General features: G+C 38.7%; 1 protein-coding gene across 2 annotated transcripts; it reads left to right on the top strand.

The window, feature by feature from the left end:
• Positions 1-1107: 1107 nt before the first annotated feature.
• Positions 1108-92711, top strand: CTDP1 (CTD phosphatase subunit 1). 2 transcript variants are annotated; one of them, XM_009556931.2, is made up of 13 exons: positions 1109-1551; positions 18072-18155; positions 21193-21286; positions 22614-22742; positions 24015-24165; positions 31027-31117; positions 32179-32345; positions 33928-35013; positions 40040-40181; positions 41951-42181; positions 47815-47980; positions 68614-68807; positions 91701-92711. In XM_009556931.2, the coding sequence occupies exons 1-13, from the start codon at positions 1262-1264 to the stop codon at positions 91840-91842; spliced, it is 2967 nt and encodes a 988-aa protein (XP_009555226.2). In that variant the 5' UTR covers positions 1109-1261; the 3' UTR covers positions 91843-92711. The 2 variants fall into 2 exon arrangements, with proteins under 2 accessions (XP_053916794.1, XP_009555226.2); XM_054060819.1 differs by lacking the exon at positions 68614-68807 and having other exon boundaries at positions 1108-1551.
• The last annotated feature ends 9860 nt before the right edge of the window (positions 92712-102571 follow it).

The raw sequence follows: 102571 nt of genomic DNA on the forward strand, positions 1-102571 counted from the left end.
TTCTCAGGCACTGCCCAGGGAGGTAGTGGAGTCCCCATCCCTGGAAGTGTTTAAAAGACAGGTAAATGAGGTGTTCAGGGATATGGTTTAGTAGTGGACAGGTAAGGTTGGACTCAATGATCTCATAGGTCCTTTCCAACCAAATGATTCTATGATTCTAGACTGCGCTGTGAGGCTTTCCTGTCCGCCTTAGCTTCCGCCGGCCAAAATACTGACCGCACCCTTTGTAAGTGACTTTTGGAAGCGCCGCCCCCCGCAACGCCCCCGACCTCCCCGCATCTCCCCTTTACCCCTTCACCGCCCCCCGCGCATCGCCCCGCCCCCACCGCGTCGCCCCATTCCTCCCTTCCCGCACGGCCCCGCCCTCCCCGCGTGGCCCCACCGCCCCGCATGGCCCCTCCCGGTCCGGCCTCGCTCCTCCCTCCCACCCCATCTCGCCCCGCCCATCTCCTCCCTCCCTGCATGGCTCCCCCTGCCCCTCCTTCCCTCCACGCCCCTTCCCTCCTTCCCCGCGTCGCCCCGCCCCTCCCTTGCCGCATGACCCCCCCCCTCTCCTCCCATGGCCCGGCTCGCCGCCTCGCTCCTCCCGTCCCTCACGGCCTGGCCCCACCCCTCCCCCGCCCCGCCCCTTCCCCGATAGTCCCGCCCTTTCTGCCTCGCCCCGCCCCTCTCTCCGCCCTTGGCCCCGCCTCCCTCCGCCTCTTGCTTTCCTCTCTCCCAGCATCGCCCCGCCCCTCCCTCCCCTTCTCGCTCCTCCCGCCCCTCTCTCACCTCCTGGCCCCGCCTCTCCTTTCATCTTGGCCCCGCCTTCCCTCCTCGCTCCGCCCCTCTCTGGCCTCCTTGCCCCGCCCCGCCTGTCCTTTAGCCTCTCCTCTTCCTCCCTCCCCGCCTCGCCCCTCCTTCCACGTCCCTTCCCTCCCTGCCCTCATCGCCCCGCCCCTCTCTCCCTTCTTGGCCCCGCCACTCCCTACCGCTTGGCCCCGCCCACAACGCATCGCCCATCCCCTTCTGGCCCCGCTCCTCCCTCCCCGCGTGGCTCCGCCCCTTTAACCTCGGCCTCCGCGGGGCGAGGCGGTTGCGCCTGTGCCTTTAAGCGCGGCCGGACGCGCTCGGCGCGGCGCGTGCGCACAATAGCAGCGACCTCGCCGCCTGCGGGCGCCGCCGCCACCCTCCCGGCGCGAGGTCGCGGTCCGGCCCGGCGGCGCGCGCTCTCTCGCTGGCTTGCGCGCGTCGCCATAGCGACGGGCAGCCGCGCTCGGCCATGGCAGAGTCGGCGGAGCGTCCCGGCGCGGAGGGCGTCGTCACGGAGATCCGGGCGCCGGGCCCGCGGCCGCTGCGGCTGCTGGAGTGGAAGGTGTCGGTGGGGGCGGCGGTGCAGATCGGGTCGGTGCTGGCGCTGTGCGCGCCGCTGCCGCCCGCCCCACGCCCCGCCGCGCCGCCGCCCGCCGCCGCCCGACTGCCGCGTTCCGGGTCCGAACGCAGGCTGAAGGCGGAGCGGCCCGGCGTGGTGCGCGAGCTCTGCGCCAGGCCCGGGCAGGTCATCGCACCGGGGTGAGTGCGGGGCGGGAACGGGGGACGGCTCCGTGTAGCCCCGCGCGACCAGCAGATCCAGGGAGGCGGTTCTGCCCCTGTATTTCTCTCTTGTGAGACCTCATCTGGAGTGTCGTGTCCGGTTCTGGATTCCCCAACATAAAAAGGTTATGGAAATATTGGAACGGGTCTAGACGAGGGCTACAAAGATGATCAGAGGGCTGGAGCACCTCTGATGTGAGGACAGGCTGAGAGAGTTGGGGTTGTTCAGCCTGGAGAAGAGAAGGTTCCAGCGAGACCTTAGGGCAGCATCCTGTATCTGAAGGGGGCCTACAAGAAAGCTGGTGAGGGACTGTTTACAAAGGCTTGTAGCGATAGGACTAGGGGCAATGGCTGTAAACTGGAGAGGGACTGATTTAGACTAGATGTTAGGAAGAAATTCTTCAGAATAGGGTGGTGAGGCACTGGCACTCGTTGCCCAGGGAAGTTGTGGCTGCTCATCCCTGTAGATGTTCAAGGCCAGGTTGGATGAGGCTTTGAGCAGCCTGGTCTGGTGGGAGGTGTTCCCGCCCATGGCGGGGGGGCTTGCAACTGCGTGATCTTTAAGGTCCCTTCCAATCCAAACTATTCTATGATTCTGTGGTCCAGTGTGTGACTCCATGTATCCCACTATTGCACTGTAATGTGCATGGTTGAATCAGTAGCTTCTCGTGTTGCTGTGACCAGTAGATTTGTGCTGCACTGTTCTTTATACGTATGGTGTAACAAGGTGTTTTGTAGTTATCAGTAGAATTGAGATGTGTTATTCTTCATAAATAACGCCTAAGAAGGTGTTTTGTAGTTGTATTATCAGTAGAATTATCTAGTGCTGTTCTGGATACGAAGAGTGAGAAAAAGGATAGTTGGCATTATAGAATCATAGAATGGTTTGGCTTTGAAGGGACCTTAAGGATCATCCAGTTCCACCCCCTCTGTCATGGACAGGGACACCTCCCACAAAGGTGTCATTATCAGCAGAACTGGGCTTTGCTGCCTTAATTGTAGCTTCTGGCATACACAGGATGAGGAGAAAAAAAAAAAAAGAACATCAGTACCCTGAGCGACCAATCAGCACGAGCATGGATGCTGTGTGAAAAAGAAAGGAGATGTGCAGGAGTGCTGCATCTTAGCTTAAAGATAAGTGATATCCTGGCGCTTCCTTCTATTCTCTCCTAGGACCTTGGCCACGCTCTAGGTGCAGTGGTGCAGTAAGCAGCTGGGGCCAGAGATTCCCTGTCTTTGGGGTAGTGCAAGTTGTTGTTTAATGGTGTAAAAGCTGTGATGGTTGGAGACCTCTCCTACAAGTTCATGCACTGTAGGACCCCCAGCTGTAGGAACCCCGGTTGTCTGGGATAGAGTCTCCATATCTTCCAGCGACTGTGGATCTGGATGATGGTGATAGGGCACTTGGTGATATATCTTTCTTAATTACTATACTTACTCTCTTGTAGTAATGATTAGATACATTGCCTTGAAAGCTGTTATCGTTAACTTGTTAATCACCAGTAATCATTTGTCACCTTTCTTGTTGCCATAAGTTAAGTAAAACTTGATTTCACAGAGTTTGGGCTTTTATGGCTGATCGTGCTTAGCACTCTCTGGTAAAACACCGACCCGGGAGGTGGGTTTCGAGATACTCCCGTGGGGGCCGGGCTCTGCTGCCCTGTGGGGTGGCTGGCAGGACGGCGCTCCCCGTCCCTCCCTGCCCTCTCCTCTGCCCCCAGCGATCCCCAGCGCTGTTAAGGGAACCCCGTCCAATCCTCGAGCTCTGCTTCCCCTTCGCGGCCGTCGGCGGGGAAGGCAGAATCGTGCGTTGCTCTGCTCTGTCTCACAGCCGTGTTCCTGCCGGCAGGGAAAGAGCTTTCCTCGGGCTCCGTGCCGTTATGGTAAAGTGTGGGCATGGGGAGGTATCATCATGATGCTTCTGAGCAGTCCTTTGCTGTGAGCTCTGGTCGGAGAGCTGAGCATCCCCCCGGTCTGTCTCGGGGTTCTCTGCCTTTGCTGGTGAAACTTCTTGGAAATACTTTTTTTCGATTTTTGAGTTTGTTGGTGCAAAACTTGTGTAGCAGAAGGGTTGTTTCCTGCTTGATGGGAGGAATTTTAATGGGAATCAGCACTGCAGCGGGACACTTGTATATTACTAGTACCTTACATACGGTTTTGGCAGCCTAAATGCTTTTAATCCTGTAGGTGTTTTAATGTATAAGGCTTCACAGATCTAAACAAGGTGGTATAATTTGAACTTTTCGAAGAGTAAGGGATTAAATGAGAGGCATTTCCTGTAGTAACAGTGGTTTGTCTTGGTAAGGCTCCATATTGGTCTGTTTCTTAAAAGGCTAACAGATAGGGCCTCCCAGATTTCTAACTTAATTTGGGCTAATAGCTTGCTACTCTGTACTTAAAGCAGATTTTTGTTTTTCAGCAGGAAACCACTGAAACACTGTATTTCCTGTTTTATTGACAGCAAGTTATTTTCATTTACTGCTGTTTTCCTGGGCTTTGTGTGGGTTCAGACAGGCCTGAACTTTCATGATTGAAAATCACTGGCATTATGCAAAATATCTGTGTATGAGAGCCTTGTTAAAGGCTCAGGAAAAAAAACTGTCCGATTCTTTTTTTTATCAGTCAGTAATGCAAGATGCTACAGGAGAGATATAAGCTGTGTTTTTCTTGCTACAGAATTATTCTTTCTGAGATAAAACTGTGGCTTTCCTTTTGTGCCACATCAGCATTATGCTATTGCATCTGGTGCAGCATGGACAATCTTTTAATATCTAATTTACAACAAAGGTACCATAACTGCTAGATCAGACTAAAAACATCGTAAAAATACAGACAAAAATTTTGAAACACCACATATGTGATTAATTTTGATAGTGCTGGGTTGAAGGGGAGATAAAGTGATCTTGTCTTTTTGTTGTGTTACTAGCTAAGCACTTAGTGGGGGGAAGACAAAAAAAAGATTTTAGATGCCTGTTAGGGTCTGTTGTAGCAGTATGTTAGGTTTAGCTTGCTCAATATAAACTATAGGTCTTGAATGCACTGATTTTTATACAATGCTTGTATTGGATTTTGTTAGTCTTGGTTGACTTGAATATAATTAGTAAGTGCTTGCTTTAAGACAATTAAAAAATACTGTTCTTTATTACTGTTGTTCTTGGCTTCTAAAATGTTTGTGTCTTACACTGCTGAAAGTTAATTCTTAGTATTGCTCATTGATGTTATGCTTCTGGAGTTCTGACTTTCAGCATGCATTCTCTGTTGTGTGCTGTAATGGTATTTGCTGGATCAATGTGAAAGATAAGTCAAAGAGGAGAGGCTAAAAGAAGCATGACCTAAGGGCAGTAGTGTGCTGATCAGGGGTTGGAGACATAACTGTTTCTTTGGTCACTTAGAAGAATTTTCAGTGAGCATTTAATCTCTTGTCTTCCCATTCTATGGAACTGAAATAATAACATTTCACTACCTATCAGCAATATTTAAATATCTGTTACAGTTGGAGTAATAAAATGCAGTTATGATTAAGGTAGCTGACATAGCTGAAATTTATTTAGGATCTCCACAAGATGCTCTTTAATCCAAACTATCCAGGGTGGTAGGTGCTGTTTGCTGCCTTCAGAGAGGTGAGTTTGGTCAGTTTAGCCCTGAATTATCTAGGAACCAAAGATACGTGCAAGTATTTGTCAGGCACTTAAACACTGTAGAAATGCTGTTTCTATTCCAAATATTTTTCCTTTTCATTAGAACGTGAGAATGTAAGTTAATTTAACCTTTTTATTTGGGGATTAATAGTGTGACTGGTGCAGGGCTTTTTTTAAGTCAATTTGGTTATCATTTCTGAAAATAATGTCTTTTAGCACAAGTCTACCTCTTAGGAAGATAAATCTCTAACTTTTGGTTATTTTTCTTATATCTAACATGGGACGAAATCTTTTGGTATATGAAAGTAATTTTCCACGTATATAATATTTAATTTTCTTGTAGTTTTGATTACCTGTTTTTAGCATTGGCAGTGGTGTAAACTATCCACATGGCAGAGGATGGGATGGGGGGTGACAGCCTAAGGCAGGCTGGAGATGGCTTTTGCTTATACAGGCAGAAGTAGACTTGCTTCAAGTGTCAAACCAGGAGTCAAGAAAGTAAGGTGTTTGACCTGTTGTGACTGTAAATAGCAAGAATGACAGCAAGCAGTTAATGAAAGGTCTTTGTTAATGAAGCATAATTTCTATGGGTGGCAGGAGCAACATATAAAATGTCAAAAACTGCAGTGCTGCTTTGTGTATTGTTAATACTACTTACGCATCAAGGTTAATCATTATGAAGCTGCTACGGGTATGTCAAGATTTTGAGTTGAGTCAGTATTTTGTTTTATGTCACTATTTACATAAGCATGTCTAATATGAACTTATTGACCCCTTTCAGGCCCTACCATTGGGGTAGACTACTGAAAGTCTATTCTTTGGTTCATGTTAATAGTCTTCCAAAATATTTATTACCTTTACATTTGGGGGGAATTGTCTTGCTACATAGCTTTAATAGCTAAAGCTTGTATTCTTCTACAGAACATTAAGTATATACATGTTGTAATAAAAATCTTGTTTAAACCTATCTAGGTTCTAGTGAAGCAAAACTTGTATTTTCTCTTTTTTGAGAAGATAGCATGAAAGAGATGGGAATTTGTTCTCTAAAACTGTAGATTTTTTTTGTGTTACTAGGCATTGTTTGGTATTGAAAACTTAAATCATATATATATTAAAAATGTATCTTCCATTGGTTATCTAATGTGACAAAGCCTCGGGGCTTAGTTTACCACTCAAGATGAGAAGGACCTTTAACCCTGGATCCCAATAACTTTCATCTCAGACTCTTCAATGTGAATAAAATGCTGATGAGTTACACTTTTATTTTCAAGTGATACTACTTGCAGTAAACGACAAGTATAAAACCTTGTCATTTCAGTAAAACACAAACTATGGGTATGACTGAGCCCAGAGTTGGGGTGAATGAAGTTAATTCCAGATGGCAGTCAATTGCAAGTGATGTTCACCAGGACTCAGTGTTTGGGCCAGTCTTCTTTAAGATCTTTATCAATGGTCTGGATGAGGGAGTTGAGAGCACCCTCAGTAAGTTTGCAGATGACACCAAATTGAGTGGGAGTATTGATCTGCTTGAGGGTAAGAAGGTTCCACAGAGGGATCTGAACAGGCTGGATCAATGGGCTGAGGCCTGCTGTATGAGGTTCAGCAAGGCCAAGTGTGCTTGGGACCCAACAATTCCATGCAGCGCTACAAGCTTAGGGAAGAGTGGCTGTAAAGCTGCCTGGTGGAAAAGGACGTGGGAGTGCTCGTCAACAGTCAGCTAAATATGAGCCAGCAGTGTGCCCAGGTGGTCAAGAAGGCCAACAGCATCCTGGCTTTTATCAGAAATAGCGTGGCCAGCAAGATTATGGAAGTGATTGTTCTCCTCTAGTTGGCATTGATGAAGCCACACCTTGAATACTGTGTTCAGTTTTGGGCCCCTGACTGAAAGGAAGACATTGAGGCTCTGGAGCGTGTCCAGAGCAAGGCCACAAAGCTGGTGAAGGGGCTGGAGCACAAGCTTTGAGAGATGGCTAAGGGAACCAGGTTTGTTTAGCCTAGAGGAGGCTCAGAGGAGGCCTTATTGCTCCCTACAGCAACCTGAAAGGAGGTTTTAGTGAGATGGGTGCTGGTCTCTTTTACCAAGTGAGAAGTGATAGGGTGAGAAGAAATGGCCACAAGTTGCACTGGGGGAGGTTTAGATTGGATATTAGGAAAAATTTATTTACTGAGAGTGGGCAAGCATTGGAACAAGCTGCCCAGGGACGTGGAGTCTCTATCCCGGGAGGCATTCAAAAAAACATGTAGGTGTGGCACTTTGGGACATGCTTTAGTAGGCATGGTGGTGTTGGGCTGATGATCTCCAAGGTCTTTTCCAACCTTAATGATTCTATGAAATGCTCTGTCAAATATTTAATGAGCTTATTAGAATCTACAACAAATATCACTGCCAAACACTGAGGATTGTTGAATAACACTTAGCAATCCCAACCTACTACATCCCTCACTCGTGGTTTCATTCCATTTTTTTGTATAGTTCCCCCAAATTGCCCATATACAGTAATGGTAAGGAAGCCTGCTTTTTAATGCATGTTTTCTATTTGATTGAATTTAATGTGGAAGAAGATCAATGTTCAGAAGGTGTTCCATCCTTCTTTTTTTTCCCTCTTCTTAGTTCTCTGGTTCCTAACAAGTTGGGAGCTCACACTGCAGCTAAAAGTGTTGAATGGTAGAGTATGAAGTCTATTTTATTTTTTTTTTTACATGACCATCTGTTTTCACAGAACTTGTAGGAACTTCCTTAGCTAAGACAGTCAAGCTGCTCAGTCAAGTTTTGTATGGAACAGGCATCAGGATCAGAAATTACCAGTAGTGTGGTTCTAACAGCCTTGTGTAGGCAGTTCTCAGTGCACCTTCCTCATGCCATGATATTGTGACTCCTTTGGGCTAATACGAGAGTTGCCAGGAAGGGATGCTTACACTTCTGTGTGCCTCCAGCTTGCACCGAGTTGGACATTGGAAATCATGTAGTTAAAGCTGGCTTGGTCTCTTTTGTTCCTTTCCATCCTTCCCACCCAGCCTCCTGTGAAGTGGTCCATGCTGATCAATTCCCTCATTTAGTTCAGTTGCTAAAACAGGAGTGTAGTGTAGGGGAAGTGATTTATTGTTTCAGCAGTAGCCTGTAGTTAGGGCAGATCAAAGTGTGTATGTAAATGCCAGTAGAGTCACTGGGGGGATAAATGACATGTTGACACCAGGAAACAACTTTGTTGAGGTCATATGTATGTCCCATATCGCATTTTGTGAGATAATTTAAGGCATTACTTTTATCTTTACAAAGCCTCTCCCTAACTGGGTGATTTTCTGCTCTCGGAGTTCTTACTAGTAGTTGTTCATCTTACTTCAGTTCACGGACTTTGCTACTGTATGTGAGCGTATGCAGAATCCCGTGGGCTTGCAGACAGAATGAGATAGCCCATGGGATTATTTTATGGATCCCATTGTCAATCTACAAGCTGGTTGTAGCACTCTTTTAAAAAAGTGTGTACGTTCGTGGATGTCTGTGCTGGAAATACATTTTGCTTTTACCTCAATTGTATTGGGTTATTTAATTGCTGTCTCTTTACTGCATTTTTTAGCTTTACTTCATTACTCAAGTTATTTAGAAAACCGTAGTCTTTTTCAAAGACAAATGTGCATGTTATTTCTTCTCTGAAACTGCTGCATGGTTTTCCTTAGTTGTAAAACAAATAGTCTTCTAAAAAGAAAATGTTTGGACAAAAGTTCTGACTGGAATGAGACCTCTAATGTTGTGCTGCACAAACCTAGCCCTTTGAACTAGAAGGGATTGGAAAAGTTTGAGGAAGAGAGAGACAAGAGTTTTGCTTTCAATTGTTTCAAAAGTCTCTATCTTGACCCAAGAGGTTTTTTCCTCTGAGAAGTCTTAGTAGTACAACTTTCGTGCCTGCCTGGACCTTTCTGATTTGGTGACTGCATGTTTGTTGTTAAGGCTGTCACTAGTAGGGATCCCAGCCATTTGGATATTCAAAGTCATTCTAATGCAGTGGAAGACTCACCCTAGGTGATTTGATAACCTAATATTTGAACTCCCTGAATAAAAGCGAATATGGCGTGATGATACTGCAGGTACTTAAACGTCACCAAAAGTATATAAAAATATTTCCAGTTGGGACTTTCTAGCCTGAAGGGTTGCTAAAGAACTACCAGCCTTTCATTTGGGAATCTCTTTTTGGTAATGATAATAGGTAGTTCCTTGCAAGTTGTCACTTAAAACACATATTCATAAGAACATTTTACATAAAATTGAAAATGTTTGTTAAAGGTTAATGTAAGGTCTTCTAGCACGCGTGGAGAGTTGAATTTGTTGCAGTTGCCCTTTAAAGTCTATAGGGGAGCATAATAAGACTTGCTGGGAAGGAGGTGGTATTGCATTGCAGGTTACAGTTAAAGGTCTTGATTATTCATTGTGTCTGGGTTTTGTTTTGCTGATCCTAGACCTGCAGAATTAGAAAACTCAGTCTTGAACTGTCGTGAGGAATAGATACTGTCACTAATAGGAGAGGCTTACTAGTCTTTGTTAGATGGAGAGATACCCTCTCTTTTTGATGTGGACAAGAAAGTGCTGACCTGTGTAATGTATACTGTCAAACTTAGGTGAGAGTTTCTCACCGTGTTTTGTAGAGTGTTGCTCAACAACTGTGTTTTCCATCAGAATCTATATCCCTATATTCCTGGGTGATCCAACAGCATGCAGTATCACGTGGCTGTTGCCAAATGTGAAGGTGTTGCTCCTTATTCTGACTGCTGCTGCATAACTTATGATGGTAGTGTTTGTAATTGCTTCTAAGGGTGTTAAGAGTTATTAAGAATTTTTCCTGTGTTTGTGTGTTCATTTGGCTTAACAGCAAGTCTCAGGGGAAAACAGCAGAAGTAATTAGCATCAAGATACAAGTTTGCCACAGTATCAAAAAAGGTAAAAGAGGAGGAAGCTATTGGGCTTTAGGATTCTGCATCCTATGGTAAGGCTCCTCCCATTTTATTTGTTGTCTGAAAGTAACAAAGGGACGGAGGTTGCCCAAGTGGCTTGCTCTAAAGGAGAAGATGGTGAAACATTGGGAGATGTAATGTTAATAGATCTGTTAATAGATGCAGTTTTCTAAGGCAGAGGGGGAGAGATCATAGGATGCTCCCAGATTTCTTATGCACAGCAAGAAGAAAAAAACACAGCTTTGCTGCAAGCTCTGTGTCTCAAGGTGTCTTTCTTAGTCATCTTTCTCTGCTTTGGTGTCCAGCCTGTTTTTGTGTTCATCTGAAGCTGTTTCTTTAGATGTAAGCCTGCAGGTGCAGAAGGCAAACCAAATCTGTTGAGGTAGTTGTAGGTGATCTCAGCTGGGGATAGGAAGAATGCAGTGCTAAATTGGTCTGAGATAAGAAATTGTGTATCTTTACCTGAGGTAAAGAGAGGTTGGATTTGAGAAGGTATACACCTGAAAAGAACAGAAGGAGTCAGAGCCGGTATTAGTCCAGGACTGTTGTCACCTACTTTGCAGCTTTTTTTGTTAAATGCCAGTTGTGTTAGCAGTGATAATCATATATAGGATGTATAGATTTGGACGTCTTAGATTTTTTTTTTTTAATCTTGCTGTCAGATGGATGTTACTGAACCAATGAACTTGTCTTGATGTTCATGTACTAAAAAGCTGCACTTAGCAGTTTAGAAAATGGATCCTGAGATAGTGTAAGCTTTGGAAAAATGTTTCCTTTGAAAGCTGCAAGTAGATTTTCTTAGGAGCTATACAATTATACAATGCCTCATTCTTCCCTTGCCAGCTTTTTTTTGTGGTTTCCTTTTTTCTTAAAATGCATATAATTTATTGCTTTTGCTCTATGATTCTTCTATGAGCAGGTGGTAATGGATTCATGAAATGGATTCATGAAATGCTAAGAGGCGAAATAAAAAATTGAACAGCTTTAGTGTAACAAGGAGAATCTTAGGTATTCATATAAACAATACAGGTACAGTTAAGTGCTCTTAAATTTAGACATGCTCTTAAAGCTACTATGTTTTTACTATCTCAGAACATATTTTATACCTGTATAATTCTTTTCTAGGATGTGTTATGTACTAGAAAGAAGCTGGCTGTTATAGGTATTATGCTTCCATCTGTGACTGGCATTAATTAGACTGTTGCTGTGATGTTTGTGTGGAATTTGCAAATAGCTCTTAGAGATGCTGTCAGCAATTTGAAGTCCCATGGGGCTGTTCTAATAGTTGGTGTAAAGTTCTGATGAGTGAAGTCAAGGTGTCAAAGAACGTGCATTCACTTTGAGTTTGCTGTTACTCGTTCAAGTGATGGTCATATCTTCAGTTAATAAGAGGTAACCTGTGTGTGAAAATCAGAAATCAAAATGACTTTCAGGTCGTTCTGGCTCTGTGCTGTGAGATGCCGTTCCTCAACTCTGAACGAGAGTTGTGCTGCAAGTATTTGGGAAGTGCCGCATGATTGCTGATGCTGCAGTTGGAGGGAGATGGCAATAGAAACACAAATGACAGTTTTTTCTTCTTCTATTATTAAGTACCACTTAGTACTAAAGAAACAAGTTAGAAAGACCCGAGTTCTTAATTCTGTATGAACTTCATTGCTGGTGGGGGGAGGGAGGGCAGGATAAGGAGTGTAAAAGTATGGACAACTATATTCTTATCTTTACCTTTTCTTAAAAAAAGGTAGTTTTGAGTTCTTCCAAATAAGATTTTAGTTTAAAATGTTCTAAATAAAATAAAACCCAAATTCTATATAATCTTTGAAACATGTTCTAGATTTTATGTAAAGAGCACTGCAAACTATTTTGCTTTTTTTGTACCTTTTTAGTGTACATTGTTAACTTCTAATAGTAGCTTCTTGAGAGGGATAAGAAGCTGCCCATGGATGTGTGCATGGAAGGTTGGAGACTGTTACTTCCTTCCTTGTAATGCCAGACTCTTCCAGAAATAAGTGGAAAAGCTTTGTAAAGGCTTGCAAATTGCAGAAATAGTGTTACTTCATGCTAAAGACATCTTTTGGATTCCAAATAAAAAGTGGGAACTCTGGGCATAAGCTTCTCTTGCGTCCATTCTGTGTCTAAACCTGAACAGGTATTGTGCCTGAAAAGGAGAGGAAAAATGACTTTTCAGGTTTTCTGTTCTAAAATGTTTTGAAGTTCACACACATTTTAATTCATATTTGTGAACAGTTTGTGCTTAACAGAAGGAAAAAGAAAAATCTTCAGGCCTGTGATTTCTGTGTTAGCTTTGGAGAGTTGAGGTGATGCCTTGCAAGTGAACCATACTTTCTGTAAGCAACTGCTAGCAGCACTTGTTACTGTGTAGTTGTTATAAATGTGTTTTTACCCAGATGTCTGCATCGTGCTGGGACAGGGTGGGGGGGGTGGAGGGGCTTGCTTATTTATCCTCAGGTGCAACTCAAATGCCTTCTGCGGAGGACTCATGAGACAGGTTTCCTGCAACATTTGGAAGAGGCTGTAGGCATTGAGTTGCGGGTAGCAGCAAGGGCTGTGTGTACTTGTACTCAGTATTTTTAATCAATTATTCAAATACTCCCTCCACTTCTTCACAGATATTGATAAGGGTTAAATAAATAAATCAAATGAACTGCTTACTCTAACATGGTGATATCAAGGTGATTAAGGCTTTGAAAAATCCTTGCTACTAAACTGGAGTTGTATGGAACAAAGACTGTGGTTTGGTGTAAATTGGGTTTGAGAGCTTTTTGTAGTGTTTCTAAATGCTGCAGACACATACCACAAAATGTTCTGATTTAAGCTAAGAAAAATGACAGTTTCACAAATTTCACTAAATTGTAGAAGCAGGCTTTAAATTGAATCAGACTTCAACTGTCTGATGTTCCAGTTTTGACAGTTAAAAAATTATGTACTTGTATTTGTTCTAGATCAGTTGTATTATTTCAGTAGTAGTTGGTATTAGTAATTATTGATTGAACATGTGTGCATTTGCTATTTTTGCCCCTTGACAATTTGCCCATAACACCCACTTGAGCAAGCTGTAGAACTGGGAGGGGGACTTTTGTTCACCTGTATACCAGAATCTCATTTTGCTGCATTAGTATGTTTTTACATCTTCTATATGCTAATTGCAAGGTCATATGGCATCAGATTGAGCAGTGGCTTTAAGTGATCAAAGTGACGATTTGAGGTTTATGACTCCTGTAGTATTTGATATTTACCTTCATCCCAAAATGACCTGAGGAAACCCAAAAATCTCTTGGCCTTTTTTAGGTGCCCGTGTGATACAAGTAAGTGCAGGATAGTGGCTTTATCTCAAAACTTTCTTCTTTTCTAATTCACACATTTGGAAAACTGCACTGTATTTGCTATGCCAGTGCATGATTCCTTGAAACACACTTGAAGATAATAAATAAAACTTATCTCTCTGTGGCATGGAGATGTTCCAGCTAGTCTTGTACTGATGGGTAAGATAAATGCTAAGAAAGTGGCCTGTGGTTACTGTGGGAAGGAAATGTGGGTTGTGAATTGGCCTCTGTGCTTCCCCCAGGAGGGAGCCCTGTTTGTAGAAACATTTGCACCACTGATCTTTTCCCAGCAGTCCTGCTTGCTGGACTCCTATGTCAGCGAATTTGACTCTTTAAACTCAGTAACAAAGCTATATAGGGCTGGTTAATTTGTCTGTCTTCCAAGGTACTGAAATAGGCCTTTCTGGAAGTGCCAAAAGAGGGGATAGTTTTTCAGAGGAAAGATGAGGGTAGAGGGAAAAGTAAGCTATTGCCTTTCTTCTGCAGCAAGCCATTATTGGAGCAGTTGGAAGTGAAGCCGAGTGGGGCCAATAGAAGGCTGTGGCTAATGTACGCTGAGGTTAGACTAGTAGTCAATAACAGCCTCTCTGTTACCATGTTATGCTGAGTAACCTTAAGGTACAGCTCACTGTAGCTTTCTTCCATAAAGCTGTCTTATGGTCGTTCTACTTGTGTGCTGTGGCTGGGCAACGGCTGGTGGCAGGGGAGTGTTCTCCATGATAACCTAGCTCAAGAAGTTCTTGCTCCTGTCCTTCTGTAACTCCTGCACTCGATGCTGTCATTCTTGGTTACTGGAAATGCTTGGTCGTGCTGAAAACCCCCCAAATCTTTTTGAAAAAACAAACCTTTAGGGTACTGCTTTTTTGGTTTTTTGTATCGGGTTTACTTCAGTGATCCAGTTAACTGGTTGCTACAACTGAGGACTGGCAAATTGTAGCATAGATGAGAGAACTTTGTGCGGGCTTTCCCAGAGTAATTAACCTACTGAGAACCACATCCACGATGGCACTTGATACAGCATTCTTACATTTGGAGTCAGAGTTAATGACCAGGCCTTAGAATTAGCAAAAGCATTTGCTACCTCTGAAAATAAAACCAAAATGCTTGTATTGTATTTCATGAAAGCTTTCCTATATTTTTTTTTCTTTCCTGTGCTGTTGATTGAGAGCAGATATTGTTAAACATCTTGTTTGAGAAACAGTCAAAATATCCAAGTGCGGAAGTGTTGTGGTCATCTGCATCCTGAGCCTGTTATATAACATCTGTTCGTATCCATGATCATTGCAAGAGAAGTAAAATTTTGCTATAATGGCACACCTAGTGCTCTGTTCTATGTACAATCACATCTGGAAAGACTGTGAATAAGATACTAGAGTGGGCTTCCTTATTTACTTGTTCATGTTTCATTTAATAAAATACAATGGGATTTAAAAGAAACTATATGGGCAGCTTGCTGTCCTCTTGCAGTCCTTTGCCTATCAGGGTGGGTATTAGAATGATCCAGTCCCTTTCACAGCTCTCCCAAACCAGATGTGTGCCTTTCACAAGCTAATGGCTCTTCCCCAGTGCAGGGCTGTTTTCCACAGTTGTGACAGTTTTTACAGACTGGAAAAAAGATTTTGCGTCTTTTGTGGCAGCTTTCATAGGGCTGGTATTGTTGAAGTAGCTCATGAGCTCTGCTTATCATGGAGCATGTCCTGCAGAGTCTGGGGAGAACAAGGAAGATGCTGTTAATACTTCCAGCAGTAGAGTTTTTCTTCTCTCCAGAAATGGAATAGGGAGGTTCCTCTCATGACCGAGAGAGGAGATCAAGCAGAAACCCTAACTCCTGTTTTTAAATGGCAGCATGTGCTAAAATAAACATGTTAAGTTTGATTCAGCTCACTCATTTGAAAATTATCGTGGATCTTGGCTAATATTATTTGAAAATCCCTTGCTTCAACAGTGAAAGGAGTGTTTCCAGTGCAAAATTCACAAAAGTAATTTTACTTCCATGCTTGTTCCACAGTGTTCCTTTTTAGTAATTGAAGTGTATGTGCTAAAATTTAAGTAATATATTTAGGTATGTTTAAACCTCAGAGTTTAGGTCTTCTTTCTGTGGTATTTAGTTTTTCCCCTGAGAAAAGTCTGTTTAAGATCCTAACAGTTGTACTTGAAACTTGACCAGCTTGGTTCTATGGTGCTCAGAAGTTTGTCAGTGCTCTGGAGTTCTTCTTCTCTTCTTTGGTTTAAGCATCATTGCAGAGAATGGTATGACAGGGTACTTGGTATCATGTACTTTTCATATCAAGCAAGCATGATAAAATTTGATGTTCTGATCATATTTAAATGTACACAGGCAGAACTGATACTTAGTAGTGCTGTTTCGTATGTGATATGGTGTAGAGGTGCTGCCTAGGAAAAATATCGATAAATAATTTAGAAGTCTAATTTTCTTGTAAAATATTTGCTCTGTTAAAATCAAAAGAATCAGATGGTGTACCTACACCTGAAGAGAAAATCTTGCATGTCCTCATTTGAATCATACCTCAGCCCAGCTCCTCCAGTCACATTCCTGGAGTGTGGTGCTACCTTGGATATGAAGTAGAGAATACCCGAAGATTTTTTTGCTGGCAAGCTGGTATCAAAAGACATTTTTTTCCTAAACTGTTGAAAACCAATTGAATTGGCAAAACCTTGGTAGCTGTAAACTCTTATGCACATTTCTGTAGTTTGTCTTGCTGTTCTTTTGGCCTTTAGGCATCTGTAATTTCAGCTGAACACAGGTTGAAGGTGAGAAATTCTGGCAACAGTCCCTAGTGTGAGTTGGTAGCCTAAAAAGAAGGACCTCGGCTGTGAATCGAGGTAAAAGACAGCAAGACGGACTTATTGTCGAAGGGAGGAGGGAGAAGAGTGAAATCAAGTAATGCTAATGTAGGAGGGTGAGAGAACTAAATGATCAAGCAATGAATTGCCAGTAGTGAAGGCTCACAAAAATAGCTTGTGTTGTACAGTTCTTGTACAAAACCAAGAGTTACTATGTATAATTTTTCTGTGAAATAGTGTTTAAAAAAGGAAGTCTAAAATGTTTACACAGGAAGAAGGGATGTAATTTCCAAGCATATGATGACTACCAGTGAGAAAGGAATGGATCTGCACTTTTGTAAGTGGGAATACTGGTCGTATGATGGCTTTTCTTTAAATAAGCCTGAGCTGAATCTTGGTTTTGCTTTCCAAGAGGAAAACATCCTCAGCATAGGCATCGACTGCAGTTTTGTTAGTAGAGTTATCAGTCTTCTGGTCATTGAGAAGTGAGTGACTGTTGGGTTTGTATGGCAAGTTTTTGGTATTGGCATGGGGATGGCTTCTGTGCGAAGCTGCTAGAAGCTGGGACTGCTGGCTCTGGGGTGAGACCTGCCTTTAGCTAAGGCTCAGCTCCTCACCCATGATGTTAACACCTCTATAGTAACATAGCTAAGAAGAGGGGAAGAAACAGTGAAGGGGCAGCAGTGGAGAGAGAGGGGAGGTGGACACACACATGCTGGAAGTAAGTGGTTGCAGGCATCAGCTGGAAAGTGGAATTCCCAAATGCTAATAGTCAAATATATGAATGAGAGATTTTAGCACATAAAACAGGTTTTTTTCCTGGTGCTGTTTGCTTATTGAAAATCAGATTTGAAGCCAAAGAATGAACACTACAACTAGTTTAAGAAAGAACATAGATTTTTTTGTTAGCTACTTGACTTTTTCTGAAGTATTAGAGAGATGCTGCAGCTCATGGTCACCAAGTTGGGGATATTTTGTAGTAGCTGAAATAAAATATACTTATTAGAGTTTTAAAAAAAACCCAACAACCTCAGTCTGAATAGAGATATTGAGGTGCTGAAGTGCATCCCAAGAGCAACAAAGCTAGTGAAGGATCTGGAGCATGTCTTATGAGGAGTGGCTGAGGGAGATGGGGCTGTTTCACCAAAGGAAAGGAAGAGAGGAGACCTTACTGTTCTCCCCAACTGCCTGAAAGGAGGTGATTGTGAAGTGGGTGGTGACCTCTTCTCCCTGAAAACAAGATGGTAAGATGAGAGGAAATGGCCTTAAGTTGCTTCAGGGGGTCAGACTGGATATTAGAAACCTTTCTTCCCTGAAAGGATTATGAAGCACTGGAACAGACTGCCCATGTAAGTGGTAGTGTCAATGTGGTATGTGGGGACATGATTTAGTGGTGGACTCAGCAGTATTAGGTTTACAGCTGGACTCTATGATCTTAAAGGTCTTTTCCAGCCTAGGTGATCTAAAGTTTCCACATTTGATTTTCATTTCTTTGTAGCTCTGTAGCATATTAAATCGAGGTTATATCTAATTGAATGTAAACTGTTTCTGAACAAACAATGTTAGAAACTGACAATGTATGTTTCGATGACTTTTGGAGGTGTGAAATTGAATAATTTGAATAGTGTCTTTTTTTCCCCACATTGGGGCACAAGCCTATGTGTTGGGGAACTGGCACTCAAATAATAACCAGAAATTAATCTTTGAACTCTCACAGTCTTAAATATCTGAAATCAACCTGCAATAAATGGAATTACTATATCTGTTTCAGGGGTATCTTGGTGAGACTGGAAGGATGCAGCCATCCTGTAGTTATGAAAGGCTTGTGTGCAGAATGTGGCCAGGACTTGACTCAGTAAGTATTTTCAGCTCTTTTTTTTCCACCTTCTCCTTGCTTGTGATTAGGAGTCCAAGCTCCTTTTTCTCTCTTTTATTTCTTTGCTTCTCAGTTCTGAGTCTTTGTAGTTGTGAATTGTACCTAAAAGGGTAACTGAAGCTGTAGATACCAGTAGAGAGGGAGAACAGTATTTGTGTGGCCTACGTCTACTCAGAGTGCCCCTATAAGGCAAGTTGAGAGGGCAGTTTCTGTAAAAGCTAAAGTTCAGTGTAAAACACTCTTTCACATTTGCTTTTAATAAAAAAAAATTCTATTGAGATTGGCTCATGAAATTATTGCTTAAAGTTTAGTGGACTGAATAAATTCTTGATGACACTATTAATAGTATAATCATTTAATAAAGTAAATTTCTTTACTCAAAAATTGGTGCTTATTGGCAGGAATCTGTTCCTTGTGGATAAAACCAACACATGAAGAAGTAGGCAAGAGCTGTTGCAGAATGTCTGAATTTACTTTTGCTGTTTGAGCTAGGCACGTGTTTTGTCACCTTGAAATCTTCATACATGTGCCTTCATTCTCCTAATGTCACTGTAGTCACAGACACGTGGTTATAACAGTTTCCTTTTAGCCATTACTGGGATTCATAACTAGGAGTACAGGTGAATCAGATGCCACGTGGGTACTTGAGTTACAGTTTACATTACAAATCTATGACTTAATAACTATGCACACTGTCTTTCTGTGGTGATAAATGTAGAGTAACTTACTACCTTAGGTAGAAAATGTAGAGAACGTGCATATCGGCATAAATTCTAATCACACTGTATTCTACTTTTCATGTACCTATAACTGAGGCTGAGAGTTGTAAAGTGTATCAACAGTGACTGAATAAACGTGAGAGTTTTATCTGTGCACATACAAATAGCTGTGAGGTAATACCACTTTGATTCATGTGACCTTGCTTCATTTATACTGTGAATGGGAGCTAACCTGGCTCCACTGCTTTCAATTTAAGGCTTCAGAACTGTTTTCAATTATTTCGTTAAATATTCTGCCATGGAACTAAAGCAATTTAAAACTAGGGGAAAAGAAAGCAAATACAAAGGATGATTGTATAACTCTTTTGTTCTGCCTCATTGCTAATATAGTTGGTAAGCATAAGAAACACTCTCTTTATCAAATTATTAATTTAACAGCTCTTCTCCAAAATGTATTCTGTAGTAGCAGGGAGATTAGACATTAATGTTGCATGCTTATTTCACTTGGGAGGAAATACTTTGTCATCTTTCTTTAATTCACATTTTGTGAGCATTTTCCCATAAGCCAGCACAAGTGGACTAAATATTGAAAATGTCATGCAATATGTAGCCCAGTTAATAGTTGGATATACCTGTTAATGAAAAATTGATGGTTAATATTTTGTAAACAAGTATTGTTTGGCAAAACGTACCTAACACAAAGTTAGAATAGTAGTGAATGTGGCTTTGCCTGCCCTGAATGCATACTTTATTTACAGTCACGTCTAAATGTTGCTATGCTGCCATTTCATTAAAAATCTAGATAAACTCAGGATATGTAGTAAGTTCAGTTTTCTCAATTAATATTCCTCTGTTTCAGATAGTGTCTTCATTTTGTACAAAATGGCTTATACATCTGGCAAAATGTTAGGTCTGCTGAGCCTACGTCAGAAGGCAATTCACAAGCATCTATGCTTTTCTTGCTTGAAGAAAAGCAAGTTTAGCTAGTTCACTGCCTGCTTGTTGGGTGTTAATCAGTGGTCCATCCTTTGTTTAACAATTTTTATACTCATTAAATAAATGGTCTAAAAGCAAATTCATCTTTTTTAAAGGCTCATTTAAAATACCATTCAGTGTTATCTATAAGAGGTGTTCTGAACTCTGAAGCAAAGGATGTAAGACGCTAGAATGTGCAATGTAAACTTCGTCTGGGTATCAGTGCTTCCACATGCTATTGTATAGTGAAAGCATATCTGTCTGTGATTGTGTCTGCCTCAACACAGCTCAGTAACATTTTTTTTCCTCAGGAGTTTGCTCATCACGAAGTGAAAACTGGGTGAAGTTTAACCCTGGCTGTATAGCTAATACCAAATTTTGTCCTTGGTAGGACAGGAACTTGGGAGAATTAAAAGATGTGTATGTTTCGCATAGGAAAAATTTGTATGGTAGTATTTTTAATGTTGGTGAACCGTAAATAATGTCTTTGAAATTAAGATACCGGAGTTCCCAACAAATTGATCTGTGTAAGCTAGGAGCTAGTGGTACTGATGCTGTGTGAGGTTACTCTGTCAGTTTTCAAGCAATTTTATACTTGTGTATGTAAACACACACACTGCTATATATGCATGTATGAGAGTACTATATATTACATTAATCTTTATCTGTATATACCTACATCTGTGTCATATGGATATGTATACGAGCAAGCCTATATGTGTGTATACACATAAAGTAAATACAGGTGCACACAAGTAATACCTCCTCCTGTTTGTGCCGAAAGGAAAAGCACGTATAGAGATTTTTTGGATGTTTTGCTTGAAGCAGCTACACGTAAGAGTCACTCTAGTATGTGTACAGAGTAACTTTGCGTATCCTTTGCTTAAAGATAAATTTGCTTAAATTTTATTTCATAGTCTGGTGTGGAGAAAAGTAGATAACGGCATGCTGAGTGATTGCAAAAGAAGGCAATGAATAATTTTTAATTTGAATGGTTTGGTAGTTATACTTGATTTGCATTAGAAAACACTTATAAATTCATACATAGATGTCTGTACATTTTTTTAATGAAATAATTATATGAAAGTATAACTAATTACAGTGACTTTTTGCAAGGTTTTTACGGTGAGCTGCTTTGATCTTTGTATCCATTTTCTTCAGTAATTTGCACGAACAAGAATTTGAAGAAGTGTATTAGTCAGAATAACTGTGTTTAATCATAGGTTTTTGGTGGTGACTGATACTACAGATTTTAGTATGTTCAACTTTTCATTAAATTATTACTCTCCTTTTTTGATTCTTTCTTTCCTTTGTCTGATTAGGATACGAAGCAAGAATGGAAAGCAGAATGTGCCATTATCCACAGCAACTGTGTCTATGGTTCACAGTGTCCCAGAACTGAAAGTTAGTTCTGAGGTAAGTACCATCATGCTTTCTTTATTCATGCCTTTCACTGTAGCTCCACATTGAGAAAATTATAGGAATTTCTTCAGTGTTGTATATACTTGGCTTTCCTTTAAAGAGGAATTTGTTGGTGAATATCAGTAGCCATGGGTTTTTTCTATGTTTACCCTAATGCAGGTTGATTGTTAAGTTCTATAGTGCTTTTTTAGAGCTGTGGACTGAAAAGATGATTCTTCTGCAACAGCAGTCTGAAAATTTATTACTGTGATATTTTTGTCTCTAAGAATGAGCAGTTTGTGGAAAGTTCAGTTTCCACTAGCTGAAATGTGTTCAAAGCCAGCAATGTCTTTGAACTCAAGCTTCACTTTTCATCTTGAAATCGATCCAATAGATACAGTAAAGCTAATTTGTTTGAACTTACCTGTATGTTAAATTAATTTCATAATTTTTCAAATAATCCATTCCTCCGAGTTATCAAATATGCTTGTTCATCTCTCAGCTTATTTAGAAAAAAAGGCATACTTATTTTGAAGATAAAGATTCTGTTTATCTTTCTCACCCACTTGATCTTTTTATACCTTTTAATGTTGCTGCTCACCTTTTTTTGTAACTCTTGGAAGAACCCCAATGAGAAGAAATGTGAAAATATAAGCAACCAGAAGTGTCCTCAACTTAAAGGAGCATTTCACAGGGAAAATTATGCTTGGCTCCTGCTTCTTCATAATGTTCTAAGTAACTTTGCTTTAAAGTTTAGCTATCTGATGGGTAACGCTGCAGCTTCAAAATTCAGATTTGCTGGAGTAAAGTGAATATATATGTGTGTGTGTGTGTGTGAAGTATAAGGTCTTTGATATCTGCGCCCACACAGAACTACATGATCTATCTATTTATATCTGAAGGCAAGTATTAAACTTGGGTTGACAGTTGAACTAATTTGTCGCTTCAGTTTTGTACTCAGCCCAGTGTTGTCAGCCAAATGATATGTAGCAGCCAAAGTTTTCAGACCTACCAACGGACTTGTCCTTTGTGTACTGAAAGATGCTGCTATTTCCTCTCAAAACTCTTGGCCTCATACAGTGACTACTTATTAATTAAATTTGAAACTTGTTGTGATGAGTTTGTCAATATTAAGAGTCAGATCTGACTCAGAAAGATCTGTGAGTAGATTTGGGTTTTTTTCTGTAGAAAAGTCACTGCAGATAAAGCTGACATCGCTGCGGTTATGTTGAAATATTACAGTTAGCTTGTAGCAGAACTTCTGAAGTCTACAGTACATAAAAGACAGCATGCCTAATTTCTTTCTTCTAAGCTAAGCTTAGTTGTGAATATTTTGTTACAGCAAGCTGAGCAGCTAGGAAGAGAAGATCAACAGCGACTACATCGAAATCGAAAACTGGTGCTCATGGTAGATTTGGACCAGACGCTGATCCATACTACAGAACAGCACTGCCAACAAATGTCTAATAAGGTTAGTATTTGGTGTTATCTTTCAAGCTAAAGTAATAACAGGAATATTTCTAACAATATTTAAATGATGATTCTATAAGAAAACATTCTGTGGTTAGGTGAAATTGTGGTTGGATAATAACAGAAAATGAGAAACAAGTCTTCTGAAATATATTCCTTTTTTCTCTACGTTTAAATTGACAGTTTTCTTTCTTCCATTGATGCTTTCCTGCACTTTCCCATTCTAGTCACTTTAAGCAAGAAGTTTCCGATAGCTATTTTTAATCCTGCTTTTCTTGCTTTACAAATCACAGGCTGAGTACTCAGTAATAAGGTTGTTTTTTCCCCCTCCAAGTCTGAGGCACGTATAGTGAATTACTGTTTAAAGTCCTGTGTGCTACCATTTCTGTCATTCCACTAATGTCTAATCCTTGTTTCTTTCAGTTTCATTTTTTGAGGGGGAGTTTGGGTGTTGCTCTTCCGTTTCTTCATGAAACGCTTCTTGAACTGATAGGGACTAGTGCTTGTAGTATTGCCAATTTGGGAACTTTAAAGCAAGAAGTACATTGGAATGTGCCGTGTCTAATACAGGAGGGTTCAAATTAAAGGTCTGGTATTGTGCAGACTGCAGTTGCTTAGTTCCTCTTTCCTCTTGCCATTCTCTTGTCCAGTAGGTTTAGTGTATGTTCACACCTGCTAGCAAAAATGTACTTTGCAATTAAGAGGAAAGGGAATATTCTGCCTAAAGAGTAAAAGACCTTATGTGTTTGAAAGGCTGTCTTCATCTATATAAATGCATCTTGGGGAAAAAACTTTTTAAAAGCAATTGAGATTTTTAACTGGGATCTTTATCTGTGAACTTCCTTCCTGGTTTGGAGGCATATTTCTACAGGCATTTCTTTTCACCCAACTAAGTCTTTCTCTGAGATCAGTATGTACTGGAACTAGTCTGAGTGAAGTTCACTGACTAGTACCAATTGGAGTGAGATCCTGATCTTCCTGGGAAATCTAAAAACTTGTTTTTATCACATTGGTTTGTCATAAGTAAAGATTTGAGTGAAAGTTAACTTAATAACAAACTTTTCAGCAGTGCGGCTTCTTTCCTAACTTAATGTTAGACTGCCTGGCACAGAGCAAAAATGTACTTTGGATTTTATTCGCCCACATAATCTTTATAGCTGAAAATTGATTTAGCAGGCCAAATAAATGTAGTGGAACTGTTAGAAGAGAGGACTTCTGGAATGCTGGTGGTTTTGTTTGGTATTTTGATAATGAAACATGCTTTTTCTTCTAGGGAATATTTCATTTCCAGTTAGGTCGAGGTGAGCCAATGTTGCATACACGTTTGCGTCCTCATTGTAAGGAATTCCTGGAAAAAATTGCCAAGCTGTATGAATTACATGTTTTTACTTTTGGCAGCAGACTGTATGCACATACAATTGCAGGTGAGTTGTATGTTACGTTTAACAATATTTATGTAATCAGCCTTCGTACTCATAACTAGCTTTTTTTTCTGTGCTTGTTCTTAAGTATTTTGAATTTGTTTTGTGCAAAACCACTTTTTATAAATAGTCCTGTTAGCAGAATTGTTGGCTTGTTTACAAGGTAGTGCCTGTATGACCTGTAATTTTAGAAATAATCCTTTTTTTCCCCATCAGATGTGCTTTTTTTTTTTTCTTTTCTGTTGGTTAGGGAACCAGATTGTGGTATTGGCAACTAGTGCTTTCCTATTGAGTTAAGTAAGAAATGATGCTGATGGGCTTAAAAATGATCTGCAGCATCGCTTGTAGAAATCTAAAGCAATAGCTCTATAAAAATGAAGAACAGAAATTGTCTTCTGTGGGAAACACCTCCCACTTGCTGTTTCCTTTCACTAGAGAAAGTTTGGCTGCTAGAAGTCGATTTACATTGAGATGTATGATGCGCTTATTTGAGGAAAAGCACAGATCTAGCAGTGTTTTTACATACTCTTCTCAAGAGTTTAGAAATATTTTGCCCTTGTACCTGAAAACTTGCATTTAAATTATACCAATAGTAGTCTATGTATGGGTCATTGGCTGAAATGTTTTCTCTAACAAGTGCATAAGAAACCTACCCTGTTATGCAAGCGTATGGGTCAAATTCATGTTAGAAGTGTGACTGTGTTTAAACTGTGACATTGGCTTTCACTGCATCTTGAAAATTATATTCTTTAAAGGAACATTCAATTCAGGCTTTCCTTTAAGTCTGTAGGACCAAGACAATATAATATTTTATGTTTATGACTCTGCATGCCAAACCATCCTTGCTGCTCTTCCATGTCTCCTGGCTTTTTTTATGTTGTCTCTCAGATCTACTTTTTTGTGTCATGTTGCCATGAGTGTCTTGAGCAACACAATCCCAATGATCCTGCTTCTTGTTAAGAAAGGAAAATTCCAAAAGAGTTAGAACAGTTTAGAAAATAATTTTGTAATTAGACAATTATTTATGCATATTAAATAAGCTGCAGAAGGTCATAGAATCATAGAATCACTAGGCTGGAAGGGACCCACTGGGTCATTGAGTCCAACAATTCCTAACACTCCCTAAACCATGCCTCTCAGCACCTCGTCCACCCGTCCCTTAAACATCTCCAAGGAAGGTGACTCAGCCAACTCCCTGGGCAGCCTGTTCCAGTGCCCAGTGACCCTTTCCGTGAAAAATTTTTTCCTAATGTCCAGCCGGAACCTCCCCTGGCGGAGCTTCAGGCCATTCCCCCTTGTCCTGTCCCCTGTCACTTGGGAGAAAAGGCCAGCTCCCTCCTCTCCACAACCTCCTTTCAGGTAGTTGTAGAGAGCAATAAAGTCTCCCCTCAGCCTCCTCTTCTCCAGGCTAAACAACCCCAGCTCTCTCAGCCACTCCTTGTAACACTTGTTCTCCAGCCCCCTTGCCAGCTTCGTTGCTCTTCTCTGGACACGCTTCAGAGCCTCAACATCCCTCTAGTGGTGAGGGGCCCAGAACTGAACACAGTACTCAAGTTGCGGTCTCACTAGTGTCGAGTACAGAGGGAGAATAACCTCCCTGGACCTGCTGGTGACCCCATTTCTGATACAAGCCAAGATGCCATTGGCCTTCTTGGCCACCTGGGCACACTGTTGGCTCATGTTCAGTCAGCTGTCAACCAACACCCCCAGGTCCTTCTCCTTTAGGCAGTGTTCCAGCCACTGTTCCCCTAGTCTGTAGCACTGCATAGGGTTCTTGTGCCCAAAGTGTAGGACCTGGCGTTTGGCCTTGTTAAACCTCATGCCATTGGTCTCAGCCCAGTGGTCCAGCCTGTTCAGATCCCTTTGCAGAGCCTCCCTACCTTCCAGCAGATCCACACTTCCACCTAGCTTAGTGTCATCTGCAAACTTGCTAAGGGTGCACTCAATGCCTTCATCCAGGTCATTGATAAAGACATTGAACAGGGCTGGACCCAGTACTGAGCCCTGAGGAACTCCACTTGTGACTGGCCTCCAGCTGGAGTTAACTCCATTGACCACCACTCTCTGGGCCCAGCCATCCAACCATTTTTCAACCCAGGAGAGTGTGCGCCTGTCCAGGCCAGAGGCTGACAGTTTTTGAAGCACAAAGCTCTCAGTCTTCTTGTTGATTATGCGTTGTGTACTGCTAATGCATTAAGACTTTTGTACCCTGCTGGCCTCCTTAGAGTGTGATTATTTCTTATGTAGTAAAAGGGAAATGGTTTTCTTACATAGTACGTCTAAACACTTGGTAGTAATTAAATGGGTGGGCAATCTTTCTCACTTGGATCTATGTGCCAAAACCTGCATGTGTCCTAAGGTCAGAAGAAGCATACCAAATAAGGTCAGAAGACCTTATGCTTCAGAGCCAAGTGTGTGATTTGCTCATTTTAATTGCTGAGCTAAAATTTTGATTACCCTGCAGTCCTCATGCTGGCACAAAATGATACGTATTGTGTGACAAGCCTCCTTGTGTGCATGATACTTGATCTACTACATCCGTTCCATAGAGAGAATAGCCACCAAATGAGCTTCCTGACATCCCCAGTGTTCTTAAGTTTTGCCTGAAGCTGCCTGACCTCATCAAAAGCATCCAAACTACAAATGGATTGCTTGTACAGTGATGATAGTTTCAGCTGAATTATGTTGATATGAACAAACAGTTGATATTAACCTTTGGTCCACATTCCTGTGTAAGCAAGGTGGAGTAACAGAAATATATAGCTGATACATAGAGAGAACACTTGATGGCAGTATTGGTTAAATGATTTCTCACAGAGAGCTGTCTGTTTAATATTTTACAGTTTTCTCCTCGACCTTACGTAAACGGAGGACTTGTAATAAAATCCCAAGAATTGTTTTCATAAGAAAAAGGTTGTTTTCTTAGGTTCTCAATGTACATCCTATATTTCTTTGTGTAATCTGAACTCTTGAGCTGCTCCTTCCGTGTCATGAAAGGCTTTTTCCTCATTTTACAAAGGGATGACATCTTACCAGTCCTTTTCTCTCATCCCAGTTGGCTCCTTTCTGCTGTTAAGTGGGCTTAGTTGATATTTGTAAGCACCGTTTATGCATGCCGAAGTCATTTATCCTAAACTTTCTTAGTTTGACATATTTACAAAGTGGTATCTTGTAGTATGTTTATGAAGATGAGGTTTGGGATTTTATAATCTAGAGCATTGTATACTCTTCTACATAATTATTTTCACTAGTTGTTCCTTAATTTTTTTTTCTACTCTGGATAAGGAAATTTTTGTTGCATTTAGTACCAAAGTCAGCTTAAATGCTGGTTGTAAAAATCAATGCCACTGAATTTTGAATTTGGAAGCCACTAGTCAATAATAATGCAATGTGAAATCACTCTTGATTTATAGTGAAATGTAGAAAGTAGGACTAAGCTGAGGAGGGTATTAATCTCTCTGCTTTGTTACAGCAAATATATTGCAGTATGTATTTCAATAAATAATTGACAGAATATGTGTGTATATATAATAACCAGTGTCAGAAGGTCTCCAATGCTATTAAAAGATTGGTTCAACAACTCTTCCCAGGTTCTAAAGTAGGACCTGAAGTAGAACTAGAGGTGACCTGAGAAATTCAATTTTAGGTTTCTTTTTAAACAGGACTTATTACAATTCCTGTTGGATCCTAGTGTTATATTGCTTCTACTAGGCATTGCTTTTTAATTCATTCTGTCTCTAAGGTTTTGAGACAGAATCACAGAATAGTTTGGGTTGGAAGGGACCTTAAAGATCATCTAGTTCCAACCCCCAGTATGGGTTAGTTACTTTTGAACATTGTATCTTGTGATGGTTTTTACTTCAATTTTATAAGTCTTATTTACAAGTTTGCTTTTCAAAGAAACTGTATAAGATCAGGTGATACAGCATGATAAGACTGTATGTGCAAAGACCTAGCCTGAGATACTGGAAAAAAAAAAAACCTCCAAGGGCAACAGTCCCTGCTCGGTAAGTCTACTGAAGAGTCCCTTGTAATATGACAGTCAAAGGATACTGATGCTGTCTTCAGTTTGTTCAAGAAACTACTTAAAGGCATATTTAGCACATTGTCTAGTTTATAAGAGTAAATGGAAGCTCAGTTTTGATTTGAAACAGCAAAGGTTTGTCTTCAATAATTTTGACTTTACGAAAGACTCTTAATTTTTTTGAATATGCTTATAAAATGAGAAATTAATCAGCAGTTGTCCTTCTGCTGGAATTTATATAAACCGGTACTTCTCCAATTAAAAAAAACAAAATCTGTTCAAAAACATTACTCGTCAACAACACTAAGGCATCTAATGGTAATCGTAATCACTTTTCAGGTTGTGGTGGGAAATGGACAGGAGTAAATAAATGAAACAAAATTAGGAGTGCATCTCAGGAACGCTTTTGCTGTTCCTGTGTACTTTGAATTTATCCATAGACCTTTAATTGCTCTTAAGTCGTAGAAATTTGCAGCAGAGTACTCCTGCAGAAAAGTTACATCATATGAATAGATACTTTTTGATGGTCTGTATTGACTTTTCTTAAAGAAAATGCCACTTTGGAAGTTTCATACATCTGAAACCTGCAGCTTCGTTGCTGAAGGTGTGTGCTATCATAAAATTTTAAATCTTTCAGTATGTGGGTCGTGACAAGACTTCCCTTTTGAGGGCGGTACAGCCTTCCTCTTTCTTTTTGGTACTGAAAGTATTTTTTAGTAAAGTTTAAATTTGGTCTTTACTTATTTTTATCTTGGAGGGTGTGCCTACGTTTACCTTTAATGTGGAGTTTTTATTTTTTCAGATGCTCCTTGGCATCTTGTTTGCTCTTGCATGGAGTAGAATTGCTAAATAGGTTAGTGAATAGTCAATGTAGCCTTTTCAAAGAGTTAAGAATGATATCAACATACTATTGGAGAAAACAAATAATATATGACAAATGAAATGGTTGATAATGCTTCCCTAAAATATGAAAACATCAGGATTATGTCTCTTATATTGATTCAGTTGGCTAGGCAACATCCAAAAGACACCGAACAGTTTAAGACATGGAAAGAAGGCTTTAAAAGACCAGTACTGTTTTCCATATTATAATTCTAGTTGCTTAGCTTTTGACAGCCACAGCTCTCTTAAGATGGGTGTTTATCTTTGCAGGTGCACCTCTGGTGGGCTGTATCCTCAGTGTATTTTTAGTCAGTTATCAAGGGGAAGAAAGTATTAATGTCTTTACCAGAGCATTATTGAAAAGCTCCAGAACACTACCTCATCTCTAATCTCTGGCAGCCTGGGTTTCTATATTTGGGCTTTCTTAGTCCAACTTCCCTTTTCTTACAGTGTAAGCTAGACAACACTAACTGAATGCCTTGTGGTTTTGCCATTTAATCAGTGTGCTCCTGTCCAATTTAGTGTAGAATCCCTGTGTATTCAGATAATTAGTAAAAGAGAATTTGTTTGGGGAGAACAGTGGCTTGTATGGTAGCTTATGTAGTTTGTAAAACATCTGTGTGTACGGCAATAAATTTTTGTAGCTAATTCTCTCAATTCATTATGCCTAGGTACTGCAAGGGTCTCACTACAGGGGATGATTCTACGGGTTTGCAGCAATTCTTAAGCATAGTCGGGTGAGTTAAGGTTGACTTCTATCCTTAACTCGGAATTTTATTGCTTTTATGGGTTTTAAGTTATTTCAATTACACATTAATATTAAATACATACAGAATCAACTTTTCAGAAGTGATAACTGAATTTTTTTTTATTTATACCCTCTGTTTTTGAAGACCCAACTTAACCTGCTCCTGAGTTCTAAAAGGAGTTGAACATGTATTCTGTGAAAATCTCAAAGCTCCTTGGAAGAATGAGTCCTTATATTCCAAGATCACTTCAACGTCTGGTTCTGCCTGTAAGGTGGCCAACATTTAAAATAAAGTCAAACTTAAAAAACCTTGTTCCCAGATAACTATTGACTGCCTTGTATTATTCAAAAGAATAATCAGAAGTTGATGCTAACTTCAACACAAATTCGATAAAATGAAAAATCCAGATTAGCATGCAAAATGCCAGTTTGATTATAAGCAATTTTGTGGATTTGATCTGCTCATGAAGATGAACTTCACTGTTGGAGTCTAGGTTCAGAAGCATGTGCATATGTCTGTACACCCAAGTCACGATTTTCCTAAATAATGACATTTTATCTTGCTTTAAGATTACCTAGCACAGCTTCTCCTGTTCTGTTTTTAGTCTCTTTTTTATTAGAGAGTGCAGTCAGAAAAGTTAATGCAACTGGGCCTAAATATATCTAGGAATTCCAGGATATATTCACTATTTGTAAACACATTAAAGTATTTGTTAGAGCTACAACTTAAAACCTACAAATGCAAGAGCTCAGGCTGAAACTGTCCCTCGGCTTGACCATTGTGCTTAAGTATTGCAATGCATTGCCAGTTCTTGTGAGACTTCTCTGCAGTGCCTAGGTATAATGAGCTAAAGAGAACGTTTAGCTTTAAAGAACCACCTGTAGAGCGATAAGTGTATGTTGCAAAAATTGTGTGTATCTATCATCTGCTGTATCTTTTTCAGCCTAATTTATTTGGCTGTGACAAGTCTATTTTAATTTCAATTTTATTGCTATACTGAAAGAATTTTTTATTTTTTCAAAATTAATCCCACTGCATTAGTTACAAATACTTGGTCCACTGTGCTTACCCTCTCCTCCATATAATAAATATCTCTTGCTTTAAAATTGTCTGTTAAACTGCTATTGCATGTTTTAAAATAGCTAAATTATATGGAAGATAAGCAAAGAACAAACATCTTAACATTAACTTTGTAATTTCTTTCAAAAGGATTTTTGGACCCTGAAAAGAAGCTTTTTTCTCATCGGATATTGTCAAGGGATGAATGTATCGATCCATTTTCTAAAACTGGGAATCTTAGGTATGTATGTGGGTCTTACACATTAAACAAAACAGGACAAGAAAGAGATGGAATATGCTGAATACAATTACTCCCTCTGTACTTAACATTTTTGTAGTCCTTCCTTATCAGCCTCTTAAATATCAACACCATCTCAGTAAAACAAGATGTTTAGTGCAGCATTTCATCTACTTAAGGTGTTCTGTAGTACCATAAGAATGTGAATCAGTGATATTGTGTTTTCACTTATACTTTTTATTCTTGTAATAACTTCACCGTATTTCCACTTCTTGGCTTGTGATCTTGTATAATGACTTGTATGTTGTGTTTTATTAATTAAACCATGATTGTCAGTTTGAGATTAATTCATTTTTTAATATCCAGTATTCTGGCTTCCAAATGTGCTATACGTCCAGCAACTCCTGTTCTGCAGTGCTTCTTGAAGTTATAGTAGGTCATCTGGACCCTTAACTTCATATTCTAGTCCAAAGTCAAGAGCTTTTTCTAAAACGTTTATATGTTTAATCCAGCTCTATGAAATGCTAAAAATGACTGCCCCCTCCTCATAGCAAATGAGAAGCTTTTTTTCTTCTCTTGCTCCGTTTTCATATGCATGTATATGTCTTAAGTAATCTCTCTCCTCTGCCTAGGTGATATAAGTATTAGTACTTTTTGCTTCCTTTGTCTTAGATTGAGTGAATCTACTCTTCAAAAACTGTTGGTGTCTTTTTCCTACTTATATATGGATGTTATGTTGTCAGTGTGATAGTTGGCTTTGGGCTGTTCATCAACATCAACTTTGAAAACTAGACCAATTGTTGTAAAGTTTTGTTCTTGCAAAGGCTTGTTTGTTTCTGCTTCTAGCCTTTGGGATAGACTAGAAATAGCTGCTTTCTTTTCTGTTAACTTTAATTTGAATGTTGTGTTTTGAGTTATGTAATTTTAATACTGGTTATTTTTTTTTAAGTTCATATATAAGCATGTCCTGCAGACATGCCTGTAATCAGAACATCAACAGAAACTGCTTTCATTGATAGGATTAACTTGTAAAACTGGATTAATTTTATCATTTTCTCTCTTAGAGATCTCTTCCCATGTGGGGATTCCATGGTTTGCATCATTGATGATAGAGAGGATGTTTGGAAGTTTGCACCCAATTTGATAACTGTGAAGAAATATGTATACTTTCAGGGCATAGGAGATATCAATGCACCTCCTGGTTCAAGAGAAGTTCAAATGAAGAAGAAAGGTAATTACGTAGTTTTTAATTTAACTTTAATTTTAATTAACTACAACTTTTTCCATGTTTCACTTTTTTTTTTCACTTCTGTGATTGATACGAGTCATTGTGGTAGTCTTATTAGTATTTCTGTTGCACTCAGATGAACAATCCTAGACTATTGTAGTGGATGGAGCTCTCCTGCAGGACAAGTGCAAGTAGCTTAGTAAAACTGGACTGTTCGGTAATAGCTTTCCTTTTGGTGGCTGACCACAGCAAAAGTGGGGTACTGGTAATAGCGTTTTGGCTGCTATGGCTGGAGAGTTTATTTGGCAATACACCAAATTTTTCAAAAACACATAGAGGACAATTTCTCCTTCTTTCTCAATTAGGTCCCATTCCCTGCCCTTTTTTGGAGTGGTAGTTGATAAACTCTGGTCTCAACATACTGCTGTAAACAAATGTTTTGATCTCTGTTTTCCTCCCTGCCTAAGTCATGCTAATAAAGTTAGTGTGGGATTTTCAGCACCTACTGAATGTGATGTTCCAGCATTTGACACGAGAAGCTTATGTTTAGCAGGCTTAGCAGCATAGTACAAATAGTGGATTTGGAAGGGATACATCACCGTGTTAGCATTAATTTGAAGGCAAAATGTAATTGAATGACATGGTTAATTGAGTGACAATGGCTAAGAATTGCAGGTTTTTCCAGTTTAGCCAAGGGGGGGTGCCCTAATTTTATATGTGACATCACCCTTGTTGAACTAGAGATGTTCAGGATGAACCAGAGCTGGAAAGAATGATAAGGTACTGAAACTCAGTCAGACCACTGTGACATGGGACATCTATGCTTGACTGCCGGGCAGGGCCAAGTACACAGGAGACTAAGTACGGTGACTTCGTCCAGTCTTCCTGATGAATGACTGTGTGCAAATTTCTGGATATTTGGAGTTTAATTGTCTCTCCAGTCTTCTGAAGACACACACCCTATAACTTCTTTCTGCCTCTGTCTGTTAGCCTTTACTTGCATTTAAGCAGTCTCAAATGAACCTTGGGCAGCAATTTTGTATTGCTAAAACATGTATATTTTTTCAACTATTAAAACGCAGATATTTTGGTTATGAAAAATGGGAAGTGCATGAAAGCAATGGAAATTTATAAAGGAAGGTCTTGTAGTTGCAGAACTAGATTGGAGCTTTCTGAAGTGAATTCAGCCCTATGTTTTAGGTTTTTTTTCTCAGCATGAGTTTGTGCCCTGAGATGTAATGGTAAAACTCATGCTACAAGACAAATCTTTAAATGTTTGCATAGCTAACAAAAAATTACTTACTTATGGCCTGTGTGATTAAAAAAAAAAAAAAAAAAAAAAACCAGCTTACACAGCTCCTTTACAAAAGTGAAGATTGTTAGATTTGCAAGTTCTTTATAGTAATCATCAACACTTCACGTGTCTTAACTTTGAAAAGCCTAGATGTCATTTTTAAACATAATGAAGTATAACTGCATGTGTAAAATGTGTTGTTAAGGAAAAAGAAAATTAAATATTGACTGATCTTAAAAAAAAGCTGAGAAAATATGCATATAGTTTATTTCTTTCCTTCCTGTGTCTTAGTAAACCATTCTACAAAACCAGAGGCACCGGATTCAGCAGTGACATCAGCAAAAGATGCTGAAGAAATAAAGAATGTTACATGTGTAGAAGAGCAAACCAATGGTCTCAGGAAAATTACAAAGGACACTTGCACTGCAAATGGAAGTACTTCTGTAAGCAGTGAAACACCTGACTGGAATATTAACTCTCAAAGTAAAGTTAATTCCCAGGACTCCTTAAATGATAGCACTGAACAAAAAAAGGACAGTGAGGTGGTTAATGATTTGACGAATACAAAAGAGTCTCATGTGTTTTCAGAACAAGTTGATAGAACAGTGATAGAGAAGCAGCAAACCCAAGACAAGGCAACAAATGAATTGGACTTTGAACTGTCTAGTGACAGTGAAAGTGACGGTGGATTGGATACCAGGAAGTCATCCGCTTCTGTATCTGATAGTGAGAACGAGGAAAAGAGAAGTGGGAAGAAATCCAAACAACCTCTGCAAGATGAAAATTTGCAGAAAGAGAGTTGCACTGATGTGGGTGGCAAAATGGATGGTCTGGTGAACCATTCTAGGGACATGCAATCTCTACCTAGTGAAAATATTCCTGACAAAACTGATCTTGAAGGACAAGAAGAAAGTGAACGGGAAAGTCTTTGTGATTTAGGAAATGGATGTGCAGACAAGAAAGAAGCTGAAACAGAGTCTCAGAATAGTGAACAATCTGGAATTACAATGGGTGAGTCCTTAGACCAGAGTATGGAGGAAGAAGAGGAGGAAGATGATACGGATGATGACGACCATTTAATATACCTCGAAGAGATCCTTGTGCGGGTTCATACTGATTATTACACGAAGTATGATAAATACCTAAACAAAGAGACTGAGGAAATTCCAGACATCAGAAAAATAGTACCAGAACTGAAAAGTAAAGTGTTGGCTGATGTAACCATAATATTTAGCGGCCTCTACCCAACAAACTTCCCCATTGAGAAAACACGGGAACACTATCACGCAACAGCACTTGGAGCTAGAATTGTGAAGAATCTAGTAGTGAGTGCTGATGATCCTGACAAAGCAACACATCTCATTGCAGCAAGGACAGGTAGGTAAATGATACTTGAGTTTTCCATCAGCTTTTTTCCCTTTTACAATTCATTCATGCCTTGAGCTGTTTTTCATATATCCTGAAGGCTTTTGGAATGTATAATTTGAGAGAGGTTGTGTGTTAATATAGGTCACAGAATCACAGAATGACCTGAGTTGGAAGGGACTTATAAGGGCCATCGAGTCCAACTCCTTTCCCTGCACAGGACAACCCCAATATTCACACTGTGTCTGAGGGCATTCTCCAAATCCTTCTGAAATATTGTTAGGTTTGATGCCATGGCTACTTTCCTGGGGAGCCTGTTCCACTGCTCCACCACCCTCTGAGCGAAAGAAGAGATCAGTTGCCTGCTCCTCCTCCTTCTGTTGTGAGGAAGCAGTAAACTGCTGTGAGGTGCCCTGTCAGTCTCCTCTTCTCCAGGCTGAACAGACCAAGTGTCTTCAGCTGTATGATTTCCGCTTTCAACCCTTCACCACTTTGTGGCCTCCTCTGGACTCTCTCCAGTAGCTTGATATCCTTTTTATACTGCAGCACCCAAACCTGCAGACAATACTCAAAGTGGAGCCACACCAGTGCAGAGTAGAGAAGGGCGATCTCTTCTCTTGACCAGCTAGCAATGGTGTACCTGAGGACACAGTTGGCCCTCTTGGCTGCCAGGGAACCCGCAACCAGAACCGCCATATCACTTTTTTCAGGGCTGCTCTCCAGCCTCTCACACTCCAGTGTGTATGTATATCCAGGGTTGCCGTGTGCCAGGTGCAAAACCCAGCACTTGCCCTTGTTAAACTTTGTGGTTGGTGCGTGCCCAGCTCTCCAATTTGTTTAGATCCCTTTGCAGGGCTTCTTTGCCCTCAAGAATGTCATCAGCTCCCCCTAGTTGTGTCATCAGCGAACGAGTCCTGCATCCAGGATATCTATGAAAACATTGAAGAGTATTGATCCTAAGATGGATCCCTGCATAGATACATAAGCACGTCCTTGTTTTCTACATTTATTAGTGAATTATTAATTTCCTGCACATTCTTAGTGAATTATCCACTAATGTAGATTTTTATTTAAAAAAAATAATTTTAGGTTTTGATTATACTACTATGCTTTTACAGTATTTGAATCGAGTTTAATAACGCATTTAAAATAAATTTTCAGTTTCTTTTGAAAAGAATTCAGAGTGGTTCACATTTTTTAGACTTCTTGTCAAGACCTAGACTCTCCTTCAAAATAGTCATGTAATGTTGGTGTTGCACTTGGCACTATATTCAAATATTGCCTGCTAATTAAAACAAGAAATCACAAGAACAGTATTCTTGAATTGCTGGGGTGAAAAACCTTTATTGTCAGTATGTAGAAGCTGACCCCTACGTTTAGTAAGAAACAAATTGCACTAACTAATTTTAAAGGAGGTAACTTGGAAGTCTTTTCTGGCAAATGAACAAGACTGTTGTCATCTTTCATCATCACTTAGTGATTATTTCTGTATCAATGGTAGAGAAATATAGGTATGTAGAGTGGAAAAAAAACCCCTTTATTCTTCAATAACCTTTTAATGTAATGTTCTTGTGGTTTTGGTTTTCTGATGGGTTTTTGTTTTTTCATCTGAAGACTGTTTTCTTACCTCTGGTTACATGCGAGTAGTTACGTTGCTTAATCTGCGGCAGTGGTGAGGGTAAGTACTATTAGCTTTTGAGTTTTGGAGAGAGGAAGAATTTGTCAGGGTAAACAAAAAGGGAAGAAGTTGGTGGGAAACAAAGTATGCCCCAGGCCTTGGAGGGGTGGGTTTCCCACCTGCAAAGTGACCACATCATAGCTGTTCATTACATACACCAAGCTATGAATACTGTTTCAGATTGTATTTACAGCATTCTTGCTAGCCTATTGTAGTGAACAATTTAAATTTATTTTATTCTTCATATACACTTGTCTCTTTCTCTGCAGATAGGCAGCTTGGTTTTCTGCAGACATAGATATGTGAATTATGAAAATAAATAAAGACTTGTTCCTGTAGAAAATCAGGGTATTTTTTTTCATTATATGAGGAGGAAAATACTCTCTACCTGAATTACTATAAAACACTACATTGTTTATCATCTAACCCACTCTCATACATCTAAGTGAGGAAAGGCTATCCTCTGGTCCTTTCCATTTACCTATGGGTTGCATAAATCTACCTTCAGTTTTAGAAACATCTACTGTTGACTTTAAGCAACCGTAAACTGCACAGGATGGTCACTTTTGTAGCTGTGTACGTTACTTGGCTAAGTAGTTGCCACACTTTCATAAGCCTTGTTATGTTCCCTCATGAGCAAATGAAAGATGCTGTAGTTTATTTATGTATTGAGACTTACTGTTGGAGTAGATAAAGCTGTTCAGGTGACTTAATTCTAGTGGGGTAAGAGCAGAAATATGTTAATTTAAGCTCTGAATTTTTATTTTCTTTTTCAAAATATGTCAAATTGTATTTTGCTATACTTTGAAAGCTATATGGGAATTTAGCTATATTTCCTTGCTTCTGGTGATCTAGCCTGTATCAAGTTTTGCTAAATACATTAAATATCAGGACACTTAAAATACCAGTTGTACTATGAACTATGGCTCATTTCATTCTTCCTTATCTACCTACTTAAACAATGCTTATTTCTGAGTCTGGCTCTGAGGTACTGAGAAGAGAAAGCTGCCAGCTGGTAGTCTTGTTAGCCTGTCGTATGACTTGATGCAAGGTCTTCATCAGGCATAACTATAATGTGTCCACAAATATTTTTCTGGACAGTGCTTTTATTTTTATTTCATGGCAAAAATTAAAATATGGCATTTGTAAATAACTTGTGGTTTGGAAAGGGCTTTAAATATTCATCTTTGTGTTTGTGTTTATCTTGGATTCTTTAACACTTTTTCATTACTAGTGTGCAGAAGAGCTTTACATTTACTATATGGCTCTTCAATTCTGAACTGTGGAACCGCTTGCATTTGTTGCTGAAAATAGAAGAAATGTAATTGTGCACAGAACATTGTTTTTATTCATCTAAATCCAAGAACAAACATATTTCTATCTTATGATAGAGGAAAAGGTAGCCCTGCTCCTGTATTTTTATTGGGTTTATGGGAAGAAAAGTAGGGAAACGGAAGCTTTCAGCACTTTGGTAAAAGACAGTCATCTCCTGTGCCTTCATGTTTATTTAGCCTTTTAGAGCCTGCGAACTGAACTAACTAGTTAGATCAGTTATCAAGTGCATTTTCATTTATGTGTCTACTCCAGTAGATTCTGGTTCCGGTTGTACACAGACCCTTAGGTATTTGCTAGTAACTATTTCCTCTCATCTTCAAATGATTTGGAGAAGCATGGGTACTTGAAGACTTTCTTCTTATTTGAAACCAGTAAAGTCATGTTGTCAAATAACTGTCATGCAGATAAAATGCTGGAGAACTATGGTTCAAACCATCAAATTAATTTACTGTTCTTGTTTCCTTGTCAGAATTGTTCCAAAATTTTGGTTTTTTCCAATGATTCCGTTCCTGAAGGCATGTGTGTGAAGAGTCATGGGCTCATGAATTCTATCTTTACAGAAACTTGTAAAAAAATCTAAGAGTCCATAGAATACTTTTTTCGTTGTTAGTTAATAAGGTAAACTAGACTGGAGTATCGGTTTTTCATATAAGCATCTGCAAGAAGAAATCCTAGGGCCTTCGTGCAGAATCAATGGGCTTCAACAGGAGTGGCTAGTGTTCGAATGATGTCTTCTTTACCTGCAGTTCTGAGAGCTCTGCTCTGAACCTAGAGGAGAGGGCCAAGTTGTTATTTAAACTACCTTTTAGTTCTTCATCATTTACTTTTCGTTTGCGTTTCTAAAGGAAAAAACTGTAGTGCAATATTGAATGTCTTTACACTACGACAGAATATGGATAAATGTTTGGGTTTAAGCATTTTGTGTAAATAAGATGAAATGCTCTATATTAAGCAGATATGACAAAAGGGAAGTGTGATGGCTTTCATCTATGAGGCAGACTGTCACATAGATGAGAGTTCCTTTATCATGTTCCATCTACACCGGTATTTGTGCAGTGTGAAAATACCATGTGTAAGTGTCAAGCACAGATATATAGTGTTAGAATACTTGGGCGTTTTCTGTATTGCATATGTATTTAATGATGGTAGATTAGGTAATGTTGTTTTGTCTCCGAGTTCAGCTCCTCCATAGATCTCTTTGATAAATGCTGAAACAAGTACTATGAATACTAAAACTAGTTTTTCCAATTGGATAGAACTACATTTTTAAGAATTTTGACAGTTAACTGTTTCTGGGAACAGACCACACTTCAAGGCTAATTTCAACCTTTATTTTATTCACTTCTTTTTGTTTACTGTTTCTAATGCTTCTTTCCAAAGAGTCATGACAACTTTCTGGCTTCTCCGGAGGGTAGAATTTGAGATTGCCTGTTATTTGCACACTGCGTTGTTGGTGGTTTCATGAGGATTTCATGTTAACCTGCCATGCTTAACTTACCTTCCTTTATTGCCTTTGACATAAAATAATCCATTTGTCTGCTTTGCCTCTGCTTCTGACAAATGGAAGTTGAGTGGATGGATGGCTGTTAATAGGTATACTGTGTATACAGGACACCACATGTAAGAAAGTTAGTATGGTAAGTTAGTGTTAGGCTTCAAGGGCATTGTAGAGTCACTACCGCTTAGACTCTGACAAGTGGAAATGAAGGAGATGAAATACAGAAGTGCATTTGTATTGTTTAGTGCACGTGGAGGTGTAGAGATTTTCCATATGGACTAATTTTAGTGCACTACTTACATGGTGCCAGTGCTTCAGGAAGCTACAAATGCCTTCATGCAGCTTAAGAGTGAGCTTATTGCATCTTGTCTGGAGTCTCACTTCTATCAGTTGTGATTGTTAGATTGGGAGGGGAGTGCACTTTTTCTTTAAGTTTGATCACAAAATGGGTTGCCTAAACCTGTGTGTACTTAAAACCGTCTTCTGTATTTCTGAGAAAACTAATGTTATGTTTGACTTCATAATAGGCACAGAAAAAGTACGACAAGCTCAGGACTGCAAGGATCTCCATGTTGTAAACCCCGATTGGCTGTGGAGCTGCCTGGAGCGCTGGGATAAGGTTGAGGAACAGCTCTTTCCCTTGAAGGATGACTACATCAAAACACATAGGTAAGTGGGAATTTGGGGGACAAAAGGGGCCATGAAAATAGATTATTCACACAGATATGCTAATGTTTTAATGCGGCAGAATTCAGGAGAAAGCTCTGGTACTAGTAGGTTTGTTTAGCAGTTGTCAGGAAAGTGCTGTGGCTAAAATAATTAATGACCAGATACTGTAGAACTAGCTTCTGGTATTTGGCTTGTTACCTCTTGATGGACTCACATAAATAGCATCTCACGAGCCTAATGGAGGACCTTCGCTTCTACATTTAGTCAGTAAAAGGCATAGCATGTTGGGGTTTCTGTATTAAACCGATACCGATATGATTGAGTAGGCTAGAGATTTGCTTTCTGCTTGGAAGGTGCCTGCTCTTTGAGAGCATAGTATGTACATGTAAGTCCTCATATACTCAAAAAACCAAAATAAAAGTAGAAGTGTCTGGAAGTGAGGGTACTTATCAAGTAGGAAACTAGGTAGAGACCCAGGATCCCTAAAACTTAGGAAAGACATGTGGCCTACTTATGGCTTGACTAGAATATCTTTGTTTTAAAAAGTGCTATCATTGTTTTTAATCAAACTTTGAAATATTTTTATGTGATGTTTAACTTTTCTCAGCAGCCTGACACTGCCAGGTTGTTAGTAGAAATTTGGACAGTGACCTGTAAGCATCATTTTTCATGTCTAGATGAATGAGCAAGTCTTTGTACTTAACTTACCCTTTCCTTGTACTGAAACATGATAGTTTTTCCTGCTTGTGTTTCAAATACAATATACCTTAACTTTGTACTTTCACTCACACCCCCTCCCCAAGTTTCAGTCAGTAAGACATTTATCTTAATGCAAATACTTTTATCAACCGAGCACATGGAACTTCTTTGGAATATATTTTCTCCTTATTGAACCTGTTTGAAATAGTGATTACGGGTCCAAAGCACTTGTGAACTAGGTGAGGTGTGAACTCTGAGAAAATATTTGCATAGAAAATGAGCTTAAGACTTAAGTAAACTTGGAATCAATTGACCTTAAGTATTGATGCAACAAGACTACTTCAGAAAAGTCTGTGAAAGCATATGATAAAAACTACAGTTTTGTGACACTTCTAGTACTTGTTACGATATAATTTAATTGTTTTTTCTGTTATCTCAGTTTTGTGGCAGATAACGTGGATTCATTTGAATTCTTTTTATAAACTTATTCAATTTACTTCCTTTTTTGTTTTTGTAGCACTTCATCGTAATTGCATAGTAATGCCATAATGGTCATTGCTGTAGACTGATCTCTGAATGTTTCTGCTAACACTGCTAGAATTGTTGTAAAATGCAGCAAGGGTGATCATAGGTGGCTTGCTATTTTAACAAATGAGTTTGGATGACTTGCAAATTAATACCATGTGTTTATTTTCTTCTCAAAGCCAATTTGGGGAGCGAATACTGAGATCGATACAATAGCATGCTTTTCTCTGTTGCATATATGCAAATTCATTCTTTAGTTGTGCAGTTATTACTGCCCAGAAGGAGTTTCAATAACTTTATACGCTAAGGTCATTTTTAAGGCACTTTTTATATGACATTTTGTGTCTTTGCATTCTGCTGTTTCAAATTCAGTGGAACTTTAATGGGGGTGGAGAGAAGAAATGTTCCTTCAGAAATCTTTCAAACGTTTCTCCCTTCTCCCTCCCTTCTCCTTTAGAAAAAAAGCGTGGTTTTTTGGTTTTTTTTTAATTCTGGTTAGCTTATTTAAATTTCTAAAGGATTTTTTTCTAAACTTCATCCAACAGAGAGAACAGCCCTGCCACATTTCCTGATACACACAGTACGTTTCAGACAGCTCTGTTCCACCCAACACCTATCCATCCAAAGTCTCCACCTGGTCCTGAAGTTCGACTCTATGACCCTAACACTGGAAAACTAATCAGGAGACGTACTCACAACTCCAGCCAGTCAATGTACATCCAGTCTTCATCTCCTCCGATCATCTTACCAGGCCACGGTGAACACTCATCCTTCAGGTACCTAAAGCATAGCTAAGAGTCACTTCAACTGTATTTTCAGATACTGTGGGAAATTTAACTATTGTTAACTTTGTGTTTGATCAGGCTGTCATCTTTGCTTTAGTTATTTTGTTTACTTTATAAAAAGCAGAGGAAATCAGTGAAAGTGAGTAGTCAGCTGAAGTGAAATCAGGATGCCAGCATTCCAGATGCATTTTGTGCCTCACCTAACGTGCAACTAGAAATCTGAAAACAAATAAATGTAGCATGTAATTTTTGCACTCTAAAGAATATTAATCATCTCTGAAGCGAGGCAGCCTTATGTTTTTTAAGTTATGTTTTTTTCTAGTTCCTACAGATGGGACATTAGCTTTTTTTTTTGTTTTGAGGAATATCAGAAGTGATAGAAAAGGGGTGTAGCTTATTATTAAATAAGGCTATATGACTGAGTGCTAGTTAATAATCCTTAGATCACTAAATTAAAACACTAATGCAAGAGGAGGAGGTGGCAGCCTGCTTTTTGAAGTACAAAGGCTAGCGTCTGGACGCTGTCAAAATTTGTGCATTTGGTTGAGCCACAACACCACTTGTCTCTTAAGGATGCATAAAATATCTAAAATTCATCCATAAGTATCTTCATAAAAGATCTAACTTTCTGGAATGCTAACAAGTTTAGCAAGGCTTGTTGACTCAAGTGGTAAAGTTGTACCCAATTGAAGGCCTTTGGTCTTTGTAAAATGTGATCAAAATTCCTTTGTGCAATGTGATCAAAATATAGCAGTTTGTTATAAAAGAATTCAGTTTTCCAAACAACTACAAAAATGCACACAGTTTTCTACCTTTCTTTATTCTCCCCTGATGCTTTTGCAGTGTTATCACTTGTAAAGGCTTGTACGATAGTGTAGCTTGCTGCATTTCCACTTCACCTTTCTGTTGCTAGATTATTTCTATGTATGGGGTTTTTTTAGTTGTCATAGACTTTTTGTTATTTCAGCCTCCTTGTTTCTGTCAATGCAGATTTTCTGAGTCTCTCGTTTGTAAAGACATCTTGTTTTCAGTTCCTTTTTAGTCTTAAAATCTTTGAAGTCTTTTGAAGTATTTAAAGTACTTTAAGATATTTTACTTTACTGTGACATGTTAAACGAACAGGAAAAGCTTTGAGTAGTTGAGACACAGCATGTATCCAAGGAAGAGCTGAAAAACTTTTGATTTTGTCAGTTATTGTGGAAAGGAATTTGTCTAGAAATAAAGCTGGAGGGTTGTATGGTTGTGAATTTTTATAATTGCCATGACACTTCTAAGATGCTTCAGTGTGTGGTATATGTTGATATTAACGCATCATTCGGTACTTCAAGAAGAATAGGTTTTGAAGTTTGTTTTACCTTTGTTAACAGTTTGGTGAAGATTTATATTCACATCTAGGACTGTTTCATTAGTACAGAGATGCTTCTTCACTTGAACATCTTATGGAAAAGAAGAAAAATATACTTAAGCAGTCCTCTTAACTGACTTTCTTAGAGCCCTAGACAGTTTGGGGGGCTGGAACAAGACTGTATCTCCTTTCTACTCTTGTTTTATCTCACTTAAGCATTTATTTATTTATTTATTTATTTTACTGTCAACGCCCAGGGTTGAGATGGTTTACTCTAAGCAAGTAAATGCAGTTACTCAGTGCTACAGCTTCACCCCATAACTAAGCAGCTGTAAGAAAAGAGATAGCAGAAAATATACTTTAGGAAATACTATTTTCATCATCATTCCCTGTTGATTTCATTCTAGTAGTAAAATTAGTGACCTGTAGACACTGGTATCTTAAATGGGGGACATCTATATTGTTCAGAGCAGTTCTGCTCTCTTTAGTAAAGCTGGTGAGGAGTCTCTTGGTAAAGTACAGGAGGAAAGCAGTGCTATGATCAAATGCCACTTTGAGTACTTTTAATGGATAAGAAGTGCGGTGCGGGCAGAAGATGAAAGCTGTGAAGAAGTAACAAAGCCGAATAGGAACAGCATTGCATTTTGACTGAGTAAGGGCTGAGGCAGAAGTTACTTGTATCGTTGCTATGATATATGACTTTAGGGGAAAATGACATTAGTGCAGCAATTTCTTAGTACAGGGCACTGTTTTTTGTGTCCGATAGACTTCATGTGTTCATTTGTTCACCTCATACAGAAAGATGAGAATATTTGTAACCAAGACATTTAGTTTAAGGAGAGTTGCGTAAGCCTTTAACACTCAGAACTGCTCCTGTCGTGGGTGGATGTAGTCAAAGTCTCCAATAATCTTCCTTTGATAGTTTCTAGAAACTGCATCTGGTTCTGAATTTGAGACAGAGGGCAACAAAATCACACTGCAGCAAGAGGGAACCTTTGGAGATAGTAGCCGTGTGTGGCATAGAGATGGTACTTGGTCTCTTCCTTATTGTGCTTGAAAGATAACTTCCTACAAGGCTGGTTTATTGAAAAGGGCTTCAGGTTATCAGAGTACAATTCTGTAAGAACTGTTTCAGTTCTCACTAGTTTGGGTTCAACATTTTTGGTTTCTTTCTGGGTTTCAGCTTGAAACATAATTTAAAATAGGATATGATTAGTTTAAATATCTACTCACAATTTGCGGTGAAACTGTTGCCAGTAAATTAAAGATGGTTCCGTTGAACAAATCAACTTTTTATGTGGCAAGACAGAACTTGCAACTGTGCTTGGCTCTGCTACTTGAACCTCTGCTTTTTGTCATGGCTGTTGCAGCCTGAGCAGAAGGGTAACAGAGTTCCTGACTGTACTAGAAGGGAATGGAAGGGAATGCACTGCTGCTCAGAGGGTAATGATGTCTGGCAGGAGCTCTTCTGTCTGAGAACAGGAAGGATTCCTCTTTAAAAGTAACCTATGTGTCATAGCTTTGACACTCCATATGAAAATGCAAACTGTTGAGATACATATAGAAACAGTACTCTACAAACTTTACTGTAAACTCGAAAGTTTTAAAAGGTTGAGATGTGTAATGTAGTGTTGTCAAAAAAAATGCAAATGGCACCTTGGACTAGAATAAATAAAAATAATGTTACAAGTTAAATTTTACTGAATGTTAATAATATACTAACAGATGAGGCAAGGCTTAAAATATGGATATAATCTACATTTGAAAAGTTAAAAGTGGCACTCTGGTTTTAAATAATGTGATACACCCAATGTTTGCTTTGAAATGATTTGTCAAGCAGATGTTGGTGGCTGAAGCAGTTCTTTAAGATTTGCATAAACTAATTTCACTTGAAATTTTTATCTTAAGTGCTCATTGTTACAGTTTTTCCTGTCTAATGTTATCAGTCCTGTTACGACACCAAAAAATGAGTACCAAACTGAAACCAAGAATGGAATTTTAATATTTTAACATTTTCCTTATGATAGGTATATTTTAGCTTTTGCCCTGGTGCTGTATTGATGAAAGTATTAAGATGCTTATTACTTTGACAAATGTTGAACGCACCCTGCATGCTGTTAGTCTTTACACTTTTAACTGCTGATTAAAATTTAAAGTCTGAAAAATGTCTTTGATAAAATAAAAATGTTTCTTACAAACTTTAAAGTCGTCTTTGTTTTATATTTCTTTTTGGAATGGTTTGGCGATAAGTCCCAGTGTTTCTTACTTAGCATAAGTTGGAAAACACCGGAAAAACTGACAGAAGCCTTTAGAAGCTATTACAGTTAAGTAACAGTTAATATTTGCGTATGATAATGTGGTGAAGGATGATCTTACATTTTGTTTTGCAAAAGGAGGAGTTCTCACTGTCATTGGTATGATAATGTGTTCTTAAAAAATATATAATGGATGGTTTTTTTCTAGTCTAAAAATCTGCTTGGCTGCCTGTTACATATAACTTTTGTGTAATCCTTGGCATGGTCAAGCTTGTGTTTTTAATACAGTTGTGCAAGGTGTTTACACCTTTTGGTTTGTCATTCTGTTTTACTAAGAATGTAAATAACATCGAAATTAATTTCGGAGAGGAGTTTAATAGCAGAAGAAAGCTGTGTGGCCTTGTGAAATAGAAAACATTTAGCTGCAAGGAGAAGAGGGAGCCACTACCCAACAACAACAAACAAACAAAAACATGAGAAACTGTTAAACTGTGATGAAAAACTCTTAACAGAAAAAGTTTGGTTTGTTCAGTTCCAACATCCCAACTGTTGTTTTGGCTTCATAGGAAAGTCTGCTGTACAGAAATGACAAGACTGCAAAGGGGCATGTTTCTGGTATGTTCCTGAGTTCTGCTGAGCTGATGGGGTCTTCTGCAGCAGATAGTGCAGTTCTGGGTGACAGAGCAATGGCTTGGCTGTCTTCCTCCACTGACCCCACCGATTCCACACAAGATTCCACAAGCTAACAAATAATCTGTCATGTGTGAGCTTTATGATCTGATGTCTTTGCGTAAGACTTGGCATGGTGCTGAGCTGTAGCAAATAAAGGCAAGGACTCCGTTTGAGGGTGGCAAGCGAAATCGCTTTAATGTGAAAAGGCAAAGGCTTATGTAGTCCCTCTGTACCCAGCTAACATCTACCCAAGTGGATTTCCACCAAGCAATGACTAATGCTGCAGCTGTGGTCATTATCGTCATGTTTTGGTTTTCTACTTGGAGTTGCACATTCTTTTAATGATTCCAGGGTCTTCTAGCAAGCTTCAGGCCCTCAGCTGCTGGCTCTGTGGTTGCTGGTGATACCACGAGTATGCTAAGGCATCGGCCACTTGCATTAGCATATGCACAGTAATGGAATCTTTTACGCCCACACTGAGCTGCTGTAATGTTCCCGGAGATTAGTGCAAGTACCCAATGTCTGTTAGTTAAACCATATTTTATAGCAGTTTTAGCTGCTACAAGTCTTTAGCATTTAAATGATATTCACAGAAAAAATAGTTACTCAAGGAAGGTAGAAGTCTCCTGGTCTTGTTCTAGACATAATCTATCTTTTTATTCCTATTATAAAGCAATTTTTATGGGGTTACAAAAAGGAATGTCAGCATTCAAAAAGATGGATAAAATAACTGTAATAGCATGCTGGTTAAATACAATAACTAACATGGTAGTAAAGTACAAGCTCAGAGAAAATGCTAACATTTTTTAATACAGTAGCCAAAAAGAAATATGGTCTGGTTTGCATCTCATCTAGGCATAGCATCTGGTAAACGTCTGAAAATTAAGGCTGCATAAATGATCTTTTGCTTTGCCTCACGTCTGTAAGGTTGAGAAACAGAAAGGTGTACTTTGAGACTGAAGAATACAAGAACATAGAACAGGAAAACCAAACTTGAATGTAAAAATTGTTTCCTAAATGATAAATGTGTCAAGTAACAGACTAACTCCTCTTGAGCACGAGAAAAGTATTTTAAGGGCAACATGTCTACAGCTAGTGATGTTCTTGGCTTCAAGAAAGGTTTGATGGTTACTTACAAGAACAGTGGGAAGGCAAGAGAGTGAGTACCTTGTCAAAGGTAAAAAACTAACCCGTTGGACTGAAAAGAAAAGCAATCACTGTGTGACTTGATATATTTTCTGTTGATGAACACAGAACCTATTAAGCAAAGCCATGTTATTTATAGGATTTTATTTCTAGACAAGCTGTAAATCAAGTAAATCTTTCTTATGTGGACCCCTGAAATTTTTCAGAGTTGTTCAACCGCATCAGCAGCAGATGTTTGGAGAAGATGACCTACCAGCAAGTGAAAATGAGGAGCAGCCTGGTCCATCTAAGCGGAAACGCCAGCCGAGTTTGTCTGAGACAATGCCCCTGTACACCCTATGTAAAGAGGATTTAGAAAGTATGGATAAAGAGGTGAGCTTAACTAATTCTGACAAGTTTTTTAACATAACGGTTGTTATTTATGTGGAACAGTTTAATTTCTGTTTAAATTATGCATGTATGTGAACTGACATTGTGTGCCACTATGGTAACTTCAAATAAAGGCCACAGCAGACTAGACTAAGAAGTACAGTTCTGTTCAAAATGTAGTTATGTGCTGCAAAACTTAAATTAAGCAATGGGAGTACTCTTGTGTGTAAGCAGGAATTTAAAGTAGAACTTCATTTAAGTATAGTTTTGTCACATGAAACGTTATCACAGTTGCTGTGTATTTAGCTTTGCCAGGTGTCACTTTAAACTTTAAAAAAAAAAAAGTCTTTAAATCTGGACAAAATCATTGGTGGAATGGGCGAAAAGACAACAGCAGACGTAAAAGGCACAAGCTGTAGAGCAGATATCTGAATCCAACTGCCGCTCCTGTGTTGTCAGTAATACTTAAAGAAAATTGTTATTACATGTTGGGTTTATGTTTTCTTGTACTTCCTTTCTAATACTCTGGCTTTTGGGAAACATTAATGAATTGCTGTTGCAGTGTGTGCACTAAGCCAAAAGAAAGTGTGCCTGTTTTCCAGAGTTATTGCATAAAGTATTTATTGTTCTGTTTTTAAAGATAAAATTTAGGGACCTTGTTAAAAATCTGAATCTTCTGGCAGTGTTTTTGTGATCCATTGCTCTCTATGCTGTTACAATTAGACCAAATAAGTAGTTTTTCTACCTGTCCTACAAATATAAACGTCTTGAATTGTGATGATTTATTTTAAAATTATGGTTTTACCTAAGCTGTATTTTGTTTGGAAACTAGACAACATCAACTTCAGAATAAAAAGTCCAAATTCCAATGGATCTTTCTTCATAGTTGACCTAGGTTCCAGGAGTGTGATTGAGGGTACAGTTGCTGTCAAAAGGTTTCCTTTCCATGAGTCTGTTTTCCTACTGCTGTCTTTATTAAATTTATATTTCTTTGATCCTTGGGCAGCTGAAGCAGTAGAAATTTTTCAGTTTTCTTTTGTGAGGCATAGGGGGTGGGGTGTGTAATGTATGTTTTGAGTTTGTCTGGGAAAGGCGGGGGGAGTTTGATATTTTAGCTCCCCAACGTGGTTTGATTAAGGATCAAACACCATCACTGACATGGAGAAGGTGGCGCAGAGGATATGTACTGGGAAGGTTCAGCTGGACGTGGTAGGGCTAGCAGCTCATCGTCTCCTGAGAGCTGATTATAGAGACAACCAAGCAAGATTAACCTTTGCACTAGCCTTGGGACTGTTAGCATTACCTTGGTAAAGATAATGTATTCATGTACAAGAAATGTAATGTAATATTATAAAACAGGATTTTATGGGGTTATGTGAGAGTGCACTTATGAAACCAGGAGGACACATGGTAACATAGTCCATAAAATATAAACATTTAGTGGACCATACACAGGACATTCTGCTGTCAGGAACATCAAATTAAGGGGAAGTCAGCTTGGTAAGCATTGCCGGTTAGTGGTCCGTTCACTCTGGTGACACTGTGACTAGTTTACCTTCTCCACACAAGCATTTGCCTGCATCTCATTCTTTCTGAAAACATGTTAAAAAACCTTTCTGCATTTGTCACTAAGAGGTGTGAAATTACTGCTTTCCGGAACAAAAATGCTTTTGCTTGGTTTGTATCTGTCCTAGTGGCTATGCCAGTCACGATATCTGCAGTTGATTGTCAGGTACCTTGGTGGGGAGGGAGTCTGTTTCAGTCACAATGGTAATGCCTTATTCCACAACTACAAGGGACAGTACTGAGGCTGTGGTTAGGAGTACGTGATCTGAGAGTGAAAACAAGTTGGGTTGGCTTATACTACAGCAAAGCCATATTGCAAGTCTCACTTCTGTGGTCCTGCCCCTGAGCCGCTGTTGGTATTCATGGGCCCATACAGAAAGCCAGTTCAGAGTGCTGGTCTGGTCAGAAAGGATCAATTGCCAGGTTAATCTTTGTCATTATGAGCTTACTGAAATAACTCAGAAGTGCCTCTGCATGTGTGCTGTTGCCAGGAGAAGACAGAAGATGTGGAGAGCAGGAAATGAGCAGTGAAGTTAAAACTGTAGCCCTCCAGCTCTGAAACTGCATCCTCAGTATTGCTGCTGAATTCCCCAGCAAATTCAGATAAGAATTTTTACTAGATCAAAAGGAGTCTCTTAGCCATAGACACTGGGATTTTTCAATGAAAGGAAATAGGAAATGCAAGCATTTATATAGACTGTTTCTGTGGAAATAACAAGCAATAAATAACTTCTTTGCACTTAATGTTGAAAGGAAGTCTTGCTTTTTCTTTGCAAAAATCTCTGAAAAGGCCATATAGTCCCAAGCAATACAGAATTTGCATGTAGTTTATATGTAGGAGTTTTGTCAGGAGAATCAAAGTGGAAACCAATAAAGAGAATTTCATTATGCATTATTCCCAGATTAAATCCTTTTTCATCTTTAACATTTTTAAGAATCTATTTGTTGCTTTTCCTAGTAAAAAAAGCAGTGTATGTTCCAATATTCCATGGGGAATAACTGCCATGGATAGGCATCTCTACTAAAATTTGATCTTGCATGGATTTTTATCTTCACTTATTGTTTTGCCTGTAGTTGTGCTATGGATACCAAGTCAAAGGAAATTAATAGCATCCTAGCTACTGGGCTGCAGTTTAAGGCTTTTTGTATCTTTTTCAGTGCTAAAGATCTGGGAAACCAGATCCAATGGTAGATTCTTTTCCTTCTGACGTGAGAGGCTATTTGAACTTTAGGAAAGTGCAAGAATGAGAGTATGCAGTCTAATAGGATTGCCGTTCAAAGGCCGATTGCCAAATCAACTGTAAGGAATAGAGCCCTACTTGAGAAATATACAGCCTTCTAATGATGCTGGCTCACAACTGAGGAAAAGTTTTCTGCCTTTCTTTTCTGTGCTAGCTAGAGAAGGATACTTTGCAGCTGGTTGTTGCTGTTTCTGTGCTGTGGGGGTGATAGATGCAAGGAGAATTTAATGCTGCCAGTTAAAATAGCCTGGATAGATTTTTATTTCTAAATAACTGGTTATATTATGTATAACCTGCAAAAGATTATTCTGTAAAAATGCTGTTTATGTCAGTTTGTACCTGATACGCTATATGATCTTTATGGTATGATACTGGTTTCACCAAAAGGCAAGTATTGAAAACCATCTTTAAAAAGCAGGCTTCCAAACAAATTTAGTCAACAATAACTAATTAGAAATATCTCTTGTCCATAATACCTGTCCTAGGATAACTTTTGTTTTCTCAAAACCAATAGTCTCACTTACATGGAAAGGGTATGCTTTTCCTATCCTTGGCTGTGTTGGAGAGTTAAGTATTGCAGAAGCCTGTGCTGTAGGGAGAGCTGGGCTGTCTACAGGTCTTCCCACTCCACATTACAGCAGGAATTCACTTGTCCATGCGCTTACCATAGGCAGAGGTAGAAGACTGTTCACTGTGGGCTTTTGGTGTGGTTGTGTGGAGTCATCGTCCTTCCCCTGAACTAAGTGGAAGTTGCTGACTTGCTGTAGGCACTACAATGCTGTGCAGATCTGCTGTGGTTTACTGACAAAAACCAGAAAGTGGAATCTGGGCTTCAAATTACTGTACTCGTTTCCAGAAATAGGATTTATTTATATTAGCTAAAGCAAGTTGCACAAAGGACCATAATGGCATGCAAATCATGTCAAGACGTGCGCATGTCTTTCCATTTATAATTTATCTCAGTATAGGGTGATGTGCAGTTCTCCTTCCCGGAGGTTACTCATGGATCATTATGTGAGGGTTTTTCTTCAGAATTCATTGAGAACCACTTCTATGAACCTGGCATATAGATTCCTTTCTGTACTGATACAATTTCTTATGCATTTAAAGACAGCCAGCAAAAATGACCCATGAATTTAGAAATTGTTTTTATTTCATTAGCTATTGTTATTTTTATTAAGGATGTTTTTCTTCTTAATTTGTGTTCCTAACTGATGTTTGGAGAGAACCTTACGCAACTGGGCTAGTATCGTGCACAGTTACCTTGTCCAGTTGATCTAATCTTAGCAGTGTTGTGTCCTATGTGCTATAAATAAGCTATGTTTATTTTTACATACTAATTCCTTCCTGATGGACCTTGACTGCTTTTCTGTAAAATTTACTCTTCCTTCATGGATATCTATTGCAGACCCAGAAGGTGATTTTTTTATTTTTTTTAAGCTTTGTGCTAACTTCCTTTGAGAATGTTTAATTAAATCAGCTTTATATAGTCTTAAAGACTTTCCATTCTGTAATTAGGTTGACGTTCTTGTGTATGATAAATCTCTGGTCTGTGAGATAACTAAGCAAGCTCAAGACTTTTCATTCCTGTCTTCCTTGCGGCTACAATTTTTTCTCTTGTCTGTTCCTGTAAGAACTGCATCTGGCAGTGCAGTTCTTTTATTTTTCAGGTGCTTTCTTATTCATCAGTCTCTATAAATTGTAGAAATGCATAGAAGGATTTTAGGATGCTCCCTTATAAAATGCCAGTGATGAAGGATAATAATAGTTCCCATGTGGATTACATTGAGCTCAAGATCCTGTTCTCTCTCTTGCTCATATATAGGCTGCTGCCACATACATGGTAGACTGGAAGTAACAGTAGAAGACAGATAGACATAGGTACTTGTATCTGGTACTGTCAACCAGTCTTGAGCAGATACCCAGTAAAGCTTCACTGGTGGGAAGCTCAAAAAGGAATTCCCAGTAAGGCAGTAAGATTTTAATAAGATTTAAGTTCAGTAAGGCAGAACAGTTTCTAATTACGTTTTGCAATACCTTCTCATCCAAGATGGCCTGGGCTTACTAACATCCTGGAACAGCTGTGCACACATAGTTTTACGATCCTTATGCTTTTGTGTTTATTACCATGTTTTTTGTAAGGGTGTTTGAGGGCAGCATTTGTATTGACAAGTGTCATCTCTACCACTTGAGCTAAAATATTTTGCTGATTTAAATTCCTCTCAGTTTGGGGCTTGAAAGAGGGAAGAAGGAGGAATTAATCTGATACCAGTTAGACCTCCAGCTTTCCCACCTCTCACTTCAGTTAGCGGAGCTGTGATGATTCCTACCATCTGTCTGGATGTGTACATAGCAGCTGCAAAGTGACGACATCACAAAGATATCTTCTGTGCATCAGTGGATTTAAGTATACGGATTTTTCTTGAGTGGATATTGCCTAATGAACTATTTTTGCATTTAAATGGTTCCATTGATTTGGTACATATTCTGCACATACTCTTCCTTTTAACTAAGTTGGAATTTATATGCCTCATGTAAAGATTGAAATTGCAACACAAGACCTCTTACAAAAGGCCATTTTGTCACTCTACATTTTGCTTTGTCTAAGCAGATTTATCCCTTTATTTCTGTTTTATGTATTAAGTCAGTGGCTATACCATGCAGTGAATTAAGAGGCAACGGTTAGCCTCTTGATTGGTTTAAAAATACCAATTTAATGTGCAGGATGCGGTCTTTAGTGCAAAATAATAGCTGTCTGAGGCTCGCTTGGACACTGGCATTGTAAGCTAACAGTTCTTTGAATTTCCAGACTACATTTCTCATACAAAATTTCTTGTGTGACACTTTAACATGTGGTATGTCGTAAATTGTACAGATGCTACATTTAGTTAGCAGTCTCTGCTTATGAATTGTAGCCTTTTTTGAAGCCTCTGTGTATATTTGCTCTTATAAGTGATTGTCATCTGGGTGCTTAGGATGCTATAAAGTCTGCTTTACAGGTTTCTGCTTCCCCTTGAATGGAACTTGAAAAAGAAAAACAAAGTCCCAGTGCTGTTTCCTCACCTACAGCCCTCCCACCATATCCCTTCACATGATGGCTCCCACAGCCGCTCTGGCCAGCTTCTTCTGCGCAGAAGAGTGGATAGCATGGAAGTTGGAGAAACTCCAATTCTCCAGCTTCATCAGCTTTTCATTTTCAGTGTGGAGTGCTTATTACCAAATGGCTCAACCCAGCAAGACTAAATGTATTGCTTGCCTGCTTTCACTCTGAGATTGCTTTTCTGGAGAGGAATGGTAAAGCTGTGCTAAGAATCAGGGTGAGGGTTCATCTTCATCAGCCACTTGCTATGGTGTGTTGGCTGGCTGGTGCACCAAGAAATACTACTTTGGTTTGCAGTGAACATAGCTTAAAACTGTTTTAAGACAAGTATAGTGTTTTTAGTGCTATTTCCTGTTTAAGATTTTAGTGTTTACCTGTCTCTAATATGGTTAAATACCACAGAAGTAATTGAGCATTAAAATCTTATAATATTAAAGCAATTATTTTGCCAATATTTCATCTAATTAGTAGAGAAGACTGAGTAAAATTGAGCAGTACTTTTTTCTAATAGTTTGGCAATGAGAATCAGCACTGTAGAATTAAGAGACCAATACAGTAGGATGGAGAAAGACAAGCACTTAAAGTTGGATATCAGTAATTTGTTTCTACCTTTCTTAGTTTTGCTTTGAATAATTCATTTTCCACTGAAAAATGGGAACGGTTCGAAAAAGTACCAATATATTTCTCTTTATTTTTTAATCGCAGAAGATACAAGCATATTTTTTTAGAATATATCAGTATTGGTCATGTTTAAGTTGTAGATAAATCATCCTGACCAGAAACATTGACACTGTATTATTCATCTAATTGAAAGAAAGCTAAAAGATATGCACTGTAGATAAGGCTAGTGAAACCAGAATGGATTATCAACATATGAAGCATGCATATTCCTTTTTTTTAGTCTGATATTTATCTGCAGACCATTAGTTTATGCACTAATTGCATAGAGCTGGTTATCTATTAATTTTCATTTATTAAGAGGGCATTGTGGTCTACGCTTGCCCTAGCAATTTAAGTGTTTGTAGAGGGGTTTTTTATGCAGTATCAGATTTTACAAGAAGACAACTGACTGTCAAAATAGGAAAAGGATTTTTTTTCTAATTTGATATTATCTCAAGTAGGCAATCAGTTTTGCATGTCTTCTGTCTTTCTACTCAGGTTGCTTAGAATAAAAAACATTATTTAAGCACAATCTCTGGTGTACTTGAACATCTTATTTTCATTTTAGAGTTATTTTTTATATGCCATGAGGGAACATGGGAAATATATTCGAACTTTTTGGCATTCAGATGGCACAGTGTATAAATATCTGTATTTTGTAGATAAAAATGGAAACTGCCTATAATATATGAGGATTGGTTTGGCACTCATGGCAAGTAAAAGGTGAAATTATTTAGAATCCTGTGCAAAATTTACATGATCAGTCAAATTCTTGGCCGATTGGGCTATAGTTAGGAGAAAATTAAAGAAAACATATAATTGAGACTGATTCACTTTTATTGTGCCCAGATATTTTAACAGGTAATGTAATCATAATATAAGTACAAATGTTATGATACAACAGATATTAATGGGCTGCACCAAATGGACATCAATTAAAGAAACAGTAGTGCTTACTTCAGAGCTGGCCTCTTTTTGAGGAATCTGATAAAATTTATTGTAGTAAGATTGACTACCTGAGTTTTGTCTGAATTTCCTTGTTTATTCTGTTGACAATCAGTCAAAAATTGATTTGTCAGCAAAGATGCTTCTTACATATTCCTCATGCTTTTCTCATGCAATCAACAGTTCATTCAGATCTCTGTCATTCTTCCATAGGTGTTCTCAGAATTGTTTCATTGTAAGTAGTATTGGGTTTTTAGAAGATTTTCTCATATTCTGTTGATAAAAGTAGCTTCTTTTTACATGTTTCTGTCATTCTGCTAAGCACAGAGTAAAAAATATTATGCAGGTAAGATTACATCTAAGCTCTGTGTGTTTGTTTCTGCAGATATGAACAGATTCTGTGGCTTTTAAAGTATGCCTGATTCTACAGCAAGTGTATTATTCTGATGTTATTTCATATTAAATGGAAAGTAGATTTATAAAGCTTCCAGCTCTAGGATGTATATACAAGAGATTAAAAGAGAAGATTTGTTATTCTATAGGGAAGAAGGCTTTTCCGTGTGTTGTTTTGTTTCTGCCAATGCTGATGTTGTGTACATTATGTATCGCCAGCCTTCGTGCCAAGAAGCTGTAAGGCTTTTTCAGCTGTTTGTTTGCTCCTTGAAATGGGGAAGACTTATTTGAATAGAGTTCAATAACCTCATTTTAAAATATGTGTCTACCTCCACATTTGAAATCAAATACAGCTAGGCTGTCAACACTAATTGGCCACAGTTAAGAATGAGTTGTCTGAACCATGTTAAACAATTTGCAAACTGATCCCTAACATAACTCTGAGCAGCTGCATATAGAACCATATTGAGATTCATCACAAGTCTAACATGTTTTTGTATTTAAATTCAAGCTGTAATTCTCTGTGAGTGATATTTTAAGTGTCTAAGTGCTCCTCTAAGTCTGAACTGTTTCTTCATAACTATTTTATTTTGTTTTCTTAAGATGCCCCAATACTTTTATTTCAATGTAAGAATGAGTATAGCTATGCAATATAGCATAGTGCATGTTATGTGCCATGGGCAGTCTTTACAAATGCATAATGCTAGTGTGCTGTAATTGTTCACAAATATAATTTGTGTTTGGAATTCTGTGGTTATAAAAATGCAAGTCCTTTTTGGTGACATAAAGCCCAAGTTACTTTTAAATGCAGCATTAAATGATAGTCTGTACCGTTACCTTTTAATCAGCTGTTCTTGATCTTGATCACCAGATGACTTATTTTGAAATTGAAGTAGTGCATAATTGCAACTACTCACTTCTAAGGTAAGATAGCTCTGAGCTAAAATATCTTTGTTTTGCTAGTCTTTACTTTTTGTCAGGTGCCAGCTTCAGAGAGCCACACTGAATAGAGCCACTAAGCTCTGCCTCTGTGATAGTCCTGCAGGTGCTAGGGTTCTAGGTCCTGTGTCAGCATCACCAAGAATATTTCCATTTCATGAACAACTTTAACAGGTTATGAAATGCCGCAGACTCCGTACCCCCTACTGATGTAAAAGATACCCTGTTACAATGCAGTCACAAAATGAATAATTACCTGAATGGCCATGCTGCCATAACTTTTTGGTTTGGTAGTGATATTAATTATAGATTTTGTGAAAATGTCATTGTTACAAAACCCATAACAATATAGAGTATATGAAGTTGCACTTTGTTAGGGGTCACAGTCAGCTGTAGACAATATTCTCTGTTGCTCCTTATAGCAAATATGATAATACCACTTTCTCCAAGATGAACACAGGCAGCTGACCATCTCAGATATTTCAGTGCTCCAACATCAAACTTGCTTCATCACAGAGGTATTGAGGACTGCATATAGATGGCATACCACAACACAGAGATCATATCAGAACCTGCACAGTACTCATCACCTTAATACTGAGCTTCTTGTGGAAACTGACCACTCTTCAGCTGCTGGACTTTTTTTTTCTTTTTTTGTTCTTCCCTTAACTTATTCCGTGCCTAATTCTGGCTATTGAATGGGCTAGCAATGCAGGACACTTGCACATGCACAGTGGTCATATATCTTTGCTGCTTCACTTAATAGCTGCATGCTTGATTGTATGGACTCTTTGAAACCATTTCAAGACTGACCTGTCTTCACTGTCATCTTTAAGTTTCTAGTAAAGTCTGTTCAGAAGTAGTTTTCCTTAATGCTTATTTGAGGTGGCTTTGTTGGCTTGAGCACATTGATAAATGTCTCTTGGCATTTGTGATAGTGAGACCAAGATCATCAGGCTTGCTGAAAAGGGAAGTTCATTGACAGCCAAGCAGTGCTTCATGAAGCCAGCTGATGTCTGGCAGTGCTTGTGCTAAACTTCAGTTAAAATTAGTAGATCGTAGCAGATCCAAGCTGGCCCTGCTTATAGCTAGCTTGGATCAAGGTAGGTTTACTAGCTTGTTGATAGTGTGATTAAATAAATCTAAACGGAACCCAGCATATCTATGTAGCAGTGTTGTTGAGCTAGTAAGCCCTATTGTAACCCAGTCGCTGTGCACAGTGGTAGTTTCAGTTTCTTAGCAGCTGTGGTACCTACAGAAAACCTGTACTTTAAGATAAAGGAAAGCAGATTTTTGCCTCTCATTCTTACCTCAGTATTTTCAGTTTCACTTAGCAGGCTGACTTCTGAACAGCTTTATATGATGCTGAACAAGAAGTTCAGGAATTCAGCCTTTGAAATGGAAAAAACTTTTTTTTTCTGAAATATGTTTAGCAATGATCCAAGTGAAAGATATGCTTTCAGTTAACCTTGAGTTGGTAAAACGTGGCACTGTGCTAATAGTTATTAAGATGTTGGGTAACAAAGTTTCATTATAAGAAGGTGTTGAAGCAGTCAAGATGCAAAATATTAATTTTGTGTGCATATTGTATATACTCTACAAAGAAAATGTTTTCTGATCATGATACTTTTCAAACATGGGCTGCATTTTTGGCTGCAGTATTTTGGAAGTTTAGTGAATTTTGATCAAAAGATTGCTGTAAAATGAAGCTTATGTGTGAAGAAAACTTACTCTGAAGGAATGCTTGGAAGCAATAAAAGTAGACTAAATTGTTGGGGTTTTTTTCCTGCAAAGCAATTTGTACCCAAACTTTCATTCTTTTTTATAATTTAAATAATAGAAAACCAGATTAGGAGCTCAGAAATGCTACAGTCCCTTGATATTAATGTACTGATACCATCCTGCCCTCAGCACTTCATTAGCATCTTGCTACAGATGTCTCCCCTTGGCAGTGAAATGTGTCAGAAAAGATCACTTGGAGCCTGGGCACTGTTCCGTCTTAAATTACCATGTGTCATCTTTAATTGTATGTTGAGATTTCTAACTTAGTGTGTCAGTAGTATTTTGTGATGGTATTTAAACAACTTTTGCAAGTATTCTTTCATTAGAAAATTAGATTAATTTACTAAAATATCTTGATCATTAGACTATTTGTGCATCCCTCTTGCTACATCTCTAGGAAAAAGAGGAAAGTTACGACTTCTGGCAAAACTGTACCTCAGTTAATAGCCAGACTGAGAGCTCTTAGGAGAGACTTTCAAAACTGTAAAATGGCTGCTTCTTGCTGCGTATCAGCAAAATATACTTGCTTTAAAGTAGAAAGGATAGTTTATTGAACAAACAATATCATGATGCTGTCTTGTATTAAAACAAGGCTGAGCAGTGCTACCATAAACTTAAGGAATTTTTAATCTGTTTGCTACAAGGGTTTGCAAGGTTTGAGCTATATTGATACATGTGTGCAGCAGGCTGAAATCCCTGAAGTAACCACCTCTATTAACTGGGTTTTTTTAACTTAACAGATGTAGATAATTCTAGTCGTCACTAGGCCATTTTGTTGGCTAGGAATGATCACATTGATGTTAGTCCTTGTTCATTTTGCACACCTGAAAAAATGAAATTTTTACTTATTAAAGATCATTGAAGGTCTGTTTCTTTAAGAATTTTCTCCTTGCTCCTTCGCCTTCACTCTCAGGTACAAAAAACTTGGCAGATTGCCCAGTGACACAGATTGTACTATCTGTAAGAGAATCTGCCGATAGTGCTAGTGAGCTGCAATAGTAACAGATGGTTCGGTTCATCAGTTTATGAAATTCTATATTTGCCACGAAAGAACATACAATAACTTCCAAGTCGTCAGCCTGTTTCCTGTTGCAGACGTCAACTATTCAGGTTGTGGCTACACATTTAATAGAGTTGTATATCTGAAGTCTGTTCCCAGTGGTTTGTTCCTGCTGTCTTATAATGTTGTGCATGAGTATTCATGTAGACATAAAATGGAGTGGAACAGGGAAGTGGTGCAGATAAGAAATAACTCAGTTTAAAAAAGGTACTGGAGTGATTATACTACCAGTCAGATGTTGCTTATCAAGCAATGAAATAGTTTTGTTGCATAGTTCAGTCTAGCAGCAGGATGCTGAAAGTGGCAGACCTTCTTTCTTGTTTCTGCTCATCTTCCAAGACCAGGAAACACTGTAGTTAAATTTAAACCTTCAACTTATTTGTACCCATCTATGTTTCTGCTTGATGCTTAGTAGTGTTATCCAGGGGAGGGGGGAAAAGGCTTTGGATAAATATAACTAAATTCCTCTTCTTTTTTGGTGCTCAGTTTTTGTCCTGTAACTTCAATGTGCATATTCTGACTCTGAGAAAAAGCAAATAAGTAGTTTTGGATTTGTGAAAGTAGAACTTAACTCCAACATGCTATTCTCCCTCTATTTTTAAAAAATTCGTAGTCTTGATAATTTTATTTCAATTTTCATTAAAGTATCAGCTCTTCAGAGGTGAGAAATGAATGTTATAAGCTTAATGGTTGATTGTCTGTCCTCATAGAAAAAGTAAGATTATCTGCTTAGTGGAAATGCACTCAGATGGTTCCATTTCCTTCAAGCTTGCAAATATTGAGCATGCTTACTAGTCATGTCCTATGACTGGGATTGGGAAACCAATAATGAAGAGTACACAGTTGGTGACTGAGTATAAAACTGCATAGCCTTTTTTCTGACCAGCTTTGGTTTCACTGACTGTTTCAGCAGAATACGTTTTAATTTAAATTCAGTGATCCAGGACATGAAAGTCAATCTCTAAATGAATTCCATGTGAAATAAATGTCATGGAAACTTTTTTCTAAGGTTTGGTAATATTCCTTAAATTGTTTGCAGCAATTTTTTTCCATTCTATCGAAGTAGCTATAATAGCAGTGCTAGACTTGATATTCTAACCTGAAGCATGCCTTTTTCAAAAGCAGGATAGCACAAAGACTGTTTTCAGTGCATGAAGATTTAAAAAATACTTTTTTTTACTGATTAACAATAGGCTTTGTTACATTTCTGATTTTACTGATTCACCACCTGCTTGGATGAGCCAGTGGTAATTGTTGTAGAGAACAGTAAAATCTGCATATGAAGTGCTTAAGACAAAGGGGTGTTGAAGCACGTGTATAAATGCATTATGCAATTCTAAAACTCAAGTCAGAAATCTGAAAGGAAAAAATGCTCTAATGCCAAAAGAAGAAAATAAATGAAACAGGATGTGAAAGGCAAGTTCTTCTGAGGTCACTCAGAAGAAATGGGAGTGAGTTATGAGATAGTGACTAAATAAAGTAATACTAGGCAAACCATGAAAAGGGTGTTGCAAAACTAAGTTGTTCAGTGTGGTAGAGTGGAACAGCATTCCTGAATTTAAAGGCTGTTTGCTACTGTGGAGGCAGGCGTTCACCCAGTGTCAGCAGAGGATTGCTTCCCTGCAAACAACCTCAGGACAGTCCTCTTCCTACTGCTGGCTTTTTTTTCTTACATAAAGCCAAAACTTTTCCTAAGTAACAGTTGGTAACAGACTAAAAAAACTTTCTTCGAAAGATCATCCTCTTTTTCAGTGGCCTTTAACTCATGTTAGTTGAGTCTTTTTCTGGAATTTCAGCATGGATATTTTCAGCAGTCTAAATTGAAGAATCACTGCATTTAGCAGCCAGGCACCTCTTACTTTTGTTAGCCTATTATTGTTTCAGAGATGCTGCAATCAAAGAAACAAAGGGATACACCCTTGCTGCCTCCAGTAGGCTCAGGCTATCCTTCCTCTCCATCCCAGTCATAAGCTAATGTGCAATCAAGGCAGAGCTCAAATGCTGTTCTTGTTTTTCAGTGATTCCCATTTTGTCTGTCCTACTGGATAGGTAAACAGATGTATTCTGCCCATAGCTGTTATGGTAGCTTTGATTTTTATCTCAGACTTGAGATAATTTTTTTTTTTTAAATCGAAATGTAGATTTATGGGCCTATTACCATTTTAACAACCTTTGGCAGAGGATTTGTTTTGAAAAAAAGAATAAAGGAAAGGAAGATAAGAGGTATTGATACCTTTTTAATCAGGTGAAGCAATAGCTTCCAGGCTGCAGCTATGTCACTCGCTCAGGAAAGTTTTGGAGAAGTGATATTATCTCCCTTGAGATATCTTCTCTTAGAGACTTTGTGAATATTACCATCAGTAACTTTTAGTCTATACAAATTTATATTTCAGAAGTTGGTAGTTAGGAATGGTTGGGTTTTTTTTTTTTTCCTTTCCAAGTGATTTAATTGAGGAAAGCAATTTTCATTGTGCTAATAATGATGTTTTAGAGGGACTGCATAGAATCCTTAAGTCAGCTCTCGTGGCACCCTGACTGCCAAGGAAAGACTTGACTTCATGTTTCTTTTAGCAGTTTCAAGTATTTGTCCTAAAGATCTCGATCTTTTCAAAGTTTCTACTGAAATCTAGGCATTGCTTTCCAGACAGGAAATACAAAGATATTCAGAATTTCTAGATGGCATTCTTTGAAGCATTAATAGCCTAACTCGATCATAAGCAGGATAAAGGATTGCTACTGGTATTGTGCTTCAATAACAACATCAGTAAGCAATCTCTAAGGGACATTTTATTTCATTTCTTGTATTAAATGCAGTAGTAAAACTTAAATGTAGTTGTTGCCACGGTTACCTGTTTTTATTTGCAAAAGTTAAGTGCTCAAATTAATACAGGCTAACCTGTTTGGTTAATTTGATTTTTCTTCCCTGCAGTATCAGCCTTTTAGGAGCACACTGTACTGCCTAGGGCTGCAAAATATGTGTAAGCTTTATGGCCAATGCTGTGCAGCAGTGTTGTGAACTACAACTATTGGGGCCACCGTTGCCACAGTTCATTGCTCAGCAGGGTCCCAGTGCAGCCTTCAGGGATTGTCAGTGAGAGCTCCTGGAAGTAACTTCCGCATGGTATTTTTAAATCAGTGTTTTTCAAGTTTGAGCATAACTACTGTGCTCAGCATAGAGCCAAGGCTTAAATCTTTTTTTTTTTTTTTTTACATAATTGCCTTTCATCCTGAAACTGGTAGGTCTTTACTAGAGGCCACTAATATTTCTGTATGCAATTCAATAACAGTAGATGAGCAGAATGTCAGACCATGAGTGCCAGGAGGCTCATGTTACCAGCTTGGTTTTGCATTGAGAGCTAACACCTGATTTCTAATATAACTCAAATCTGCTGAAGAAACAATGAATTACATGGAAGAGCATCTTTTGGCAGTGTCGTTAAATACACTGCAAAGCAATTAAGATGTTAGCAGCATTTGGAAAGTGCCTGTGTTTCAGGGTCAGCTTTGTAATTCAGATGTGGCTTAATATACTTTAGAATGAATTGAGGATTGAATTACAAAACACTGCCTTTCATTTTCTCTGCCTGTTTATGCATGTTTATTTTTTAATACATGCAGTGTATTTACGGGCTTAAGCAGTTTGTCTCATGTAGTTTAGAAGTAACCTGTATAACCAAGACTCACTTTTTACTTTACTTTTTTTTAATAGCAAATAAAAAATCTTCATACAGGTCATGCAGTTGTGTAGGGGATCATTCCCAGAATGTGTTTTGGTAAGAAGATAAAATGTCCAGCAAAACCAGCTTCAAACACTGAATTGCTTAGGTTCTTAGGAACAGTTCTGAGTATGCTGGGATTTTAGGATGTCGGTGATGTATTTAAGTATATTCGTAAAAGGTGTGATGTACATTTCATGATTAATTTTTTTCAAGACTACCAGCCTATTGCATTTCAAGGAATTGTGCACATGCAGTTTGAGATATGTGTTAAAATAATCCCGTATTGATTGTGTTAATGTTGGAGGTGTATCACACTGACCAGAAACATTGACAGTCAGACTTATTCAGCCAATTACAAGGACACTAAAAGAAATGCTATGCAGACAAACCTAGTGAAATTTGAATTGACATGTGAAACATCTGTTTACCTTTTTTTAGTCTGGTACTTATTTGCAGAGCACCAATTTACCCACTGATTGATGATCTGCTAGCTTTTAATAGTTAATAACTAAAGTTTAATAACTAAAGTTCTATAACTAATAGAGGGCATTATGGTCCCTGGCCTCGAACATGGCAGCCTTTAAAGTATTTGTGAAGAAAATGTGGAGGTAATACAGTGTTTTATATTTGGGATAACTGCAATTATTGGTGTACTTGGGTGTCTTATTTTCATTTTAGAGTTATCTTTATGAATTCACAAGCCGTGGGGTGGGAATATAAGATACATATTGTAACATTTTGGCACATTCAGATGACAGGCTATGTTAGCATCATCAAGTTTTTCAGAAGACATAATGTATTCAACAAATCTTGAATACATGCTTAAGAGACACTGGCTTTATTCTGAAACGCAGTTGGTTTTTATCTGTGCTTACTGTCAATACCAGTTCAATTGTTCCTGTTGCTAACAATGAACTGTCATTTTTGTGACAGTAGAAACAAACCTAAAGAACTCATTGTTAATCCTTGGGGGGGTTCTGTTTTTTCCTTAACCTACATAATCAGTTGTAGCACGAGTACACTTGTTCTTTTGGGATAGACTGTGGAGGGGGGATATGTTTGTATCTTCCATGCAAAAATGGAAACAAAACGTACAGCTGTGCATAAAACCTATTCTTTTCGTATAACTTCCTGTCATGCCAATAGAGAATTGATTCAGAGCATTCTACCACCTTTAGGGAGAGATCGTTTGACTTGTCCTGTTGCTCTTCAAGTTAGTGTCTGAGTTGCATTAGAACTTGAATTTTTAAATACTTGCTAGTTTGAAAACAAGGACCAAAAGCTTATCCACAGCTCCTCTCTTCTTTTTTTTTTAATATGTAATTTACATTACTGCATTTGTAATCACTTCTTCCAAAAAATGTAAAGCATCATAATAGGTCTCTGTCACATTCTTACTGATATCCCAAAAGATTGCCTGTAAATTTTTCATAACAAATGGAGTTTGCACTTCGCAGTTTCTTTTTTGGTGTTTTCTCAGAGCCTTGATTTATTTTGAATGTGTAAACTTAACTCCTAGACTAAGAACCTTTTCCAGCTGGCCTGGTTTGTTAATACTGCAGAAGGTTTTAGGTACTTTACAGCTCATAATCAGAGGATATGAGACTGAAATCTCAGTGCTCTTCAGTTTCTCTTGTTTGTCTGCATGAGTATGCTGTGTTCCTCCTAAATAAGAAAATAAAATAGCTTTGTTGGCTGAGGACTTTCTGGCTTTTATAATCAGAAGTTTAGAAGAATTATCATACTCTTCGTTCTCTTGCTAAATGGAACAATTTGTCTCCTTTAAGGGAGGAATCATTTTTCTTTTTCAATGTTAATCATTGCCGCTGCATTATGAAAGTTATGTATTTTAAAGATAGGTGATACCGTACTGTTTAAGCAGTAAACATCCCCTTACTGAATCTTACCAGTCAGATTTGGTATTATCTGGCATTTTCTTCTGAAGTGCAGTGTGTTCCATTTGTAGTAATCATATATAATCTAATGTTATAAAATATGTCAGCATTTGTCTTGGTCTGAACCAGATTGTTACCTCTGCTTTTTAAGCTTTTTTTATTTATTTAAAGTTGGTGATGTGTTTAGGTAAATAGTTGCTGCTTAAATATTCTTGTAGGTTTTTACCTATTAATTTCAAGTGAAGGACTTGCATCTCACTGCCTCAATGAAAACAGTTTTTCTGTTTCTTTTGAGAATTCTAAAAGGTGAGTATGGTAGTCTTTATATTTTTCAGCACAATTTGCAATTTAGTCAATAGACAAGAGTCTGTATTTTGGTTGCCTTTCTACTTAGTGATTTATATGGACCATCCCACGTTATTTTTGTATGCAATGATTTTCAAAATTTGCTATATTTTTATGATTTAATCATGCATTTTAAGTGCCCTTCCACAGAAATGGGGCATACATGTGTACAACTAACTTAGTAATTCTAATACTAAATGGCATTCCAGCAAAAGAATGTCATCTTCGTGCATAATGAAAGAAAAGACCTGCCAGTAACTAGACTGCTAGTCTGTCAAAACTGTTCACACATGGTGGAGTTTATAAGGTTACAAAAGTTAAGTTTGTGAGAGACATCAGTAACACTGAATGTCTATCAACCTCCCTTTGTCCTTTGAAAACTTTAAGGTATTTTGTAGCAAAAACATAGCTTTAAACACATGAGTCTCTGGAAAAGTGTTGCTTTTGGAATGAAGGAATGTAATTTTTAAATGTAAGACTTGCTGGAAAGAAGTTGTAACAACTGTAGATTTGTTCTGCCCTTTCAGGGTCAACTGCTGGCAGCGTTGGCTACAGTGAGTATCTTTTAATAAAGCTAAACAGACGTGGTGTTCCTGACATATCAGAAACTGTAATACTTAAAACACTTGAGATTTTCTGTGTGTTCTGTACACACCAAAAAATACCTACCAGGTACTTTCTGCACTTTTGCTGGGTTCACTGGTGGCTTGTCTCTAGCCATCTTTTCAGTCTTCCTGACCCTGGATTATGTTCCATGATTCTCATCTTCCGTGCATACAACTTCTGGTTATGGGGAAAGCAGTTTTGGACTACTGTAGTTTGATTTGACAGTTTCCTACAGTTTCTACCTGAAACTGTCATTTGTATTTAGATTCTCTAAGCTGGTATGTGCTTCCTTTTCTATTATGGGTTCTTTACAGCTTTCCTAATGCTGTAAAGAACTGGGCATTAGGCAGCAGAGCTGGGCATTAGGCAACAACATTTCATGTAATAAAAAAGTACTAAGACAAGGGTCAATGGAAAAAGCAGCTTAAATTGTAGGTCTAAGAAGCCTGCAAGTTACTTTTCATTTTATACAGAAGTCATTCCATCCAAGGATAGCATAGCCTGGACTTTTAAGTTTACTTTTCAAGTTTGCTTTGTAGTACTCTGAAACAACTGCTTATTTAAAGAAATTTTTTTTACATGTATACTTTGTAACAAGATGTCCTTCCTTTCTCTTATGCTGACAAGTCTCCTTAAAATTATTGGTTTGGGAAGTTTTAAAGTACTACTTACCTTTGTTTTCATTGTTATTGTTATTCTTTCTATGCAATTTCTCTTTTGCAACAATATAGATTGGCAGAATCATCAATGGAAAATAGCACAAGATAAGGAAGAAAAGTTACTTGCTGCTACCTTCAAACAGAAATTAACTGTGTGAGGCTTGTAGAGAGATATAAATTCTCCAAATGTATCCGTTTAGCAGAGAACTAAAGACAAATGCCACATATTCCATCTCTCTGAAGGCGACAGGAGTGTAAGGGGAGTCACCTATGTGCTTGTGAAATTAACCTATGGAGCACCGTCATAATCCTGGGTTATACACTTTTTCTTTCTGTTAAGGCATTAGAAAGAGAAATGAAATAGTTCTTTGACTGTTACCAAAGTTTATTTTCAATTTCCACTCTTTCCTTCCTCGCAAGCTTTTCCTTGAGTTCCCTTTCTCTGAAAAGGTATTTCATTTATCTTTACCATATTTCCAGTAGAGTACTGGCAAAGGTGTACATCTTCTGCATTTAGTTGGTAAAGAGAGGGCAGCTTTGACTTTCATTCCATGCATATCAAGGTAAACAAAGAATTTAGATGTGCATTTATGAAGGACCACACATGAGTGACTTACTTTCTACCTTTGGAATTATCAGTGTAAAAGTGATGCATAAGCTGTGTAACATCTTTTGGTTCATGTTTGTATGCAGTTTTTCTTCTTGAAAAAGCAGGAGTGGCATCAGTGAGAACAGAGTAGTACTGAAGCATAATTCAGCTGACGCAATAAGATAGATAAGCTGCTGTTAGGTAAAATTCTTAAATATCAGTAGTGAAATACTCGCATGTATATTCTTTCCATGTCATCTGCCATTCATAAGACTTAGAGACCCTATAGGATTTCCACCTGTATTTTCTTATGTTTTCATCTCTTTCAGAAGGTTGAATGCTGACTCAAAGGGAATATAACCTTTTGAAGCTCAGTAGGATAGCTCGTGACTATGATTTGCTTTTAATGATGGCTTCAGCACTTCCAGACCTGTCAGAGCAAATTAGCATGCTCTTAGAGGAGTATGAAATCCCGTGTTAACTTCTCAGAAGCAAAGGCCAAACAATTATTTAATGAAATGTGTAACGTTTTGATAAATTTGCCTTTATTAATTAGCATAAGCAGACAATCTGGTTCAAGTGGGATTCTGTATGTTCTGTTCTATTCATACTGTATTATGTAGAATACACTGCTTTAAAGTTGCCTATCAAGGTAAATATGTGAACATAAAACTATTTACTAACTAGAAATTTTAATTTGCATTGCCTAAGTGATTCTGTATGTTATGATAGTATAAACATGTACTTTATATTTTTTATGTTACAACAGTATAGAACATCTATCACTTTAATTTCTATACAGTCAGCACTTTTCATAAGTTTCTTGTTTACAGCTGTTCATGTTATTATAAGAAAGTGCAAACACCTTCAAATGCGATTGTATCATTATTTGACTATATGTATATCTAAAATTAAACCTAGGCTAAATATTTTTAAGTTTGACTAGAATGTTGCTAGAGCTGTTATGGAAACTGTGTTGAAGACATTGGGGTTTAATTTGAATTTTAAAAGAGAAGGTAAAAGAAAGCTTGAAGCATATTCTTAAGCATATGATTATTTAAGAGCAATCCAATAATTATGGAAGATTGATATATAGTAGTCTGTTAGAGGATACACTGACTCGCCGCTCTTTGGCAGGTGGATGACATTTTAGGAGAAGGCAGTGATGAAAGTGATAGCGAAATGAAAAGGCCAGAAGAGGACGGTAAAAACCCTCAGATTAGTGCAACAGAGACTCTAGGAATGAAAACAGATCAGAGACCTGGATCATCGTCGTCGTCATCATCATCATCCTTGTCAAGTGAAAGAAGCTTAACTGGCAGTATATGCAGGTATGAGTTTTTCAAATGTAAAAGGAAGCATTAACGCTGTTCCATTGTGTTCATGCATTATTCAACATGCTTTTTGACAGTGCAGCTTTTATGTCCTTGTTAACCTCTTTATGTAGGTAACTTCTTTTCTGTAACTCTGTGAATTGTCATGCTTACCTCAGCAATGTTTTGGGATTGATTTAAGGAAGTGATCTTAGTAAATGCCTGATGAGAACCAGGATATCACCAGGTCTGAAGGAATTGAAAACTAGTGAACTGCACTTTTTCTAAAGTAGTCTTGATTCTGTCAGCTATAGGACAGTGTCCTCTGCAGTGTTGATTTAAGTAAAATGAAGCATAGTTTTGGAAAGCTATGTTTTTTTTCATCTTGAATTTTTTAGGTATTTTTATATGGAAAATTCACTAAATGAGGTCATTGAGATAATTTTCTGTGTTAGTGTCTTAGAAGGAAGTTTATCTGTATATATATATATAAACTCTTTATATATATATAAAAATATATATATAATATATTTATTTATATATAATCTTATATATATATATATATATATATATAAGATTACGATTACAAGGGCTTTTAATTCCTGTGTTCATCGTCACCACCACCCGAGTCCTGAGTCTCGGCCTGAGCCCTACCCCCTAAGCCCTAGCCCTCGCCCTCAGCCGTCACCCCTAAACCCTCAGCTCTCAGCCTTGGCCCCCAACCCCTAGCCCCAAAATGCCAAAAGTGCTAGGATGACTCAGATGTGCGTTGTAGCTTCTTTCTGTTCTCTTAGCAGTTTCTGTTCTCGCTCATAAGGATTTAAGCTCTAATATTTTTTCCTTAAAGGAGGATAATATAAGTAGTAGGACTTAAGCTACTTATTTACATTATTTTAAATTTTGTGAGCTTTGCTCTAGCACACAAAGGATGTGTGAGAGGGGGAAGCAAAATGCAGTGTCTTTCCTACATCCATTTACTTTTATGACTTTTGATAGGTACTATGAAGTTAAATTGTAATTTGACAGCCTAGAGTTGTTTAAAATCCTAGCTTCTTATGCAACTTAGAGAAATACTTTCCTATATCTCACAGATGTCATGTTAAAAGGGTACTGCAGAGACAAAACTATGAATGTGAGTTTCATATTGTGAAAAAAGATGAAATAGAAAAGAGTAAATTAGAAAGGTAGCTGTTTATACTATTCACACATGAGCAGCATCTTGTGATTTTTGACCTGCATAATACATGTGCAGCTCTTTTTTTTAAAAAAAAATCTAAAGGAGGTAAACAAGTTTTTATACTTAAATAGTCTTGGTCTTTGTTTAGATAGCATCTTTATGAACTGCTTCTATCTAATTTTTAAAATAAAAGAATTGCTGTTAGAGCTCTGATGCAGCTTTTGTTGATGAAAACAGGAGCCTACATCAGCAGGAGCTGGACTTGAGCCCCTTCAGAGTTCTATTAAGATTTTCTACTAAGAATAAAATTCCATTTAATGTAGTTGAAACATCCCACAATAAATTTATTGTTGTGAGTTATGAGTAAAGAGTTATAAATCATGAAAGTGCATGGATCTTATTAATAAGTGTTAGTAATAACCAGTTGTACATAAGAGGAAAAAGCTTTTGAGATTAGTACAAATAGAATTTGTTCATAGCAGGAAACGATGTTTAGCTTCCATAGCAAAGTATGGGCATAGCAACAAGAGGTGTCTATTAGCTGAGATATTTCAAGCCTTAAGGTGTTAGTGCACAGTTTGCTTTATTTTTCAAGTGCATTTTGATTTCACTCTGTCTCCACTGAGACTTGAGTGAGAGTGAATAGATAGCTATATTTTCCCCTTATCTTAAAGCTGAACACTGTGAGATAGTTGCCATAATATGTACTGAACAAACATATTCCATGTTAGCATACTTAAATACTGGTCTTTGTAGGAAGAGGATAAATGAGGTGAAATGCTGCAGCAGTCGTCAAACAATATATTTGGTCGAAGGATGGACAGACACATGAAACAATGCTGTTTTGAAATTTAGCCAAGCAGTATGTCTAAGGTTGGGATTTAGCCTCTTTGAGTTTATAGATCCTGGAAATACCTAGTGGAGATGTGAAGCTCTGTACAACAAATGTGTGCTCTGTGTGTATTGACTTGCCTGTTATTTGATGCAGAGCAGACTTTGAAAACTGTTAATGAAAAGCTTCAGTTGCATTACCGAAGCTAGGAAAAGGGCTGCACTTCCTTTAACATTTCAAATTATGAAATGAATTAATGCTACAAAATGCTTCCTAAGTTCTCCGGTTTCTAATAGGCTTAAGGGCTTGTGACACCACAGGCAGTTGCAGACAAGTAAGAGTGGCGGCTGCTCCTTTGCAAGAAAGACTATTTGGGTGTTGGCTCTCCTGAAAGCTTCTAGGCCTCACACGTGAGGTATTCTTGAAGCACAGGTTGTTGGAGGCAGCTTGCTGGTTTTGCATCGTTCTGTTGCCAAAGCACAGTTCACAGCATGTCCGTGGGCTTTTGCAGCTTAGTGTTTGATAAACTGCACTTTTCTGGGGTGGGGAGGTAGGTTAGTTTTTTGATTTCTTTTTTTTTTTTTTTTTTTGGCCACCAGCCACCAACGTGAGACCTTTCCCTGAGGGTCAGGGGGAATGAAGGAGAAAGATTGCAAACATGAAACACATTGGTGCAGTGGTGCAATGAGTGTTTGAGAGGATTATTTTAGTCATGAAAGATTACAGTTCAAAAGTATGGTGGCTATTTGAAATATTTATTTAGACTTTATTTAGACTTTATGTACATCAGACAGGTTTGATCATGTATTCACTGGACACCTATATGGATTTTTCATTTGATTTTCATAGGTTTTGTTCAAGTTCCCAATATGCTGTTTTTTCAATAAATTCTTTCTGAATGCTCTCAATTCAGTGCCAAGGCCAGTGCTTTTACAGTGTTTAGTTGATGTTTTGCTAATTTCAGCCTTTGTAAATCTGATATAAGGGCTAATGGTTGCTCTGCTGAGAATTTCTTTACTTTGGAGTGGAAATTTCAATATTTGCGTTAAGACTTTTTCAGTTTAAGAAGGAAATATTCTCTGCTGAATAACTAGTGAGAAGAAATCTAATAATTAGAAGTTGATATCGAAGCAACAAAATTGTGCTTGCAGAATTTAAGCTTCTTTTACAAAAGTGTAACTCAGTGAAATATTTTCTGTGGCAAAATTTCTTACTGATAATTTCATCTGTCCCAAGTCGATTATATTTTTGACTGATAGAGAAATAATTTTATGAACAAATGGGTAAATTATGAAAGATTCATATGAAATGGTACTTTACCCTTCGTCTTATTTTCAAAATATCTGAGATGCCTTCTTACATTGTGAGTTTCTGATATTTATTTCTTACTAAATTCAAGAAAGAAGCATTATAATTTACTTTGCTACAGAGGCAGTATTAATCTGAAGTCTTTCAGGGAGCCGCCAGTGTTTGAAAATCTACACAGAATAATTCTGGTTCACGACATTCAGCTATCTATAGAAAGGTCTTGCTAGTTCATAATCAAGAAAAACTGAGCTCAATCTCAGAAATCCCTCATTTGTCTGTTCTGTACCATTTACTAGACTTTTTTAAGGAACAGTGATATTTTATGTAGTACCTTAATGTCTTCCGTTCTTTTAAGTGCTTTCTTTTTTTTCAAATATGTGATAGCACTTCTTTCAACAGCCACTCTGCTAGAAGACAGAAATTATAGCTTGGCTTTTTTGCTTCTAGAGAAGACTGCTGCAAACTCCTGTGCAAAATTTTGTTGATGACACTCGACTTTGAGAATCTTGGGACCTAAGTTTTTACTACTTCTTGCTTCCCAGGCTGTCAGCTTTGCATTTGTTGTTCATAGTAACTGGAATTTTTTTCAAAAACAAAATTCAATGAGAATCTATTCGAAATGTATTGAGGAACTAAGTGGTAGTCTTGTTGAAACAAAGTCTTATTGAAAATACCCTTAATAGCTAACAGCACATCTCAAATATGGCTGACAAAATAATTGCAGACATTCGAGCATTTTGCCAACAAATGGTCACCCTATGCTTTTTAACCAAGAAATCATCACATTGTTCAAGGAGTAAAGTCTTAGTGTTATTACACTGTATAGTCTTCCAGAATTCCTCTCTGAATGGTGGGAATATACTGTTGATTTGAGCTTAACAATACATAAAGGCCGAAGATATAAATTTAGAAATCTTGGTGGTTTAAAGTCAGTCTTTCCTGCCTCCTGGACCACTTGCTGTATCAGGATAGCTCACTTAATCATCAAGTAGTCTGTCCAGTAAAGAGCCTTTCTGTAAGGTCACCCTAGACAGAATACATTGTGGTAATTTAATTTAGATTTAAATCTTTTATTAGCTTCTTTCCCTTGAAGCAGATTTTACTTAATGGAACGCTCGGTGATGGATAACTGCAAAATCATAGAATCATAGAATCAGTACATTAGAAAGGACCCACTGGATCATCAAGTCCAACCATTCCTAACAATCCCTAAACCATGCCCTTCAGCACCTCATCCACCTGTCTGTTAAACACCTCCAGGGAAGGTGACTCAACCACCTCCCTGGACAGCCTGTTCCAGTGACCCTTTCTGTGAAAAATTTTTTCCTGATGTCCAGCCTGAACCTCCCCTGGCGGAGCTTCAGGCCATTCCCTCTTTTTCTATCCCTCTGTCATTTGGGAGAAGAGGCCAGCTCCCTCTTCTCCACAACCTCCTTTCAGGTAGCTGTAAAGAGAGCAATAAGGTTTCCCCTCAGCCTCCTCTTCTCCAGGCTAAACAAGCCCAGCTCTCTCAGCCGCTCCTTGTAAGACTTGTTCTCCAGCCCCCTCACTAGCTTCGTTGCTCTTCTCTGGACACGCTCCAGAGCCTCAACATCCTTCTTATGGTGAGGGGCCCAGAACTGAACACAGTACTCAAGTTGCAGTCTCACCACTGCCAAGTACAGAGGGAGAATAACCTCCCTGGACCTGCTGGTCACGCTGTTTCTGATACAAGCCAAGATGTCATCGGCCTTCTTGGCCACCTGGGCACACTGCTGGCTCATGTTCAGTCAGCTGTCAACCAACACCCCCAGGTCCTTCTCCTCTAGGCAGCTTTCTAGCCAGACTTCTCCTAGTCTGTAGCACTGCATAGAGTTGTTGTGCCCCAAGTGTAGGACCCAGCATTTGGCCTTGTTGAACCTCATGCCATTGGCCTCAGCCCTGTGGTCCAGCCTGTTAAGATCCCTTTGCAGAGCCTCTCTACCCTCCATCAGATCCACGCTTCCACACACATGAAAAGAGGATCAGTATTTCTGTATTTCGCTTCATAGAATCACAGAATCATTTAGGTAAGAAAAGACTTTCAAGATCATAAAGTCCAACCATGAACCTAGCACTGCTTAGTTCACCGCTAAACCTTGTTGCTAAGTGCCACATCTCCATATCTTTGAAATACCTGCAGGGATTGTGTCTCAAGCTGACACTTAGCCTTTATGAACACAGTTTTGCCTCAGCCCATGTATCCAGCCTGACCAGCTCCATCTGCAAAGCCTCCCTTCCCTCAAGCAGATCAACACTCCTGCTTGATTTGGAATCATCTGGAAACTTGCTGAGGTTGCATTTTATTCCCTCATCCAGATCACTGATAAAGGTATTAAACGGAACTGGCCCCAACACTAAGCCTTGGGGAGCTCTACTTGTGACCGGCTGTCAACTGGAATTAACTCCATTCACTACAACTCCTTGGGCCTGGCCATCCAGACAGTTTTCTTACCTAGCGAAGAGTATGCCCATGAACAGCCAGTTTGTCCAGGAGAACTCTGTGGGAGACAGTGTCAAAGGCTTTACTGAAGTCTAGGTAGACAACTTCCACAGCCTTTCCCGCATCCACTAATTGGGTCACCTTATCATAGAAGGAGATCAGGTCAGTTAAGCATAACCTACCTTTCCTATACCCATACTGACTGATCACCTGGTTATCCTGTACCTGCTGTGTGATGGTACTCAAGATGATCTGCTCCATAAGCTTCCTTGGCACCAAGGTCAGGCTGACAGGCCTGTAGTGTCTTGGATCGTCCTTCCAGCCCTTCTTGTTGATGGGCATCACCATTGCTATCTCCAATCAACTTGTACCTCCCTTGTTAGCCAGGACTGCTGATAAATGGTGGAATACAGCCCATTTGTTGATATTGGCAATGAGATAATGAATCCACAATCAAACAAAATGCTTGATGGGAGCTGCAGCTCATTATTGTTCCTTGATATAGTTTGGTAAATACATGAAGCTTTCCTACTTGAATACTACATTTTAATGAGCATCTCAGTCCATGTTAGTGAGATCCAGTAGGTCTCCTCACTAGAGGAGGAAACCCACGCAGCATTTGAAGATAATGAATAATCATTAAGTAGGGGAAAAACAGACCTAAACTACAAAATTATAGATCTCTGACAGACAACTACCTCCTCTTCCGGTTGTAGGAAAAACTGAATTGCTTTAAGCATTTGCAGTAATAAGGTGGCATTTGTCAACTTGAAGGTACTTCCCTGGAAAAATAAATTATGTGATGGCTCCAATTTTATGGATTGTTACACTTCTGAAGTTTCAAGTTGTTGTGAAAAGTTTGGGTTTGTTTCACAGAAAACAGCCCAAATTTGTCTCTAATTTCTTATAAATGCAGCCTAATTCAACATTCTAAATTCAGCTTCTGGAAGAATAAAACATGCTTCAGATAATGTGAATATGATTAATTTTTTTTTTTATACAACAGAAAATTCAGATCAAAAAATTTACTATGTTACGAGTATTTTTTTTCTTGGGTTTAGAACTTAAGTGAAGCGTGTGATAACACCTGAACAAGCTAGCATATTTCAAGTCTGTACAGTACTCTTATGAAGAATTTAAGTGGCTATTCAAGAGGAGTATCTTGAGGCATTCAGAAATGAAACTTCCACCAACTTCTTTTTTTCCCAGAAGTATTGATTGAATTCAGCTTTCAAAGTCAAAATTGTTGTTGTCCTGATGGTACAATTTTTTCCTGATATAACAATAGTTCTCATAGTTAAAACCAGCTAAAAATGGGTTTAAATGACTGAATACCCTTGCATTTGTAACAGTTTAGAAGTACGTAGACTTTTTGTATGTAACACACAGTTAAGTTTTTTCTAGAAGCAGTGGTGAAGCACTACAGACAGAAATCCAGGATCAACTTCTGAAGACATGAACTCCTTGTTGGCAGCACATCTTGCTGTTTTCACAAACCAGCTGTTCTGCAGAATTTTAATGTCACTTCTGTTTGGAAGTGATTTTGAGGAAGACTCTAAGAAGGAAGAGGGCCCGAGGCATGCAAAGCATTGTTTCTGTACTTAACTGTCATTATTGAATGAGTGTTCACTGTAAATGTTAAAGATAAGTTTCCATTTAGGAATAGTTTTACTTGAAAGTTCTCACATTATCCAAAAATTAACAACATAATACTAACAGCTCCAAAGGTGATTTTTCTTTTTTTTCTTCAATGTTTCTAGTCCCAAATGCTCTACCCTTTGAACTGTGTTGAAGCAGCAACTCATTTTCACTGATTACTAGCTAGGAAATTGTAGATCCAAGTTCCAGAGGGTTGAATAAATAGAAACAAATAAACAAAAAAAAAAGCAGACGGCATTTATAGATCCTTAAGTTAAACAATCAAATAAAAACCACACAGGAAATGTGAGTGATTGTTGATACTATTGTTTTTTTCTTAGCACAGTTTTGCTTTTGAGTTTATATAGATTTTCACCTAAAGAGAACTTCATAATGCGGTATCTATGCTGTATCTATCAGTATAGATTATTATTCACACTGTTTGACTAAGATGTTAGAATCACCATATATTCTCAAAATATTCCTAATTACCTGTTTTTAAGATTGTAGTGAAATACTTGCAGATATAAAAATAACTGCTGATGTGCACTCAGTTGTCTAAGATTATTCTAATGGTGTGAGGAGGTAAGGCAGCAAGGAGTTACTACATAATTATTAAACTGCAGCCTGATAGAGTTTTTTCATATGGGGCAAATATCTAAAATACTTTCCCAGGCGGAACTTTTTGCTGTTATACCAACTAGGAATTGCACAGCTGTAGTGCCTACCAACCTGTTATATTCCAAGTCTGTCTGAACTTGGCTTAGCTAAAAAGCAAACTGGGTGGAATGGGGGCTTTGGCAGATAAGTTATTGTGATGGAAGCCATTTGTCTTTGCAGAAATGATCTTCAGGTACACATTGTATTAGGTGGAATCAGTAGCATTAAGTTGCCAAACACGTCATTCTTGCATAATTCCATTTTACTGGCTTGTAACTTTGCCAGACAAACTGCTAAAGACTTGCTCTGTACCTCATACTTCATTGCTTTTGGAAAAACTAAGTAAAAAAAGATTTAAGAAAAAACCCAAAAACTAACAAGATAGTAGTTCTCCAGTACTGAAAAAACTGTTTGTAGCTTGGTAACTGCTAGTCTTTCAGTTTGTGTCTAACACTGCAATCATTGTAACAATGTGACCGGGAAGATGAGGAGTTCATCTTCTCATTAATGTTAAGCATAATTGGTTTTTCTTCTAAAATGCTGATTTGTTCCATAATTAATTATGAGAAGCTACAGAATGTAGCTTTTATACTGTCTTGAGAGAAGATGCTGGCTTTTTCCCTTCTGATGATTAGGGCAAAATGGAAGATCCAGTGTGACTTCTGCCCCAAAGCGGTTGTCAGCCACAGGCAATGCCTGTATTTGTGTGCTTTCTCAGAGGGAGAGGGCAGGGCACTGACGTCTTGCAGCTGAAAGTGTATCCTCGTATCAGAAAATTAACCATTATCTTGTCTCCAAGAGAATTATCATTATGGGCAAGTCACTTAGTCCAGTATAGGGAAAAAAGTGCTTCCTGCAGAGAGGAACTGCAGAAATAGATTCTCTTTTTCAACTTATTATTCTGACATCCTTTCACTGGGAAGACATCTACCTTCTAAAAAAGCTACCAGAGTTTATCTGGAACTTAAAATTTTGCTCTCCAACACAATTTGTCTGGCTCAGTGAAGATGGTTAACAGTATGAAGGATCCCACTAACTCTTTAAGTCCCTGTGTTTGCCCTCCCACCTAGTCAGATGATATTTGGCCTCTGGACATTTTTAGAGTAGCGTTCACTTCCATTTAAAGCCTGATTTTGTTTTGGAGGTTTTTTCTTTCCTATCCAGTAACATTGCTTTCTTTTAAAGGAATACATGGAACATAGATTTGATAAAAGTCAGTGAGGGAGTTTCTCTATTAATCTGTATCTCAGATGACTTAAGGAGTAAAATAAGTGTTTCTACACCTGATTTATAGACACACACGGTACTCTTATGTTGAAGGATCAACATAAGAGGATCTTACGGCTTTACATTCATGTAACATTATGTTGAAGGATCTTGCAGCTTTACATTCATAGTATTTTTCTACTTGGAAAATACATATGCTGAGAAATTCAGAAATTTTCTAAATTTGCCCAAATTAGTTGCATAGAGAAAGTTTGAAAAGATTTTTTGCTTAATGTGTTAATGCTACATGCTGTTTCAAAGCTGCTTTACTAATTTGGTTGTCTTTTCTTAAGATTTAGAGAAATCTTTTTTACTTCAAGATTGAATCATACAGCTCTTCTGTATAAAATATTTTAAGTAATGGTATTTGCAAAATAGCAACAACATTCTACTCATTTGCTGTGCCTGAATTATGTCTGGTAGCTAACTTGTTCACTTGTCTTTTCTTCATTTGATGCACAGGAGGAGCTTCACAGATTGCTTTTCACAAAGGATTCAAAATTCTATTGCTGTGAAAAGATTATAACCAATTGCTCTGCTTTGTTCTGTATAATCTTCCTAGAAAGTTTTTACTAACAGAAAGGTCTTTCTGTGTCAAAAATTTGATTTTCGATTTTTTTTCCAATATTAAACTACATCAGGTCTCAAATATGCTATAATGAGTGCCCTATAAAATTAAAGAGGTGTTTTTTCCTCTTTCTCCAAAGCTATGAGGTGTAGCTATGGTATGTTATGCCTAAGGGCCACACTTTAAACCAGGTAGAAACTCTGGACTGAAAAATGGGTATGTGTTAGTTTTATTGAGGTTTTGTGGCATTGGTGTGCCAGTATCAGGTGAAGGTACAGAGAGGTTGGTTTTCTACACTTGTGTAAACCCACAGGTGGATGGAAAGATGCTGAAGGTTATTGTTAGGTAGATGTGGTCTATGGAGCAGAAATTTGTGATATTATTTTTGATATGCTATTTTATTTGATAGTATAAAAAAAAGAAAAGCCAGGCGTGCCTGACTGAATCAAAAGTCTAAGGGGCATTACATTTCCGTTTAAAAAACAAAATAAAAGAAAATCTAAAATAATTGATTTCCACAAATGAAAGGGTATCTGAGATATCTGCCACAAAGGAGGACTACAAGGTTAGAAAGGGAAATTGGCACCGAACATCTATTTTTAGGAAGGCTGAATGGAGTGTTCTAATAGAAGTATTAGATTTGTATTTTCATGTATTTTCTCAGTACACAGTGTCAACAGGGCAATAGTAAATAAGTCACCTGGGATATTATTCCATTTAAATTTCTGGATGCTTTCAGGGTTGGATTCCTTTTCTATTGCTTTTGATAGTCTCATATCTAGAGAGCGACCACAATTTTGTACTATTTCTTCTTGATCACTTAAACATTGGGACATTGCAGTACATTCCTTTATTTTAAAATTTCAAATGGTAAATTACAGGAGTCGTGCTGATGAATGACAAAATCAGCTATATAACCAAATAAGCATGGCTTATTTTTACATAATAGCACTCAATTAAGTAGATGAGACATTCATATCCTCAAGCTTGCTAATGAATTTAATGGTCTAAATTTTCAAGCTGTTACTGAAAATATACCTACTACAACTTCAGTTAAGTTGCAGATTAAACTGCAGTTGTGTTTCCAGCTGCTGATTAGTTTTGTTGGTATACAGTGTGCATGTGAATGTCAAGAAAATTGTAAGAAAAGTACTTGAGGAAAAAAAAAAGTCTGAATAATTAGTAAATTGAAGACAGAAGTGGTTGCAGTTTGTCCCAGGGTTTTTTTGAGAACTTTTCTCTGCACTTTTACAGTTGGTTTTATCCTTATGTTATGTTGTCTGTAAGAATCTGTCATCTAATTACACTGAAAAATTACAATTTATGTTGGAAAGTCTTCTGTTGGCTATGTGTATGAATTGCATTTACAGCCTGAGGACATCAAGGTGCAAAACTGTAATAATTAGAAGGCAGGTCCATAAACTGAGTTGCTGTTTAGAATGCTTACCTCCTCAAAGTCTACTAGCCCTCAAATGAGTGCTAAGATGCTCGGCACTGAGAACATCTCCCATAACAAAGGAGATTAATGGTATCATATCTCTGCAGGTCTAATCCAGCATTTGTTCAGCATCAAACGCTTCACATGATTATAAAGTTTCTTCACTGTTCATAGAAGAAGATATGTGAGCTTGAAGCTGAAGCTTTATTTCCAGAAGCTTAGGGCACAAGTATAATTTATAAGGTGAACATTAGGGTGTAATACCTGTGACATGCATATTGCTGATCAAGGAATGTCTTTTTCTTTCTAGCAGCTGAAAAATAAATGTGTTTTTCTCAGCTTGGGCATCCATCTCAGTTTCATCACTTTTCAATTTTTACATAGCGGGATATCTTGGCAAAAAGGTGGGGTTCTTTTGTGAGGATGAGGGAGAATTTGAATTAGTGAAGCATTGCAGCCTGATCTAGTGGATGTCCCTGCCTATGGCATGGGGGTTGGAACTAACTAGATGGTCTTTAAGGTCCCTTCCAACATAAACTAGTCTATGATTCTATGATTCTGTATGATTGTCTGGAATATTATCTATTCTTGTGCTTAAGAAGAAATTGATGACTAGTATGGAAATAAGAGGATTTAAGAAAGCTACATTGTATGATTAAGCAAGCATTATGCTTGTAGCTTCAATTAAGACACATGCATAACCTGAAGTTTTCTTCTTGTATGATTCTTGATGATGACATTTTTCCTATTTATGTGGTAAATTAAGAGATTAAACAACAATGTTGACAGCCATTAACCTTACATTTCTTTATAACTTGTATTATGAATTCATGACAGATTCTGTAAGAGAAGAAAAACTGTAAGAAATTCTTCATGAATTCTTTACAGAATACTTAAGGGAAATTGCCTTTTCCTATGGCACACTTGTATTTACTGGAGTATTTACTACATCATGCTTCAGATTAAGGTACTTGGCAAGTATTTGACAAACAGGAGAAATGTGTAGATTTCAGTAATCTTCAAAAGCAAAGTAGGAAAGAAAATACTGGTCACTAGAGGGAAACAAATATGAGGAAGTGCACACCAATTGAAAATTTACTTTATTTTTAAGCCCTCTAGATATCTCAGGTTTTTCTAACCAGTGTTCAAGGAAGAATATAATATTTTTAAAAGAAAATAGGAAGACAACTTTGCAGATGCAAAGCTATGACTCGTGCAGAGCTAGGTGCTACTTATATTTGTACAGTTCTTCTCTCCTTCACATGAACCATACTCTTAATGCTGTGGAAGGCAGGAAAATCTTTGATTTTGTAATTGTCGGGAAGATGCAGTACCAGTGGAGTAATGGAAATAATGTGTGTGCATTATTACAGCCTTCTAACATGTCGCTGTCCATGCTGCGATGGGAAGGATGTAAGCACAGAGTAAACTAGTTTTCAGAGTGATACAACCCCTAGAATGTCATAGTATTTTTTTTTCTCAAGTCCCTTTTTGTTTAAAAAAATATGTATTTTTATTCTTGCTGTTACGTAACATGCATAATAGTGATTCCAGAATAAAAGTATGGAAAGTATTTAATATGCTAGCCTAGATTTGGAAGTACTTTATTTTAATATGATGAATGAAAAGTGGCTGGTTTTGCCAGAGTTGCAGTAACAAACTCAGGGTTTTTTAAGAGACAAAGGATTGTATGACTAGTCGATTGTCATAGGTAGAAATTTAGGGGAAGTAATAATTTCATCCTGTTCTTCTGGCATAAGTTACTGCTCCATAATGAAAGTGGTTACACGAACTATGGATTACTCCAGAGCTCATCTTTGACACCTGGCCCACAAACTTTTGTTTTTGAAACTTCCAGTTCAACAGAGTTGTTTGAATGGGAGTTCTGTACAAGAAAAACACGTGAAAGTCTTCAGTGAAGCTTTTCAAACATGATATAGTTTTCTGAAGTTCATGTTTTCCAGTTACTGCACTAGGCTTACTATTCATGCCGAAATGGAGAAAATACATATTCTACACAGTTCTCTTTTTCTTCTCTTTGTCAGAGATGTATCCTGTATTTTTAATTTCTCCTTGATAAAATAGTTTTCCTGTGTTGAAATTACTAATGTGCTGAGAAAGGAGAATGGAATTTTGGTGCATTGGGAGGATGCTGAGATATTCAAACTGGTTCCATCCCCATTTACAGTAAAATCAAAACTCTTTTAAGATTACCAAAAGTTTTCTGAGAAAAAAACGGGTCTAACTAGGTCTGTTGTATGTTCAGAGATACATAAATAGTAGGGCAACAAAGGTGTGCTTATTCAGCTGTTGAATAGGAAGGTCCTTCTAAGAATCTGGGCACATGTATGTAATTGATATATGAAGCACAAGAGATAGATACAAAGTCTAGTTCAGGAGAAATCACAGGACATTTTTTGCTTCATAGCTGCTGCTTATAGGTTCTGAAATACTTTGAGCTGCTGACTGATGAGTTATTGCAAGTACCTGGTACTATATCTATTAATTAAAGAGGAACATGCATTTTTTGAAAGCCTCGGATCGTTAAATGGATAAGAAAAAGAGAAGTCAGGAGAGAACAATGAGAGTGTAAACTTGCACACTTTTAGGCTGTTAACTAAAGCTAAAATTAACGAAGGTGCTGGTTCATATTTAGATCATGAGACTGAAATGGTCCCATATTTCTCTGTGATAATTATAAATATTAAGTGTTAGCAGACACTGAAAACATGTCATTAACTTTCAGAAAATGCAGGCACTTCAAGTTGAACTGAAAAGAGAATTCATTCTGGTTTAACTGAAACCAGGACAGTCTCCTAGCAGAAGCAAGTGCACAGCTTATGCATGATTTTTTAAATTGTCAAGCTGCTAAGATTCCATTGCAACTTTTTTTGTCTCCTCTAAAATGGAGATGCTCATCCTCCTAGAGGCTTTTAGAAGGCAAACTGTGCAATCTACGAGTTCTTTGGCCCAACCAAGCAAACCTTAGCGCAGAATTAAGGTGAAAAGCAGCTAGCTTCATTATACTGCAGACTGCCCTGTGAAGCCTGAGTTAACCTCAAGGCAGCTCTTTCCGTGGTCCTAAAATGATGTGTTGTGGTTATATCCATATTATATTATATTGTATTGTATTATGTTATATATAGATATATTATGTATAATATTGTATATTATATATAATATTAGATATTATAATATATTGCATTATATTATATATCGTCTATATTATATCCATGGCACCTGTCCTAGGAGAGCTGGCTCTACTTTCTATCTCTCTGAGGGCAGCTTGTGGCCTACTCGCAACTGCAGCAGCAGGATGGATTGTGTGGGTGTGTGCGGCTGACTGTTGCTTTATAGTCACTGATGTGGATCTTCAATATGATTACTAAGACTTGGAGTTTTTTTTCATAAGTCTCATATGACAGGTGCCTCAGCTGAAGTTCAAGGGGACTAACTTTTTTTTTTTTGCTGGTTTCTCCTGGGATGGTTCTTTCTGGAGTTAATTTCTGAACTACTTTTCTTGTACAGTGTTCCTAAACAACCTGAATAAATTGTTTCTCAGTAACATTCATATCCACAAAACACGAGGGTGCTTTTTTTCAAATCAAGCCTTTAGAGTATAAACAGCAATTCGATTTTTTTTTAACCTTCTTTCCTTTTTCTAAGAGATTTTTTCCAAAGTCTCTCTCCATGTGGATATGATGTTGATTTTTTGCCAAGTTTCTTTTATCATTTGGTAGTATAAGTGGGGTAATCTGCTTTAACTGTCCCCTGGTGTAATAAATTTTACATTTAGAATAGTGTAAATTATTGGTATAATTCTATAAATATTTTTTTCATTATTGGCTAAATAGCTGAACAGTGGTACATTGAACTTGTGCGAGAAATTTTAACATGACTCTGTGATATCATCACTTTTCTATCCACAATATGAAGGGTTCAAGTTGTTAAACAGTATGTGAACTGCACAAGACTGCTTTTCTTATGAAGTGATGGTTTATGATGCCTGTGTTTGTGTTAGACCACATCAGATGGCAAGCTTGAAAATACATTGAAATACAGTCTGGTTAGAGTGACCCTGTCTTCAGCTTCTTTTACTGTCTGCTGTGAAAATGCCTAGAAGTTGTTTAGATACAAGAATATGATATTATCTAGTCCAAGAGTGTCTGTGTAGTTAATATAACTTTAATTGTGTATGATCTTGAGGTTTTACCTATTAATGGATGTAGTGATCATGTAGTTGAGATCAGGAAGCAAAGTGTCTCTGGAAAAGCGAAAATGGCATAATTATACTAAGAGTGTTTTCAGTAAAAGATTTCAAAGCTAGTATGTCGTGGTATATAGAGAATTAATTAAACACAAACTAAGTCATCAATACCATTTCTTCTGAATGGATTTTCCAACGTAAAATTGGAAACACAGTTATTGTGGCATAACTGTGTATGTGGTGCTTAAGTTCTAATAGTTCTAATGCTTTGGGGGAAGGATAGAAAGGCAATTAAAAGTCTGTACATTACTAGAATTAGGAAAGTGCCATTAAAATCTGTCTTTATTAACTCAGTTTAACACTAAATAGGCTTTACTTGCACTTCCCATAAGAAAAGTGCTGGTATCTGCAAAATGAGCTGATAATCTATGATGCTACTTTTTTTCTAATTTATACCACAGTATAAGTTTGGATCCATAATGTAGGTCATCAGGCATCAAGATTATTTACCTTGTTCTCCTTGTTTACTTAGATGTGCTAACAAATGCTAAAGTAGATATAGTAATTGCTGTTATTCTTACATTTCTTTTTTCTAACTCTTGCTGTCTGTGATGATTTAGTGAATCTGTGTATAACTTAGAGTTCTGGTTGAAGTAATGAAATCGCTTTCTCATTAATGCATCAATGTATTTGAAGCAGAAGTCTTTCTGCAGTCACTGCCTCTTATCACTGCAGAGCCATTAACTAATGCTTCCATCCTTGGACAATGGAGTGGCTAGAGCCCGAGGGAAAATAATTTTCTGTAACAGATCTACAAGAAGCACCAGTCTACAACAGCTGGATTTTGTAGAAGCAGACTGTGGAAATTAAGCGTTTGTCACTATTGTTTATCTAGCTCTGTTTTTCTTGTGTTTCTGCAGTAAAAATGAATTTGTCTCAGAATCAAGAATAAGTGTTTTGTTTGCTTTAACTACCATATCACCATTAAGTGAAAATCAGCATTGCTGAGGTCAGAGTTGGAGGGAAGAGTATGCTTGAGCTACCTCAGAGTCAGAAGAGCCTTGGGCAAGTCCTAGGATCCTACAGTAAAGGCGCATGAGGTGAAAGAGGATGAAGCCTATGCTGATGAGATCCCAGCCTAATCTCAACGTGGGAAATAGGAGATGGCTATTGACCCCATCCAAGGAACTCCCAGATACAGACAGCTCTTGATATGTAATGCTGCCTCTTGAGATTGTTGGCTGTGGGACTGTTTTAAACAGATAGGAGTGGAATTTTCGAAACAATACATTAAAGGCAGTATCTGATGCTGGCTCTGTAGCTCAACTGGGAGAGGGGTTATTGTTTGAAACATTTTGTTTAGTTATTGCCTAGATCCAAAAATGCCAAGAATACAATTTAAGTTTGAAGAAGTGAAGGCTGCAAGAAACTAGGATAATGGGAAAACTAGTTGGAAGTTCTTGACTTGGTCTGCTTAAGGGTCTATTGCCTGTTCTGCCACTTTGTTGAAACAGCTGGTCCAACTTGGCTCCTGTGATTGCTGGAGCAGGAGGGGAAGACCTAGAATCCTGAGTGGATTTGAAAAACCAAACTCTTAGTGTACACTCACAAGGGGAGGAGTTACAAAAACCATTTAACTGTGTCATTGACTTTAGAGCACTTGTGCCATACACAGGGGGCAGTTTTGTTTCTCTATAGAAGCAATTAACATTACTAGGCTCCAGTGTCTTGCTCCCACTCGCAAGTTCAGTTCACCAACCACTGGGTGGATATTTAAGCACTTAGTATAACCAGTGCCACCACCAGCCTATTTCAGAAGTCCACGGATATTAATGTTGGATTGCATCTGTGGTGTTGAAGGAATGGAGAGAAGTAAGGAAGTTGTAGCGTGGAAGCTCAGGGTGAGGAAAACTAGTAACATACTGCTTTACTTTACCTCTCAGTGAGAAAGCTGGCATGTGAAGACTGAAGAATAGCCCAGCGTTGGCCCTAAGGTAATTTAGGCAGTATTTTTTCCTTTTAGTCAGGCTGAATGCCTCAGTACGGTTCATAAACTATTACATGATTTAGGGTTTTCCTCAGTAAGATGTATGGATATCTGAATATCTATTGAGAATGAGGAAAACAAGTAGTACATAAACAACTGTTCGCAAATGTTTTTAATCCTTCATTCTATGCCCCTATTGAGACCTAGGATATTAGCAGGAATGCTGGAAGGCAACTTTGTTCTGATCAGGAAAAAAAAGGTGATATATTACAACACTCTAGTTTCCCTAATGACTTCTAAAATTACTTTAAATTTCACATAATAATTTATGTGCATTAATGTTGATCTCTGCAAGTCTGTAATGGCTGCCAAACAGCAGTGTGTATCAACAATTACAATGCCTGCTTTAAGCATATGCTAAAAATCTTGGTGAAAGAGAAGCAGTGCCACTTCTTAAGCAAGGCAGGGGGTGGATGACAGGAGTTAAAATTGATAATCTTCCCCTTTGTGATTAGTTTATTAATAATTTGAACTCCTAGTAGGTTCTTCTGTTGGGAAAAATGAAGTCAGGTTTTGTAGAAAATTTGATTTTATTTCTGAAGCCTGTTGTATCAAGCTGATTGTGGAGAATTCTCCCTGTATTTTCATCAGCCAAGCACGTGAAGAGCAGAATACAGATGTTTTAATTCCCCACTCCACAGCAGATGTCACAGCAGTGAAAGTGTCCTTTGCCATGTGGCTCAAGCATATTGCTACCTTGTTGTGCAGAGGATCTCTGTTCACTGAAGGGAACATCTGTTCCAAGCCTTGATTTTGCCATTTCTCAAACTACCAGTGTGGCTTTAGTGTGCCTTTATTTATCCCAGGAAACATTTACTGGAAAACTAAATTACTGGAAAACATGACAATATTTGCTTTGGCAGTTACAGTGAAATAATCCGTCAGACAAACCATATTGTTTAATGTTCATACAAAATATATTCCTACTAGGCAAAGGGTCTGTAGAGCTTGCAGACGCACAATCACCAGAAATCTCTCAGCTGACACTGCTGTTCACTTCAGATCGCTGTGTCTAGAACGGTAATACCTGAAGTCTGACAAGAAGGTTTTTAGTCTTCCAGGTGTTAACAAGGGTAACCTGAGCTGGGGGACTGCCTGCAAAATCTTGGCCATGCTTCTCCTGTGCCATGGATTACATGCATGCACTACTTCATGAGGGTAACCTTGCTGTGCATACTAGAAAGGAGCAGGCATATATCTGAGTCCTTGCTCCAGGCAGTTTAGCTGTGGAGTATGGTCAGTCAGTTTGGAGAGTGCCTGAAAAGTGACTTTCTTCCCATGCAAAGGGAAGTGTCACTGCCTGGCAAGGACCCTGCCTGGCATGTCAGACCTTGCTCCTGTCCTTGCACCAGTGGCTATCTTAATTTTTTTATTGTACGCTACCATTTTTTAAAATGTTTAGATGTCTAGTGATTAAATTTAGAACATTATTCTTCATACTATCTCCTGCAACATGCCCCGTAATAGAAATTAATTTGAGTGACACCATTTTCAAAGGACTTTTTTCAAACCAAATCCAGGTGGAGTTGCTGTCCTGTACCCATTAGGCAGCAGTGAAGGAAGTTTTGAAGCTTCCTTTGCCCACTGCTTATCTTTGGGGACTCCTATTACAGCCTCCCAGAGCTATAGATCTGCCGTCTGACATTTGCTGTCAGAAGGGGTAATATTTGTAAACTAGAAGAAGCTGGAGAGGTAACTTGATTCAAGCAACAAAGGCCTGGTATAGCTTTAAAAATACTGATATGTGGATGGAAATGTATTTTTGGTCTGAATATCGGCTTGTACCCCTGCTAGGATGTTATTCATATGCAGTTGTCTAGAAAAGGGGGTGAAGTTGTTCAGGAAAGAGGTGAATAGATTGTCTTTGTTTGCGTACAATAGAATTAAGAGATGATATACCAGAGTGCATCTGTGCATTTTTCATTATGAAAGGGTCATGTAATGGTCTGGAAATCCATATATTAAAAAGGATATTTAATTTTCAGTTGTTTTTTACAAATCTTCTGCAAGAATATTTGTTATGTGATATAAAACTGCTACTCTTATTTGCCTTTTGAAGAAACAGTTAAATGTTGCATGTTGTAAATGTCTACTTATATCAACTATGTGAATTATATTTAAACAACTTGAAGCTAATAAAATAACATTTTAGATGCATAGTTTATTAGCTGTGATTTAGAGATATAATCAAAATTGTAGATTGAACTCTTCAGTTTTGCATTATCCAATTTGATTATTATCTGTCTCTAATTCATTCAGTGCAGAGAAAATTAGTTCAGTGCATTGTCTTTCATTTTAAAGCTTTATTTATTTAAAATTTTATTGCTGCACTGTTCAGTTTTGAAATATCCCAGGTAAATGTTTAGTTGTTAAGAAAGAACCATTTTCAATTAGTTGGGGTATGGTTTTTGTTGATAAACTTTCCCATTGTTCTAAATATAAGGAAAATACAGCCTTGCTAAATGGACAGTATTGGCAAAATTTACAAAATATCTTTGTTGACACATTGCTGTAATTTGTGGATTTATTTTAGGTTTTCTATGACTTGCTGACTGTAAAACCTTTCTTTCAATTTAAGTATACATTGAGACTTTACTTCAGAGAACTATAAAGTAACTGTTAAATTGTTTTTAAAAGTTTCTCACCATTAGAATGCAGGTATGCCAAATTTTAAAGCAGAAGCTGTACAGAATTTAATTAGATTTAACTTTACCGTTGCGTGAGTTAAAATACATTTTGGAGCTGTCAGTTGGAATTGATGGATTGCTGTGAAGACATTTTTGTAAAGAGCGTTAAAAGCATGCTGGTGATCCAACTGCAGGATCTCTTTCTGCATGCCAGGGCTGTTGAATGAACATTCTCTGTGTATTTTTCTGCGTATTAGATTTCTGGATCATCCCGTAATCCCACAGACAACATCAGATGAGTTCATGAGGACATCTGTGAGGTGTCAGACATTTGTTCCTGCATCACTAAATACTGTCCTGTTTGTTATAAGCATAAGCATAAAGTAAAAACATACACTTCAGTTTGCAAATACGAGGTTAGAGCTATTTTTTGCCCTTAAGGTTGTGTGCTTAGCTGTGTGCTATGTCAGGGCCAGGGAGGAGCACCAGGACAGAAAATTCAGTGATCCTGCAGAGGTGTATGAGACAAATTGCCAGAGGGTAGGCACCTGAGTTTTACAGGCCTGCTGTGGACAATTGCTCACCATTGTATGAAGCTTACATAAAAGATGTTGCTGTGTATTCCATGTTAAGAAAATGTAACTGCACAATTTGGAACATCTCCCTGAAAATTTAATCATTTAGTATGTCCAATGTGATGTATTAATGCCCAGAACACTTCTATGCATTCTCAGATCTCACATCCTTGAGGCACGTGCTGAGCTGGCATCTTCAAAATTGGTTGAAGAACAGTTTTCCTGGTTTGCCAGCTCTGGTTCATAACAACTGGAGAACATTGCAACAGAACTAGTTTATCTAAATAAATTGTTCTTTCAGTCAAATTCCCATGGAAGGGAGTTAAATTCTGTTGTGTTACCAAAATCAGCATCACTCTTCTCTCCATTATGGAAGAAGAAAGCTGTGGGCTAGGTGTGTGTGGAAACTTGGACAGACCTTCCATGCTGGGCTTCAGAGGTGTGCCTGGGGCAGTGTAGGTAGTCCTGCAGGGTTGTAATGCTGTTAGAAGGCAGCAAGCTGTTTCAAAATGCCATTTGTGAACATTGCTTTCCAAACTGCTTACAGCTGCTATACGAGTATTCTCATTAGAGGGTAACTTGACTGTATTTGGTACCAAATTTAAGTCCTGATTTATGAGGTCAATGCTATAAGGGGATTGCCTGTAAAAGACTAAACACATTTTGTCTGCAGATTCCACTTTGTTACTGTACCAATTTTGGAGCTATTGAAAGAAATCATGTCACTTTGTAATAATTTGGAAGGTTACTACTTATCTGGGTAGGGATAGGGCTTGTGGGTATTTGGACTTTTAAAGGACATATGAACATCTAAATAAATACTTGCTGTAGTTTTCTTTTGCAAGTTTAAAACAAAGTTTGGAAAAGGATTAGGCTTGCTTTTTGTAAAACAAGGGTTTTACAAAAACCCTTTGGGTTCCTTTGCTTAGATGTTTCTATTTTAATGTAGCACTGTATTTCCTAAAAACTGCCACTGGGATGCAAAACAGACTGGAGACAATCTGCTTTTCAATTAGTAGAACAAAATGGTTTCTTAAACATTATTTTCAACTAACTATAAATTAAGGCCTTAAGACAATAGAAGCAACAAATACTGAACTTTTTTTTCACTGCTTTGTTTCCTATTGCTCTTTCAGTGAACCAAATTTTAAATTGAAATTGTAAGAATGAAGTTTTCATTAGATAAAAGATTATTTTATTAATTTTTCATGATTGCAAGTGGATGCATTCCCTTCTTAATGAAACCCCACCTAGCAATGAAAAGGACAGTTATTTAAGAGATGTGTATGGCCTATGTATCTCTGCTTCCAATTCAGATTTTAAAGGTGTTTCTACAGCTAGTTACGAAGTCTATGCAATGCAAAATCTCAACTTTATTTTTGTCTCATGTCTGATACGAAATTCCCTTTTGGCAAAGAAAAGATATTCTTTTGCTTATGGCTATGTCTCAGTTGAAATGATAGTTTTTCCTTGGAGATCTTTCACAACCAGGAGTATGATTCTTTCAGCAGGATATGGTGCACATCAGCTTCTTGTTTAAACTGGTTAGTTCTCCAGGGATGCTAAGAAATGTTTTGTGCAGCCTGGCAGTACTAATTCAAAGAGACATAAAAGGGAAGAATAAGACCCCTATGTTTGGAAGCATGAATGCATAGAAGCTGGTGCTGTGAGATTTGGTTAATCAGTTAAGATTTTATTTTAAAAAAAAAAATGGCTATTTCAAAATCATATAATGGCATACAATGTATTTTGGTAATCTCTCATTCACACAATGGGTTTCTTTGGGTTTGGGATGTGAGAGGAAAGCAAATTAACTCATTTTCAAGCAGTTTTATACTTTCATTCTTTGTTCAGAAGAATGGCAGAAATTAATAGTACTTTGTTCTTTTCACCTACAGCTGACTATAAATAACAGCAATTAAAAAAATCAGTTGTCTGAACTTACTGTTATTTGTTCTTTTAAAAGCAACTACTGTGTTTTTTGGTCTACACCTGACAAAAAGTTGAGTCCTCTACACCCATTTTTTCATCCCATTAAGTAATGATCCATGTTAAGAAGCAATGAGATACCTTGATTCATGGACATTATCTCTGTCTACCTTTCCAGGGGTCACAAGCGCAAAAGGGATGAAGATGATGAAGCCAGTGAATCCAGTAAAGAATCTAGCAATGAAGATGAGGAAGGAAGCAGTTCCGAAGCAGATGAAATGGCAGCAGCACTTGAAGCTGAACTGAACGACTTCATGTGACATTCATGCAGAAGATGGAATTTGTAATTATATTTTACTTCTCATAAATAGACCGGACTTCAGATGAGTCCCTTATGTCAGTACTCAATGTTTTTCCAAAATGTTTGTGTATATTTTGCAAAGCAACACAAGAGGTCACACGTTATTTTACAAAATTGGAAATAGATGTTTTTAAGGTGTTTTACTAAAGGAAAGTATACTTTTTTAAACAAAAGAAATATTAAATGGGACTTGGTATGCTGTGCCAAAGACATGTTAAGAGCTCTGCAAAAGCTTCATGTACTGGACAGTGACACAAAGATTTACGATTAAACATACAGCTGTTTAGAATTATTGCAGTCTGTGGTTTGTGGGTAACAGCCTTCAAAAAAGAGCAGATAAAGGAAATGGAATTATCTGAGTGTAGTGCAGTGGGAACCTGATGAACTGGTGATCCTTTCCCAAAAGTAAATGCTATGAAATATAAAAGGATTTTTAAAATAAAAGAACAATTTATATTTGTATAAAAATGGAGAATGTGATACGCAGGCTTTGTGAACTCTGCACTTGACCAAACTGTCATTTGCTTATAAGAGAGTACATAATGATCAAAAGTCATGTTTTTAAGTTACTTTGTGGAATAGTTGGGTTCTTTCAGGACATTCTTTAGATTTTTAAGCTTTTTTTCTCTGTAACCAGAAATTTAGCACAGCATACTGTGTGATCCTGTACTGCCGTAAAAAGTGTATTCACCCATTCATGTTGTCTTTGAAAGAACGATTGCTACTTCAGTCCAGCTAGGATTTAATTTCTTTGACAAGGGATCTGATGTAAAGTTTTTGTATATTCTATTTCATATTTGACCCACAAAACAGATTTTCTTTCATTTAATAAAAATTTGTTTTGTACACTTTGTACCTTTCCTGTTCACTTGCTTCCTTTTACAAGGCACCTTTTTGTATTGTCTTTCCTTAGCTCTGCATGAAAATAATGAAAAATATTGAAAGCAACTGCAAATTTGTAGATTTAGGGAGGTAACTGAGGCAGAGAAGAGAAACACTGGCTCAGAAGATTCCCTTTTCTTTGGTATGTAAACTCTGACATTCTGACATTTTCTTGGGTCTCTTTGACCTCTGAAGATACCTTAGGAGTTATTACTCCAGTGTTGAATTTCTGAGGCTAGAACCATGGTTTTATTCTCAGTTGTTGGCAACCAAGAGAGACAAATCCTTTTAAAACACATGAGGAGGATACTCATTAATTCAGATGTCATGGTTAAAAGGTAGTACTTTCTGATGCAGAAATACTTGATATTTACCACTTATCCATAAAGCAGAGAATATTTCAGTACGGTGTCTGGTTTGCAGAGAGCAGCCTGGTCTTCCAAGCTTTGTCATGGTGATAAAAGGAAGACCGAGGAAACAAAAGAATCTTTTCAGATGAATACTGCTTCAGAATGCAAGGTCAGCATCCACAAGACAGAAATAGTGTTTTCGGCCCTGAACATTTACACAGGTGCCACATAGCTGAAGTCTACAATGTCCTGCCTGCTGTAGCTCTCTATGAAAATAGGTAGGATGTTTCCAAGTAAATTGCATTGTGCAACGGAAGAAAAAGACTAGTGCTTGTAAAATGGGAAGTCAAAATACTTTTTTTACTAACTTGAATACAGTCTTGACAGCTATCAGAGGGTGACTCCTGGCAGTTAAATAGGAGTTGCTGGGTATGTTCTGTGTTTTCTTAAATGAAATCCAGTTAATTAATTTGAAATAATACCAATTTTTTGGGTCACTGTCATGCTGCAAATGACTTGACAGAACAAATTTCAGCAGAGACTCATTTATTCTGGCAGATAATCTCTTCCAGTCACACAGCTCTGTGGCAACATTCAAGCTCTGAATGTAAGCACAGCCTGCGAGCAAAACTTGGTAGTTTGCTGTTAGCTCAGCAGTGTTCTGCCTTGATTCAAGTTGCCTGTTAGATGCCACATTCCCAGTGTGGTAGCCGTCTCATGCTTTTGGAGTGATTCTGTGCATATAACGTTTAAGAAGCTTTTTGGTGCGAAAGCCTGTGTCTTCTTCACAGTTTTATTCTATAGCTGCCACTTTTGGTTTAACTGGCATTGTATGTGTCTGGCAGGAGTCCTAAAAGCGATCAGCACTCCACTAGACCAAATGTCATTTGGGCCCGTGTAAACACCAAGTGAAGGCTCTCCACCAGGCTGAGAGTTCCATCTATCTAGACATCTGGTGCTGGTGAAGACTCCTCCACCTCTACAAAAGCTGCAAAAGCCTGCAGTTAGTGCTGCACACGGAGGCCCAGGGAGGAAGCAGCGTGCTACCAGAATTAATGCTGAACAGCTCTCTGGCAGCTGTTACTTCACAGACAATTCTTATTTTGATATTAATTATTCTAGTAGCTTTCACAATGCCTGCTCTCCAGCCCTCGGAGACAGGGGGGATGCGTGACACTGGTATGAGGGAGGTTGAGAGGCACGAACCCATTGCTCAGTGCCAGAGCACGCCAGAAGGCATCAAATCTTTCTGTTGCAAAGCAGAGTCCTGCTTATTCAGGAAGCTGTCCCTAATAAACTGGTCACCAGCCTCTCTCTCTGCACTGACGAGAGAGAGAAATGGAAAGTGAAAATTTGATAGATAATAAGATAAATGCCCTGGCTAACATCCCAGCTTGAAGTCTTTTGATGTATGGAGTTGCCACTCACTTCCACTAACTTGTATTTTTCAAGATGCAGTGACCCACATCTCTTGACTAGTTATTTTATCCTATCTTCTTGGTCTTCTGTACCTTAGGTAGCTAGAAGGGCCTGCTGCCAGGAAGGGGTGTCTCAGAGCAGAAGCAAAGACTTGACTCCCACTGAGGCTGTTGAACTTCCTGGACAGTGCTGGTTTTGGAAAGGATAGCACGTGTGGAAATTAGCACAGAGGGGGTGTGCAACACACCTTGCTTCATTAAGCTTTCTGAGCATATACTATCAATCCTGTGCAGGAAAGATCGCTCCTGAGCTCTGACAATTGTTTAAAAACAGGTAAGAGCAATCATTTCAATTTAATGACCGCAGTTTTACGTTTTCCATCATGATTTTCCCTCAGCAGTTCTTAAGAGAATGGGAAGATGGCACAGCTCTGTGTAGGCAATTAGTGGGACTTTTGATAAAATCAAAAATCATTGAGTAATGGCCAAACTTTTCTCTTTGCACATGTGTGCTGGGCGAGGTGGGCTGGCGAGGCGAGGGAACAGTGTCGCTTAACACTGAGATGTGAAAATACTTTCACTGTCAGATTTTGTGCCTATGTGGAATATATATATATGTGTATAAAAAAAATTGGGCAGAAGGGATGAGAACTGGGACCTACTAGATAAAGACCAAGATTCTTCTTAATGTTAGACAGTAACATCCTCTGCAGAGGGCGGAAAGTCTCAAGCTTCCTTCTTGGCACTACTGCTTAGAAAATGGGCGACTGTCTTACAAGCATGAAAATCCATACATACAAACCTGGAGCTGTATCTAATGTTTTCTCAGTTCTGCCTGGTTTTACTACAGTGAACACTGCAGTAGATGACAGGTCAAAGAATGAATACATAGTAGTCCTATTAAGGAAGTGGATCTCTTCATGTAGCTGAAAATTTAGCATGAGAATCATAGGACCACTAGGTCAGAAAAGGCCTTTGAGATCATCAAGCCCAAAAAGTCTCCCATAAATTATTAGATCAGGCATAGCCAAAAGGAAAACATTTGTGAATAATTTTTAATTAGAAGTACACATACAGGTTTTTAAAAACAGGTTGGGTTTTTTTTCATTTTTTAAGTAGAAATGTTCTGTGGTAGCTAAGTGTTCAAATCAAATTGATACCACAAAAAAACAGATGTGTTTACATGATACAAAAGTTAAAATACAGGAAATGCTGTTTCTCTCCTTAGCAGAGCCTCCACATCGCCTTTCTTTTCCTTGTCTAACTCAAGTTTATGTGCACCATGTGGGCCACTCCACGCCTTATCTCAGCTTGTCTCCTTTGCTTCTTCACTGAGCCCTAGCCACCACATCCCCAATTCCATAACTGAAGTATTATTTTCTCATCATGGTCTTTATCTAGTAGGTCCCAGTTCTCATCCCCTCTGCACAAGTTTTTTATAGATCTGTTTTTTCTGTCCAATACCACTTTCTGTTGCTATTTTGGAAATGTTTGGAGCCCAGCACCCAGCACAGCCTCCTCTCCCCTCCCTTTCTGAGGAACAGGAGGCAGCCATATCGGATCCCCCAAAGCAGTATCACCTATAGCACACTGGTTTGCTGCAGCTGCAAGCTCTCCATCTTGATTTTTTTCTGCCCCTTTCTTTCTAATGAGATCTCCTTTCTACTCACATATCACTAAGAGTTGTTATTTTATCATATTGTTCTGATCATACCAGCCTTTCCCCTCCTTATCAAAAGCACACGAAAAGAACATGTAGCAGTGCCTCTTCTTGCACCTGTGTTATCTTGCCACAATAATTCCAAAACTAGCACAAGATGTAAGGTTTCCTCCTGCAGAGCAGCACCGTCTCAGGGTCTTTCCACATTCTGGTGTGCTGCTGCTCTCCCAGCTGCCGGCCCAGCAAAAGCCTTCTGTTCCCCAGCCTGAATCCAGCAGATACTGAGGCGGCTTTCAGGCATGGCCACACAAGTAAAGCATAGAATCATAGAATACTCTGAGCTGGAAGGGACCTTTAAAGGTCAAATAGTTCAGGTTGGACCTGCACTGAGATCTTCACCAGATCGGGTTGCTTAGAGCCCCATCCAAGCTCATTTTGAATGTTTCCAGGGAAGGGGCAGCCGCCACCTCTCTGAGCAACATCTTCCAGTGTTTCACCATTCTCACTGTAAAAAATTTCATCTTCATATCTAGCTTAAATCTACCCTATTTTAGTTTAAAACCGTTACGCCTTGTTCTATCACTACCGACCCTGTTAAAAAGTCTGTCTCCATCTCTCTTATAAGCCCCCTTTAAGAAACAGCAGAAGGATGAAAGACTCAGTGTTTGACCTGTTGTTCACATAGGCATTACTGAGGTGCTGGAGCTTCACAAAGCCCATGTAGGTAAGTCTTGGTTTGTTCCAGGTGGGAAAGTAGCTGCCACAGTTGTTTTAATTAAGAGTCTTCGACTGTCTTTATTTTATACATATGAACTATAGTAACAGAGCAGTATCAAACAGAACAGGGAAGTGAAAACACTGTCTTTCTGTAGGTGGAGCGTGAGTGCTTCCATGTGGAGGTAGGAACATCTTCCATGTAGAAAAACTTTATTCCTCTGTCATACAGCTCCTAACCATAAATGGAGAAACTTAACTTTGCTTCTGGTTTGTGCTCACATGTAAATCTCTCAGCTGGCTCATTCCCATCAGCTCAAAGTTCATTTTCCCCAAGAGCTAGACGAGCTGCTTTTCTGGATCTCCACTGGGCCCACATGTCCCCTTGTGATCTTTCTCCTCCAAGTAAAAAGATGGAATCTGTTGTCATCAATAAATGCATATAAACAGAGAAATTTACAGAATCGCAGAATGATGAAGGTGGGAAAGGACCTCTGGTGGTCATGACCAGTCAGGTTTTGGATGTCTCCAAGGATGAAGACTCAACAGCTTGTGCTCCATTGTCCTCACGATAAAAAGTTTTGGGTTTTGTTTGGTTTTTTTAAAATATTTTTTACTTTTCTAGAAATGTGCAAGGGAAAAAATAAGAAAAAAGAGCACAAGGAGCCTGGTTGCTGTTGCATATGCCATACAAGCTCCTTAACTATTCCATGCTGGCTAAGACAGAGGAGCCATAAGGGAGATTTGGTCCTCACTCTTGGGTTTCTCAAAGAGCTGAAGCTTTTGGATTAATATTGCCGGAAGCCTGTTGTCTTCCAAGTCCAATACTAGCCACTGTACTAGAGAATTCCCTACCAAGTGTTAAGGAGAGTGTGGATTTTAATATATCCATAATGGATTTTTTTGAGCCACTTGAGATTTTCATATGGGAACAAGGATGCCAAGCACTTGGAATGCAAAGAGAACAGAGGCGAGCTAAAATCCCTGTTTTGCACAGCCTCTGTTTCTGGTAGAGTTAATTATCCCTTTTGCACTTCTCGTTCTCAGTCACTTTCTCATTTTGCTAGAGAAGCAGAGATGTCCTGTGGTCAGACCCCAGGGCATGATGGGATTGTTCACATAGCCCAGTCCCAAAGCACTAAGATAATTTGCTTGGTAAGGTGGGGGCTGATTTTGACACAAATTCTGTACAGTGTGTGCTGAGCAGAGGACAAGTTTTATATGTTTGCATTACTCTGCATTGCACTGGCACTTTTTAAACCCCTCTGGAGTTCTCTTGCCTCTGCAGGTGTCATGACCACAGAGCCTGTGCTGCCATATTAATGAAGTCAAGCTGCTTGCATGAGACAGAACTCACTTGGCAGAGGATATTTCCCCTGTGATGAATTTTTTATTCTATCACCCTCTGTCCTGATTCTGTTTCCTGACAAGACAGGGAGCCTCACCCAGTAGATATAAGCATGTATGGCAGTTCTAAATATGTCTGTCTCAAGAGAAGCTAGATTGATTTAGCCACTGGATAGGTTTAGCAGCACTTTAAAGGTTGAGCAGATGCTATCCTGTACTGCCAGAAGAAAGAAAAGGTCATTTTGCTGCCATACCTGTGGGATGGACAGCTGTGTCCACAGCTTGCTATGTTCTGCCCTCTTCCGCTGAGCTGTTCTCTGAGTCAGTGTCTCGCACCAACAGATTGAGAAGGGGAGAAGAGCCAGGTACTCCTCCTGAGTTGCCTTTCTCCAGCCTGTCCACTGCTCTCCACCCGAGCCAAACTCTCACCGGAGCTGGCAGACAGTAACCGTATTGCAATGCCATGTAGGTTTAACAGATGACAACAAAATGTCCACCTTTCTCTACATTTGCTGTGGGACATGAGTGATACAGACATTTCTACTTTGCCCCTTCCACACAGGCCACAGAAGTTTTGAAAAAAAATGAATTGCAGTGACAGGTCTGTGCTCACAGGAACCATAAGGGAGAAACACTAGCCAAGGCCCTCAGAAGGGTTGTGTCCTCCTCTCTTTCTCTTCTCTACAGGAGACCAGCATCTCTAAGGCCCCCAGAATGTTTGCCTGCCTTGTCTGTCAGATTTTAGGTGGATGTTGTTGCTCTTCCACAACAGGCAAGCTGTTCTCGCTAAAGCACAACCTACCATTGCTATTGATCAATTCTCAGCAGCAAAGCCTGTAGGCAATAGCCTCCTCCTCCTCCTACTACTGCAGTCAAACCAAGCACCGGTGCTTTTTGGCAGAAAGTACAGCGAGAAGTTGGAAAAGCCTTTTATCTTTTCAGATCTGCCATTATGGATCTGAAAGACCTTTTCAAGACAAAAGTATTAAACATGTCACATAGTGCCAATATAAATGATCCTTGGGAAGTTCTCTGTTTTAATTAAGTGGATGTGTTTGGTCCTCAGAGAGCTCAGCATGTACTTCAGTGAATAAATGTTTTAATAATTCAACTTTGTCTCTCCTAATCTTATAGCTGCAACCCACAGAAAAGCTCCCTCTTCCTTGACACTGAATACCAAAAGAAGAATGCTCCATTTTATTTCTTTTTTTTTAATTTCTGTCCTTGGATCCAATTTCTCAGTCAGCCTCTGAGACTACAGGGGAGTCCCACCACAAGACCCACAAGTGAGCAGCAGCCTTTTGCTGACTCCACAGGCCACAACCATCAACCATCATCCTCCTGGGCTCTCCCCCTAGGGGCACCATCTCTGAGCATGTCTCAGAGTGATGGCTGGGTGTCCTCCAGCATAGGTCTGCTTCACTGACTGTCCCCTTTCCCTTAGCGTGGAAATGCTTGCTTGCATGAAACGCTCACAGCTCCAACAGCTGGCTCCTCCTATCAGTAATTCAAGCCACTATCCAGCTCTTGGGTTTTGCATTGCACTTAAAAATCTCTCTTCCTTTGTAAAATTCAAAAGAAAGCTAAGGAGGAGAAAGCAGATCCTAACAGTCTACGAGTTGCATGGTGCCAGACAAACTCATCTCTTATAACAGAAACTATGCTTGGCATGCATTTAATCTGAATATACCCATCAGGCAAGGAAAGGTATCAATCAGTCATTTTTCCAACTCAAGGTACAATCTATAGCTATTCCTGATAGCACTGAGACGTGCATTGGATTTAGCACCACAATTTTGTGATGCTGGTGTAATCCTCTAAGGTTATACGGCTGCAATCTAAAATAGCCTGTCCATAGAAAAAGTGTTTCCTGGAGAAATACAGAACACATCCCACTCCTCCATACCATGTCCACCCACATTTATAGGAAACCGCAACACAGACGTCTGCGTATTACAAACCTGGGATGCTTTTAAGGACAGGATGAGAGGGAGAAATATGGCACTGTGAACAAAGGCTAGGCACTATTTTCTTATGTGAGAGGGTCATTGGTCTACAAGGGGAAGAAGGACGGCAATATAGCACTTCATTGGACTAGAAATTGTACTCCACAGCATGTGCCTAGAACTGTTTGCAGCTCAGTGTAATGGTATCAGCCCAGCACTTATTACTGTCCTTGTAACTTGAATCAAAGCCCGTGCACAAGCCACTGAGCAGAGGCCCCTCATTTGCTTTATTACAGGATTTTTAGGTGCTCATCTGTGTGCCATCTGCCTGCCAACTGCTGCAAACTGCTGCTCATCACGGGTTCATTTCTGCTGCGACCCTACGGAACGTCTACTTTATTTGCCTGTATTTGACATCTGTGAGGCTGAGGCACTAAAAGCCACAGTGGAAGTGCTGAGGAACAATTCCGTAAGTAATTCCTGTTTTCTTCCCAGCTTATATCATTTACCTCATTATAGTACTGCCTGCAGCCTTCAGGTTCTCTTTGCTTACTCACAGTTAATAGTTTTCACATGCCTCTGTGCTACATCCCTCTCTTATCCAAAATGATTCTTCACGTAGGCAGACTGAATAAGTTCCCCAGCTGTGCCCACTGATGGTGGGTTACCATGAAGACAACTGAAGCACTCTGTAGCTGGGATGTAGCAGCTATTTGCTGAAAATTTAAGATGCTCAAAAAGATCAAGCCCTGGCACACATCATGGCACAAGTGGCAACGCAGAAACAACTACTACTTGCAGAAAGTAAAACTTGCAGAAACCCTGAAAATGCTGCCTGTGCAGGAGAGGACCAGATTGCAACTGAGCTGTGTCCTGATTGTCTTGGGCAGCACCTAACCACAGAACAGGGATGTGAAAACAGCACAGTTCCCTCCGCTGCCTCTCGTAAGGCTGGTGCTCCAGAGCCTTTACCAGTTCATTGCTCTTCTCTGGATACGTTCCAGAGCCTCAATGTCTTTCTTGTAGTGAGGGGCCCAAAAGTGAACACACAGCCTCACCAATGCTGAGTACAAGGGCAGAATCACTTCCCTGGTCCTGCTGGGCACGCTATTTCTGATAAAAACCAGGATGCCACTGGCCTTTTTGGCACCTGAGCACACTGCTGGCTCATATTCAGCTGGCTGTCAACCAGCACCCCCAGGTCCTTCACTGCCAGGCACCTTTCCAGCCACTCTTGCCCAAGCCTGTAGCACTGACAGGCTTGTTGCGTCCCAAGTGCAGGACTCGGCATTTAGCCTTGTTGAACTCCATACAGTTGGCCTCAGTCCATTGATCCAGCCTGTTCAGATCCCTCTGCAGAGCCTCCCTAGCCTCATCAGATCAACCTTTCCACCCGGCTTAGTTTCATGCGCAAACTTACTAAGGGTACACTCAATCCCCTCATCCAGGTCGTTGATAAAGATATTGACTAGGACTGGACCCAGCACTGAGCCCTGGGGACACCACTTGTGACTGGCCTCCAATTGCTTTTAGCTCTCCCGGTCTCTGGCTCCAGCAATCCAGCCAATTTTTAACTCAGCAGGGGGTGCACCTCTCCAGGCCAGTGGAAGCCAGTTTCTCAAGTGGGATACTGTGAGAAATCATAGAATAGTTTGGGTTGGAGGGGACCTTAAAGATCATCTAATTCCAACCCCCGTGCCATGGGCAGGGCCACCTCCCACTAGATCAGGCTGCCCAAGGCCCCATCCTTGGGCAGATCAGGCTGCCCAAGGCCTCCAGGGGTGGGGCATCCACAGCTTCCCTGTGCAACCTGTTCCAGTGCCTCACCACCCTCATGGTGAAGAAATTCTAATGTCTAGTCTAATTCTGCCACTGTCCAGTTTATACACATTGCCCCTCATCCTATCACTACAAGCCTTTGTAAACAGTCCTTCCCCAGCTTTCCTGTAGCCCCTTCAGGTACTGGAAGGTCGCTATAAGGTCTCCTCGGACCCTTCTCTTCTCCAGGCTGAACAACCCCAACTCTCTCAGCCTGTTCTCATATGGGAGGTGCTCCAGCCCTCTGATCATCTTTGTAGCCCTCCTCTGGATTTGTTCCAACAGTACCATATCCTCCTTATATTGAGGATTCCAGAACTGGACACAATACTCCAGGTGAAGTCTCACAAGAGAGGAATAGAGGGGCAGAATCACTTCACTCGACCTGCTGGCCACTCTTCTTTTGATGCAGCCCAGGGTACGGGTGGCCTTCTGGGCTGCAAGTGCACATCGCCAGCTCATGTTGAGCTTCTCACCAATTAGCACCCCGAAGTCCTCCTCTGCAGAACTGCTCTCAATCACATCATCCCCAAGCCTGAGCTGAAACCATGGA

Source organism: Cuculus canorus, chromosome 2 (genome assembly GCF_017976375.1).
Source record: "Cuculus canorus isolate bCucCan1 chromosome 2, bCucCan1.pri, whole genome shotgun sequence".
Lineage (NCBI taxonomy): Eukaryota > Metazoa > Chordata > Aves > Cuculiformes > Cuculidae > Cuculus > Cuculus canorus.

Coding starts and splice junctions, on each gene's coding strand:
- CTDP1 (XM_009556931.2), top strand. CDS start 1,262: ATGGCAGAGTCGGCGGAGCGTCCCGGCGCGGAGGGCGTCGTCACGGAG. Junction 35,014..40,039: donor TCTCATTGCAGCAAGGACAG/GTAGGTAAATGA, acceptor ACTTCATAATAG/GCACAGAAAAAGTACGACAA. Junction 40,182..41,950: donor GACTACATCAAAACACATAG/GTAAGTGGGAAT, acceptor TTCATCCAACAG/AGAGAACAGCCCTGCCACAT.